Raw genomic sequence first — 144,179 nt, 5'->3', positions numbered from 1 at the left:
AATGCAGCCGCGCGAGTTGTTATGGGAGTTTCCCGATACTCCCGTGTAACACCTCTTCTCCGTGAGCTGCATTGGCTTCCGGTTGCCCTCCGGGTGAGATTCAAGCTGCTGGTAATGACCTATAAAGCTCTAAATGGCTTGGGTCCGGATTATCTAAGGGAACACCTGCTGCCGGCATCAACTTCCCATCGTCCTGTGCGCTGCCACAGGGAGGGCCTTCTCAGGGTGCCGGCGGTTAAGGAGTGCCGGCTGGTGATCCCCAGGGGGAGGGCATTCTCTGTGGGCGCGCCTGCCCTTTGGAATGATTTACCGGTGGAACTTCGGACCGCCCCCGATCTGCGTTCATTTCGCCGGGACCTGAAAACCTGGTTTTTTGATCTATCAGGCCTGGACTGAAGGGGTTTTAGCTTTTAATATTGTTTTAATTGTTAGGCTTAATTAATTTAATCTATTTTAATTTTATACTATTTTTTATTGTATTTTATGTTGCCCTGTAAACCACCCTGAGTCCTTCGGGAATAGGGCGGTATAAAAATTTAATTAAATAAATAAATAAATAAATATACCTTAGAAATAGCAGCTGTAGAAGTACAGAAATTACTATACTACACATTACTCACTAGGCAGCAATATCAAGAAAAGGCAGTTGTCTTCTTCTGCTGCTGATCAACTCCATGGAAACGTCTAATTGTTATGCCGAAAAACAGATGACGGACTAGGATATAAGGTAGGAAAAAAGAGAGAATATACAGAGTTTAAATGTGATCTTTGTTTACTAACTCCATTGACCTCTCCAGCACATAGTTTCTTTGCTTCATATTATTTCCAGGGAAGCAGTCAAATAAGAATGAAGAAAAATATGATTTTTTATGGCTTTTAAGACAAACATTTTAATCCCAAACATAATTGTTATAGAGGGCTGTGAAAGTAATATTGCTGAAGACAGCAGGGTGGAAAGTAGCCATCCATAGTTCTGTGTTTGCAGTCTCTTGGGCTGCTATCAGCTGTGGTTCTATCCTAGTTTCTTGGAATATTATCTATAAGTTTATTATAAACATTGCACAGAGGGAGTAACAAAATACTATTGTGACACATTCATTACTGTAAGATGCAAATGTGGCTTGAGACCATCTCTCCAGCAATAGGATCTCACTACTGAGTAAGGCAAGACTCCTTTGTATGTCTTGGCCCTATCCTCATTTTGTTATTGTTTAAGCAATAGTTCTTGGAACATTGCACTAAGTAGCTGTGCTGAATGGCCTGGCCTGGGCTTGGAAAGTAAGCAGGACCAGGCCTTCTTAGCACTTGGATCAGAGACTGCCAGGGAGGGCCAGAGCTGTAGGCAGGATTGGGAAGTAATATGCATCACCAGAATAGCTTGGAAGAAGGCAATCACAATAGACTTCCATATTGATGCCAGGAATACTGCAGGGCTACCCCGTCCCCGCCATCCCAGAGTTTTTACCTTTGTGCTCTTGGGACATTGCTGGTCATTTCATTCAACTAAAATAAGAAAAACAATTCTAGGCCCAGCTTCCTGCCCAACTTTATATGGAAAGACTGTGCGTATGTCTAAATGTGCATATGTCTAAATCAGACAAAAATGAACCTTGAAGAAGCAATATACCGGTATATATTTGTGCCAGCAGCCATCTGTCCTGAACCACTGAAAAGTGAGTCAAGAGTGCCACCTGCTGGCTATTTCTATGGAGATTCTCAATCATCCAGGTCATAGTCATCCCAAAGAGGCAACTGGACTTTCTTCTTTTTCTTTGAAAACCTTTCACTTCTCATCCAAGAAGCTTCTTCAGCTCTGACTGAATGCATATGGGGGGATGGAAAGATTTATACTCCTTGCAGACAGCTGTTCATTTGCATTCTTTTAGCGAGTCATTAATGCTACTGGAGGCTTATCTCTGCCTTCAGGATCACCTGAGTAGTGTAAATAGGTGTGGAGCCTTCTTGGAACTGTTGAAAGGACTGTGTTTAGACTGGGGATAAATGATGTTGTATCCCTCCCCCTCTGTTGAGAGAGGGCTGTTCAGTTTTGACATAGATGGCCTCTTTGATCCCTCTTTCAAACTGGCGGTCCTCTCTGTCCAAAATGTGGACTTTGCTGTCTTCGAAAGAGTGGCCTTTGTCTTTTAAATGCTGATGAACTGCTGACTCTAGTCCTAATGGATTTGTTCTCCTATGTTGTGCCATACGTTTATGAAGTTGTTGTTTTGTTTCCCCAATGTACAGATCTGCACACGGCTCACTGCCTTTTACTGTATACGCCACGTTGCTCAGTTTGTATCTGGGTGTTTTGTCCTTGGGGTGGACAAGTTTCTGCCTTACTGTATTCTTGGGTTTGAAGTGTGCATGTATCTTGTGTTGGCTGAAGATCCTCCTGAGCTTTTCTGATATTCCTGCAATGTATGGAATGACTACATTGCTTTGTTTATTGTTTTCTTCATCTGTTTTGGAGGAGCTCCTGCTAAGTCTTTTTTGAGATTTGATGAAGGCCCGCTTGAGATAGCCACAAGTTCTGAGGGCTTCCTTGATGTGTTTTAGTTCTTTTTCTTTTCCATCTTTGCTGGTAGGCAGGCCTTCATGGTGTAGGGTTCAGATAACTCCCATTTTGTGTTCCAGTGGGTGGCGTGAATCAAAATGTAAATATTGATCTGTGGAGGGGGGGAATGTTCTGTAAACTTCAGTGTTAAGGCTTCTGTCTTCCTTAATGTATATAGCACAGTCCAGGAAGGCTAGACTATTTCACTTAACATCTTAATGTGTGAATTTGATATATATATGGCCACCTAATTGATACATTTGGTGAATGCTTCCAATTCTTGTGTTTTGATCTTGACCCAAGTATCATCCATACACCTATACCAGTGAGGTGGTGGAATTCCTGTGAAGGAGTTTAGAGTTTTGGTTTCTATCTCTTCCATGTAGAAATTGGCCACAATGGGGGACAAAGGTGAGCCCATGGCTCAGCCATGTTTTTGTCTGAAGAAACCTTCACCATATTTAAAATAGGTAGTGGTCAGTCAGAGGTCCAGCATGGCACATATGTAGTCTGGGCTGAGGTTGGTTCTGTCACCTGTGGTGCTGTCTTGTAGCAGATGTTTTTTCACTACTGTGACAGCTTCAGTTGCTGGAATGCAAGTGAAGAGTGAAGTCACATCATAGGCAACCATGGTCTCATCAGCATCCAGTTTTATTTTCCAAAACTTGCTGGCGATGTTGTGTGAATTATTGATGTGATGAGTAGTGTTGCCAACTAGAGGAGCTAATATGGTAGTTAGATATTTTGCAATGTTGTAGTTGACAGAGTTGATGCTGCTAACAATTGGTCTGAGTGGTATTCCCTCTTTGTGGATATTGGGGAGTCCATATATGCATGGCATGGCTTCTCCAGGGTAAAGATGGTAGTATTGTGGCTTGTCAGTGGGATTGTCCTTTAGTAGTTGTTGCAAGAAATCAATGACCTTTTCTTGTAACTGCTGGTGGGATCTCTCTTCAGAGTCTCATGTGTGGCCATGTCCTTCAGAAGACTCTTCACCTTGGCCTTGTAGCCATCTGTGTTCAGGATGACTGCGTACCTTCCTTTATCAGCTGGCAAGATGGTGATGTTTGGTGATGTATGGTGATATTTTATATACAATTTTGGAATGTGTAGCTCTATCCAGCCAACCTGTAACATAGCAGTCATTCACTTCTCTTCTCTCAACATTGGGCTTCCTCCTGTTGCTTCCTCCAAGTGCTTTCTGAGGCCACTTGTCCCCCTTCGCAAATGGTCTTCTACCATTCTAATGCACACTCTCAAAAGGCTGTTACTGCAAGGTATACGTGATTGAACAAAGCTCTCTGTTATTTTTACTTTGATTCATATTTCAAATTTGACATATTTTAGGATTCCATCTCCTAATCCTCTCTTTGAAGGACTGCTCAGCCCAGTTCTGGCTTCACCATTAAGAACCAGAGAAGGAGAGAATCCTCAATAAATAAGGGCTAGAGCAAGGTCGTCCAACTTTAGCAACTTCTAAGACGAGTGGACTTCAGTTCCCAGAATGGGAATTCCCATGCTGGCTGGGGAATTCTGGGAATTGAAGCCCACAAGTCTTAAAGCTGCCAAGGCTGGACACTACTGAACCTGAATGTAACTAGATCAATGCAGCAGTAATGTCCTGGCAAAGTCAAGAGAGCTATATATCTAATTTAATAACACTATATCTCTGAGTGCAGCTATAACATTAAATTGGCATGTGCCAAATTTAGATATCTTGGTGTCATCTGCAGTTTCTTTTGCTTTTCTTTTCTTTTTTTCCTCAAACCATCTGAGGTATACCTGGATCCAATAAACACATTTAGAAGAGATAAAGACATTTCATGCATTTCCAAACAGGGAATAACAGCTCGAGATTACTTCTAATCACTTGATCACTTAATCACTTGAAATCTATGGTGATTAATCTTTTTAGTAGGCAAATATGAAAAGTGGGTGAGAATGAAAAAGTGCTTAATAAAATTACCTTTCATTTTTATGCCTGCAGAAGACTGTTCAGAGAAACATTTTCTGACACCTTTTTCAGAATCTGCTTTGGCTTCCTCCTGCCTCCGCCTCCCAAATCTCAGTTAAAGAGCCAAGTCTGTTAAAAATGATTTAGATGGTAGCAATGCAGTTTTGGCTGGAAGAGCAGCCTCTACACTTATGTCAGCAAAGCTTGATCCCAGAAGACTTTGCTTTCAAGATCTAACCTGGCTGCCTAAAAGGAAACTTGCCTTCCAGATGTCATAGTAATTTCTTAAGCCAAGTTTCCACAGGGGAAAAGAATCCATTTTATTGAAGATCTAGCCTCTTGATGTAAATACTGTATGTATGCATGTATGTATCTAAAATAGTCCTAAAAATATGAATCTCGGGTATATACATGTTTAAAACTAAAAACAAGGATCACCAAGACTTAAAAAAATTATTAAAACTGAGCTTTCGTCAGCAGCTGCTGACATCGTCAGAGTATAAGCTAGGATTGGCAAGCACGTTCTTATAGTCTCTATCACAATATGTATGTATGTACAGTATATGTTTCTCCTCAGGGCAACAGGTCATGCCATGGTTTATCGTGTGTGTGTGTGTGTGTGTGTGTGTGTGTGTGTGTGTGTGTGTGTGTGTTGTGTGTGTGTATGTATATGTATGTATGTATGCATGTATAGATGTGTGTGTGTGTGTGTGTGTGCATGCATGCATGCGTGCATGTATGTATGTATGTAGCTTTTATGTGTGCAGAATATGCAAACAAGATTCCTGCAAAAGAAAATTCCTGGCACTTTTGAGGGTATGGAATCCCTTCTCAGAGCTTTCTTGACATCTTGCTGGCCTTACTGCAAAACCAGCCAGAAAAAATAAATTTATGGGCAAATCAGACAGATTTTTTACAATTAATCTTGAAGTTAGAATAAATTAAAATACCACAGCTACCTATCAACATGTTTTCCAATAATAAATCAGAAGAGATCAAAAAGTGTCTGCCACATCATATCTTCCACTAAGCCCGTAAGTGTTCAGTCTCAGTGAGAAAAGGAATCTAATTTCTCCTCAACTCCAATTTGGCATCCCTTTGCATTTATGAAGCAGACCCTGATATGTAAAACAAACGTGATTAAGAAAAGGCAACATTCCAATTAGCTATTTTTAATGCCCCCTCCTTCATAATACCCTGAGTTTCTATTCCTAATCATATCTTGGCAGTAATTTGTAGCTGACATAGATATATGGTTATTATTACTATTCCTAATAGTACTTTTAATTGTAGCGATGGTACCCCACGTAAACTCTGTGTGGTTGGATGCAAGTTGTTCCCCAAAGTCTGCATGCTAATTTTCCCAGCTCCTTGACTGGTGGAATAGAGGCAGATGTCTGATTATTGAAAGAGCAGATAAACAAATGAGAGGACAAGAAAAACATCTCCGACAGGAAGTAAGGGCTTCCTAGTGACCTATAGTATTTTCCAGAATCATCTAACCATTTTTTCTGCCAATATAATAGTAATAAGATTTGATATTTTTTTTTCCTTACAGCTACTAGGTACTGTATTTTTCCATCTATTAGATGCACCCTTGTATAAGACGCCCCCCAATTTTCTAAACGAAAATTCAGGAATTCTATTTTATTGGTAATCAGAACATTGAAAACAGACCACATCTTTAGTGGCAGTAAAACAAGTGGCCATGCACAGCATTTACTATCACAACAGGCCACATCATTAGTGGCAATCAGAACAAGTGGCCATGCACAGGGCCATCCACAGCATTGGTACAATGCTCAGCAGGGTTGTTATGCTCTTTGCTCAGCCTCTGTGGCAAACCTCAGTAATGGTTGGCTTTTTCACTCTTCCTGTCAGTGTCAAGTCATCATCTGCTTTTTCAATCCATCTACTCCATTCTTCTCTCATCAGGGCTTTTTCACCAGGCTCAAGGTTGAATCAGCCTTCCATCCTTCCGAGGTAGGTAAAATGAGGACCCAGATTGTTGGGGGCAATAAGCTGACTTTGTAAAAATGCCACTTGGGGGGGGCGAAAGCCCTAATAAGCAGGTATATACATAGAATGAAGGCTATTGCTAAGCACATTGTGCTTTAGATTGTAAGCCGCCCTGAGTCTTCGGAGAAGGGCGGGATATAATTGGGATTAAAATTAAAAATTAAAAAAAATATAGTGGCTGTAGCTGACCTGTAAGTTCACCAGGAATAACTGCTAGCTGTGTTCGCAAATCTGATGCAATCCTTTTTATCTTTTCTGTTAAATGTGCTCAGAAACGATCATAGATAAGTACAGCTGGCTTCTTTAATAGCCCTCCAGGTCTTCTGGACCAAACCTTTGCAAACCAAATGGCCACAATGTCTTCATTCTTCCATCCCTTCTCCTGCACTTGAACAATAATGCCAGGTGGTATGGTTTCTTTAGGATATGTTTTCCTCTTAAAGGTAAGCATAGGAGGCAGTTTAGTACCATCTGCACCTATGCTTACCTTTAAGAAGAAAACCTATCCTAAAGAAACCATACCACCTGGCATTATTATTCAAGTGCATGAGAAGGGATGGATGAATGAAGACATTGTGGCCATTTGGTTTGCAAAGGTTTGGTCCAGAAGACCAAACCTTTCATGGCCACTTGTTTTGATTGCCACTGTTTTGATTCCTTTCATATCAACAGTTTTGTTGGAAGGAACATCAAAATTGAGAGGCACCTCATCCACGTTTCCAATCTGACTGTCTTCATAATGATATTTTTTCTGAAGTTGTATGACATAGGAGTGAAACTTTTGGATTTTTTCCTTATAAACTGGTGGCATTTTCTGTGCTAACTTTGTTCGTGCTCTCATGGCCAACCCTTCTCTCTTCATGAAATTAAAGCACCATTTTGCCTTTCCTGTAAATCCAACAATCTTCATTTCGCTTGCAAACATTCTTGCCTGACATTGAATAAGCTTGGTTGACACACATAAGCCACTTTGGCGCTGCTCCATAATCCAAGTCTTAAGCCTCTGTTCCAAGTCTAGCCATTTTGCTGGTTTTCCTCTCAAGGCCTTCTTCTGTTTTGGCATCTTAAGGAGTTTTTCTTCCTGTTTTCTCCACTGTCTGATCATACACTCAGCGGGAGGCGGTCCAAACTGTTTCTCTGCAGCTCCATTTCCATGCTCTTTTGCATAACTGATTACATTCAGTTTAAATTTAGCACAGTAAGATGTTCACTTACTGGTACTTCTTGGTACCATCACACAAGGGAGGTGACTTCCTCCAATCAGATGGCACTCTGTGGGTTTTAGTCCCGCCCACCCCCTCAGCTGTCAATCACTATACTGAGGCGGCTTTCCGGGGCCTCTTGCGGCTTCAGCCCAAGCTGCGCCGGTGAAAATGGGTCATAGAAGGCAGCTTCAGTGGGACCGGCAGCTTCCTTGGGGCAGCGCGATCCTCCAGCACCAGGCAGCATCTCGGGCTGGCTTTCTCCTCATCCAAGCAGCATCTCAGGCCAGCGATATCCTCCTGCACCAGGCAGCATGGCAGCAGCATATAAAGAACCAGGGTTTTTTTTCTCATTGAACACTCAGAACGGAGTTCTGGCACCTTTTTTGGATTGAACCTTGTAGGGTAGGCAAGGTGGGTTGTATAACATGTGTGAGTTCCGGCACCTTTTTCTTTTACAAAAAAAGCACTGTAAAGAACCCACACAGGCATGCCCTGGGCTGCGGAGGTTACATCATTTTTTCGTGTATAAGACGCTGCACTTGTATAAGACGCGCCTGATTTTTGAACAGGGTGTTTGCAGGAAAAAAATAGCATCTTATACACAGAAAAATATGGTAGCTCTGGGGAAGAAACAGTCTTTTCATTCCATATTGGTCCTCTCCACCCCCCTGCTCTGTGATCAAGCTTTAAACAATTTTCCTGTTTGTCAAAAAGGGATACTTTCAATCTGAAAGTTTCTCTCTGCTTTTGTATGTCATGTGTATGTAGGAGGGGGGGGGGAGAGGGAGAGAAAATATAGTAATTTTTCATTGTGGTACATCTCTGTGTGTGTGCTTTCAAGTCAGTGTTGACTCCTGGGTACTGCATGGACTAGTCTCCACAATTTTCTTGGCAATATTTCAGAAGTGGTTTGCTTGCTTCCTTGGGCTGAGAAGGAGTGACTGGCCCAAGTTCACCCAATTAGCTTTGTACCTAAAGTTGGACTAGAACAGCCAAGTACCTGAACTGCTACATCAAACTGGCTCTCTAGTATCTAATCATGCATTATGCTAAATTATGAAGACCTCCATCTGGATTATTCTTTGCCGATTTCATTTTGATGTTGGTTGGAATGTTGTTACTATTTACGGATGCCCAATTTATGTTACTGTGAACATTTGATGTTACCTATTTTTGTTTGTTAGTTGTCTGGAATCCTAGCACATGGCTTAATGTTATGTGGTACTCAAGATTGCATGTGCAAGGACAGAGAAAGCTGCATACCTATTCGTGAGTTTTTCTGCTGACTGCTGCCATATGACCTTTGACATTTTTGTTTGAAGCCAGTTCAGTTCTTCACCCAAACAAGTTCCCCACTCTTTGTGTTAAGTAAACAAATATTTTCCCTTGGGTTCCCCAGAAGCTGCTGACAAAATGGTATCATTTTCTCCCTGTTCCTGGCTTATAAGTTTCAAAGAAACACATGGAGCACGAGTATGTCAGAAAATGCCCACTGTATCCTACTCCCAAGAGCTTGTTCCATGCAAGTAGTACTTCTGCCTTTGCCAGTTCACATGGAGCTAAATGGATAAATATGATCATGAAGCTATGAACATAATCGCTTCTCAAGACCATTACGGCATTGCTTAATTTAACTTTTTGTAATGAGACTGTAAGAGGTCAGTCTAAGGTTATTTATGGTAATGGAAAATATCTGGCTGGCACGTTTAATGGAAGGTATTGGCAATGTTTTTAAAAATCGCTAGAAGCACAAAAGTATGGTTTTTATAGAAAAGAAGAAACTATTGGCAACATCTTTCACTGAAGACAATTCAGTGGAAAGTTCTCCATTCTGAGAAAATAATGTAAAAATCTGGTTATTTGATTAGGTTCTGTGAAAATATACTGGCATCTAGAGGTCAAGGCAAAGAAAGGTAAAAGCAAGTCAAGCATTGTGTTCAGGGTTTTCAACTTATCCGGAGCAACAAAAAGTTTGTGTGTTTGGTTTCCTTTTGTAAATGTCTTAGAACTGTGATTTTTGAGGATCTTTACAACAGTATCTGCTACATATTCTCTCTCTCTCTCTCTCTCTCTCTCTCTCTCTCTCTCTCTGTGTGTGTGTGTGTGTGTGTGTAATATATATACTGTACACAGTAAGATTCAAATTACACATTCAGACCCTCAAAACAGTTTTGTGCCATAAATCTCATTCATTTCAGTAAGAGCAAACTGGAATGTTTAATATACATCAGTATGTATGTTGTCTTCTGTTTTGTAATCTCCTTTCAAGGAGCAACTGTCTAGAATACATATGACCAATCTCAAGTCCTCTGCTTGTCCAAAGAAGAATGATTGAAGAGCAGGTCTACTCACCGGCTCTTCATTCTACCAGAGTCATTGGCTCTACTTTTTGCAGAGCTGTCTTCAATCCTCCATTTCTTTCCTGGAAATTCCCTCCCCTTAGATCTGTTAAAGAAATGTGTGGGAAATAGATGCCTCACCTCTCTTTGTAACGTACATGCATAAGCCTTAAAGCATTCTGCTACACTATGTTTAAACTACCATTTAAGAGACTGAAGTTGGAACTACAGGGATTGGAACAACTAGCAGTCTAGTTTAGAACTTTCTAGAATGGAATTTGGGGAGTTGCAGTCCTAACATTTCTAGTGAATTCCAGGTTGGAAAAGTTGGATTAAGTTGATTGTCTGTGATTGTTTATGAGAGACACAGGAAAGAAAAATGTTGAGACAAAGAGCATAAAGGATAACCTCCGATGCAGTGGCTGCTTTTTTATAAAGCCCTACTAGATTAACATAACGTAATCAAGCAATGTTCAAACTGCAGTAATTATTTCTTTTTGCCAGTCCTCACATGGTTTAAAAAACTTTAATGCTTCATGATGATATTCTTCAAACGTTTCTTAAGTCTGTGTCATAAATTTTGCTGGTAAATGCTCTTTGCATCCACACGGAAATATATTTGCAGGGACTTGGTGAGTTTAAAGATAAGATCTTAAGAACTTGTCTCATGTTCTTCGAAGTCCCTCCTTTCTGTGAATTCTTTGGCTTCCTCACCTAGGCCTAAGCTAAATGGGATGCAGGATGTTCCACTTGAATCGCCTGGCATTTTTTCTTCAGACTTAGAAACAGACTTTCCAATATGAAGTTCTCCAGATACCTTGACATCACAACATCCCAAATTCCCAACTAATTTGGCTGGGACACTAACATTATGCAGGCTGGAAATGCTGGCACCAAAACTGAATCAATCTGATTTAAAAATAGTGAGAAGGCAATCCTTCCTTCCTTCCTTCCTTCCTTCCTTCCTTCCTTCCTTCCTTCCTTCCTTCCTTCCTTCCTTCCTTCCTTCCTTCCTTCCCTTTCAAGCTACTACTGAAACCTCAAGTTACCACTTTTTTTTCAACCAGTCCATTATCATCAGACCCAGCATCAGTGAAGGCATCCTAACTTCAGACTTACTTATCCACCCAGGACTCACTCCTCATCACCATCGATCATCAACTTCTCATTAACATAATCAGTAACAGCAGAGCTCCCAATGCTAGTAGAATTCCCTTGTTTCCAGTCACTTGCTTAGCTTTCTGAAGTAAACTTACCTGATGCCAGGGGTAGTATTTGGAAACTTGCTGTGAACAGCAGGCAGCTACCATATTGTATTTCCTGCAATAAAATGTTTAGTGCCTAATGTAGTTACAGTAAATAGAATGCTGTTACCTCTAATCTCCAGGAACTATATTCCAATCCCTGTTATGTGCTCCTGATTCAGCAGGAAACCTTTGCACACACACACCCTGAACTGAATCAGGAGCACATAATAGGTACCAAGGTGTAGTATTTACCGTACCAAAACGGAACCATTTTCTGTCCATTTGCTCCCAGTACGTCATTGAGGGACAAAAACAGCAACTGCTGAAGAGATTGAGCTCCACAGTTGTGTTTTCTTCAGAATAGAAGCAGCAATATTTTTATACACTTTTTTAAAAAAAGAGAACAATATGATGACGCTTGACAGCCGCGACGGGCCAATGACGTACATTTCACTGGGGAGCAAAGCAACCTCCGTCTTTAAAGCAGACTTCCAAAGACACATTTCTCTCGTTTCTTTGATTCCTCACCCCAGCAGTAGATCAAGATGGCCTGCAGATCAGGCCCCTGCCTGCCCTTTCATCCCAAGAAGGCTCTCATTACCAGTGGCTGCATTGTTTTGGCAGAGAGAAATGTCAGTTTTTCTCTAACCATTGCCCCATCCTATGTAAACAAGCTTTCTATTCTGATAGATTAACCTATCTTATATCAACTAGCTGTCCCTATTTCTCTTATGTCATTCTTTCACCCTCCTCCATTTTTATCCCATATTTTTTTTGTTTCTACAGCTAATTCTTAGGCATTTTATTTTTCCTTTGAGTAGTGATTTATATCTATTCATAATTAAAGTCAGTTTTTTTTCTTTGTTTCCCTCTAAGATCTACAGATTTCCATCACTGGATCTGATTCGCTACATACGCTCAGCAGAGTGTTAGGTCCAGCTGCTACCTTGCTATCTAGATATTGGGAAATGTTTGCTCTTTTTTTTTTAATGCTAGGCCTCAATCTGGTATTCAGAAATAAAGCTGACGGGACTTTGGTAATTTCAGTTCCACACTGAATTAATTAGTGGATAATTTATGAAGTTTGTTTCTGTTTTAAAGTTTGGGAAAATTCTTTCTTGAGAAAAACAATAAGAGGATTGAAAACTTCGATATAAAACTTCGTACAGATTGGATACTCCTACAGATAGTCCTGGATTTGCAACCACAGCTGGGCCAGAAATTTCTATTCCTAAGCAAGGCATTTTAAGTGAGTTGTGCCCAATTTTATGACCTTTTTTGCTTAGTTGTTAAGTGAATCACTGTAGTTGTTTAAGTGAATCATGCAGTTACTAAGCAAATCTGGCTTCCTCCATTGACTACTTGTCAAAAGCCGGCTGAGAAAGTTGCAAATGGTGATACATTACTCTGCAACCTTTGTAAATCCAGGCCAGTTGCAAAACAACCCAAATTTTGATCAGGTGACCATGGGGAGGCCGCAATGTTAATTAGTGTAAGTAATAGTCATAAGTCACTTTTTTCAGTGTCATTGTAACTTCAGTTACTAAACAAATGGTTGTAAGTCAAAGCCTACCTGTACATGATCGTAGCCAAGAAGCAAAGGTTTAAATATTTTTATTCAGACTAAGATAACAAGTTGATAAAAATTACATTAGTGGGAAAAATTCACAGCCCCCAGAAGAGTATAATGTTTGCACCGAAGATGGAGAACCTGTAGTCTCCATACATTCAATATCCACTAGTTCTAAACCACAAAAGGAAGGTGGGCTTTTAGTTAAATAATATTTGGAGCACCACAAAAATGCTGCCTCTGGCTTAGATACTGATCAAATAAAGAAGCTTCAACAATATACTTGTCAGCTCCTATAAGGCCTGATTCTTGTTTAGATGGTCATTAAAGGGATCAATAAGAGATGAACATGAATATTAAATATTCACAGTTGCCCAGTGACTTCTCCCCATCATTTCCCTTTCTATGATAACTTTCTTCAGAGCAGCCTTTGGCCCCAATGTTGCTATCTCCAAATCCTTTGCGATTCCAGGGTCCCTAAAAAAACAGTGAAGTCTCTCAGCAATGCCTCTTCAGATCAGCACTGTGCCTCTTGGGACCCTAAAATACCAATAATTAAAATCTCAAGGTGCAAAAAGTTTATCTACCCCAGATATTTTAAGCTTGTAAAGATATATGGTGAGACTAGAAAAATGAAAACCAACAAATGTGGATCTTATTTTTAGTGATTAGTCAGTACTGCATGTAAGAAAAATAATAACACATGGAAAGAGACCAGAGAGATTTATTAAAATGGGTTTTTTATTTACTATGCTACTCTCTTTCCTCAGAAGCTATCAAATGCTTTGGCTATCTTCTGCAGATCAAGGCATGTTGTAGAGCAATGTTTCTCAACCTAGGCCATTTTAAGATGTGTGGACTTCAACTCCCAGAATTCCCCAGCAAGCATGGGAATTGAAGTCCACATATCTTAAAATGCTCAATGTTAAGAAACATTGTTGTAGAGAAAAGGTCATGGCTGTTTGGAACATGGCTCAAGATCCAAAACAAAGAAACTCACTTGGAATTCCAGCAACAAAGTTTTATTTCAAAAGAAGTGTTTGCAAAGGCTTGGTGGACTGAAACACACACAGGAGTTCAGCCACACCTTACAGAGCTGTTTGGCACTTCTTTATATCCTATCCCCGATGCAGATTCCCCCTCCCCTATCTCACTCAACGCCCCTTCCCTAATCATCCGATAAACTTTCCAGACCGCCTAAAACCACTGTCCCTCCTGCTGTGTATTGGAGTGTGTATTGTATTAAGCAATAGCTTAACAGATGACAGCTAGAAGAGGCTGTACATAACTGCCGCAAGGCGTGGCTCAGCTTTCGGCGGGAAAGCCTGGTTAAAGTGATTGGCTGTCAGCTCAGCAGCCAGAGTATATAAAGGGCACAGGCAGCCCATTCTGTTGCTGGATCTTCTCTACAAATAAAGAGCTGAATTCACTGCCTAGCGTCGTCTTGTGTGTGTTAACCCACTACACTTCACTGGCAACGAAGGTGGGATCCTGCTTCAGAAAGAGCTGATTTAACAAAGGGCCCGCATTACTCACTGGGGGAAGAGGCATCTTCCCCAGCTACCAAGTTTAAGGGCTATCCGAAGCAGGATCTGCAGGACCAGACGCAACATGGCACAGTTCGGCCAGATCCAGCCATTTGACCCAAGGTGTCCCAAGCGATGGGAATCACACCTGAGTCAGGTCAAGTTCTACCTACGGGTGAACAGAATCACAGAGGACAGTATGAAGGTAGCAGCTCTAATGTGCACAAGTGGCCCAGCCTTTCACGATCTGGCCATTGGACTGTGCGCGCCAACAGCCATTGGAGCCGTTACGTACAAATAATAATAAACCTTTATTGTCAAAGTACAACATGTGTACATTGAGATTAGCTGAACCTCCCCCCCTGCTCTCTCCCCACAACACACAGTGACAGAAAACCCTCCATCCTACCACACCATGTGAACCAACTACACCACACACCAGCCTCCCAAGTCAATTCTGCATAAGTTCACATTTGTACCTGTCAATACTTAGATAAAACATTATTTCTGATCTTCAGTTGGCTTCTGCTTCAACCTTTAGACTCATTAGAAATTTCTGAATAATACTTTTATTCCTTTCAACCTACTCTTTCTTTTCTTTATCCTTTCAGAAATTTATAAAAGAAACAAACAAAAAATACACTTTACATATATGAGCTACGTTATATACTTATATGTTGGCATAATGATCCCAGTTATAAAAAGGTCTGGGATGTTGTTCTTCCTCCTTGTTATCCCTCAAACACATCATTTCCTCATTTTTATATGGTGTGCGGGGGTTTCTCCTAAAGACATTCTTTTAGTAATGGCAGTTTCTATTAATCTCTGTACCATTCGACTTGTAATGTTTGATTAGCTTGTATACACCTTAAATCTATCCATTCTATATTCTGTGGAATTTGAATATCACTTTCTCCCAATATAACTGAATTTAAGTCAGGTTGTGTTTCTGCTGCCTAAATTTCAATTTCTCCTATAATTGGGTATGTGGGCAAAAGAGTCTGTTGATGTCAGACCTTTACATATTTTTAACCAATCCTCCACTATTACTATGTCACAAGTTTCTTTACAGGGACAGACTGTCGACAATCACAACAGTGATAAGAACAACAACATTCAGTGACACAATTGCAATCACAGAACCAACACATTATGCAGAAGTTTGTAGAATGCAGAGGTTCACAGCTTCTTCTGGAATCCTTGGATGGAATAACATAGGCCACCACACAGATTGAAAAAGTCAGAAAGCTGCTACTCCTGCAATGAGAAAAATTGCAAACAAACCCAGGCTATTATTTCTTCACCCCACAATGACTATTTCAGGTTTCGATAATTTTTATTCACAGGGGATCTTCTCCAGGAATTATTTTCCACTTTTTGGCTCCACCCTTTCTTTTCTTTTGAACTGCTGTTTCAGTTGTTAGGAGGACTTGGTAGGGACCACCCCAGGCTGAAGTAAGTTTTTCTTCACACCAGCTTTCTATCAGGACCCAATCATCAGGCTGAAACTTGTGGACAGCAAACTCCATGGAAGGTTTCTGGGCTAACAATCCTTGCTTGCTGAGAAAAGACAAAGCAGAAAACAGCCCCAGTATCTAATTCTTTATAAACATGTCATTAGTTTCATACTGTGGAATTTCCCACTTGAAGTAATTTAAAATCAACTTGAATGCATTGAAATAGCCTCACCACTAGATGTTATAGAGCATTTTATGTATTTATTTACATATCATACCTATCATATAACCAACCATATAGTAACCATAGAAAAGTATCAACCATCCCTCCCTTCAGTGGCTGCTTCTGTGTCCTAATTATTGCTTTATTTAACGTTGCTAACCATCAAGACTTCCCCAAATGTCAATTTTAGACAAAAATACCACTGGCTGCCTTTTTTTCCCCCACTTCTGGGTAAAAACCCCCTTCCCCTGGTCATTTCTTTGTCTGTATTTACAAACAAATTGCTCAGTAAAGAGCCAACAAAGGAATGCTCACCAAACTCTGCTTGAGTTTGTTTGCACACAAATCTTTACTTAAAACAACATAGCTCATTTATAATCCCAATTTTTTTTCTCAACTCCTTCATTTTAAACAAGAGTTGAATTACAATTTCTTCAATTCTCTTAAGTATTATTTTCTATCAGTGTGTCCTGCACACAGACATAAAAACATTTAAAAAAATAAAATAACAACAAGCAACTACACAAAAAATAAATAAATAAACAAGCTTAATAAGATATTCTGAGTTATTGAAATAGTTTTGTATCAAACTCTAGTACCAACTCTTTGCTTTTAATATAAATTTAGTCAAATTCCAATTTAATCAGATTCCATTCAGATGGAAACAAATTTCCATTAAGTAGGTTAAAACATTCACAGATCTAAGCAAAACCATTCAGAGTCATTTCTTTTGGTTGATGGATATATAGGTGTATTCAAATTCTTCTCATATTTCATTTATTAAAAAAAACCTTATGTCTTACTATAAGAATTGGTATTAAATTTCATATCCACCCCACCTTCCTCAAACCAGAATTCTAAGCAGAAAAAAATAGTTAAAAGATCAGACAACCCCCCCTTTTTTTTCCTTTCTATCTCTCTCAGACTTAAAGCAACACAAACAGCAAGGGTGGGAGGAGACAGAAAAAGAAGAATTACACAAAAATCTCACCACCAACAAAATAGTTTTCTCTTCTTCACATGCATTTCCATGAATTCTCTCACAAATCCTCCATGAGACTCTTCTCATGCAAACGCTTATATTGCCTTTTCATTTCACTTTTACGGCAACAATAAACAAACAAGCAAAAAATTCTGCAGTTTACTGTTTCTTTCAGTCTGTGGTGGGGGAGAAACTCTCTCTCACACACACACAGACAGAGGATTAGCATATCCACACATTCACTTCCATTCAAACTGCTTGCATAAACAATTTCACATACAGACATTTTATTTCATACTTTCTTCTGATAAATCAATTATTATTATAATTACAAGGAGCTGTTCACAAGCCAGTGAGCTCCTTTGTTTTTTTAATCTCTTTGTTTGTAAATAAGGCCTTTTTATTAATTATTATTATTAGACACAACACAGACACACAGACACTACCTCCACACTCCTCTAACAAAAATGGACTATATATTGCCTGGGATTCAACAGGCATATAAACTTCTTTTATTAACCTATATGTTTAGTACTTGACATAGCCAAGTTTTAAAACTTCCATATTTTGAGCAAAATGCACTAGTACTTTTAATAGGATTTATTGGCCACTCAAAATAACAACATTGAGTCATGGTACCTTTACTCTTATCCCAGGAGTATTTTCCAGATGAATCCATCCCATCTTGCTAACATTTAAGACAGCAACACTTTATCATACTTTTACCTCAAGTATATAGTTTATATTTTTACCTCAAGTATATAGTTTATTCTGCCAACCTTGCCCTCAAATGAAGTAATTAAAACTACCTAACTATGGCCACTGAGTTCCCTCATCTATTTGTTTTTGTCCCCAAATAAAATGACTGTATTGAATCATCAGGTCTTTATCTAAATCTTTTACCATTCTACTATAAGGAGGATGATTACATCCAGCCAGGATCTTTCCCAGGGGACTGTGAGGAGGGATGAAAACATTATCTCCCTTTCCCACATCTTTATCTCCTTTTCCCTGACCTTGGGAGTCCCCTCTTTGATCCTTTTGTGGCCTCTTGGAAGGTCTCTTACCCATCAGTGGTTACAGTCTGGTTCTCTTATCCTTACCAACCTAGTGAGACCACCTCACTTCCTCCTTTTCACTCAGGAGTCCGCTCTCACTTTGCCTTGCCAGCCCTTATGGCTCTCAGGGCATCTCAGTCACCCTCTCACAGGTCTCAGATTCACCAGCCTACCCACCCAGCCGCCCAGGTAACTGTGAAAATGCCCTGATTTTCTTACCTGGGTCTGTGCACAGAGTTTCCCGGCAGTTGGTACTTGACCCACCTCCTTGCCTTGCCAGTCCTTCAGACCCTCGGGACATTCACACCTAGTATATGTATGTCTTGCCAGTCTTCCAGGACCCTCAGGGGATCCAAAAAAAATTGACCTGACTTCCTTTGTTCCTGAAATCCACTATTTAGCAACTGGTTCTTCATGGGTACTGGGCCAGGGGTGGTCACCTTTCAGGAAACCGTCAAAATAGATGTGGCACCTGTCCCTTTAGGGGTGGCCACTCCCGGTGATCCAGGGACCTTTTGGATATCCCAGGACGAGCCCCCAAGTTGTTTGGAAAGTGGCTCAAGATCCAAAACAAAGAAACTCACTTGGAATTCCAGCAACAAAGTTTTATTTCAAAAGAAGTGTTTGCAAAGGCTTGGTGGACTGAAACACACACAGGAGTTCAGCCACACCTTACAGAGCTGTTTGATACAGTTTTATATCCTATCCCCGACGCAGATTCCCCCTCCCGTATCGCACTCAACGCCCCTTCCCTAATCATCCGATAAACTTTCCGGACCGCCTAAAACCACTGTGCTTCCCATGTTCCAGGAAGCCCCTTTGTCCATATCCTATCTTTCACCATCTGATTTTCTGTTACCACAGTCCGTCTCCTATAGTTGTTTCGATATTTCCCCTTACAATTTGTAACTTCTGCTTTTCACATTTGTACCTGTCAATACTTAGATAAAATATTATTTTTGATCTTCAGTTGGCTTCTGCTTCAACCTTTAGACTCATTAGAAATTTCTGAATAATACTTTTATTCCTTTCAGGGCCAAAAGCTTCTTCAGTTACTAACAGCTCTTTTTCTGAAAATAGAGATTCTTAAGACTGATTTCAATACTTTGGGCCACCTCACTGCACCCGGCCTTCTACTCATGCCTGTTAGTTGTGGAATGTTTCTGTGGCCAGCAAAGGCCGAAATGTGATGTCTTGAGAGTCATATTATTGCATAGTCTGGAATGCTTGGCTGCTGCACCTACAAAGCAGAACTTTTTTAACTATTTCTACAAATTACTTTTGACTATTGTCAAATGCCTAATTAAAAAACAGCTGACAAGAAGCAGGCTGAGTGAAGATACCCTTTTGGCTCCATTTTCTCTGCTGAAAAAAAGTAAACTTGGCCTTCTTCTTTTTTTTTAACCGTTGGCTTGCTTTAGGCCTTCCATCCAGGAGCAGAATTTATTATATTGTTAAACGTTTTACAAGCCAGATGCCTAAAATAGTTGCCTCATCACATTATGTAACCCCAAGTGGCTAATGTCAAAACAGTTTTCAATTACCACCCATAAAGAAAGTGGTTAAAATTTAAGATATGGTTTTTCTGAAAAAGTACTGCAAGCTGTGATCTGAAGTACCCTTGCTGGAAAGCTTCACGCTTAAGAACACTAATAGAAACCTTTCATAATGAAGAAGAATAAGGAATCAATTTTAAACGAGGGTTACATTTGTTCAATTGTGTACCGTACTCATTTTAGGTGACATACAATGAGGCCAAGGCAAACACTGCTTATTGCCCCTAATTCTGTCATTCTTTCTCCCTTTACTGCATGCTGCCCTGTCTTACACAGACACACAAGAACCAGTCATTCTACCATGCATCGTTTACTCTTTGCCATTCTTTTCTCTTACCTTCTCCCACTCAGGTTTCACAGGCGATTGGGCAGTTTATGCAGTTTTTTGTTTCTTTCCCATTTCAGCATTTTCTCTCTCTCCATTTTCTCCTTCATCCTTTGATTCCATCTCTCTCCAGTTTGTGATGAAACTTGCCCAAGAGCCAAATGGCTACAAGTTGGCACCATTGCTTAAGAATTGTCATGTAAATCTTGCCTGCTAATAACAGAAAGGGACAAAGAAATAGTAATTGAAATATTAAGCAAAGCTTAGCAAGCCTGAATTTCATACCATTCCTCTATGAAGCTGACTAAATTTCTTATTAAATGGTAGGAGAAAAGGGAATCAGGGATCAAAATTCAACATGGTAGATGCAATTTCTCAGTTGAAGTTCAGTCTTTTTTTAATGTAGTCATGCCCATACTCTTGAACATTTTACCTCTGTGTACACTAGAGACCTATAGGAATATATATATATATTCAAAGTACACACAGAGAGAGAGAGAGAGAGAGAGAGAGAGCACACTTTGTATATCATATAAATGTATATTATGGCTTTACTAATGGTGCTGGAAATATGATAGAAAAAATCTGCAAGGATCAATAATAGTGACATATTTCCTCTTATTCTCTGTGAATATTCTATAGTCTTTTAATGAAAAATTGTTTTCTGAGTGAAAGGAGGCAGTTGAAACACATATTGCCCGTCCTCTCTCAAGAGATGCTAAGCAATTTTTTAAAACCACTGATCACCTTTTTATTTATTTATTGACATACAGGCTGATACTCTACCATTTTAGCTTGCTTTTTCTGGGCAGTTATGCATCATCCCAAGTAAAGCAATGGCTGATGAGCCATTTTAATTTTCTTAAAAAGCTTTTTGAGGATCTTTCCCAGCACTTTTTTTTCCAATTACACCAAGCCACAACACAACATATTCTGGCAACATCTCCACCCCCATGATGTGACCATCATCTCATTTTTCTCCCTGTGAATAAGCCAGATTTTATCAGTCCTTAGATGCACTGGTGTCAAAGCAATATCTTCTCCTATTCTGACACCTTCCAAGGATACTCTCAAAGTGTCTGAAATTTGGCAGATTTTGTCATACATCTCTTGGGGAGAAATCAAGGACTAGCAACAACTGGGCATAAAGACAGTAAAAGCAAGTAACAATCAACAAATGTTATCTGGTATGAGATTGTGACTGGTATGGGATGGGTGGATAGCATTCTAATTCTGCAGCGGAGAAACCTCTGTTACTCCTAATGGCCTATGTCAGGCCTCAGTCATTGCTGCTAATAAATACATTATTAGCTGGCATTTTGCTTTGCAGCATTCCAGCTTTTCTTTTATTTTCCATTAAAATAATATTTTAAAAATATAGTCTGATGGAGTGGAAGCTTAGTGGGCAACAAGAAAGGTCTACAAGGATATCTCTGAGCTGCTATTCTCATTCTCTAATCTGGTTGGAGTGGTGAAATCTGTCACAGAGCTTTATTAACTTAAGAAAAATCTATTGCTAATCTGTCAGTAGGAATATTTTCAGTATGTAAATAAAGTGATTAAAAGCAATCTTGAAAAAAACATTAATTCCATTGCTAGAAATTGATAAATGAAAGGACCAAGGTATCCATGTCCCAGCTGATACCAAAGTAGTAACTGACATAGTTTGGAGGCAAGAGACAAAAAAAGGAGAGAATGAATAAAATATTAACAATCAAAAATGGAGGAATACTTTCTGTCTTGCACACATTAAGGCAGCTGTGTAGCCCATACTTCTGCATGAATTCTGAGGTTAAAAAAAGTTACAAAACTATTTTGCTGTTCAGTTGGTTCAGAGTAGAATACCATAATTTACTGTGATTCACAGTACAAGTCTTTTATTTTTAGTTTATTATGCAATATTTTTTCCACTCTTAAAAAAAAGGATGCATTTATTTATCTAACCTCTGTCCCACCATCCCCTAGTACACAAAACAGAAAGGTTTTTCTCTACTAAAATACTAAAAATCTAATAAAAATAAACAACATATTTGTTATATGAGTTTCACACTGGTAAGCCTCATTCCATGCTTTTGATGGACATAGTTATCATGCTCTTTCCCTTCCCTCCCACATATTGAAGAATTTGTGAAATGGGACTGGCAGTGTTATGTCTAGAGATTAGGCCATGGTCCAGCAGCTGCTGGCATCTCAGTTGCGAAGAAGCCAAAGAAGCAAACTTTTTTAATATGTGTGGGTGCTACAAAACTTTCTACAATCAGGGAATAAGGATGGGCAATATTTTGTCTGACTACTATATACTCTAGTCTAGACAAATACCATTGTGAAACATTCTAGAATGTTCTAGAAAAGACAAAAAAATATTTTCGTTGTGATAGATACAATGTGGAAATTGAGTTACTGGCAGATGCAACTCTTGCCTCAGGCAAAGCTGTAAAGCTGGCTACTGCTGTGGAAGCAGCATTGAAAAATGGCCAAGTCCTACATTTTGTTAAAAAAAAAAACTCCAAAAAAAGTCCAGACTTCAAATACAAACCCCAAAAGAAGTTTAGGAATGTGGAATATTGTCTCCCATTATTCATCGATGCTGGGAAATTGGCTAAAGGAATTCCAGCGGAATAGTCTGGTCCAGCCACCAAAAGTCCCAAGAGATCCAGAATAAATTCTTATATCCAGGAGGAGAAAGAAGAAGGAATAGATGAAAAAACGTCTCTGTAAAGAAAGAGGAAATGGCAACTTAGGAAATTATTGTGATATTTAACAAGCAACCTGTAGACAAGAAAATAGATATGATGCCCTTTGAAGAATTTTTCAATACAAGAAAGGAGACTGAATACAGTAGCCATGGAAAAAGCAAAATTAAAAACTTACCTTGAAGAACCTGTTCCCTTATTAGGTTCAGCCACATATAAAGGACCTACTGTAGATACACAAAGAATAGCTGACAAGCTTGAGTGTTAATAGCACAAGTGGATAATCAAAAATGGCTGAAAGAATTTAAGATTATAAGGGCCTAAGGTCATAAGTTTCAATTGTACAAGAAACTTTCAAAACGTATTGCATACTAGGTAGATCAGGAGAAGCTAGTTACAATAATTAGAAGGAAAGCATACATTTCTGTTCGACAGGGCTACCAGCCAAACCAGTTTTAATCCAGAAAGTTCTCTATGTCCTTCAAGACAGAACTAAAATAGAATTGGAAAGACTGAAAGAGGGCAGCATTACCTCATCTATAAATTTTTTAAGAGGGCAAGACCCACTGACTCTGTGGCTAAGAAAGATGGAACCATCTGCTTTTGTGAGGATTGCAAAGTCTCTGTTAATCAAACCTTAAGTTAAGCAACTTACCCATTCCAAGAATAGTCTTGCTAGTAATATTGGATAGAGGAAAATATTTTAATAAGTGGTATCACTGCTGAGTTCCATCAGCATCTAACATTTTGAAAAAGCCACCCCAAACCTCTTAGAAACAGCCTAAACAAAAGCAAAAGTGATCTAAAACTAAATATAAAACACATGAACAATGTTCAAAAGGATAAGAAATGTAGGGCTGAAATTGAAAGAAAACTATGCTTGGGATATAAATTTAACAAGAATAATGGCAAAGTTTTAGTCATTAAAAGAGTACAAAATTCATCAGAACCTCAGTACTACCTGCAGATGTTTTATGTCCTGACTAAACTTTGTAGAAGAACTAGCTGTTGGTTAAAAATTTTCTTTTACCCAACTGAAAAATGACTCCTGGATTAACAAATATTTCCCATATTTAACACTGATTTGAGCTGCCTTTAAAGTTCTTTAATTAAGGAAATTCTGTGGGTGAATTTTTTTATCCCTGTGTCTGTCTCATGGCAGAACTAAAGAACATCTTTATTTATTGAAAATATATTTGTTTTGTGGCAGTTACAGGAGTCCTAACCCAGATGTGCAAACCTATGGCTTATAGCCTACAGTACAATTGGATAAGCCATAGATTTGATTAGTTTTAGTTAAGCATATTGTTTGTCTCTGGTCATTCACACATCATTAACTGGAGAAAGAACAGTGCTTTTCATCTGCTCTTCCCTTTATAGGTGAGTGTGGTCCTCATGAATGTCACATGAAGGAGATGTTAATCTACATTTAATTTGGTCATCTTAGAATTAAGTGCTACTGAGTTGTTAGTTCAAATTCAATAGACTTAGGACAGAAATATAAGGCCTTCATGATGATGATGATGATGATGATGATGATCCCAGTTCATGCCATATCTTTCCTAATATTAAGTGCAGAGAAACCTATGTTTTCATACCAGAGAATGGGACCATACTGACAATGCTGGGAGGTGATCTAGTACAGGGTTTCCCAACCGGGGGTGCGAGACAATATTCCAGGGGGTACGAAAAGTTGGGTTTTCAAAATTACAGTGTATATGCATAATTTGTTGCTGTTATTTTGAACTTTTGTAAGGGGTACAAGATTATATCAAAAGCGTTCCAGGGGTGCGGGGTATAGAAAAGGTTGGGAGCCGCTGAACATCAGGGTTTGGAGTATGCCATTCCTGGTCCTTTTAGGTCTCTTTTAGATATGCTACCTGACCCTGGAATCTCCTGGGCTCTCTATAAAGCTTAGCACTATTGGGCAGTGATTCTGCTTCTTCCTGTATGAGGTTTCCAGTCACTGGGAAGAAATGGGATTAGCTTAGCTACTGCTTCAGTGTGGGGTGCTGCAAGTTTGAATTTGTTCTCCCATACGCTTGATCATTCACATGAAGCCATTGGGGGAGATTCTGTATTGGGGGAAAGTTCTAAATCTCCACCTGAGCCAAGTTCTAACCTGGTACATTCTGAAAATTGTAAAGATCTGAATGGGGAGAAAGAGGTTGAAGTAGAATCCTACCCAAACTAAGTTGCTGTTGGTCCAGAATCCATCTGGCTCTCTGACTACTTCCTCAATGACTCAAGGTGGAGTATTCTTTTTCCTAAAGGAGCAGATTTATGCTTTGGGAGTCCTCCTGAATTCCTGGCTCCTTCAAGATAGGCAGTTGCAAGCAACAATTAGGGTGGCCTGTGTTCTGCTACTGCTGATGTTGCCAGTTGCGACTCTTCCTTTCAGGAAAAAAAGAATAGGAGAGCAGAAGGCAAAGATTATAGCAGCAGTCTAAATGCAGTGATGACATGTAAAACTTTATATAAGAGCTGGCTCTTTCTGGAGGTATGACGCAACTGGCACCAGAGCATTTCTAAAGTCACAGAGATGCTATCATCAAAAATGCAATATTTTGACATCTTCCATTTGCTAACTGAAAAGTAATCTATCCATCCCCTGTGGGTCTTCTGTAATACCAGTACTATATTCCCAAGCCTAAGGGTGGAAATATGGAATAATTTGAGTCAGAGTAGGTTCAGATGTTCCTATGTTAATAAACCAGGAATTCTGCCTCTTCTTTCTCTCTTCTTTGATAGTTGTCCCATGGTTTCTGTTTGTTTTTGAATGGAAAGCCTATGTTAAATCCAAGTAATGCCTGGGCTGTTATGTTCTTGAGTAGCATGCAAAGTGTTTGTTTTAAAGAATGAAAAGAAAAGAAAAAAGAAAATCAAGGAAAAAAGTGTTAGGTTGAGGAATTCTGTGAGTTGCAGTCCTCAAGTTTTAAACTTGCCATGTTTGGAGATCCCTGCCTTAAGGTGATATTGAATATCCCAAAGGTGCTTTTCAAAGGGCAACTGAACTTTCTTGTTTTCTTTTTTCCTTGAAAATGTTTCACTTCTCAACCAAGAAGCTTCTTCAGTTCTTCTTGTATAGGAAGCGAAACATTTTCAAGAAAAAAAAACCAAAAAAGTTCAATTGCCTTTCAAAAAGCACCTTTGGAACAACCATGACCTGGATGATTGAAATCTCCATAAACATTGTGACATTGAATAGGCTCTAGCTTAAAATAGTCCTTGGATATCATCTGATAGGTATGGACATAAGTGCATGTGAAAGAGACTACAAAGCAAGGCCAAAGGTGAAGACACAGTATTGACAAAAATCCTAGCATTTCAACTTCTTTTACTGATCTGTAAGACAAAAAAGAAACATTGTATAAAAGAGTCAGTTGCCTTGCTGATACTTAAAATTATCTATGTTCTAGTTATCTTAGAACTGAATCCCATTCTCCCTGTTAGGAAGAACTATAGATATAGTTTTATTGCTTAAAGGTATGGCTGTTCTTCAAAAGGTTCACTGACTTTTGGACTTCCAGTTTGCGCGTGCAGCGCTTGTGGATGTGCAGGAAGAGCGTTCTCCCTGCCGTCCGATCTTTCTTCCTTGGAGGACCCTGAAAAGGATCAAAAGCCCTGGAGGGGCAACCACCACGAGGAGGCCCTTCCTGTGATCACGGAAGGGTGGCAGCCCTCCGCTCAATCCGGAGCAGCTCCTTTGGCCCAAAGAAGAAGAGATTGGCCAAATCTTTAGGAATACTGCAGGTGGACAATCATTGACTCTTATTAAAACAGCCTTCATGAAAGACCTATCTGTAAACATCAACAAAATGGAGGAATATATTCCACCACTTAACTACAAACTGATACTTGAAACAATCTTGGCAATGACTGAGCAAATCAAAGCCAAATTGCAAGATAAATCTGATAGCTTAAAGCTACCAAATCAAACTTTGACGTTAAATGATGAATTGACAATCCAAAAACAAACAGAAGAAGTGGAAACTAATATTAAAATAGGAGACTCTAAAGAACAACAAACACAATTTATTGAGAACCTTGAAGCCCAAACCTCGACTTCAACTATAAAACCTACAACTCAAAAAACAATAGTAGCCAAAGAAAGCAACACCAAGAGGGAAGATATTAAAGGCCTTCAAATTGACCCAGCCTATCAAATGATAACCATAACACCAATTACTACTTCTTACCTGAGCCAGATGGAATCGGAAGAAGAAAAAGACCAGACTGAACTAATGACAATTATATCACACCAAACATCAAAAATTGAGCTATTAAAGCAACACTTCAATGATTACAAAGGGGACACTTTCTTTGCAAAACTGATATTTGGATGGTCTCCCTGGATTCAAACAATGTGTATAGGAAGAAAGGGAGACACATCTGAGAATCTAAAGGCACCAATATGGAAGCCTGATTGGCACAAAAAGAAGGTGAGAGTTAGATTTTAAAAAAAGGCGAGAGTTAGATTTTAAAAATTAGATTTGTCTCTTTGTTGGCATTTGTAATGATAGAGCTTAAAAAATTTCTTTTAATGGGCCAAGGGGAATCTTTAAAAAATATAAACTGATTTTATATTTAGGCTTTAGATTTTTAAGGAAAAACAAAATTAAGCTATTAGAACATAACTCTGAACTATATTATAGAATCTGGAATGATATAATAAAAGACATTAATTTTAATAATTGATGAACTATTAAGATGATATATAGAATATATTTGCTGTAATGATACAGATATAAATTGATTTTATATTTAACTTTTAGGTGTCTAAGGGAAAGGAAAGTTGTCTATTAGAATTGATTTATATTATAGAATATATAACAAAAGATATTTTTCTAATAATTGGTGAACTATTAAGATGATAAATAGAATTTACTTGGGGAAAAATAAGAACGTATTGAAATGAACAATGTAAGTACTGTAGACAGGATAATTACTTTTTAATGAAATAGAGAAATGTGGGTTACCTGAAAATTAAGTTTTCTTTTATATATTATAGGCTATTCTAGAATATTCTATTGCAATTAGGTAAAACTTAAAAACAGGACATGGATATATCTAAGTGAAAATATATTGAAAATTCTTCTAATTGATTATGTCACAAGTAAAAATGTATTAATTTGATTAATTTGATTATGTTATAACTAAGGGAATCAGAGAGGGAATCTTTGTTGATGTAACTTGAGCTATTTACAAATAATTTGTTATTTGCTATTGTTTACTTTTGATTACCCAAACACTGTATTGCTTCATAAACACCTGAATGTAAAATTAAAAAATTAATGAAACTTGTACTAAAAAAAAAGTTCACTGACTTTTGACAATAGTTCTTTTTTCTACATAGGACTAAGATTGGAGTGGAATGTCAAGAAGCATCAGAACCCAAAATAATAACAGATGTAATAAAAGAAAAAAATGACTGTCTAAATTCTTCTTGGCATTTTGTTCAGAACTCTGAGTGAAAGGTTATGCAACTTTCCTCTAGAAAATATATTTTCTCTTTCCCCCTGCCAACTTGTTTGTAGTCAGGGTGTTTCTGATATGAAATTTAAATGTTTGCCCCATATATTAGTAAGAACGCGGTGCTGTTTAAGTTACCTTAAAAACAGATATGGTGGAACAATCCATCCTATGAGTCCTTACCTGCAGCCTGATGTGATACTACTCTAGAATAGATACTTGTGTGGGAAGTATATTTTAAGCCAATAGGATTCTGTTTAAAGGGGGAAAATATTGTAAGGGACCTTCTACTACTCCTAACTCTTGTTTTCCGATTGCAAAGGAGTGGGGTGTAACAATGTCATTATATTAAACATTTTCTCACATCATGGATTCTTACAAGAAACAATGGTATGGCAACTGTAATCATTCACAGAACCAAAAAGAGTGTGGGCGATTACACCACACATCTTCCATAACAATTACTTATTCTTTCCCATCCAGTACAAAAACCAAGGGTTCATGACATTGTTTCTGGAAACAATATAGAAAGCTGGAAAATCTTATCCAGGAGAGTTTCTGCAGACTTTCTTGTTGCAGCCCAGAACTAAATAGGAGGTCCTTGGTTTGCTTTTTGTCAAAAAATTTTTGGGGGTTAGGGAGGAGGGAGGGTTCTTTTCTTGGTTGTTTGGATGAGGGGGGCAGTCCAACTACCTCTGTTCAGGCTAGTGCTGAGGCTGATCGCGGAGGGGGGGAGCGGGGGTCGGCTGCTTCTGGGGCTCCAGGGCCAGTCGTGGGACTACCCATCCCCACGACGATAGGGAATGGCAGCAGGTGTAGGAACAGAGGGCCGTATCGGTCTCAGGGAAGGCCTCTCCGCTGCTTACAAGCGGTGAGGCACTCCGACCCTCTGGTTCCGCCCCGAGGTCCCGGGAGTGAGGATGTGCAGCCTCCTGAGCTCCGGCTAGTGTACTTGAATGCCAGGTCGGTCGCTAACAAGGCTCCTCTCGTCCGAGATTTGGTCGAGGGTGAGCAGGCTGACCTGGCTTGCATCACGGAAACTTGGTTGGGCCCAGAGGGCGGCATTCCTCTGGTTGATCTTTGCCCACCAGGTTTCCGGGTGCTGCACCGGCCTCGGGCTCAGGGTAGGGGTGGGGGAGTGGCTGTTGTTATGAGGGAGACCTTGTGTCCGCGGGAGGCCACCGTTCCTCAGATAGTCGGGTGTGAGTCTCTCTTTTTGAGATGCGGCCCTGGTGCGCAGTTGGGCTTGCTGCTGGTGTACCTTTCGCCTAGTCACGCAGCAGCAGCCCTGCCTGAGCTGCTCGATGCCCTCTCTGGGCTGGTGGTTGAGTTCCCGAAACTTATAGTTTTGGGGGACTTCAACCTACCATCGCTGGGAGGGTCATCTGAGTTGGCTCGGGAGTTCATGGCTTCCATGACGGCCATGGACCTGACGCAAGTAATTTTGGGACCGACTCATGAAGGAGGCCACACCCTTGACCTAGTTTTCTTGTCTGGACGGTGGTTAGATGATCTTGGTGGGGGCTCTCCAATTATTATGCCCCTGTCATGGACCGATCATCATCTCCTGCGGCTGGTCTTCCGTTTTGCCACCCCCCGCCGTGGGTGTTTGGAACCACTTAAATGGTACCGCCCCAGACGCTTAATGGATCCCCAGAGGTTCCAGGCGGCGCTGGGGTCCCCACCTGCCTTCCTTGCTCACAGCTCGGCTGATGCCTTAGTGGAAGCCTGGGAAAGGACGGCCACTGAGGCTCTTGACCGAGTTGTACCCCTGCGGCCCCTGACCCGGTGCAGATCCCGTCGAGCTCCATGGTTCTCTGCGGAGCTCCGGGAGATGAAGCGTCGGAGACGGGTCCTAGAGAGCGGTTGGAGGTCCAGCCGATCCGAATCCGACCGATTGCGACTAAGAACCTACATTAGGTCTTATCTCGCTGCAATAAGGGAGGCGAGGTCTAACCACTTCGCCACCCTTATTGCGTCCGCAGATAATCGCCCGGCCGCCCTGTTTAGGGTGACTCGCTCCCTCCTAAATCAGGAGGTGAGGGAGGATCCCTTGCAGGGTCGTGCCGAGGAGTTTAATCAACATCTGTCGGACAAAATCGCTCGGATTCGGACCGGTCTGGACTCTGACTGGGCAGAGTCTGACGATCAGGACACGGGTGGTCTTGTCGATATCACCTGGGAGGAGTTTGATTCTGTGACTCCGGAGGAAGTGGACAGGATCATGGGGAGGCTGAGCACCACCACATGTTTATTGGACCCGTGCCCTTCCTGGCTGGTCTATGCAGCCCGGGAGAGGACACGCAGCTGGTTCCAGGCAGTTATATCGGCTTCTTTGAGTGAGGGTGTCTTCCCCGCCGTCTTGAAGGAGGCGGTGGTGAGGCCTCTCCTCAAGAAGCCTGCCCTGGACCCAGCTGTATTGAACAACTTTCGTCCTGTCTCCAACCTTCGCTTTCTTGCGAAGGTTGTTGAGAGTGTGGTGGCGCATCAGCTCCCTCTGGTCCTGGATGAAGCGGATTATCTAGACCCGTACCAATCGGGTTTCAGGCCCGGGCACAGCACGGAGACGGCATTGGTCGCGCTGGTGAATGATCTCTGGAGGGCTCGGGACAGAGGGCATTCCTCTGTTCTAGTCCTATTAGACCTCTCGGCGGCTTTCGATACCATCGACCATGGTATCTTGCTGCGGCGTCTCAGGGGACTGGGAGTGGGAGGCACAGTTTTACAGTGGTTCTCCTCCTATCTCTTGGGACGTTCGCAGTCGGTGTTGGCAGGGGGGCAGAGGTCGACCGCGAGGTCTCTCATTTGTGGAGTTCCTCAGGGGTCGGTCCTCTCGCCTCTCCTGTTCAACATCTACATGAAGCCGCTGGGTGAGATCATTCGTGGCTTTGGAGTTGGGTATCATCAGTACGCTGATGATACCCAACTTTTCTTTTCGACCCCAAACCACCCCAGTGATGCCCTCAACGTGATGTCCCGCTGCCTGGAGGCGGTTCGGGTCTGGATGGGGAGGAACAGACTTCAACTCAACCCCGACAAGACTGAGTGGCTTTGCATACCTTCATCCCGGGTTTATTCGGACATTCCACCTCTGGCTATGGGGGGTGAACTATTACCCCCCGTAGATAGGGCTCGCAACTTGGGAGTCCTCCTAGATTCACGGCTCACCTTAGAAGACCATATAGGAGCTGTGACTAGGGGGGCCTTCGCCCAGGTTCGCCTGGTGCGCCAGTTGCGGCCCTATCTTAGCCGGGATGATTTGTGCACGGTCACTCATGCGCTCGTGTCCTCTCGTCTGGACTACTGCAACGCTCTCTACATGGGGCTGCCCTTGAGGACCACCCGGAAGCTCCAACTGGTACAGAATGCAGCCGCGAGAGTGGTGTTGGGAGTCTCCCGATACTCCCACGTTACACCTCTGCTCCGTGAGCTGCATTGGTTGCCAGTTGTCTTCCGGGTGAGATTCAAGGTACTGGTAACGGTGTTTAAAGCCCTCCATGGCATGGGGCCGGAGTACCTCAGGGAACATCTGCTGCCGGCATCAAGCTCCCTGCGCCCTGTGCGTTCCCACAGAGAGGGCCTCCTCAGGGTGCCACCGATCAGAGAATGTCGATTGGTGGCCCCCAGGGGGAGATCCTTCTCTGTGGGCGCTCCGGAGCTGTGGAATCAGCTACCGGTAGAGCTCCGGATGGCGCCCGATCTTCGCTCCTTTCGTCGCGATCTCAAGACATTTTTGTTTGTACAAGCTGGCCTAGCCTGATGGGGATCGGTGGGGTTGTTTTATCTTTGGTCTTTTAATTTTATCTTGGGGTTTTTAGAATTGTACTTCTATTTTTTTTAACTAGGGCAACTGTTTAATCTCTTTTTAATGTTTGTATTTGCTATTTTATTCTGCCCTGTGAACCGCCCTGAGTCCTCAGGGAGAAGGGCGGTATATAAATGTTATTAAATTAAAATTAAAATTAAATACATGACGTTTTCAGTCCTTCACAGTTCATGTGAAAAGAATTTTGAGAGTCTGCATTCTGAGGATCTGTTCTGCATGCTTCTCAAGTTTATTCCATTTAGCTAATTTACACACAGTTGATGTAAAGCCACATCTGAAGTACATCAGCAATATTTTTTGCTCTTGCAGTGGTTATAAAACTAAATGATAATTTCTTTATCCTCATTCTTTCTTTCCTCCCCATATCCTCATTCTTTTCCCCCCTCCAAATAATTTACATTGCAAATAAGAATAGGCCCTAATATAGTTTTACAAGGTCATGGTGAAGAATATGCAAGGAATTTGGTGTATAAAGCTAAATGGACTCATTCTAAGTTGGTATTTGGCTTTGTAGCAGGTCCTCTGGAGACTAGGGGGTCTGGGCTGCCTTGGTCATTTGGGGGAGTTTGATCCTGTTGGGCCTGAGAAAATGGACAGGATTCTCATGACTGTTAGCTCAGCTACCTTTGTATTTGATCCATGTCCCTGCTGATTGATGAAGACTACCACAGAGGGATGTGTGGTTGGCCTAGTGGTGATTAATTCCTCTCTGATAGGGGGTGGACCTATCATCTGATAAGGAGGTGGCGGTGCACCATTTCCTTAAGATGTCATCAGTGGACCTGACCATGACATTATAATTGACAAATTATATTTTTCTTCATAATATACCCATGTCTGCATCGGTAGATATGTGTATATATATCTCACATCAGTTGAGGATTATGCTTCATGACTCGGGTGAATGGCTGTTTTAAATAGAATAGTTTTTTTCTCTAGTAAATAATGTCTACTATTGCAGCCTCAAAATGATTTTTAGATTTTTAGATTTATTTATTTATTATTTTATAAGATTTATAAGCTACTCTAATTTATGCAGACTCAGAGCAGCCTACTTGCCTAAGCTTGACTTAATGATTTATATTCAGTCTGCAATTTATTCTAATACAGTATTTGGTCTGCTAGACACATCCATCCTGTATTTTCTTTTTCTTTTTTCCTTGTGATATTTTACATTTGTATTTAATGACTTTTATGTATGGTTCAAACATAGCTCAAAGAATTTATAAGACTGTTCCACTTTCTGGTTCTGTTCATTGAACCATAATCATGTGCTTCCAATTTTACATAAATGATCACAATCCTATTTTTTTGGAAGAATTCAGTTAACTGATCCAAATAATTTCAAAGTTAAGTTCTTCCAAGCCTCAGTGTAAAGATGGGGGCCCAGCTAAAGTTCTCTAGTCTATTGCACATATTTTAATTTGTCTAATCTGATATACATGCAAAGTGCCAAGAAATGAATTTTCTGTAATGGTAATTCTCAGTCTTACAAGTCCAGTCATTATCTTCTGATGGACTTTTTGAAAAGCAAGAGGCTTTTATCTGGAAGAAAATTTTTCCAGTGCTTCTTTCCTCTAGAAATTCATTTGCACAATATCTGCTTTTCCACTGTTGTTAACGCCTTAAGCAAGATGAACTAAAGTTGATAAAGTCTCAGTAGCCCCTGTCTCACAGAAGATCCATTTGCCTCCATCTACCTTCCCCTTAAAAAAGGGATGCGGTGGCTCAGTGGGTTAGGACGCTGAGCTTGTCGATCAGAAGGTCGGCAGTTTGGCGGGTCGAATCCCGAGTGCCGCGTAACAGAGTGAGCGCCTGTTACTCGTCCCAGCTTCTGCCAACCTAGCAGTTCGAAAGCACGTAAAAAATGCAAGTAGAAAAATAGGGACCACTACGGTGGGAAGGTAACAGCGTTCCGTGCGCCTTTGGCGTTTAGTCATGCCGGCCACATGACCACGGAAGACGTCCTCGGACAAGCGCTGGCTCTTCGGCTTTGAAACGGAGATGAGCACCGGCCCCTAGAGTCGGAAACGACTAGCACGCATGTGCGGGGGAACCTTTACCTTTACCTTTACCTTCCCCTTGGGCTTATTCAGTGGTCAGGAAATCAATATATTTCAAAATCAGGGAATGGGCAGAGTCAGTCTTCTTTAAAAAAAAGAATATAAAATGAATATAAGTTAAGAGGACTTATTTTTACATTTTCCCTGCCATTAGCAGGTATTTATCAGTTAATATACTTCTAATATAATGAGGTATGATCCAACCAAACATGAGTATTTTGAAGTCCCATTTATCTCACAAACATTGTTAATCACTTATGTCAAGTATATTTAATTTTTTAAAAAGTGATCAATGAACTTCCCATGTCTGCTACCACATTTTAAAGGCCAACAATGGTGAGAATAAGCAATTATTTATTTGATATTTAATCAGACATCCCTGCAAGTTTTATTACTGCTACACAGGAATTTCCATCTCTCATTGGCAGAAGATAGACATTGCAATGATGAAGCATCATATTTAGCTTCTGTATCTTCATTTTTCTCAACAGAGGCAAGAAAAGTTTCCAGACTAAAGCTTCCAGACTAAATCATTCCAACTTCATACTTACCAGATATATTGGACTACAAGTTCCATCAATCCCAGCTATTGAATATATTGCAGGAGTTCTTAAACCTTTTTTCATCCTACTTCCCTCTAGTCTAATCTTAATGTACTCCCCTAAAAAACACTGAAATGCACACAATTGAACAATGGAAACAACACAATGAAACTTTGGGAAAGGTGGATTTATTATAACAATGTACAACTCCTCTAGATTCTATGTGCACCTTCCCAAGGTATACTTCACAGTTTGGGAAACCTGCTGTATTGACTTGATAACTTTTCCTACATCTACCATCCTGCACAAAGGTGAACATTCCAAAGAACATATCCTGCTCTTCCCAAAAGATTGATCTGGCACTGAATATCAGGATATGAATTTTATATAATCAGCAGAGTCAGTTTACAGTGCAGTCTGCATCATTTTCCACATCAAGGGGCCAGTCCTTAGGAAGTCTTGCCTCAAAGGAATGGGTCACTCACCTAGGAAATTCCATAGCTCTGAAACCTTATAACTAGCCCAGCTTCTTCAGTGTGGAATGTGTGCACAGACTTTGCACTGCTTGAACATTTGGGATCAATTTATTTAATACATTTCATTAATTCTAATTCCGGAGTCATTTTATATGAGGCTCAATAACTCAGTTTGACTTGTTTCATTCTGCAAGACTTTAAGAGAAAATGAAAAACATTAAATTATTATTTTGTGGAATTCAATAATCTGGGATAATATTCCTGGTACATTTATGTAACACCCGATTAGATTCATCAAGGTCAACTTGACATACACTTTTTACCAAGTTGAAAGCTTGCGGCTTGGGAACAACAGTAACAGCATCAGCAAGAATAGCAATTTCCATGTGGTGTTCTACTGGAACCCTGTAGCTCTCATACCTTTGAAGGCCTGTATCTACTTTGGGTGCCTCTTGCCCATCCACTGAAGTCAGCCTGGGTTATGCTGCTGGGGCATATCTTTCCCCTAGCTTCCATCAAGTATTTCAAACCAGATGGCAGGACAGAAGGATTCAAAACTGCAGCTGCCAAAGGGGTCAAATATTTGGGAGAAAGAGCTCTTTTAGATATGTGATGCCTCTTTTTCAGGAGAGATATTGGTGTGAATAAACATTTGGTTTGTGGACAATGAGCAGCAGAGTGGACAACCAATCTTCTGATACATATTTCTTCTGGCAACAAGTTGAAACTGCTGCTCTTCTATACTCCCAGAGCCATCAGGGAAATAAAAATTTGAGACTTCCCTAGCACATCCTTACTGCACACCCAGAACACGTCTGGGTGCTGCTATCCATGCAAAGTTAATGTGTGGCATCCTAAGAATCGTGATTGACAGTTTCAGCCCCATCCAACATCAGCTATGTGAAGGGCCTCCTCCAATTGTCATCATATTCTCTGATACTGCATACACTTCATTTTTTTTCTTTGACAGTCATACAATATTATCTGTTCACAATAGTGTGAAATTACAGCTGCCAGTTCTTCAGCTGGTGTTGGTCTTCATAGGCATCAAATTCTACCCAAGAACTTAAGATGTTGTAATGTATCAGTGTAGTATATGTGCAGATTCAAGTAATGTGGCCTTTTATAATTCATAGATGGAAATTTTGTCAATGTGCACATTAGGTAAAAGGTAAAGGTTCCCCCGCACATGTGTGCTAGTCGTTTCCGACTCTAGGGGCCAGTGCTCATCTCCATTTCAAAGCTGAAGAGCCAGCATTTGTCCGAGGACATCTCCGTGGTCCAAGATTTTGGGGTATGGCACCCAGTGTGTCCATTACCAAAGCAACCATCATGGCCAATTTATGCCATAATATTTCAGCTTCGATTTTCCGATCTTGACACTTTGTGATCTTCTCCAATTCTTTGTCTTCTGTTCTGTTTTGCCACATTAGTTATCCACATTTTATTCTTTTCAACCTTAGTTAAATCTGGTGTGTTATGAGCCAAGACTTTCAATTTGTATTCAGAAATCCCACTATGTTTTAACCTGCTCAGTTTGTACTATGTTTTCAACTCTGTTCTCACCCATTTTTAACCACTAGTACACAATCATTTTTACAGTTGTTCCAAAGAATCGTTTTGGCGACTATGGTATGTTGTTGTTTATAAATCAGTTTATTCTATCTTCTTGCATGAGCTGAGCATATGAACTACTCTCTGTACTGTTTTGCACAATGTGCACTTTGAAACACTTGACAATTTTTCAGTTACAACTTTCATTGCATAAGTTTGAATAGTTCACTCTTGAGCAGCCAAAATCAACCTTTTGCTTTCTTTTTTTAATGTTCCAGTTGGAAGATATTGCCAGGTTTTATCTTTATCCATTTTTCCCTCAATCTTTTGTAGAAAGTAACCATGTAATGCTTTCCGTGCCAGCATTCTGTTTGTATTTTTATTATGTTATTTTGATGCTCACTTTTTCTTTATTTAATAAGTTCCAGTTTTTAGCTTACATCAATGCTTGTCTTTTATATAACCAGCCAATGTGCAATGTGCAATTATCTTCTTCAACCGTTTGTTTGAAGTAAACTTCTGCCTCCATTTCTGTGGGGCATGTCTGTGTGCATCTTCAAGTCAACGTTGACTCCTGGTGACCGCTAAGCCCTTGCAGTTTTCTTGGCAAGATTTCAGAAGTGCATTGCCATTGCCTCTTTTCTTGGACTGAGAGAGTGTGACTGGTCCAAAGTCATCCAGCTGGCTTTGAACTTAAAGTGGGATTAGAACTCATGGTCTCCTGGTTTCTAGCCTTGGACCTTTAACCACTATATCAAACTGGATCTTCTTGAGAGATAAGGAAATGGTTTTTCAAGTAATTCATCAAATTGCTAACCACACAGATGAGTGACATAGAAGATAAATAGTAGACACTTAAGAAAGAGTTGCAGATATTTAGAGACTGGCACAAAACTGAATTCAAACTGTTAACCCAGTTTCTATTCTATAAGTCACTTTAGGTGTAAAGCTTTTTTCTTGTACCATGGTTTTTTGAGAACAATTCCAAAGGCATCTTTTAAAAAATAATCTGCTAATGAAGCCTCTGACCCAGGGTTGCAAATCCACTTAAACGTAGTCTTATGCTGTGGTACTCAATTGGCCCACACCTATATTCTTTCTGTATCCTCCCTTCTACAATTATTGTAGCAGAGAATTTTACCATTGTGTTGTTAGCAAAAATGTGAAGGAAAGTTAATGGTCTTCAGAAAACTAATCACTGGGAAAATATAAGGATTGTTATTTTTTTACAATATGGTAGCAGTAGAACTTCTCTTCCTGGTTGCCTCTTGGTGTTTCTTTAGTTCATTTTATCTTTTCCAGAATGTTTCAGAAATGACACTATGGTAACACATGATGACAACTTCCCATGACAAGGAAAATGTAGGTGACGAACAGGAGGGTCTTGTGTCACTGCCATTGCTGCCAGAGCAGTAAATAATCACACCCCTGTCAACATTAAATCTTTCTTTAAACACAATAATTATCCAATTTCTATGTTCCTTTTCAATGGATTGGAAAATGTGCTTCATAGAGGACATAAGTTGCAATTATTTAGTCAAATTATCCAAATGCAGTAATGGAAAGAATTTGTCTGAATTTCTTTGTATTTACTCTCAGCTTGATTGATGATGAACTGCATGCTACATTAATTTTAGTGGGAATTATATATGAAAGTTTTCCAAGAGGCAATCTTCCAAAAGAGGTCATCTAACAAAGAAGCGGTTAGGATAATGTATTGTTATTACTTACATGATATATTTGTAACTAAGTCACATGCTTATAAAAGTAAGCAGTTGATGAATTGGCTCAATACCTTCTTGATAAAAATAAGATAAAATGGCTTATATATTTACTCTTCTCTGATCTTCTGTGAAGGACACCTATTGTCCATAAACTTGATAATGATTTGTTTTTTAAAAAATGTTTGTTTATTGGGGTCTTAATCAGAACTCCATCTTTATTCTGCAGGGCAAAGTCCCAAGAGGTTGTGTGTCTTGGCAATGAACGAGATACATAAACACACACAAATATCCCCAATCAATCAATCAATCAATTGTATAAGATATTTATATCTTGATGCAGATTTTCCCTTTCTGTGTGCCTGCCTGTAATACTATTCTCGTGTTGAGATGTGATATTGCATTTGGCCTAACTGTTGGGCATAAAATCCAGGATAGGCACGTATTTGTTCCTAAAAGACATGTTTACATTGTCAGAATGCTCTGCAGTGACAACTGGCACAAATAAAGCAATATTCTTGTATTTAGTGTTTAACTCAGAATTCCAACAGCCATAATAAATCTAACCGTGACTATTTCCACAATCCACAAACTTAGCCTTCAGCAAGGAACACTGCATTCCTTATCTTCAGGAATTGCCTTAATATTATGCCCAGCTCGATACCTTTGAACAGGAAAATAGATTTTTGGGATGTATCTGTATTCCAATGTGCATGGCACATGTTTTGCAGCCCAGCCTGGTCCACATATGTAGTCTATTCTGCAACTTGTCATGTCAACACCCTTAAAACAGCAAATTGTCATAGCAGAATCTACAAATGTCAAGAACGTAAGATATTCAATAGAATCAGAACAAACATGATTTTGATCCAAAGACTTCCCAAACCTCACTGCTTAATTACCTCCAATCTGCAAAGCACTTGCTCTGACATAGTGCCAAGCAAACCTGTTTCTTATTTTCCAATATAACTTCTTTTAATCTCATAGGATGCAAAGCTTAAGCACTATATTATTCATGTTAGGGTGCTAAATTCACATCTTTAGAACAGCAGATAATACTTACGAAGCAACTTTTGTTCTTGGATTTATTACCCTTTTCAAATATATAGAATCCCAGGGAGATATGCAATGCACTTGCACAGAGTTATGCCCTACATCTGTGAACTTTTATTTATGTAGTTGTGCTAAGCACAGTTCCTTAAATGCTATTTATCTTCAAAGCAGTAAAAATGATTGACTTGGCTTGGTAATTTACTGTATAATCCAAATGTGAACTGAAGCATGCCTAGGAGGTAACAGCTTACTGAATTCCACCGGTGACATATTTGACTACAAATACACTATAAACAGAAGTGTTTCTTTTGTGATTTCATTTACATCACACATGATACTTTGCATATTATGAATGGTAGGGGGCATGTGACCTTTTCTGAATCACACTTGGTTTTTGAGTGGTGAGGCTAGAACAAAAAGTGGCTCAACTGTATTTTTAATTTCAACGTATTTTAAATTTAATTAATTAAATATAGCTCATATGATCACTTTTCTTATATGTAATAGTTTTCTTATTGTGTTTCATTTTGTTACAACATGGCAGCAACTTTTGGAACAACTCAGAAGGTCATCCCAAGGCTACAAGGCCATAATCTGACCCCTTCTTAAGGGGTCTTAAGAGGAATGAAGTGGTCAGCCTTATGCATCAATTATCCAAATATCCTTTTGGCTACTTGGCTCTGATTGTCAGGAATGGGGAATGATATTCCCTTAAACAACAAGCCCCAAATATCAGGGAGCAGTAGCTAAGCAAAAACTGAGATGTTGAGACCTGAGATCTGGATATTTCCAATCTTCGTCTCATCCTCCCTGAACTTTAATGAAAAACTATTATTGCCTTTTTAAAATGCTAATTATGGATTAAGCCACTTTATGAAGAATTTGCCTTAGAACTTAGTTGTGATTTTCTGTTCCCCATGTATTTTTGAGGTGTATTACTTTATCAAGGGAAAGCTTTGACTTGATTCTAATGCAGCCTAAAGAGCTACGCCAGATCACCTTATTCGTAACTTTCTTAGCTGAATTAGAATTGAGGTTGTTCTAATTAGCTTCTTAGAACTTTTAAAAGCAAGTACATACTTTCTCATTAGTGAGATGTTTCAAATGCACCGTGTACAATCCAGTACTTATTTTTTATTTCACTAGCACTTCCACCACTTTTTATAACCTTTTTTGATGCTGCAGAAATAAATAGGGAAGAATATCTCCAGGATCATTAGCCCAGGCTCAGAAAGCACCAACAAATGGCCTCAAAAGAGGATGCTCTGAATCCTGAATTTCCTGTATTGTCCAGATCAAAATCCAAATGAGAAATTCTCAGCTTCTCCCATCTGCCCTTGCGCATCTACACGTCATTTCTGGCAACCCATAGCCATCTCCTGGGCATGCTTTCCTTCTGCAACAACACGGAAGCCAAAGTAGAGCTTCAATAGCCTCTTTCCAAATGTTCTTTCTTTGGAACTGTTTCAATAAAAAATGCTAGCATTTGAGCAGTGTGTGGGTCTTATCAGTAATTTTTAAAGGGGCGGGTTGTGCCAAATAATGGGGGTCTGTCAACAGGCAGAGCAACTGTTTTCTTCTTTTGGGGATGATCCAAAAGAAAAGCATAAACCTGAATTATTTGGGGCAGGGGGTTACATATCCTTTTGGTTTTTCCCTCCACCCTGTAAGTGGGGAAGAACCTGGGTCTTTGTTCCATTAGGGCACAACATAATCTTCCAGTGGTTTAACTATTATCAGTTGACATGTGTTTGCAATTTGCATAAAAAGTATTACTGAATTGCTAAATATTCTCCAATGGCCTTGGGGGAAGATACTTTTAGAAAACAGACTGTGGCATTTTCCTTAAATGGGGATTACTTTTTCCTTTTATGTGGCCAGTTGACACATAACCATCAAGTATTCTACAGAGGGACCAAAACCATATGATGATGTGGGTGAATAGTATAGTATGGCTGTTCAGTGGTGGGATTCAAATATGTGAACAACAGGTTCTCTGCGTGGATGCCACTTCCGGAAGTCTATTCTGGGCCTGGGGGGAAAAAATTAGTTACCGGTTCTTCCAAACTGGTGCGAACTGGCTGAATCCCACCACTGCCGCTGTTCTATTGTAATTATTTGGTAATGCAAAATAATCTCACATTCTTCTTTTTCATCTGGAAAGTTAAATAATTAAAAGAGGAAGTCTTTCATGTTTCACTGGCGATCATCTAGTGCAGGGGTGTCAAACTCAATTTCATTGAGGGCCACATCAGCATTGAGGTTGCCCTCAGGGGGCCAGATGGGTATGGCCAGGGTGGGTGTGGCCTACTGGGTGGGCGTGGCCAGCTCTACATCGTTCGCATCAAGGGTGCCTATGGGGGCCTGGGCAGGAGTGGGACAGATCTGAGGGTCTCTGGCAGGAGGAGGGTCTCTGGGCCAGGGCCAAGGCAGTGGGGGCCATTCCCTCACTGTTTCCAGGATGGCTTCACGGGCCACATAAAACCACTTCACGGGCCGGATCCGGCCCCCGGGCCTTGTGTTTGACATGTCTGATCTAGTGATAGAAAAAGGCTAATGCAGATAATGTGGTAATGCATTTAAAAAATACTGTTATTTTATAAATCAGCATCTAAGACAACTGTGTGCATAACCAACAACTTATGTATTCTGTCCTTTATTCTGGCTCCTCAGTTTCTGTTTCCCTGCAACCATAACTCCATCTTTCTGTCCTCCCAGCATACAATGAAGTCATTTTTGAATTTCTCCTAAATGCCAAGGATCCAAGATCCAGCCTTCTGTATTCTGTAGATTCCACCTATAGCTGTACAGGTACTCCCCACTGAACATCAATAATTTGATAGTCCTACCTACAAGTAGTTATTACTTAACAATGGAGTTTTTGTTACTAAGCAAAACAGTCAAAAAGTGCTTTCTTCTGAAGAACATATAGAGGGGCCGACTCAAAAAAATATTTTTTTTTATTTCAATATGGACCAGCCCTATGGATATATTTATTAACCTGAAGTGGCAGGAATGATCTGGTAAGAATGCATATTTTAAATTTTCAGCACAAAATATATAGTTTAATAGGGAATAACAACATAAGTAAATACCTCATTCTCATATACATGTACAAAATCCTGAAATCTTAAACATATATTTTTTGCAGCCACAACACACGTTTCTTTATTCAATCTTAGGCAGATGTATACATATATGAATAGAGAAATTTGTATTTCCAAGTGTGTGTGTGTGTTTAACTTTTATTCTATGCACTTTTTCCTCAGGCCTATTCAATATAATATTCAAATGAAAGCATACAGTGCCAAACAAAATAGGAAGATATGCCAAAGCCCTTAAGAATTGATTTTATGCACTTAAGACGTAATGCAGCTAAAGTTGCTTAAAGTTCTGTTATATGGATCTTAATATTCACTATATATTTGTCTACATTTGTTCATAGTTTCCTTTCTAAATATTTAAACCTGTGCCTGACCACATCATTATTTTAATCCAGTGCTTCACTTCCTATCTAAGTGAATTTGACTGTTGCAATATAGTTGATATTTGATAGTCTTGCATTACTGGCAGCCTACCAATACTGCCATTTGTGAACAAGGATGCAGTTTTATTCTATACTGATTCGAGTTTTCTTTTCATTCATTTATTGAACCTTATTTTTAAGGAAGATGGAAGCCAATTTCAATCTGATTCAGTGACAAAAACACTGCCACCTTTACTTCAGATTGGGCTCTAGGTGTTCTATTTAGACTGACAGAGACTTGATTCCACCCATCTCAGTGTCAATATTTTGTTTGTTCCTATTGAGATAGTCCTTGACTTACGACCACAATTGAGCCCAAAATTTGTTGCTAAGACAGTTGTTAAGTGAGGTTTGCCCCATTTTACGACCTTCCTTGCTTAAGTCAGTCACTGCAGTTGTTAAGTTAGTAACACAGTTATTATGTGAACCAGGCTTCCACATTGACTTTGCTTGTCAGAAGGTCATAAAAGGTGATCACATGACCCCACATCCCTTGCAACCATCATAAGTACATGCCAGTTGCCAAGCATCCAAAGTTTGATCATTAGACTACAGGCATGTTGTAATGATCATAAGTCACTTTTTTCACTGCGGTTGTAACAGTCACTAAACAAATGATTGCAAGGCGAGAACTACCTCCATATACTGCTATTCTTTCTTGCTCTGCAAGGTGTTCTCTGAGTAACTTAACATAAAAGTTTCCTCAGAGGAAGAGTTCCTATTGGACTAGTCTTCTAGTTTCCTTGTCCATAGAATTGGCAGGACAAGATGGGTTCAGTTTGAAACAACCCACTAAACTGCTTTATCTTACTCTCTATCAACAATTAGGACAAGCAGTAAATGCCATACTGTTAAAAAGAAGAATACAAAATTTCAAATTAAAAAGAAACCTTGATCGTAAATCTGTTGCTTTCTTATATTTACCTTTAATACACATACAAAAATCACATACTCCAACACATAATGAGGCATATTTTGTTTTTAGCAGTTTAAGCATTTTTCATAATATGACTATTCAAGTATTCATTATGATCAGCTACTCAAAATGTTTTTTTGAGCTGTGCTTTAGTATGTCTCCTTATGTGCACATTGTACAATCAATGCACATAAGAGGAATTTAGATTTTTAGAACATAACCGAGGAAATCAGCAATTATTGCAATGAATGTTAATCTGGCCAAAATACTTATTAAACTGCTTTAAAGGTGAGATTCAATCCTGTGCCAGTACAATCAATAACACTTATAAATTAAGTGTTAGCTTGAAATGTACTGTAAACTAAATCCCATAAATTAGGAATGTAATGCTTAAATAATATATGGTGTAAGTATTAAAACTAAAAAAGATTCCTTTTAAAAACTCTCAAATTTACTATAAAAATAAGAAACTAATATAAAATATATACTTATTTCAGTTTTTTCCTGAATATCAGCTTGGCCTCATTCAGACATGCTTTAAATTTTAAAAAAATGGTTAAAGATTTAGACAAAGCAGTTTTAATTTAATATTATCTAATTCACAGCCAAGGTTAGAGTCTAGAATTTCCACTATTTCACTGAAGAAAATAGTTTAGGTTGTAATCTTATATACCGTATATACTTGAGTATAAGCCGACTCGAGTATAAGCCGAGACCCCCAATTTCACCCCCAAAAACTGGAAAAAGTTATTGACTCGAGTATAAGCCGATCCGCCGTTCTGCAAGCCTCTGCCGCCAGCAGAGGCTCGATCCGCCATTTTGCAAGCCTGAATACACAGGAATACCCTGTGTGGCCGCGGCTCGTCGGCAGGTCTCCGTTCCTCCTGCCGACCTTTGGGGAGGTTTGGGCGCCTCCCCAAACCTCCCCAAACGTCGGCAGGTCTCCGTTCCTCCTGCCGACCTTTGGGGAGGTTTGGGCGCCTCCCCAAACCTCTGCAGGTCTCCGTTCCTCCGCGCAGACCTGCCGACCTTTGGGGAGGTTTGGGCGCCTCCCCAAACCTCGGCAGGTCTCCGTTCCTCCTGCCGACCTTTGGGGAGGTTTGGGCGCCTCCCCAAACCTCCCCAAACCTCGGCAGGTCTCCGTTCCTCCTGCCGACCTTTGGGGAGGTTTGGGCGCCTCCCCAAACCTCGGCAGGTCTCCGTTCCTCCTGCCGACCTTTGGGGAGGTTTGGGCGCCTCCCCAAACCTCCCCAAACCTCGGCAGGTCTCCGTTCCTCCTGCCGACCTTTGGGGAGGTTTGGGCGCCTCCCCAAACCTCGGCAGGTCTCCGTTCCTCCGCGCAGACCTGCCGACCTTTGGGGAGGTTTGGGCGCCTCCCCAAACGTCCCCAAACCTCGGCAGGTCTCCGTTCCTGTTTGGGGAGGTTTGGGCGCCTCCCCAAACCTCCCCAAACCTCGGCAGGTCTCCGTTCCTCCGCGCAGACCTGCCGACGTTTGGGGAGGTTTGGGCGCCTCCCCAAACCTCCCCAAACCTCGGCAGGTCTCCGTTCCTCCGCGCAGACCTGCCGACCTTTGGGGAGGTTTGGGCGCCTCCCCAAACGTCCCCAAACCTCGGCAGGTCTCCGTTCCTGTTTGGGGAGGTTTGGGCGCCTCCCCAAACCTCCCCAAACCTCGGCAGGTCTCCGTTCCTCCGCGCAGACCTGCCGACGTTTGGGGAGGTTTGGGCGCCTCCCCAAACGTCCCCAAACCTCGGCAGGTCTCCGTTCCTGTTTGGGGAGGTTTGGGCGCCTCCCCAAACCTCCCCAAACCTCGGCAGGTCTCCGTTCCTCCGCGCAGACCTGCCGACGTTTGGGGAGGTTTGGGGAGGCGCCCAAACCTCCCCAAAGGTCGGCAGGAAGAACGGAGACCTGCCGAGGTTTGGGGAGGTTTGGGGAGGCGCCCAAACCTCCCCAAAGGTCGGCAGGTCTGCGCGGAGGAACGGAGACCTGCCGAGGTTTGGGGAGGTTTGGGGAGGCGCCCAAACCTCCCCAAACAAGAACGGAGACCTGCCGAGGTTTGGGGACGTTTGGGGAGGCGCCCAAACCTCCCCAAAGGTCGGCAGGTCTGCGCGGAGGAACGGAGACCTGCCGAGGTTTGGGGAGGTTTGGGGAGGCGCCCAAACCTCCCCAAACAGGAACGGAGACCTGCCGAGGTTTGGGGACGTTTGGGGAGGCGCCCAAACCTCCCCAAAGGTCGGCAGGTCTGCGCGGAGGAACGGAGACTTGGGGAGGTTTGGGGAGGCGCCCAAACCTCCCCAAACAGGAACGGAGACCTGCCGAGGTTTGGGGACGTTTGGGGAGGCGCCCAAACCTCCCCAAAGGTCGGCAGGTCTGCGCGGAGGAACGGAGACCTGCCGAGGTTTGGGGAGGCGCCCAAACCTCCCCAAAGGTCGGCAGGAGGAACGGAGACCTGCCGAGGTTTGGGGAGGTTTGGGGAGGCGCCCAAACCTCCCCAAAGGTCGGCAGGAGGAACGGAGACCTGCCGAGGTTTGGGGAGGTTTGGGGAGGCGCCCAAACCTCCCCAAAGGTCGGCAGGAGGAACGGAGACCTGCCGAGGTTTGGGGAGGCGCCCAAACCTCCCCAAAGGTCGGCAGGAGGAACGGAGACCTGGGGAGGTTTGGGGAGGCGCCCAAACCTCCCCAAAGGTCGGCAGGAGGAACGGAGACCTGGGGAGGTTTGGGGAGGCGCCCAAACCTCCCCAAAGGTCGGCAGGAGGAACGGAGACCTGCCGAGGTTTGGGGAGGTTTGGGGAGGCGCCCAAACCTCCCCAAAGGTCGGCAGGAGGAACGGAGACCTGCCGAGGTTTGGGGAGGTTTGGGGAGGCGCCCAAACCTCCCCAAACGTCGGCAGGTCTGCGCGGAGGAACGGAGACCTGCCGAGGTTTGGGGAGGCGCCCAAACCTCCCCAAACGTCGGCAAGTCTCCGTTCCTCCGCACCCTGCCTGCCTGCTTCTTTCCGCTGCGGAAAGAAGCAGGCAGGCAAGGCGCGGAGTTTGGGGAGGTGCGCGCGCACCTCCCCAAACCTCCCCAAACTTCGGCAGGTCTCGGACGGCGGTGGCTTGGGAGAGGTGCGGGCGATCCCGGAAGCACCAAAGCCTCGGCCGCGCACAAGTCCTCGGTAAGTTTTTTTGTTGACTGGAGTATAAGCCGAAGTGGAATTTTTCAGCCCAAAAAGTGGGCTGAAAAATTCGGCTTATACTCAAGTATATACGGTACATTTATTAGAAGTAAGAGCTCTTCAGACATTAGTAGACAAACATATGCATCATATAAAATTTTGCAGCAAGTCCCTAAGGATTTAATAGATAAAGAACAGTGTTTCTCAATCTTGGCAATTTTAAACTGTGTGAATTTGCTTTCTGGGAAATTCTGGGATTTGAAGCTCACACATCTTAAAATTGCCAAGGGTGAGAAACACCAGTACAGAAGATGCCAATGAAAACAAAAATGGTACAAACGTGAAGTTATCCATTCTGAGCAACTTACCCTTATTTAATTTGAGATGCAAATCCTTGCTCAGAGTTTAGACCCATAAGTCAATTTTTACAGGGTCCAGACTCTCCTTGTAGAGGAAAATACAATCAATGGTATTCTCAGCAGTGCAATAAGTGTCAGTCACCCAGTTATTAAATCAGGCAACTACATAGCAAGTTGATAGCACTAGAAGTACTAACAATTCAAAAGAGAGAGAAACTGATAAACAGCCATCTGTTTTACAAAAATTACATTCCTCATCTTCACAGAAAGTACAAGATGACAAACTCTGCATCACCCGGGAGTTGTAGCTTTTCACTGTTCTTCTCCCTATTATGACCAATTGAAAAGCAAAGTTGTTAAGGCCCAACTTTTCAAACAATGATATTTATATGCTGATGAAACAATATCAGAAGCAAAACTATCGTAAAACTTCACCACTGTACTCTGCCGGATTGTTGGGGACAATATGCTGATATCGTAAACCGCCCAGAGTGTGCTATAAAGCTCTATGGAGCAATATATAAGTCTAAGTGCTATTGCTATTGCTGTTAGGTATGATGCCCTAATTTCAATTTTCTATTTGGAGCAGATGAATAAAAGTCCTTTTTTTACTACGTATCCATGAATCATGAATCCATTGCTAAATTTATTGAAATGAGGAATGCTTTAAGTAACAAAATCATTCTTGTTTGAAGAAGAATTATATCCTAAAATATCAATCTTTCAGAGAACATAAATTTAATGGACGTTATGTTCCACCGAACACTGCCCTCTCCTCACCACCTCCCCCTTCTTCAAGGTTTAAGAGAATTAACATTATTTAAGTGCCTGTGGTTACCAGTCATGCTTATTTCTCATGAAAAGTCTTTAATGTAACTAATTGAATCTGGTCCTTCCTTAACATAGAACAGTTCGTCTTTCCCATCTAAACTGCATACTTGAGCACTGAATGCATAAAAGTGATCGACACATACTGGGTTCATAATAATCCATCACAGTCACTGAAGCATCCTGGGTATTTGCCACTTTGAAGTCTCTCACAGCTGGAATATCCACACAAACCTGTGTTTCGTTTAACTACAAAAAAAAAAAGATAACTTTCAGAGAGGACTATATGCTTCCATAATGAATGCATATGAAAAACTAAATGTTTAATATTTTTTAAAAATAAACTTTATATGCATCCATCTTTAACTGCATTACCCAGAACAGTAGATACAGCTATATGTTTACAAATGGCTGTCCTTTCTCGCAATCCTATCTGTAATTTACCAATAAGAGTAGACATATTGCATTACAGAATCACAAACAGGAGCTGATTCATACACATAAACGCAACAGTCCATATCTGTTACAGAATCATGCTCACCAAAATTTATTCTTATTTCCCTACTTGTTTTGAAAGTAAATATGGATAGATCAACTGCCTGTGATCAATTGATCAACTGCATATTATCCTGTGCCTGACCCCTTTTAGTTCCATACACCCCAGACTGGAAGGATTGGTTAAACAAGTTATGACTTCCTGAATTGCTTTTCTCTGAGGCACAAATGTGCTAATTTGGACCTTAATTAGCCAGCTTGCAGCTGCTGCCTGTAACTGACAAGACTTTGATCAGTTTCACACTTTTGGCTTTTGATTGCCTTCTAAGGTCTGGAGCAGCCAGTCCTGAACTGCTAGGCAAACAACCAACACCACATTACTTTCAATGTGCATTCTCCATTGTTTACCCACTTATTGTCTTGTAATCCCTTCCTGTCAAGACAAACATCAACTTTCCTCTTGTTAATTATTTCAACACTGGTATGAGTATTCCAAAAGGTGAGGATTAGTGGGGGAAAAGGGGCTATAAAATTTGCCCTTTTATCAGGCTTCCTTGTGAGTCACATTCTGGAAACCTTCCCCACCTTTTGGGCTCATCTGTCTGTCTGCTCATATCCTTCTGACACTGTAAAGCAAAGAAAACCTGAAGTAAAATCATAAGCACCGCCATAGTCACATGATTTTCCACTTAGTGACTGGGTTGCTGAATGAGGACTAGACTAAACTAAACCAGTTACATTACACTTATTGGCTGCAGCTGTGACCAACAACTCTGTTGCTCAGCAGCAATGTCTTTAAGAACAATATCATGTGAGCATGACTTGTAACTTTCTGCAGGCTTTCCCATTGATTTTGCTTATTGGAAACAGGCTGTGAAGGTTGCAAATGGCAATCATGTGACTACAAGACTGCATAAATGAGCACTGTTGCCAAGCTCCCAAATCATGACTTCCAGTGAACAGATGGCACACTGACTGCACGCCCAGGGAGGGATCCCTGAAGGATCTTTTTCAACTACCAACAGAAGGAACCGGCCTTCCTTCAGTTTATATGACTCTCCAGAGTTAGGGAAAGTCCTAGAATTATCCCTCAAGATCCTCTGATACAGCAAAGGTCTGCAAATAGCTTCAGGACCTGTGCTTCAAAGCAGCCTGCATGCCAAAAACTGGGGTGTAGGGCTGCAAGTTGTTGAAGCAGCAGCTGTTTTGGAATTTATTTTTCAAATGGGCAGTAAACTGTGCCTTTCATTTCTTAATCATTTTAAGGACTATTAATCTTTATTAAGCTAAAAGAGGCTCTCTTTAGCAACAGCCTGTTTGAAGATCTATGCTATTTTGGGGATTTCTTCAGTGTTAATAAGGAAGAAAGCAAACAAAAATAAGAAAGTGTGGAGTATCTTTTTTTTAAAAAAAAAGTTAATGGAGAAACATAAGGGTAGAAAGTTGTGGTTGTAGTTTAGTATTTTCAGTAATTTGTAGCTTGGTCTGCTTTGCTCTAGGTGGGTAATTATGTTTTTTATTTGGATATCACTTCTGGATTTTGTGCTTGTGATGAAAAAAAATGAAACTTTGACTTTGGTTTTGCTAGTTAGATAAATTTGTTGTTATAGAAATGGCTAGTTATATACTAATATATAAAAGTAAAAAGTTGAAGCTGGAATGTTATCTTGTACTATGCTAAAAATAGTCGGAAGTCAATGCTTTTTTTCTTCTCTTGTACTTCACATTTTCTTTCCCCACTTTTCCTTCCCTTAATTTCCTATTTTATTTGTTTTAATATTGATAAAACAATAGAAGTCATTAAGTGAAGCCAAGCACTCAAATCATGATTATATGACTGCCATTTTGTATCTAAATAATTTTTTACTAGTTATCTCCAGAAATGCAAAACATGCAACTTGATAGACTGGCTGAGTTGCTTTTTAGCACTGTTGTAACTTCAAATGGTCACTGATCAAGTGATCATTAAGCGAGGACTACCTGTACCATGTGAATTCACGTTTCATGCCTCTATCTTATACTTTATTCTTCATCCTGAGTAAACACAGAGATGCTTGCACTATGGTCCCCAAACAGAAAAATCAAGTTGGCTATAACACTTCTTCATTCCTGTTTCTCTTTTCCTTAAGTATGAAGGCTTCCAATTAGAGCCTATAACTTAATAATTTTAATTTAGTCTTTTCACCCTTAAACATCTGTCTCTACATATTCTTACAATACTTGGCCAAACTTACACAAGTATACTTCATAAAATACGGCCTCCCCTGAATGAACTGGAAGATTCCAATTAAGTTACCTCAAAATTTTGTTGACAAAATATGTTTATTTTAAATGATAATTTTTTAAAAAAACCTTTCATAATTTTAGGTTTTGAACCAAAGCTTCATCATCATTCTGACCAGTATGTTCCCATTTCAACTTACAGAGTCCAGATATAAATGGATTTTGCCTTCATCTTTTTCCACCTTTTTCACTGGGGCATCTAATGACACAAAACTGGGTGACAAAGAGAAGCCACTCAGTAATCCAATCTCCATGAGAGCCATGCCAGTTCTTGAAGATGAGCCAGTACCCAGATATCTAACAAAGAAAAAAGAACGATTTACATAAAAATAACTGTGCATGCACATATGCACACACAAGCATGCAATGTTATTAATTCTTAATATAGAAGTAAAGTACAGAAATTGAAAAAGGCCCTCCATTTGTACTGGAGGAAAACAAATCTATAGAACAACATAAATAACTACACACTGCAATTTTATTTATAGTGTTTTCTATATATAGTATTGTAAGCCCTCCAGAGTTCTCCTGTGGTAAGATGGGCGGCCTATAAATTTTAAAAATAAAATATTTCACTCCCCCACCCATTTTAAAGGAGCCAGATATCTAAATCAAAAACAAATACTGATTTCCAACTGTAACATTATGACAGGAACTACTGAGAGGACAAGTGAAGTGAAAGCATCAAACAGCAAGGACAAAAGTTCTTTAATGGCATGTCAGAACACACCCATTTAACATGAACAGGAAATTTCTGCCATAATTTTTCAACAAAGCACCTCTCAGATTTGTGCTCTGAATGCTGGGGAACCGAGTAAAATAATTATTTCTTGTTATCAGGTAGTCCTCACTTATGACTACAATTGGAGCCAGATTTTCTGTTGCTAAGCAAAATGTTAAGTGACTGATTTTACCACCCTTTTGCTACAGTTTTTAAGTGAATCACTGCCATCGTTAAGTGAATCATGAGGTCCTTGAATGACTCTGGCTTGCCCCATTGCTTATCAGAAGCAAGCTGGGAATGTCACAAGTGGCAATCACATGACCCTGGGATGCTGCAACCATGGTAAATACATCCCCAATTACCAAGTGCACAAATTTTGATCATGTGACTATGGGATGCTGTGGTAGTCCGTAAGTGGTGGAACCAATCATAGGTCATCTTTTTCAGTGCTGTTGTAACTTCAAACAGTCACTAAACAAATGATTACATCAAGGACTACCCGTATGGAGGAAATTTACAAAAAGACTCACTTGCCTAAGCAAAGCACTTGAGTCTGGAAGCATGAATCACTAAACGCAGATCATATTTGGATAGGAATTCAGTACACTCTAAGAGCAGAACAATCATGTAAGATCAGAGCAAAGGACACGCTAGGGCGGCCATCATTCTCCAACCACATGCCTTTAAGAAGATCCAGCGATAAGTAAACAGTAGCACCTTTCTCCTTTTTTCAATGACTGACAATGAGAGATATTTCTTTTGAAATATCTATATAGCTAAACAGATTAATAGCTCCTGATAGCTTTATCGTCCCTTAATTTTAGTCTCTTTTAACACAGCCCAAATGGGCAGTCAACTTTATGTCATGTGATGGTGACTTCCAAAGTTTAGCAATACATGATAGGAAGTACTGTGGTTTGAAGTTGGTTGTTGTTGTTGTTGTTAGTTGCGAAGTCGTGTCCGACCCATCGCGACCCTATGGACAATGTTCCTCCAGGCTTTCCTGTCCTCTGCCAACTTCTGGAGTCCATTTAAGCTCACGCCTACTGCTTCAGTGACTCCATCCAGCCACCTCATTCTCTGTCGTCCCCTTCTTCTATTGCCCTCAATCTTTCCCAGCATTAGGCTCTTCTCCAGTGAGTCCTTCCTCCTCATTAGGTGGCCAAAGTATTTGAGTTTTAGCTTCAGGATCTGGCCTTCTAAAGAGCAGTCAGGGTTGATCTCCTCTAGGACTGACCGGTTTGATCGCCTTGCAGTCCAAGGGACTCGCAGGAGTCTTCTCCAGCACCAGAGTTCAAAGGCCTCAATTCTTTTGCGCTCAGCCTTTCTTATGGTCCAACTTTCACTGCCATACATTGCAACTGGGAAGACCATAGCCTTGACTATACGCACTTTTGTTGACAGGGTGATGTCTCTGCTTTTTAGTGTGCTGTCTAGATTTGCCATGGCTTTCCTCCCGAGGAGCAAGCGTCTTTTAATTTCTTGACTACAGTCCCCATCTGCAGTGATCTTGGAGCCCAGGAAAATAAAATCTGTCACTACTTCCATTTCTTCCCCATCTATTTGCCAGGAATTGAGCGGGCCGGATGCCATGATCTTGGTTTTCTTAATGTTTAGTTTCAACCCAACTTTTGCACTCTCCTTCTTCACTCGCAACAAGAGACTCTTCAGTTCCTCTTCACTTTCTGCCATTAGAGTGGTATCATCTGCATATCTTAGGTTGTTGATATTTCTTCCAGCAATCTTAATTCCAACTTTTGATTCATCTAGCCCTGCCTTTCTCATGATGTGCTCTGCATATAAGTTAAATAGGCAAGGCGACAGTATACAGCCTTGCCGGACTCCTTTCCCAATTTGGAACCAATCAGTGGTTCCGTGTCCAGTTCTCACTGTTGCTTCTTGGCCCGCATATAGGTTTCTCAAGAGACAAATAAGATGTTCTGGTACTCCCATCTCTTTAAGAACTTGCCACAGTTTGTTATGATCCACACAATCAAAGGCTTTAGCATAGTCAATGAAGCAGAAGTAGATGTTTTTCTGGAACTCTCTAGCTTTCTCCATGATCCAGCGTATGTTGGCTATTTGATCTCTAGTTCCTCTGCCTCTTCGAAATCCTGCCTGTACTTCTGGTAGTTCTCGATCCACATACTGCTGGAGTCTAGCTTGTAGGATTTTAAGCATAACTTTACTAGCATGAGAAATGAGTGCAATGGTGCGATAGGTTGAACATTCTTTGGCACTGCCTTTCTTTGGAATTGGAATGTAAACTGATCTTTTCCAATCCTGTGGCCACTGTTGTGTTTTCCAAATTTGCTGGCAAATTGAGTGTAGCACTTTTACTGCATCGTCTTTTAAGATTTTGAATAGCTCAGCTGGAATACTGTCACCTCCACTAGCTTTGTTGTTGCTCAGCTTTTCTAAGGCCCACTTCACTTCACATTCTAGGATGTCTGGCTCGAGGTCAGTGACCACCTCATTGTGATTATCAGGGACGTTAAGCTCATTCTTGTATAGTTCTTCTGTGTAATTTTGCCACCTCTTCTTAATCTCTTCTGCCTCTGTTAGGTCCCTGCCATTTTGGTCCTTTATCATGCCCATTTTTGCATTGAACGTTCCCTTCATCTCTCCAATTTTCTTGAAAAGATCTCTGGTCCTCCCTATTCTATTGTTTTCTTCTATTTCTTTGCACTGTTCATTTAAGAAGGCATTCTTATCTCTTCTAGCTATTCTCTGGAATTCTGCATTCAATTGGGCATATCTTTCTTTTTCTCCCTTGCCTTTTGCTTCCCTCCTTTCCTCAGCTATTTGCAAAGCTTCCTCAGACAGCCATTTTGCTTTCTTGCATTTCTTTTTCTTTGGGATGGTTTTGGTTGCTACCTCTTGTACAATGTTGCGAACCTCTGTCCATAGTCTTCAGGCACTCTGTCTATCAGATCTAATTCCTTAAATCTATTTGTCACCTCTACTGTATATTCAACAGGGATATGATTTAATTCATACCTGACTGGCCTGGTGCTTTTCCCTACTTTCTTCAGTTTAAGCCTAAACTTTGCAACAAGAAGCTCATGGTCTGAGCCACAGTCAGCTCCTGGTCTTGTTTTTACTGACTGTATAGAGCTTCTCCATCTTTGGCTGCAGAGCATATAGTCAATCTGATTTCTATGTTGACCGTCTGGTGATGTCCATGTATAGAGCCGTCTCTTGGGTTGTTGGAAAAGAGTGTTTGCTATGACCATCGTATTCTCTTGACAAAATTCTATCAGCCTGTGCCCTGCTTCATTTTGTACTCCAAGGCCAAACTTGCCTGTTATTCTGGTTATCTTTTGGCTTCCTACTTTAGCATTCCAATCCCCCATGATGATAAGGACATCATTTTTTGGTGTTAGTTCTATAAGGTGCTGTAGGGCTTCATAGAACCGGTCAATTTCATCCTCTTCAGCACCGGTGGTTGGGGCATAGACTTGGACTACTGTGATATTGAATGGTTTGCCTTGGATTCGAACTGAGATCATTCTGTCATTTTGAGGATTGTATCCCAGTATTGCTTTTCCTACTCTTTTATTGACTATGAAGGCTACTCCATTTCTTCTGAGGGATTCTTGCCCGCAGTAGTATACCTGATGGTCATCTGAATTAAATTCACCCATTCCTGTCCATTTTAGTTCGCTGATACCTAAGATGTCGATGTTCAGTCTTGTCATCTCTTGTTTGACCACGTCCAGCTTGCCTTGATTCATGGATCTTACATTCCAGGTTCCTATGGAGAAAAAATCTTTACAGCATCGGACTTTCCTTTCACCACCAGACATATCCACAGCTGAGCGTCCTTTCGGCTTTGGCCCAGTCGCTTCATTCTTTCTGGCGCTACTAGTACTAGCCCTCTGCTCTTCCCCAGTAGCATATTGGACGCCTTCCGACCTGAGGGGCTCATCTTCCAGCGTCATATCGTTTTGCCTTTTGGTACTGTCCATAGGGTTTTCATGGCAAAGATACTGGAGTGGGTTGCCATTTCCTTCTCCAGTGGATCACGTTTTGTCAGAACTTTCTGCTATGACCTTTCCGTCTTGGGTGGCCCTGCACGGCATAGCTCATAGCTTCATTGAATTACACAAGCCCCTTCGCCACGACAAGGCAGTAATCCATGAAGGGGTTGAAGTTGGTGCCCGAGTCTAAAAAAATAAAACCACCTGTGGGTGAATCACCAGCTCTATTGAAAGCAAATAACCAAACATGGTTTTAATTATGCCCTTGTTATAATTGTAGAAGAAAAACAGTTCTCCCTGGGTAATACTTAAATAGTTATAATCAATTTATAGATAAGAGCCATGGTGGCACAGTGGTTAGAATGCAGTACTGCAGGCTAACTCACTGTTCACTCCAGGAGTTTCATCCTGACTGGCTCAAGGTTGACTCAATCTTCCATCCTTCCGAGGTTAGCAAAATGACGACCCAGATTGTTGGGGACAATATGCTGGCTCTGTAAACCGCTTAGAGAGGGCTGTAAAGCACTGTAAAGAGGTACATAAGTCCAAGTGCTACTGCTATTTTATACTGCTCAAAAAAATAAAGGGAACACAAAATAAGACATCCTACTTGTCAGAATCCATTTATATCACATTTCATAATTGTATAGGTAGAACAACGTGCTATTACTGGGGATTCTGCCATCTCTCCGAGGGGGGGGAGAGGATGGTTACTAAAGCGATTTTCAAACAACAGGGGATGTTTTAACGGGGGAAGGGAGGGGGACAGACAGATCTGGTTTGTGTCTTCATTTACAACTGAAAAAGGGAAGCAATAACCATAAAACCAAGGAGAGTTCCCTTTCCCATGGAAGGACCTGACACCTAGCAACTGACGACAGCCTGACCAAATGGATGAGGGGAGGGACTGGAATGGGAATGGTTTATATAGGATTGAAATGTAACTTTTCTCAGATTCCGTCTTGTATTCCCACAATCGATTCCTTCCTAGTAAACATTTTCCTTTTGGACTAAACTTGCATCCAAGAGTTCTTATTTCCTAAGATGTGGATTGAGGTGGGTCCTGACAGTAGACGGAATCTGCTTTAAGAGTCAACCTGGAAGGGAAAAACCTTACCGGGGGACTTTGCAACAAATACAAATGTCTGGCGACGAAGCAAGAGAGGAGGGAAGCCCCATGGAGGGGGAGTCTTCCCCCCAAATGGAATCCCAGAGACAATGGGAAACTGAAGCAGCATATTCCCCCGGGGAAGAAGCGGTGGAGCAGTACGACCGAAAACCCCGGTGGTCGATGGGCGTTGGAAGGAAAAGTGAGTGGGAAAAGCCTTCGGGAGAAAAGACCCTGAGGCGTAGTAACCACCAACCGGAATGGAGGCAAGAGATGGAGAGTTCCCTGCACGCCAGCGAGGAGGAGCGGATCCTGGAAAAGGCCATTGATCTGATGAAAGCAACCCTGAGTTCACTGAGGGAGGAGAGAGCTGAAAATCGCAACCGAGGCAGCGCCTGGGGACGCAACTGGAAAGGTAACGGAGGGGATCCAACACCTGAAACCCCGGGGCCATCCAATGGAACAGGAATTGCTGCCTCAGCAGTACCCACCCCCCCATAACCACAGATGGGGACCAGGATGAGGAGCGATACCGGCCACGGCGCAGACAACGCTCCAGCCAAAGACTCCCGCCCCTGGAAGTCAAATTCAAGGGGGAGCCATCACGACTGGGATTTTTCCTAACCCAAGTCCTCAGCTACATGGAAGAGTATGGACGGGACATCCCCAGTGACAAAACACGCATCCGAATTGTGCAATCTTCCCTGGACGGGATGGCTGCAGACTGGGTGGTGAACTTGCATGACTCCAACGCCCCAGAACTCAACGACTTCAACCGATTCATGTCATCTTTGAGGCGACGGTTCGAGGATCCTTTGGCTGACCGTAAGGCCCGGGAGAGAATCAAAACGGTGAGGCAGGGCAGGCGAGCAGTGGCTGATTATACCCAAGAATTCCGAGCCATTGCCAGCAAGCTGAACTGGCCAGAAGACATCCTCCTTAGCCATTTCAAAGACGGTCTGAACTACGACCTGTATGATGCTTGCCTGCCTCGAGGAGACCCACCCCACCTTGACAACTGGTACATCCTGGCGGAGGAAGTGGAAATAGACCTACTGAAGAGACACCGCAGAGGAAAACCATGGGGCCGCCTGCCACCCGAGCAAACACGCGAGGGGGAAAACCCACCAGCCACAGCCAAAAAATCAACAAGTTGCTTCAACTGCGGGAGAGAGGGCCACCGTGCTGCAGAATGTCGTTCAAAAGCCCCCCCACGAAAACCAGAGGCATCATCCTCCAAGAAGCTGGGGAAGCCCCAAGGCAACACAAAAGAATCTTCCATGAAGGGGACAGAGGCTGTAGAGTCCACAATTCCTGCCAGGAACTGGGACTGGACTCCGGCCTGCACCGCAGGGACGGTGGACAACTCGGAAGACAGCTCAGAGGGAGAACCATTGGTAAGTGGACCCCTTCCACCCATACTTAAGACAGTGACTATATTAGCTTCCCCTATGCCTGAAGCAGCCAAAATAAAAGCTCTGATAGACTCTGGGTGCATCCGCTGCCTTATCAGCCCAACGCTGGTAGAGAGATTGAGCATCCCAGTGAGGAGGCTAAAACATCCAATCTCTTTTAGTCAATTAGATGGGACAATAGCAGGGGGAGGACCAGCCACCCTAGCCACTTTACCAATCCACCTATCACTGGGGCCCCATGAGGAGGACATAACGTTTATAGTGGCCCCAGGCATGGAATGCCCAATGATCCTAGGACTGGAATGGCTGAAGAAATGGAACCCCGGGATAAACTGGAGGACAGCAGAACTCAACTTCCCAAAGGGGGGGCAGAAGAACGTAGACTCCAAAAGCACCCCCCCAACCCAGAGGGAGGAGACAGCAGCAGTGGGGAAAGAGAAGGGATTACCAGAGATACCAGAGGAATACAGGGACCTGGCTGAGGTTTTCAGTGAGGAAAGAGCAGATGAGCTTCCCCCCCACCGCCCCACAGACTGCACCATAGAATTCAAACCTGGGGCAAAACTCCCAAAACCCAGGATGTATGCCATGAGCCCAAGGGAAATGGCAGAAATGGAGAGATTCATAAAGAAAAACTTAGAAAGAGGATTTATTGAGCCTGCCAAACCCAAAGTGGCCGCCCCGGTTCTGTTCAGGGAGAAGAAGGATGGGTCCTTTCGTTTGGTTGTGGACTATAGAAATTTGAACACAATTAGTGAATGTAATCTGTACCCCCTTCCCCTAATGAAGGATATGTTATCCCACCTATCGAAAGGAAAGATTTTTACCAAACTAGACCTGAGGGAAGCATACTACCGTATTAGGATTAAGGAAGGAGACGAATGGAAGACTGCATTCAACTGCCCAATGGGGTGCTATCAATTCAAAGTATTGCCATTCGGACTGCAAGGGGCCCCCGCAGTCTTTATGCAATTAATTAATGACGTGCTGAGAGAGCACCTATATAAGGGGGTCCTGGTTTACCTCGATGACATCCTTATCTTCACAGAAACCAAAGAGGAACATATCAAACTAGTCAGAGCAGTCCTGAAGAAGTTGCGAGCTGCCCACTTATATGCTAAATTATCGAAGTGTGAATTCCATCAGGAAAAAATCGACTACCTGGGATATCGCATATCTCCAGAGGGCATCGAAATGGACCCTGAGAAGGTCAGGGCAGTACTAGAGTGGGCACCCCCCCGCACACGGAAGCAATTGCAAAGTTTCCTGGGGTTTGCAAACTTCTACCGCCAATTCATCCCCGCATTTGGCCAAATAGCCATGCCCCTCACAAATTTGTTGAAAACGAAGGGGGGGTCACCCGTGAAACCCAGCCAGCCTCTGAAATGGTCAATGGAATGTCAAGCAGCATTTGAGAGGCTAAAGAGACTTTTTTCTGCTGAACCTGTCCTAAAACACCCAGATCCCGATAAACCTTTTGTAATATAGGCAGATGCGAGTGATGTAGCGGTAGGAGCCGTACTATTACAAGAAAATGATGGGGGGACATTGCAACCATGCGCATACACATCCAGAAAACTCACAGAAACAGAACAACGCTGGCCAATATGGGAAAAAGAGGCATTCTCGTTGAGGTGGGCATTACTAACATGGCGCCAATTTTTAGAAGGAAATAAAATACCTTTCCAGGTCTGGACAGACCACAAAAATTTGGAAGCACTAAAAACGCCCAGGAAGCTCACTCCTAAGCAAGCCCACTGGTCCCAACATTTTCACCGATTCAATTTCACTCTCAAACACTTACCGGGGGGAAAGAACTTCCTGGCAGATGCATTATCCCGCATGCCCCAATATAACAGCACAAGAGTTACTGACTTTAAACCACTTGTACCGGAACAACAACTGGCAGCACCAGTCACCACCAGGGCACAAGAAAAAATGAAGCCGAAGGTAGATAGCCAAACTGGAATAGAATTCAGGAAATCTTTGGAAAGTGATGAATGGTTCCAGAAAAATAAACATGTGTGCACAATTAAAGATGGACTGCCGTGGGTGGGGGAGAAGCTATATATACCTGCCACACAGAGAATCAATTTCATGCAACTGTGCCATGATACAAAATCAGCAGGACACTTTGGCTTTGTAAAAACCTTACACTTAACTAAAAGGCAATTTTGGTGGCCATCTATGAAAAAGGACATAGAAAGCTATGTGGGTAGCTGTCAAATTTGCGCGATGGCCAAAAGACTGCAAGGGAAACCGCCAGGCCTGTTACAACCGGTGGCAAACCCCTCAGCCCCATGGAAAGAAATAGCCATGGATTTTATCGTAGAACTGCCAGAAAGTAATGGAAACACCGTAGTCTGGACTGTCACAGATCTGTTCTCTAAGCAAGTACACTTCATACCTTGCCAAAAAAATCCCACCACCACCACCCCCCATCATGGTGGAAGGAGAACAACATTTTGAAGTGAAAGAAATCTTAGATTCCAGAAAACACCATGGAACGATACAATATTTAGTGGCATGGAAACACCTCCCCTCCTCAGAAAACGAGTGGGTTAACAAACTCCATGTTAAAGCACCTAAGTTGCTTAAGAGGTTTCATACAGAATATCCAAACAAACCAGGCTAACATTTATATGGTTTCTTTCCCCACAGATGGACTCATCTTTTTTCTGAAAGGAGAGCCGAATGTCAGAATCCATTTATATCACATTTCATAATTGTATAGGTAGAACAACATGCTATTACTGGGGATTCTGCCATCTCTCCGAGGGGGGGGGGGAGAGGATGGTTACTAAAGCGATTTTCAAACAACAGGGGATGTTTTAACGGGGGAAGGGAGGGGGACAGACAGATCTGGTTTGTGTCTTCATTTACAACTGAAAAAGGGAAGCAATAACCATAAAACCAAGGAGAGTTCCCTTTCCCATGGAAGGACCTGACACCTAGCAACTGACGACAGCCTGACCAAATGGATGAGGGGAGGGACTGGAATGGGAATGGTTTATATAGGATTGAAATGTAACTTTTCTCAGATTCCGTCTTGTATTCCCACAATCGATTCCTTCCTAGTAAACATTTTCCTTTTGGACTAAACTTGCATCCAAGAGTTCTTATTTCCTAATATGTGGATTGAGGTGGGTCCTGACACTACTATTAAATACAGTACATTGTGTTGTTTAAGTGTTCCCTTTATTTTTTTGAGCAGTATATATCAAACCAATATGAAAAAAGAAAGCCAACAAAATGACTGGCCTACATCGTGTTCAGGGGAATGCCAAGGTTTTATTGGGGGACAAATATATAAGTTTATATGGCTGCCTATCTTAATCATATCTGTGCAGCTAGTAAAAGCATAAAAACAAAAACAGGTCTTTAAAAATAGTAAAAAGATGGCAGGTAAAAATACAGAACTCATTCATTGCAAGACTAAAGCACAAACTAAGCTGTGCATAGCCTAAAGCCTGAGGGAAGAACTTATGAACTGAACTGTCTCTTTACAGTAGATTTAACTAAGCTTTAACTTTGGTAAGAGTTTTTGTTTCATTCATTCATACATTCATTCGTTCGTTCATTCATTTAGAAAACCTGGCAAAATATAATGGAGTGCTATGCATAAATTTTGATTTCTCTGAAATATTTTATAAAGATATATTAGTTAAAGGGAGAATCAGCTTAAAAGTCATTTTAAAAATTGTAAATAAAAGAGAATGGATAGCTTAATACATTTACTTACCTGGTACACACATTTAAAGTTAACCTGTTTATGTCTTCTTTGTCATCCTTTACATAGACATCTAAGTCAAAAGCGTCTTGATTTTGTGCAGATCTACGTCTTTTGCTGGTATGTGAATGTATTGTATTGTATATAACATTGAGCTATAGAATTGCAAAAATAAAAAATAATGATATTCAGTGAAGAAAGCAGTGATTTGTAGAAAAGAGTAATAACAGCTATTTCATAGTTTATCAGATTAAATTCATATATGCAATACTGTAACTTGCAGTCAAAAAATAAATGGACATTTTGCAGCCTTTTCTGAAATAAAACTTTCAGTTTCAAGTTCTCAAAACAAATCTATCAAAAGCGCTTCAAAACAACAAATCAAATATGCTTTCTTCTGATTGGACCTGCTGTGAACGTGGTCAAATCAAGTTGGAAATAAATCAAAATGTTGTCATCACCCAAAATGCTATTGTTTCAGTATCTGCCAAGAAAAGCAAAATCATAAAAATTTACTGGCAATTCAGAAACATCTGGATCAACATACAGGCAGGATAGCCTCTTAAACAGCTATTTCACTGGAAGAAATTTTATGTTCAATTTTTGATTCCTTCTTGGCCCTAAACAAAAATAAACTCATGAAGAAAGAAAAGTTTTCTTACCCAGACTGGCCTGCTGCAAACAGGGCAAAGCAAGATATGCTGTCATAGGCAGAAAGAATTTTACCAACACAGTTTAAAAGGTATCTTGATATGACAATTTAGACGGGAGTAGTGGTAGATATCCATGCAACGTACAACCATATATTCACTAGCTGGTACACTCATAATGATTGACATCCATGTCAATATATAATTCTGGAAACTACAAAACATCATTCAAGATGTCTGGAACCTCTGACACAGTTCATACACATTTGCCTATTCCTATGTCAAATCACACATCTTTCCTTAAAGACTCACTTCTATTATGGAAATACTGATTTCCCTAGGCCCGGAGTGGTGAGCCTATGGCATGCATGCCACAGGTGGCAGGCACACAAAGCCCTCTCTGTGGGTACATGCGCCATCGCCCCAGTCCTAGGCCTTCAGCTGGGTTTTATAAAACCTTTTCACTTTAGGCCTCCGCCGCCATGTGCAAAAAAAAAAAGGTTCAAAAAGTTGGAATTGATTTTTAGTCCCACCCAGTCTGCCGTTACCACCGCAACCACGCCCACCCAGTGGGCCACGCCCACCCAATGGACCACACCTACCCAATGAGCCACACCCACCTGGCACCCAACGTTACATAAGTGGATTTTGGGTTGCAGTTTGGACATTCGGTCTCTAAAAGGTTCGCAATCACTAGGCTATCTATCTACTGCTTTTATGATTGATGGTGAATAAGATTATGTAAGTATTCCACATCTGAGTCAATGACTGAAACCAATTGTGTCATTTTGTAATTCCACCTTTTATCTTTTTTTTAAAAAAAAATTGATTTCTGCTGCTGAACTCCAAAACTAGAAAGATAAGCCAACTATATTTTTCTAAAGGGCATAGTCTCTCATTTAGTTAAACCAGGGGTCTTCAAACTTGGCCCTTTTATGACTTGTGGACTTCAACTCCCAGAATTCCTCAGCCAGCATACGCTGGCTGAGGAATTCTGGGAGTTGAAGTCCACAAGTCATAAAAGGGCCAAGTTTGAAGACCCCTGGGTTAAACAATAGTGTGGTGCATATTTTGCATCAGTTTTTATATCAGTTTTATGTTGTGATTAAGCACTCTTGGGGAGATGCAAACAGCTACCTGCAAGGAAAAAGGGGGGAAATCTAAAGCCATGAACAGGAAGATTAATAGCTGGTTATCAGAATTTTCTGGAAATTATTATTTCTGCCAAAAACACTTTGTTATGAAGTTCTGCACTTGCCATATTCACTAGTTTCTTATTTTGAATATGTTGACAGCTATATGAGAACAGTTTGATTTACTGATTAAAGGCAAACCACTCCAAAAAATCTTGTCAAGAAAACTGCATAGGCCTGTCTATGTAGTTGCAAGAAACAAGAATGACATTAATTCATTAAAAAAAATCTGCATTAGTAAGTATGCATTCACATTTGCAGAAATTTTACCTTTGTACTATGTACAGTTTGTCTTCTACTGTTCATTTAGTATGTTATTAAAATGTGCAATTTTACCACAAATGCTAAATTTATGCCTGTGTACATATATTTTACATGTTATAAATTTATACATTTGAATTTCTGTAGTAAAATTTCTTCATGGTCAGGCAAAACATTGCAAACTTGGAAGCTCGAGCAAACTTTAAGTAAATCAGAAAGTGAATATTCTCCTTAGCATGTCACGTCCAGGTTCATTTTCAAAAACACTTGCCATTTTAAAATTCATCTTTCTCATCTACCTACAATTCTTGTTTATTGCATACAGAAACAGCAAAATTTTACCTAAGTGAATAGGAGGTACCGTAGTTTTAGTCTTCATGAAAGATGCTTGAAATAGAATGTTTAACACACATATTAAACCACTGGTTATGGTTATGGCCAAGCCATATATATGTAAATGTAGTCACTGTGGCTTAAACCAAGGTTAAAATTAACCTTGGCTTATCCTAATGTATTAACGTGGCCTTAGTTTTGCCAGTTCTTGATTGGAAAGAATCTCCAATGCTTTTCCAAGATTAATGGCAGGAAGATGGTATCCTTCACATTTATGAAACTGCAAGAGTTTACACTTCTGGAACTACTTCAGCAATTATTGAAAACAAGGAGCTTCCTTGTGAAAGCATTATTAAAAAAAATATCAAAAATTTGGAAAACTGCCTTCAGTCCAGGAATCTTTACTCTCTCGTGTTTATCCTTACGGCTGGATCTTAAACAGATGTCTGGATGAAGGGTTATGGTTAAAGGGTTATTTTCATTAAGAAGTTTTTGGCAGCATTTTCTCTGGCTGCTGCATTAAGCTTTGAGGAAGAAAACAGAATGCTAATGAGCTTGCATTTTAAAAAACGAATTTCAGCAGGTGTGAGAATGGGTGGGAAGATTCACACATTCCTGACTTGGGTTTTACTAAAGCCCTAATGTCAAATAAAACTAAACTGAATAAAACTAAATAAAAACTAAACCGAATGTATTCACTTGCTTCAGGAATTTAATAATTTAATAATAATTTAATAATTTGATTTCTATACCGCCCTTCTCCCAAAGGACTCAGGGCGGTGAACAGGGCAATACACAATAAAAATCGAATACAAAAATTAAAAAACCATTAAACATCATGCCCATAAAATCAATACATATTAAAGTTAAAACTAGTTTTAAAAACCCAACCCCATCCCATCAGACCAGGCCAGCTTGTTCGAAAAAGAATGTTTTGAGATCGCGCCGGAAGGAGCGAAGGTCGGGGGCCATCCGGAGCTCAACCGGTAGGCGGTTCCAAAGGTCTGGCGCACCCACAGAGAACGCTCTCCCCCTGGGGGTCACCAATCGGCATTCTTTGATTGGCGGCACCCTGAGGAGGCCCTCTCTGTGGGAGCGCACTGGACGGAGGGAAGTTGACGCTGGCCGCAGGTGTTGCCGTAGGTAATCCGGCCCCATGCCATGAAGGGCTTTGTAAGTCATAACTAACACCTTGAACCTCACCCGGAGAGCAACCGGTAGCCAATGCAGCTCGCGGAGCAAAGGTGAATGAAACACACACACACACACACACACACACACACACACACACACATTAAGCATGCTAGTGTCTCATTAGGCTACATTTTTTCACTTTATTGGCATATATAGAATTGAAAAATCAGGGCTGCTCACTAGGCTGAAAGCTGAAAAATATCTCTGAAGAAGATAATTGGAAATCACCTTGCTGACAAAAAAAAATTACATGGATGCAGTCAGAAAGATTCAAACTAGATACAGAACTATCTTTATTTTTTAAAAGTTGAATAAATAGTTGTTTTCCTTATATCCTGGACAGCAGTCTATATGTTTATTAACAGTAGACACACAGAAAGCATAATTCTGTTTTATCCAAGGCAGGGAAATAAAGGTGAGGGGTGCTAGATGTTACCTAGTTTGGGTAATGAAATATCTGCAAGAAAACAACCAAGCTCAGAGAACACCAAGGACTCCTCATTTCAACTCTGAGCTACAAATATTCTCCTTTATTGATAAAGATTCAGACCATTTGAGCATCCATTTGAATTTTTGAATGCAATTAAAAGAACTTATTTATGGATGCAAAATAATAAAAAAAATTACAGGAAAAATATGTAAGATTCTTTGAAAAATCAGTTTTATGGAAAAAATGTACCAAAACTGGCATCTCTCTCGGAAGTGGATGGTCATTAGACTTTGCTATTTAATATAATACACTATTCAGAAGAGATTCAAAAAATGAAATGGAGTTCTCAAATGACATGATTCATTCCTGCCAGATGTTTAAAAAACTTCTCTCTCCCCATTTTTCTGCCCAATCCTGTATAGGCATAAATCAGGAAGTCTATTGCACTAATAATGAATAGCTAGACATGGTTGAAGGGTTGCTTTTGACTTGAATTACAACTGGTAGCATTGCCGTTGCTAACTCTAAATGAAGGGACAGGTTCCACTTTTCACATGATGTAATGATAGTAAAATACATTATTGCTTCAGTTCATCTACTCATAAATTCCAAATGTGATCATTCTTTATAGGCTTGTTGTTGTTAGCTGCGAAGTCATGTCCGACCCATCACGACCTCATGGACAACGTTCCTCCAGGCCTTCCTGTCCTCTACCATCTTCTGGAGTCTATTTAAGCTCATGCCTACTGCTTCAGTGACTCCATCCAGCCACCTCATTCTCTGTCGTCCCTTTCTTCTCTTGCCCTCAACCTTTCCCAGCATTAGGCTCTTCTCCAGTGAGTCCTTCCTTCTCATTAGGTGGCCAAACTATTTGAGTTTCAACTTCAGGATCTGGCCTTCTAAAGAGCAGTCAGGGTTGATCTCCTCTAGGACTGACCGGTTTGATCGCCTTGCAGTCCAAGGGACTTGCAGGAGTCTTCTCCAGCACCATAGTTCAAAGGCCTCAATTCTTTGCCTCTCAGCTTTTCTTATTGTCCAACTTTCACTGCCATACATTGCAACTGGGAAGACCATAGCCCTGACTATATGCACTTTTGTTGATAGGGTGATGTCTCTGCTTTTTAGTGTGCTGTCTAGATTTGTCATGGCTTTCCTCCCGAGGAGCAAGCGTCTTTTAATTTCTTGGCTACAGTCCCCATCTGCAGTGATCTTGGAGCCCAGGAAAATAAAATCTGTCACTACATCCATTTGTTCCCCATCTATTTGCCAGGAATTGAGAGGACCAGATGCCATGATCTTGGTTTTCTTAATGTTAAGTTTCAACCCAACTTTTGCACTCTCTTTATAGGCTGCTCACATGTAATTCATATAAGTCATGCAATGTTAATTGCTGCTGTTACCAGCAATTATTGCATTCTGTATTAGTACAGATTTTTTAATGGGAATTTCATGTATCATTTCAAATTTTTTATTGTACATTTTGACATATTAATATACCCTTGGCATACTGATATCAACTCTAATGTTAGAGTATTTTACTAGAAAAGGGTAGGTTGCTTGGTTTGACTATAAATCAGTCATAAGTCATATTATTATTAATTTATCTATTTTCTTAGAGTAATTCAATCCCAATAACAAACTGCAATCATTCTTAAAGGATGGGCGTTAATAAAAGAACAAGAATGGCAGAGTTTAATGCTCTCCAGCCTAGAAGTTATGCCTTAGTATACTTTAGGAAGAGCAATCCTTCAGCTTGCAAAGGTTTTTCGCACAGAACAGCTGTGTCATAAATGAGAAAACGCTGGCTGAGTAGTCTCTTAATAAGAGTTATGGCAGAATTTAGAGTGCTGCATCTACATGTGGAGACAAACCATCTTCCACCCCAGGTGCCGCGGACTATATGATTTGTGGTGATACAGAAATGGCTCTTTGGATAAGGATTAGAAGTTCTGTTTCATTTGGCTTATCTACTTATTGAGCTAAAGCAGAAAAAAAATAATTACCTGGATAATAAATCACTGCCCTTTGCTTGAAAAGTTTCTATAACAGCCCATTGTCCTCCAGAAGGAAAGGGAATAAGTAGTCTTCAAGAATGAAAGGTAATCTATTATTTTCCCATTTCCTTATTTAGTTAAACTACGTATATGCTGTCCTTTCTCCTTATGGATGTCGTCAAAAGATATACAGTAGTCCTCGACTACCATTCATTTAGTGAACATTCAAAGTTACAATGGTACTGGAAAGAGTGACTTATGGCTGTTTTTCACACTTACGACCGTTGCAGCATCCCCATGGTCATGTGATCAAAATTTGCCCGCTTGGCAACTGGTTCATATTTATGAAGGTTGCAGTCTCCTGGGGCTCACGTGACCATCTTTTGTGACCTTCTGACAAGCAAAGTCAATGGGGAAGCCAGATGCAATTAACAACCGGGTTACTGTCTTATCAACTGCAGCAATTCACTTAACAACCATAGCAAGGAAGGTCATAAAAACTAACATAACAACTGTCCGCTTAGCAACAGAAATGTTGGGGTCAATTGTGGTCGTAAGTCAAGGACTACCTGTAACAAGTGAAAATATTAAATGTACCTCAAAAACATTTAGGGCCTCAAAAACCAGTAGACTGAACGCACTCAGGGCTGGCCTCTCAAAAGGCCATTTCCTCAGCTGATAAGACTTCAAATTTCATTGTGACCACTCTGAACTGGGTCTGGAAAACAACTGGCCACCAGTGAAATTGTTCCAAGCCAGGAGTAACATGGGACCTCCAGGAGATACTACTCACTATTTATGATGCCACTTTTCAGCAGTAGCTGCAATTTTCATTCTCAGGAGCTGCTGCTAAAGAAATGCATGGCAATAAATCAGCCCTGAGGTTATCATTGCATGGATTTTAGGATTCTTTATCAGCTAAAACTGCTGTGGCTCTCCAGGGTTAATGCTGAATCCAGAAGACCCACTAGACTACAAAATTGATTCTTAAGGGGGTCTCCTTCTAAAACAAGCATTACAGTCAGTCCTCCACAGACAACAGTCCATTTAGTTCAAGGCTATAATGGCAATGAAAAAGCGACTTATGACATTGCAGCATCCCCATGATCGTGTGATCAAAATTCGGACTGACTCATATTTATGACAGTTGCAGTGTCCCGGGATCGTGAGATCACCTTTTGCGACCTTCTGACAAGCAAAGTCAATGGGGAAGCCAGATTCACTTAACAACCATGTTACTAGCTTAACAACTGCAGTGATTCACTTAACAACTGTGGCAAGAAAGGTCATAAAATGGGGCAAAACTCACTTAACAACTGTCTCACTTAGCAAGAAATTTTGGGCTCAATTGTGGTCCTAAGTCAAGGACTACCTGAATTTCCCAACTCCTGATGTCCAACTCCCAGCGTTATTAATTGCCATGTCTTATTTTATTCCTTCACATCTCTAAGTCCAGTGTCATCTGGAGACATTCAGAGGCCCTAAAAACTTTAGACCTTAAGTCTGTAAGAAAGGAAAGGAAATTTAAGTATTATCAGCATATTGGTGGTTTCTGGCTCTCAACTTGAGAACGACACCTCCATGTGATTTCATATTGTAATCAAACAGAATTTTCCCATCTTTACCTATACAAGGGAATTTCTGATATTGTCCTCAAATCCTACAGGCTGCAATGCTACTTAAAAATAGATAAATATACAGTAGTATCATATACCTATAGACAGTTGATTAGGTAAAACACTATCTTTTTCCATGTGGTAATTACAAATACAAGATTGTATATGTTTGGGTCTATGCATTTGGCATCTAATATTTATTTATATTTTTCTTAAAAGTTGTTAATAACTTGATAGCACATCAATTTTGATTGTTTTTTTAAATAAGATTGTAATATTTTTGCATGTGTAGACAACTTCTAACAATTTGACTGCTGTTAAAAACAATTCCAGCTGAGTCCACCACGGTCAGATATGATGGATGAGCAATTTATTGCCTGCTGTGGTATTTTCAAATGTTGGCCTTCATTAATGGACCTGAAGTTATTATCAAATGTATATTTTTTTCATAAAAATAAATATGATTTCTGAAAATGCATATGCCAAAATAAGAGCATTTTATAACAAGCCCAGCCCTCTCTGAAATTTTATACATAACCTATTCTTCGAATTCTGTTTGTGGTCCATTACAGCTCTTACATTTAATTTTAATTTTTTTAATTTTATTAAATTTATATACCGCCCTTTCCCGAAGGACTCAGGGCGGTTTACAGGGTATTTAAAATCGAACAGTACGAAATACAAAAGTTAAAAAACAATTAAAAAGATTAAATTATCCCTTAACTAAAAACCTCAGTTAAAAATTCTCAGCCTGGGCCGGAGAGCTCAAAGAGCCAGGTCTTCAGGTCCCGGCGGAATGAACGAAGGTCAGGGGCGGTCCTAAGCTCCATGGGCAGCTGGTTCCAGAGAGCAGGCGCACCCACAGAGAAGGCCCTCCCCCTGGGTGTTATCCGCCGGCAATCCTTTACCGGCGGCACCCTGAGAAGACCCTCCCTGTGCGAGCGCACTGGACGAAGGGAGTTTGATGCTGGCAGGAGATGTTCCCTCAAATATCCTGGACCCAGGCCATTTAGGGCTTTATAGGTCATCACCAGCACCTTATTTGTACTTACTGCTTATTTGTACTTATTTGTACTTACTGCTTATTTGTACTGGATTCTAATCAACATGGAATTTGGCTCATGTAATCCAATCATTTTACAAGGATTGAAGATAAAAAGATATAAAACAGGCCTAGAGTTTCTATGCTAACACTGAAAAAATCTAAGCAACAATTGTTGTGGCAGGGAAGAGAAGGGAAACAGCAGACCTTCTCTGGAAAATCAAGTGACTATTTTTAAACAGAAAGGCTGAAGAAAGGGAAGAAGACACTGCTCCAAATAAGGAATTGCATGAAAATTAGAGCTAGCACATTCCACACTATTTACAAGGAGCCCATGATTATTATATTGAATTACGAACTGGGCAGCATTTTTATAAAAGACAACACTTCAATACTGATAGTAGTGATGTTGGGGGTTTCCTGAAAGCTACTATAGATCCAAAATGAAGTTAACAACATGTCTGTCAACAGAGTTCATTTTTATGAACTGCAGGCTATACTGCAGTTCAGAATAAAACTGTTCACATCAAAAAGTCCTGTTGCTGATTTTGAAGATCCATCCTGTACATAAAATATTAATCTTAAAGTGACATTTAACGGCATCGTAACGCTATTACAATTATCTTCTGGGAAAACACCATTCACGCACAGTAATTAGAACCAAAACTATATTTTCCAACATGATAGGTACACTGGGTCTGTTACATAATTATTAGAATTAATTAATTAGAATTCTATTAATATAGAATTGCTATATTAATATGATATTGGTAATCAGAGCAATTTAAAAAAGATTGAACAAAAGAATTACTTATGGAGAAAATAATCTAAAGTCATAAAGTCATAAGAACAGCTCTGATTTGATTCTAGATCTAGTTTGTACTCAACATTGACTCTACCCTTGATAATTCAAATATTATCCAACCAAATGGAGTATCTAATTCAATACAAAATCCTTAGAGAAAGAAAATTATTTTTATATATATGCCTACCTGAAAAATAGCAAAACCACGGCCATTTGCAGAAATTGCAAGTGTAACAGGCTGTGCGGCTGGAAACTAAAAGAAATGGCAGATTTTAACGTGGTCAGAAAAACATTCCAAACTAAATGAATTGCCTGAAATTAAACTTTTTTTTTAACTACAGTACCTCTTTGGTCTGGAGAACAAAACGATTTTCATGGTCAATTAGGAAAACAGTTGGGTTTTCTTCCATGGATGCAATCACTGTCACATCTATTTCTGTCACAGAATCAGCTGTGAGTGTCGCAAAGGTACTCAAGGCTTGCAGAGCCACTATAGTGTCCTACCCCAAAGAAAGAACAGTCCTTGTTAATAGGAACGTGCAGGGCTTTTTTTGTCATAGAACCCTCAGAACGGAGTTCCGGCACCTTTTCTGGATGGAACCTGGTAGGATAGGCAAGGTGGGTTGTATGACATGTGTGAGTTCCAGCACCTTTTTGTTTTACAAAAAAAGCACTGGGAACGTGAATGAACTAAGTAGGCCAGTCAGGTGAACAGGCAACACCTAAGGAAGCCTGGCTGATTTCAGAAGCTAAGTAGTTACAGATCTGGCTAGTACTTGGATGAGAAGTTATCTGGAAACCCTGGAGCAATAAGCTATACTGAGAATTTTTTTTAAAAAAACGTCTTCTTCACATAGTCAGTCCAAATGCTGATTTAAGTATTGTGTTTTATTATGAGAAAGGGCAGAGTGAGCAGGTAGTATTCATGGCAGCAACTATAGTTTTATCTTGCCAGGCACACCTTTACTCACCCAGTAACTCTTACAAAAGTAGGACAAACTTAATTTATGATGATTTGATTTGGTTTGGCCCAACACAATGCATGAGCTCAATCAGTGGGGTGTTATCATCATAGCTTTCGCCCAGGTTCGCCTGGTGCGCCAGTTGCGGCCCTATCTAAGCCGGGATGATCTATGCACGGTCACTCATGCGCTCGTGACCTCTCGACTTGACTACTGCAACGCTCTCTACATGGGGCTGCCCTTGAGGACCACCCGGAAGCTCCAACTGGTACAGAATGCAGCCGCGAGAGTTGTGTTGGGAGTCTCCCGATACTCCCACGTTACACCTCTGCTCCGTGAGCTGCATTGGTTACCAGTTGCCTTCCGGGTGAGATTCAAGGTACTAGTAATGGTATTCAAAGCCCTACATGGCAGGGGTCCGGAGTACCTGAGGGAACACCTGCTGCCGGCATCGACTTCCCTCCGCCCTGTGCGTTCCCACAGAGAGGGCCTCCTCAGGGTGCCTCCGGTCAGAGAATGTCGACTGGTGGCCCCCAGGGGGAGATCCTTCTCTGTGGGCGCCCCGGAGCTATGGAATCAGCTCCCGGTTGAGCTCCGGACGGCGCCCGACCTTCGCTCCTTTCACCGCGAGCTAAAAACATACTTTTTTGAACAAGCTGGCCTGGCCTGATGAGGGGATCGGGGGGTGGGTTTGCTATTGCTATTTATTAGGTTTTAAATATCTATTTTAGTATGTGGGCATTTATTTAATTTAGTTTTAACTTTTGTAATTTGTATTTTTATTCTTGCCCTGTTCACCGCCCTGAGTCCTGCGGGAGAAGGGCGGTATAGAAATATTATTAAATAAATAAAATAAATAAATATCAGAACCAGGTCATTCTTGCTTGTCTAATAAAGCACAATTCACAAAAAGCTTAACATTGCATAATAACCCATAACATTGCCTTGGTGCAAAGATATGAACTTAGGTTTTTCCCAAGCCCAAATACAACTTTCTGGCATTTTTAAATAGGATTGATGAATCAAGTGCAACTGGCCCGTGTAAAAAATTAACTGAATCTTTGGCATGCACACAGAGTAGAAGATTCTGGCTGGCTTCCTCAGAGAATCAAAAACTTTTCTAATTGTTTTGAATTGTTCTTTGAAATATTTATATATAAATTTCTGGCAATGCAGAAGGCCCTAAGCGTGTTCAAATTTCACACCGTGCTTGGCAGATTCCTGGTTCAAAATTTTAAATAAAAATAATGCATCCCTGGGGCCATATAAAATTTTAATGATTAATTTTATAAATGCCTGATAATTAGTTTCCTTGAGACAATTTCTAACCTGTGTAGAAGAATAACCTCCCAGGTGATTTATTTGCTTGCTTAGCCATTTCATAATTGGAATCCCCTCTAACAGTCTTTGTTGAACAAAATGAGACAAGAGGGCATAGCCTGCAACTTCAATATCTGCAGAACATGGCTGCCAGGAATTGGACAGTCCAGAAGATGGTGATGCCCAGAACCTTAGTTCTCCTGGGAAGAAAAAAAAGAAAGAAAGAAAAAAGAAAAGAAAGAAAGAAGCTTTCACCTCATAAGAAAAAGATACAACTTTGTAAGGTCGGAAAAGTTTATTCTTCTGAAGCTTTCTTTTTTTTAGCAGAGTGAAATCAATCACTTCTAAATCCTAAAGTTTCTCATATTTAAAGATAACTATTCCCCCCACCCCCAAAATCAATTTCACATTTATCAAATTAATAAACTAGAATTTGTTATACCATACACATACACACACGTGTATGTGTATGTATGTGTGTGTGTATATATATATATATATATATATATGTATATATATATACACACACACACATATATATATAAACACACAAACACAAACAAGTATATATATATATATATATATATATATATATATATATATATATATATATATATATATATATATATATATATATATATATATATATATATATATATATATATATATATATATATATATATATATATATATATATATATATATATATATATATATACACATACACACACACACACACACATACATAAAGGTAAAGGTACTAGTACTAGTCATTTCCGACTCTAAGGGCCGGTGCTCATCTCCGTTTCAAAGCCGAAGAACCAGCGCTTGTCCAAGGACGTCTCCGTGGTCATGTGGCCGGCATGACTAGATGCCAAAGGCACACGGAACGCTGTTACCTTCCCACCGTAGTGGTCCCTATTTTTCTACTTTTTATATGCTTTCGAACTGCTAGGTTGGCAGAAGCTGGGACGAGTAACAGGCGCTCACTCTGTTACGCGGATTCGACCCGCCAAACTGCAGACCTTCTGATCAACAAGCTCAGCGTCCTAACACATATGTGTATGTATATATATATATATATATATATATATATATATATATATATATATATGTGTGTGTGTGTGTGTGTGTGTGTGTGTGTGTGTGTGTGTGTGTGTGTTTTCTGAGGTTTTCGCGGGTGTTTGTATGTGGATCTTTGGTTATTCGGGTATATATATATATATATATATATATATATATATATATATATATATATATATATATATATATATATATATATATATATATATATATATACACACACACACACACACACACATATACATACATACATAATACATATACATACATACAGTATACATATATACACATACACACACATATATATATACATATATACATATATACATATACATATACATATACATATACATATACATATATATACTCCATATATATGTACTATAGCTTTCAGCTGTTTGTTCACTGGCAAGAAATGAAACTGGCTGAAAAAAATCCATTTCTGAACAACAACCCTCTCCTCTACTTTGGCCACAGCGATGACTAGATGTTCAATTCAGTGTATAACGTGGCTCCCAACTGGTGAATTTTACTGCTTTTTTTTATTCTCAACCATGCCAGGAAAGCAAGCACCAGTTATTTTCTCTTCTGTCTTCAAGTTGCACATAATAATTTTATTTGTGTTGTGTAGTAAGTTCTTTTATATTTTATATTTATATCTGACCAGACTTCTCTGCTTGTACAAGAAAAAGAGGGGGAAAAAACCATTTATTTTGATGTAATTTTGAAAATTCAGGTGAGGTTTGCCTTCTCATGAGATGAGGGATTGGCTGAGGACAATATCATCTGCTCTAATCCTCCCCAAACAGTAGGTAGTCCATTCTCATGTTGGGGTAAGCAGGAAGAGCAGACCAGCTCATGATCAAACAAAACCCATTCCCACTATATATGTTTTCGGGCCTGCTTTTCAGGCTCACATTTCAGGCAAACTTTGTAATTAACACTTGCTATTGCCAAAATGGTTTCTAAATGCAGGCATGTTTGCTTATTAGAAATGTTTTACTCCTCATAGATATGCCATCATATCATTGCATCCCACATATATATGCTAATTGGAGATACATTCTCTAAGAGCTGATTGCTCCAAAAATATCCACAGTCATATCAGCAGCTGTGGAGAAACACTCAGATTTACAGAGGTCCCTAAAGAAAAAGGGACATTCTTTAAGGAAGGAAGCCAAAAATAGCCCAATAATTTGAATTTTCCTTATTGAATTTTATTGAATTTATTGAACTTTTATTGAATAAGAACTGTACATATCAGGATGGGAAGCAAATACCTTAATAAGAACATGACTCACTGGCACAAATCCTGCTTAAGTATTCTACTTAAGTATGTGGCAAAACAGGTGAGCTTGGAGGTTTGCTGATCTTTCAGAATATGAGTTAGTAAAACCTGCATTTTGTGATCAATATTGTACATCAAAAAGAGCACACAAATTATAAAATCTCAGTGTTGGAATGTGCCATTTAGGTCATCAGATCCAATTGTTTGCTCAGTGCAGAAATTCAAATTAACTTCAGTCTTACTAAATATTAATAAGTGGCCTACTGAACAGCTAGGTACTGATTATAGGTTCAATCAATGTGATCTACATTTTCTTTACAGTAGCAGAGAAAACACAAATCAGGTAATAGTTCATATGCAATTATTAATTGCTACCTGCACATTTTTAATTTAAATAGAGTTTGTAACATTGTGGAACTGAATTGCATTCAATACCAGAAGGTATCCTGTGATTGTATTGTAACACTAAGCATTTTAAACATGACCATAAATAACTTTTCACTAGATCAGGACTTTTCAACCAGTGGTACGGGTACCACCTATGGTACATTGGCACCTGGCAAGTGGTACGCGACCATCCTAGAAAAGTGGTAGCGGAGGAGGGGAATGAGCTGAACTGGTGGTAGCACCGCACAAGCCTGAGCGAGAGATAGCTGGAGCTGCAGGGCTGTCAGGGCTCAGCGGAAGCACCAGGATCAGTGCCAGGCTCCAGCTGATCGGCATTTCTTCAGGGCTGTCAGGCCTCAGTGGAAGCACTAGGATCAGCGCCAGGCTCCAGCTGGCACTTCTGCTGAGCCTAGACGAAGCGCCGATCAGCTGGAATGTTGCAGCATCTCCAGGGTCTTGTGATTTGCATTCAGATGCTTGACAACTGATTCATATTTATGATGGTCACAGTGTCCCAGGGTCATGTGAAGTGACCAAAACCTTCTGCAACCACCTAGCAGAGGGGGGAAAAATAAAAACCAAACACCCATCCCCACCCAGCCCCTGCTACCAATCCTCAACAGAAATGCTCACAACAATGAAAACCTTGGACAGGAGGAAAAGAGCCACCGGGCGGGCGGGCAGGTGTCTTGTTCAGCTGTGGCTAGGGGGACACTTTTTTCAGTGCCACTGTAACTTCAAACAGTCACTAAGCGAACTGTTGTAGGTCGAGGACTACCTGTACTTCATCACTTTTTTCCTTTTGGGGGGGGGGGGTCATCAAGTTTTTGACACCTTGCTAGGCAACTGGTGGTACTTGGATATTGCCATATCCTAAAAGTGGTACAATGAGTGAAAAGGTTGAAAAGCCCTGCGCTAGATCACATCAACCTATTTTATGTTTCCTTTCTTTTATGCCATTGGCATATATTGCCTTAAGTGTAACTGGAATGTCAGATTACTCACCCAGGCATAAAGACTATTTTACACTACCTTGTTGTTCTGACCTCTCATTCAGTTTGTTGAGCGCTCCCTTTGCTGCTGTACTTTTGGCAAGTGATAAAGCGTAAGTCAGAAGAGCCAGCGTATGATTATCCAATGCGATGTTATTTACATGAAATTCAAGAAAGCCCAGTGCTTTTTTTATAGATTTATCATTCTAGAAAAAGAAAAGTAGCACTTTAAGAAATACTTTAACATAAACTGTAATAACTAGTATAAGTCTTTATGGTGGACTGTTAAATTACAATTTTATATTCAAGATAAAAACATATAATGCTAAAATGTGGGATATGCTACAAAACATTGCAGTAAACTGGAATTGAGCAAGACGGTGCTAATTGTAAGTCTCTAAATATGCTTGTGAGGAGTGGACCATAGATATTTTGAAATTATGACCAACCTCAAAAAAAGGGACTTACAATCCAACATCCATCTGTGCCCACCTCCATGGTCAACAGCATGCTAGGCAACTGGCCCACATTTTCGGCCATTGCAGTATCTCACAAACCTGTGTGTTTACTTCCAGTTTCCCCAAAAATGTGTTTGCTTAATGGCCACTGTGTTCACTTAATGACTACTGCAAAAGAAATCATAAAATCAGACATGGTTATGTGATGACCATCATAATTTACAACCAAAATTGCGGGCTCAATTACAGACACAATTCAAGGACTACCTGTATTGAAACCTTAAAAGGCAGAAGACAGTTAGCAAGCAAATGCAGAATCATTATGAACAAACCATATAGTGATTTTCAAAATTCCATTTTGGTTGGGGCCTAAAAAAATATGTATTACTGATGGTGGTGATAAGCCATATGCCAGTTTATATGTTTCTTTGCACCATAATCCCATAGAAATTGATTTGGACTAAAGAATGAAAACTGCCTTAGCAATAGCATTCTTATGTTCTACTAGTTCAGATAACTATTAGGAGACACACAACTATTGACTAGAATGAGATGGTGCTGGAAGGTTTTGAATTAATCTTGTTCCTATTAGAATGTGTATGGCAATACTATGGCTTCTACCTATTTTTGGTATTTACCTATATTTATATTGGGCCAAGCCAAGTGGTTTAATTCCACACAAAAGAGAAATTATTTCAGAAATGTAAATGTGAATATATATGCTATTATGTCATGCCAGCATAACAATCAATGCCCAGGTGCTCCTTCATTACTAAATCTTTTGAAAAGATATTTACCTATTAGGAGTGTGACACTTTAGGAAACAAAAGTCAATTCATACTGCATAAAACTTTCCTGTCCTATTCCACTTTGTAAAAGATAAAGTTTCCCCTCAAATAAAAAGCTTACCATTTCTGCACAACTGTTTATTAATCTCACAATTAATCAAGCAGTATACTGTTTTGCAAAAGTGAGAACTGGATACGGAACCACTGATTGGTTCAAAATTGGGAAAGGAGTCCAGCAAGGCTGTATACTGTCACCCTGCCTATTTAACTTGTATGCAGAGCACATCATGAGAAAGGCAGGGCTAGATTAAGCAAAAATTGGAATTAAGATTGCTGAGAGAAATATCAACAACCTAAGATATGCAGATGATACCACTCTAATGCCAGAAAGTGAAAAGAAACTAAAGAGCCTCTTCATGCGGGTGAAGAAGGAGAGTGCAAAAGTGGGCTTGAAACTCAACGTTAAGAAAACCAAGATTATGGCATCCAGCGCTCTCAATTCCTGGCAAATAGATGGGGAACAAATGGAGGTAGTGACAGATTTTATTTTCCTGGGCTCCAAGATCACTGCAGATGGGGGACTGTAGCCAAGAAATTAAAAGACACTTGCTCCTCAGGAGGAAAGCCATGACAAATCTAGACAGCACACTAAAAAGCAGAGACATCACACTGCCAACAAAAGTGCATATAGTCAAGGCTATGGTCTTCCCAGCTGCAATGTATGGCTGTGAAAGTTGGACCATAAGAAAGGCTGAGCGCCAAAGAATTGAGGCCTTTGAACTCTGGTGCTGGAGAAGACTCCTGCGAGTCCCTTGGACTGCAAGGCGATCAATCCGGTCAGTCCTAGAGGAGATCAACCCTGACTGCTCTTTAGAAGGCCAGATCCTGAAGCTAAAACTCAAATATTTGGCCACCTAATGAGAAGGAAGGACTCACTGGAGAAGAGCCTAATGCTGGGAAAGATTGAGGGCAATAGAAGAAGGGGACAACAGAGAATGAGGTGGCTGGAAGCCGTAGGCGTGAGCTTAAATGGACTCCAGAAGATGGTAGAGGACAAGAAGGCCTGGAGGAACGTTGTCCATGGGGTCGCAATGGATCAGACACAACTTTGCAACTAACAACAACAACAATACTGTTCTGCAGAGATAAAACCTCATTTGGGAATATGCTAGCATAAGAGGTCCCAGATTCAGTTCAAGAAGAAGTGGAAATAACTTCTGACTAAATCCGTGAGCTTTTGGCAATCAATATAGATCACCCTTCTTCTACCGAGCAGATGTTCTTATACACCCCATTCCCATAAAACTAATCAGATGTGTAACCCAACACATCTGGAAGAAATCGGATTGTGAAAAAAGGATTGGTTGCCTGACTGAGAATACTGCAGCTTCAAATGCATTCTTTGGCATTTTATCCTGATTTAAAGCACTAGCCTGTATTGTAAACAGCTTTACAGTAATTTGTTTCAAATACATTAAGATCACTATAATTACTACCTCATTGAACTGATACTCTAATAGAGCAGTCAAGATATAAGCTGTACGGGAAACAGAATCGCTAGTGCCTCCTTGAAGCTTAGTATGCAGAACTCTTCCAGGTTCCTCAAATTCTCCACTGAGTTTCTGATGATTGAGGATCCAAGCAGCTGTTCTCTCCAGGATATATGGATCAATATCAATGTATGGTTGTGCTTGAATGAAACTCCTCAATACAAAAGCTGATAACCTAGAATGAAATTATAATGAAAGTATACTGTTAAGCATTTTTGTCCAAACTAATTCTTTCTATTAAATGGTTGGTTTCGATCAGTGTTTTTCAACCTGAGCTACATTAAGATGTGTGGATTTCAGCTCCCCAAATTCCCCAGCCAGCAAGGCTTTTAATTTGGAAAAAATAGAGCTCAATGGCTTACATGGCCCATTTTAGGATGTGAATTTGTATAAGTTATAATTTTAAAAAATTATGAAAACTACACATTGGGCATTGGGCAACAATATACTCACCATGTACTCCCAGAGGGATCACTGTTTCCAAAGGCACTGAAAGAGCCATCAGATCTTTTATAGAGAATCTCTCTTTGATAACCTGAACAAATAAAATATGAGAAGCATACTGAACAAACCAAGCAGTCTGCAGTGTCAGGAGATGCAGTTCTGACAGGCTTATCACTCACTGAAGCAAATAGCCTAATCTGCCAAAAGACAAGATTCACAAGGACTGAATTTACTCAAACACTGTTTATATGTTCCCATTCTCAAGTGTAAACAGCATAATACAGAGAGAGGCAACTTCTGAAAGCTGGAGGCTAAAATTCAGTTTCCCAACCTTCAGAATGTAACATCACCAAAAAAGGCATTTAGTGGATTAGGGGTGAAAATGGGAACAGAGAGGCTTTGGGAGGCAAAGACCTACTATTTCCCCTATTTTTAATGTATGCCTTTATGCCCACAAGAAAAAATGACAATAAAGGTTATCTAATCTATTACGTTCACACCAAAACCTGATAAGTAATATGAAGTAATGCTATCCCAAGGTGGTCATTTTGCCATGGAATTTCAACAGCACCATTTCAGGCAATGAAAGGTCTACAGATAAGGTCCTGGAGGATGGCCTGCAGCCCAGAAGTAATAGGAAAATAAATAGGCCCATGATGAAACATAAAGCCAAATTTGTAAAAAAAAAAACTGGTGAAAAGGTGGAAGGACTTTTTATAAAGAGTTCAATACAAAGCTGAGAATAATAAAGCTTAAATTATTATCTAGCAAAAACCTCTCAGGAATGCAGGTATATAATACAAAATGTAGACTATATTGGTTTTCTACTACTATATTGTATACACATAATTCACAAGTATCAGCCTTAACATGAGAAATAGGAAACAATTAAATACTGCTACTGTACCAATCCCCTTCATGGATTACTGCCTTGTCGTGGCGAAGGGGCTTGCGTAATTCAATGAAGCTATGAGCTATGCCGTGCAGGGCCACCCAAGACGGACAGGTCATAGCAGAGAGTTCTGACAAAACGTGATCCACTGGAGAAGGAAATGGCAACCCACTCCAGTATCTTTGCCATGAAAACCCTATGGACAGTACCAAAAGGCAAAACGATATGACGCTGGAAGATGAGCCCCTCAGGTCGGAAGGCGTCCAATATGCTACTGGGGAAGAGCAGAGGGCTAGTACTAGTAGCGCCAGAAAGAATGAAGCGACTGGGCCAAAGCCGAAAGGACGCTCAGCTGTGGATATGTCTGGTGGTGAAAGGAAAGTCCGATGCTGTAAAGATTTTTTCTCCATAGGAACTTGGAATGTAAGATCCATGAATCAAGGCAAGCTGGACGTGGTCAAACAAGAGATGACAAGACTGAACATCGACATCTTAGGTATCAGCGAACTAAAATGGACAGGAATGGGTGAATTTAATTCAGATGACCATCAGGTATACTACTGCGGGCAAGAATCCCTCAGAAGAAATGGAGTAGCCTTCATAGTCAATAAAAGAGTAGGAAAAGCAATACTGGGATACAATCCTCAAAATGACAGAATGATCTCAGTTCGAATCCAAGGCAAACCATTCAATATCACAGTAGTCCAAGTCTATGCCCCAACCACCGGTGCTGAAGAGGATGAAATTGACCGGTTCTATGAAGCCCTACAGCACCTTATAGAACTAACACCAAAAAATGATGTCCTTATCATCATGGGGGATTGGAATGCTAAAGTAGGAAGCCAAAAGATAACCGGAATAACAGGCAAGTTTGGCCTTGGAGTACAAAATGAAGCAGGGCACAGGCTGATAGAATTTTGTCAAGAGAATACGATGGTCATAGCAAACACTCTTTTCCAACAACCCAAGAGACGGCTCTACACATGGACATCACCAGACGGTCAACACAGAAATCAGATTGACTATATGCTCTGCAGCCAAAGATGGAGAAGCTCTATACAGTCAGTAAAAACAAGACCAGGAGCTGACTGTGGCTCAGACCATGAGCTTCTTGTTGCAAAGTTTAGGCTTAAACTGAAGAAAGTAGGGAAAAGCACCAGGCCAGTCAGGTATGAATTAAATCATATCCCCGTTGAATATACAGTAGAGGTGACAAATAGATTTAAGGAACTAGATCTGATAGACAGGGTGCCTGAAGAACTATGGACAGAGGTTCGCAACATTGTACAAGAGGTAGCAACCAAAACCATCCCAAAGAAAAAGAAATGCAAGAAAGCAAAATGGCTGTCTGAGGAAGCTTTGCAAATAGCTGAGGAAAGGAGGGAAGCAAAAGGCAAGGGAGAAAAAGAAAGATACGCCCAATTGAATGCAGAATTCCAGAGAATAGCTAGAAGAGATAAGAATGCCTTCCTAAATGAACAGTGCAAAGAAATAGAAGAAAACAATAGAATAGGGAGGACCAGAGATCTTTTCAAGAAAATTGGAGAGATGAAGGGAACGTTCAATGCAAAAATGGGCATGATAAAGGACCAAAATGGCAGGGACCTAACAGAGGCAGAAGAGATTAAGAAGAGATGGCAAAATTACACAGAAGAACTATACAAGAATGAGCTTAACGTCCCTGATAATCACAATGAGGTGGTCACTGACCTCGAGCCAGACATCCTAGAATGTGAAGTGAAGTGGGCCTTAGAAAAGCTGAGCAACAACAAAGCTAGTGGAGGTGACAGTATTACAGCTGAGCTATTCAAAATCTTAAAAGACGATGCAGTAAAAGTGCTACACTCAATTTGCCAGCAAATTTGGAAAACCCAACAGTGGCCACAGGATTGGAAAAGGTCAGTTTACATTCCAATTCCAAAGAAAGGCAGTGCCAAAGAATGTTCAAACTATCGCACCATTGCACTCATTTCTCATGCTAGTAAAGTTATGCTTAAAATCCTACAAGCTAGACTCCAGCAGTATGTGGATCGAGAACTACCAGAAGTACAGGCAGGATTTCGAAGAGGCAGAGGAACTAGAGATCAAATAGCCAACATACGCTGGATCATGGAGAAAGCTAGAGAGTTCCAGAAAAACATCTACTTCTGCTTCATTGACTATGCTAAAGCCTTTGATTGTGTGGATCACAACAAACTGTGGCAAGTTCTTAAAGAGATGGGAGTACCAGAACATCTTATTTGTCTCTTGAGAAACCTATATGCGGGCCAAGAAGCAACAGTGAGAACTGGACACGGAACCACTGATTGGTTCCAAATTGGGAAAGGAGTCCGGCAAGGCTGTATACTGTCACCTTGCCTATTTAACTTATATGCAGAGCACATCATGAGAAAGGCAGGGCTAGATGAATCAAAAGTTGGAATTAAGATTGCTGGAAGAAATATCAACAACCTAAGATATGCAGATGATACCACTCTAATGGCAGAAAGTGAAGAGGAACTGAAGAGTCTCTTGTTGCGAGTGAAGAAGGAGAGTGCAAAAGTTGGGTTGAAACTAAACATTAAGAAAACCAAGATCATGGCATCCGGCCCTCTCAATTCCTGGCAAATAGATGGGGAAGAAATGGAGGTAGTGACAGATTTTATTTTCCTGGGCTCCAAGATCACTGCAGATGGGGACTGTAGCCAAGAAATTAAAAGACGCTTGCTCCTTGGGAGGAAAGCCATGGCAAATCTAGACAGCACACTAAAAAGCAGAGACATCACCCTGTCAACAAAAGTGCGTATAGTCAAGGCTATGGTCTTCCCAGTTGCAATGTATGGCAGTGAAAGTTGGACCATAAGAAAGGCTGAGTGCAAAAGAATTGAGGCCTTTGAACTCTGGTGCTGGAGAAGACTCCTGCGAGTCCCTTGGACTGCAAGGCGATCAAACCGGTCAGTCCTAGAGGAGATCAACCCTGACTGCTCTTTAGAAGGCCAGATCCTGAAGCTAAAACTCAAATACTTTGGCCACCTAATGAGGAGGAAGGACTCACTGGAGAAGAGCCTAATGCTGGGAAAGATTGAGGGCAATAGAAGAAGGGGACGACAGAGAATGAGGTGGCTGGATGGAGTCACTGAAGCAGTAGGCGTGAGCTTAAATGGACTCCAGAAGATGGCAGAGGACAGGAAAGCCTGGAGGAACATTGTCCATAGGGTCGCGATGGGTCGGACACGACTTCGCAACTAACAACAACAACACTGTACCAATAATAATAAAAGCCATTACTAGTAGTATTATTAGCCAACAATGCAAAAATGAATACTTGTTTTTAACGTTAAGAGTTTCTGTTTTGTCTAGAAAAGAATTCAAAGAGTATGAATTATTATTTGAATGTTCTCAAAGAATATTAAACCCCAAACCCCAGGTTATTGTTTTTTTTATTTTATTTTATTTTTTTATTAAAGAGTTTTACAAAAACAAAATTTTACAATATATCCCCAAATCCCTCCCACCCCAAACCCACCCACTTCCCCCCCCCCACTTCCCAGAGCTAAATACAGGATTATAGTTACAATAATCATATTCTAAATAAAAATTATGCATAATATACAATTAACCAAATTCATAATGTGCTTTAACTCCCCTTTAACATAACTACAAACAAAGTACCAATAACAATATCCCACTAAAATCTACTCATAAGCTAAATGGAACTTTTTAGTCCCATATTTGTTCTGAATATAATTTATCCATCTCCTCCAAACTGAAATATATCTTTCCTGTGAATGAACTTTCAAATAAGCAGAAATCTTAGACATTTCTGCAAGATTCGAAACTTTAAGCACCCATTCTTCTATAGTGGGCAAACTATCCTTCTTCCAATATTGTCCCACCAGTAACCGTGCTGCTGTTATCATGTTCAACATCAAGTTAGTTTCTTTAACATCACAATCTACAACAATGCCCAATAAAAACAATTGCGGAGAAAACTTTATCTTTCTCTTTAAAATCTTTTGAATGTTCCACCAAATTTTGATCCAAAAAGCTTTTATATTTCTACAAGTCCACCACATGTGAAAATAGGTAGCTTCTAAACATTTAGACTGTAAATTAGGATACAGGTTATTGTTTAAATGAAACAATAATTACTAAATTTTAATTTAGCATACCATTATGACTCATTTTAAATAGCTTCAATAAAACCAATGTTTGGAGAATTTTAAAAAATTACTGCAAAATAAATCAATCTACAGTACAAGCAATGACAAGCTGCTTGCAGACTTCAAAGACGTTTTTAAAAAACAGATGTTCATTATTTTTGAAACTAACTGTGCAACTTTGGAGTAGCCAAAGTTCAAGTGTCAGGCGAAATGTAACCCATGGAGTTAAACAAAGCAAACAAAAATGTTTCTGTGGTTGGTAGCTTTTGTTCTATCTTTGTGGGAGACTGATCTGGGATGTAAGTCTAAATACAGTTACTCCTGGTGTGACACTACCAAGTTTAAGCTAATTTAACTAAACTTTAAAATGGGCCAGTTGTATTCAAGAAGACAACCACGTAGATGTCCTGGGACATCTACATGTCATGTGAACTGTAACTGCATAACAATACAGAAATGAAAAAAACAATATGGAATGAGCTTCCTAAGGTGAGTAAGTTTTTAAAGTCTCTAATCTTTATGCTATGATAAGTGTTACAGCTTCTCTCAAACAACACCTCCTTCAAGAATGAACAGTTGGTCTAAATGCTTTCAAAGAAATGCACACTGAATTGTATGTTCCTTACCCAAACATATCCCTACCTTCTCTCATATATGACACGACTTTTGATTTAAATTGGGTTTGGAGCTTGCCCGTTTTAGTCAAATAATCCAAAATGTAAATATTAGGTGCAAAGTTAATCATGTTTTGTTCCCCACAACCATAAGGCATCTTGACTAGTGATTCCAAACCAGTGATAGAGGAACTAAGCTGGTCACCTGAAAGATAAAATTTGCAAGTCAGTGATGGAAGGGGCAACACTAATAACAGGTAAACATGTAAACAAAGACCAAGGGGTGGGTGGGTTAAAATGTTATATAATAAACTTTTTAATCAAGTCTCTCAACCAGCTAGCTTCTTTTTAGGGTCAAAATCAACGCAAATATTACCATAAAAACATATTTTAAATAGAGGTATTTCCAATCTAACTAGTCTCTTAATATGTAGACTTCAATTTTCAGAGTACCCAGTCAAGTGGCCATTACTGAGAATTGTGGAAATTGAAGGCTTCTGGTTTGCCAACGCCGTGGATATCGACATTTGGAGGACGGCTCTCGTCTTCCACGTCCAGTTTCGCATCGCTGGGGGGTCCTAAAAGGGCCGAAGAGTCGCTCTGGAGGGGCGACTAGCAAGAAGGGGCTTTTGCAGAAACGCTATGGGGAGCAACTCCCCTGTTAGTGCCTGCATTCCCTTCAAACCGGTGAATGAAAGACTGGCCATAGCAATACGGCCGGTCACTAGGTTGCAGACAGCCAAAGCTACACTTACTACCAGGCAACATTAAAGCAGCGTGGAAGAGATCAGGTAAGATCAACCTCTCTTATACTCCAATCTTCCTCTTTTCACCTAAATAAGCTGCTAAGTACCTTCCCCCCTGCCGAGAGGGAGGGGGGATTTCAACCCTCCCTTCAGAATCAGCGGCGACTGAACCTCCAGGGGTGTTTTAAAAAGAAACGTTGAAAAAAAAAGAATTGGACCTCAATTAGAACTGTATTCCTTTAAAAAAAACTTGTGGACTAAAAGCTTTTGACTATTTATTCCTTACTTCCCTCAACTCTTCAAAAATGGAGATTGGAGGGTCATTTCAATACAATACTACAACACAAGAACTCTTTGACGACCCTGAAGCAAAGAAATGGAAAATAACATAGCAAAGGAAGAAAGCCAGAATAAGACTGAAGAAGAATGGACATATTTAAGAGGCCTGAAATGGAAAATATCTAAATAGACAGGATCGTACTTGGATTATGAGAGATTGTTTTGATGTGCAGATAAAAATACTGGCTAATTAAAAAGCTTAGATGTGTGAATATCAACAGTTAAATTGAAATATTGAATAGTTTAAATAAAATTGACTAAGATGCATTTATATTAAGAGTGATATAATGTAACTAATATACTTAGATGTAGTGATAAGAATAAAATTACAAGTCTAAGGACAAGAGAGCAGATATAAAGGAGAAAAGATGTATTAAATGTTGAAATGGGAGAAATTTTGGTTACTGCATTTACAGTATGTGGAAATTATAATGAAAACAAGAATATTATACTGTATTATTAACCTGTTGATATGGAAATGAGATAGATAGGATCAGGACTTTTTTTCTCATAGAACACTCAGAACGGCGTTTCAGCACCTTTTTTTGCAAAAAAAAAAAAGCTCCCTCTATTGGCTTTAGGAGTAGGCAGTCTTGGCTCTTTTTTATGACTCATGGACTTCAACTCCCAGAAATCCTGAGCCAGCCACGCTCAGGGGAAAGAGAGAGGTTTCCAAGCTGAGCCATGCTGGCTCAAGAATTCTGGGAGTTGAAGTCCTTGAGTCATAAAAGAGCCAAGGTTGCCTACCCTGCACTAAAGGAGATTAAAATTATTTACAAGGTTACTTCTTTAGTAGCTAAACTTTTAGAATCTAAAACAGCTAATTCAAAAAAGCCAACAGGAAAGAACCTCACATTTTTTATCTGCTTCTGTCTTTTGGAAGGTAAAATTAGATAACAAAACAATCTATTTCCTATGTTAAGATCTCTGCAATGAAATCAATAAAGGTAACAGGAAAGAAATGAGAAACATCTTTCTCAATGTAATATGTCTAATTTAGCTGATGCTAGAAAAAAACAGTATCTTTTGTACACTCTTGAAAACTATTTTGAATCTATAACCATCTATTACAATTAAACCACTTTAAATTAAACAATTCTTAAGAATGAAATATTATTAATTTACTTTTACTGTTTGGACTGTTGTGTGTTTTGAAAAATAGATTATTTAAGATATTATCCAAAATATCTGTATTACATCCAGAAAAGCCAACTTTGCAACCAATATTTCTCATCCATAACTATGGCACCCTAAGGATACCTGCATACATGCAAATACTTCTCTGGGATCAGTAACGCAGCAGGGATTGTTTTTTTCCTTCCAGTAACAGATTGCTGGGAAATACCAAACATGGCCTTGAGAATTCCAATGTTTGTTACAAATTTTTCTGGATGTGGTTGGAAAGAGGCTGTTTGGCACTGGAGACCACTGCCACGAGGAACACAGCTCTGGGTCAGGGTTCGGAGCAGCTCTGGGTGGGGGCTCAGCATGGGCCACAGCGTGGCAACTGTGGGGAGGGGAATCCCCACGGTGGCTGTGGGGAGGGGAATCCCCACAGCATGTAGCTCCGAGCCGCAGGGGCGGGGGTGCAAAGGATGGGCAGCGACACCATAGCAAGACATCGGCATTGCCCCCAGTGACAGCACCTCTGAGGTCTGGCACCTTTTTTTTTTTAGAAAAAAAGCACTGGATAGGATGTGTATCTAGATTATTAGGCACTGGAGAGAACTGTGATAAAGGGAAGTGAGGTCACCTAGAAACATAAAAATGAGAAACTTCATATGTTTAACTTTAGTATTAATGCAAATTAAAGCTGGAAAAATTGATTGATGTCTTAAAGATGAAATGTTAAAATAAATAAAACATATAAAAGTATTGACAAATGCAAGGAAACCATTACATAACTGCTAGATAAAATAAGAAGCATGTTAATTTAGATAAGAGACAATATGTATTTAAGGAAAAAAGAGGAAATATTGGCTATAACAAAGTGGAGATTTGTAACAACATGTACCTGTATGAAATGGAACTATATTTAACCCAGACACCACGTTGCTTTTCAAAGATATAATTGTAATATTGGAAAATCAATACATTTATATTTAAAAAAAGAGAATTGTAGAAATTGAAATTCAAATGTCAATTGGGAAAGGCTAGTGTAATACAGCTAAAGGTAAAGGTTCCCCCGCACATGTGTGCTAGTCGTTTCCGACTCTAGGGACCGGTGCTCATCTCCGTTTCAAAGCCAAAGAGCCAGCGCTTGTCCGAGGACGTCTCCGTGGTCATGTGGCCGGCATGACTAGACACCAAAGGCACACGGAATGTTGTTACCTTCCCACCGTAGTGGTCCCTATTTTTCTACTTGCATTTTTACGTGCTTTCGAACTGCTAGGTTGGCAGAAGCTGGGACGAGTAACAGGTGCTCACTCTGTTATGCGGCACTCAGGATTTGACCCGCCAAACTGCCGACCTTCTGATCGACAAGCTCAACGTCCTAACCCACTGAGCCACCGCGTCCCTTACTGTAATATAGGAACCCTCTATTATGGTCCTGACATTCAACCATGGAAGATTAGAACATCATCATCATCATCATCATAATTCTTTTTTTAAAAAAAAATATCTGCAAAGTCAATAATATCAGTAAGAAAGAAGATATTCACATATTCAGCAGATACAGAATGACATGTTAATTTAAGCAAGATAACTATGTTAATGTTAGCAAAAAAGATAATGAAATAAACCAGTTACATAAATTGATATATAAACGTTTCTCAGGAATCATCTCTTTTCCATCCATACAATATGTACATACAATAGCAATTGTAAAATAACACTAGTCACTAAATAAATAAGTAAATAACTAACATGATGATTCGCTCAACAATTAGATACAACTAAAACTGTATTTCGAGGAAATACAGTTATGCTTACCGGAAACTGTAACTTGCACTCTTTCACTGCCAGGAACTACATCAGATGGGAAATTGAAATTCAAAATTTCCATAAGATTAGTTCTTTTGGATAAGTCCAAAAGAACTGTCTCTGAGTAGGTTTGTTCTAATCCTTCAGCCTTTTAAAAATAAACAAATATTACACATGTAAACAATAACTTGTTTACATAAACAAACAGTTGCCAAGCACCTAAATTTTGATCATGTGTCCATTGGGATGCTACAAGGGTTGTAGGTCCTAGGATAGGTGCTAGATCACTTTTTTCAGTGCCATTGTAACTTCAAATGATGACTAAACAAATGGTTGTAAATCAAGGACTACCTACATCAGCCCTTAATCCCCATTCTTCTATGAATTGGTCCAGGCCTTTTTTGAAGTGTAGTCAACCCAGTAACCAGCACATTTCTTGCAATACGTAGGAAAAGCTTTGTTTTTGAGTAATTATTGGGGAGGGGGGAATATATTTCAAACACCGCAAGCCAACACACAAATTAAAGTTCCTGTAATTTAATATTCTCAATTATTTCACCCCTTTTCATTCTGTACAATTCAGCAATATCTGAAGGAGCACTGAGAACTACATTCAAGATGCTACATCTTACAAAGCAAATGAAAAATACTGCAAAAGTAAGCATTTTTTCATATGCTCATGTTTCAAAAGCTTGAAAGATTTCATCACAACAGAATCTTATTATATATAAGTGTGGCTTTGTCCTGTCATTCACGGTCTATATCAGGAACTGGAAATATAGATTTCAATATGTCTGCCATCACCTCACTTGGCAAATCAGAAACCTTGCCTTACTTAATAAACTCTGTAGGAAATTTATCTAAAAACTGTGAAGTTGGTTTATTAGGCCTTACGTCAAACAAGGCCTTACTTCACCCCTCAGCTTCAAGGGAACTCCAACCTCATCTTCTTCAGTATTTTACTGCAAGATTCTCTGATTTCTTTTTGAATGATCCATAGATGCTTTTAAAAATGATCAAAACGGGACTTGGGTAAAAGCTTCTCATCTATCCCAGATAAAGATTCTTGAAATATGGCTGCTTTAAATTACCTTCACTAATAGTCTCTGAAGAATAGCGTCAGAAGCAATAGGTGATATTGCTGTCACTCTGATGGGAATTTCTCCAATCTGCTTTGGCTTAATCGGAAAGAAGACAGTCTTCCCATCTTCACTTGGTATCCAAACAGAATGTTGGTTTCCAATGGCATTTATATCATTGGAAATAATAAAAATTTCAAAGCTATCACTCGTATCAAGAGTTACTGTCACCTACAAAACAAAAGTGGTTAGTTAATGTTTTGTTCTACTGGCAGCAATAGTTAACACTATAACTACAGTATTGAAGCTGGGGAATCAGATGAGTGAAAGTGTATTTTGATCAGATGAGTGCAAAGCGTATTTTGAAAAAAGAGAAAGAATGAAAGTTATCACAGGAAAACTCCTTCTGAAAACATAAAATGGCATTGAATTACATCTGGAAGTTCCTAAACCTGGCAGAATATAAAAATGTTCCTACCAAAACACTGACAGATATAAAGGTTATGCACAGAATCACCTGTGGCTAAAACAATTTGAGCCTCACTAAAGCTTCAGTTGTAATTCAACGTTTTGAGGTAAGATAGAACTTAATTCTAACCCTAACCCTAACCCTAGAAAAAAGATGTCAGAATGAATAGCAGAGTGGGGATCTGAATGACTATCTAAATAATTACATAGGAATGGTTTATCTGGTTTAGCTCTCAAGGTGCAATATTTGGGAAGGGGAACTTGCTTTGTTCACATCTCTCTGTGTTCATATTTAGTATCTTAGAAGGATTTTGAGGTGCTTTGCTGAGCTCTTTCAGAAGAGCAGAGGCAATACTGACCCAATTGCATCTCTGTTCCCAGCTTATTAAATCAAGCCTCTGATGAGGAGGAGTACTTGAACTGAGTAACCTATGAGTCAAACTGAGCTGTTTTCCATATCTACCTTCAAACTAAATCCTGGGGTTGATGCAAAATCCTAATATATGCATAAGTATAACCATGTTCACGTTTTCTTTTAATCTAGGACAGGGGTATCAAACTGCCGGCCCGCAGGCCGGATGCATCATAGTGAAACTGCACCCACCCCATTGCCGGCAATGGAAAAAAAGTCGCAATACGTTGCGACATGTCACGTGACATTGTGAGTTTGACACCCCTGGTCTAGGGGAATAACAATACTTTATACTTAAACAATAAGTATAGAAAAAATCAAACTGAAATTAATCTGGAGTGGTAATAGCAAAGAGAATACAAAAAAAGCAGATTTGTTTTTTTTTAAAAAAAACCTATAAAACAAAGTTTCAATATGTTTACCTCAGTGCTTTCTTTCAAATAATTGAAGATGTTTACTTCCAATATAAATTGTTCTCCTCTTATGACACTAGGAGGAAGGTTTAAGGAAACAAAAAAAGGCTGGAAGACTTCTAACTGAAAAACAAAAGTTATACATTATTAAACCATTGTGGGGTACTATTTGTTAATTAAGAATTAGTAATTTGAAGATCAGTGAAGAGAAAACTTTCCCCTGTTTTTGAAGAGTTTTCCCTGAAAAAAATGAAAATTTTTGAGAAAAGGATTATAAAATATTTCCTAGCTTTACATTGCACCTAAAAAGGCAGAGATTAAATGTGTTGGGAATGCTTTGAGATATACATGCCCAATAAATTAGTTAAGTGATAGAGAAGCTTGCTTCAAATTCTCAATTTTCAGACATCAAAAATGGGAAGAAGCAGAAGCAGAAACAGCTGGTAATGATTATGATTAGATGGTGCTTCATGTTACAAAAATATCTCCCATGTTTTTCAACTTCTTTTCTGAAAAGCAGTGCTTTCTATATCTGTTTGATGCATAAGAAGTCAAAGTCCAAAATACACAAACTTCCTTACTTCACTTCAGTGTTGATGGCACTGACTTTTCCTTTAGAAGCAAAGATAAGTGCTGCATTCCTTAAAGTTTCAGCAGCTCCTCAGCTCTACTTGTACTCTAAGTGAGGTCATGGTGCTTACAACCCACCTCTTCAAGATGAATATATGGCACATTTTTTTCCTCATGCCAAAATATGAAACGATAATGCGATCTATGAGATCTTAGTCATGAGCTGAAATTAAAGAACTATTTCCCAAGTATTTCCAAATTTCCAATTAGCATTTGGACTGGCTATGTAGTCAGAAAGCAGGGACTCAAGTGGTTAGCAGAGGAGTGATGAATGTAGAGGGAGATGAAGTTCAAAGAGGGGAACCCATCTGTACACACCACTCTTGATTAAATCTTATGATTCATACTATATTCACATTGTAGTCTTCATCTGCATTACACCTTCTTTCTCCTGACTTATCTTTACTTATTTAAATCATCCATCAACTAAGGCAGTTTGATTAAAAGTTGCTACCAGACTCTCTCCAATTTTGAGAGAGAAGGATCTGCAAGGAAACTTAGCAAGAAAATAAATGGGATGGACTAGATTACAGCAAAACAAAATTAAACCACACGAAAGTATTTTCTGTTAATAATTCACCCAAGTTAAAACTGAACGCTATACACATAAAGCCTTTGAAACACTCAGTTTCTATACAAATATTTTTCATGCACATTAATATGTAACATGATGTAGCCATATGGAAGTCTCTGAATAGAAACTAAGCAAGCCAAGAATGTGCAGTGGTGAAATCGGTCACCGAGAAAACCAAAGTGAAATTCTGGTTTTGAATCTTTAAAGAGTGTTCAACTGAAGCATGTGTAGTCAAGCACATCCTTTGATAAAGCCTGAAACTATCTCATTAAAACAATATTTACCAATATATATATAATAAATAAATGTTAACTGTATTTTGTATCTAATCCTGAAATAACCTTTAAGATCTGAATCCGAAAACTGAATGAGAGGATGCCTCTAAATAATGTTTTTATTACGTGTGTAGTTAAGTGCAGGTGCAAATTCATGATCTCGACCTCAACAAACCTTTTCCTTTAGTAATATCTAAGATTTAATACTGAATGTTGTTTCTTATATTAATTCTGTTTTTTTTAAACTAAAATTCTTATCTTAAAAGAATCCAGGTGAGGGCCTCACAGCACTAAGCCCATACTATTCCTATGTCATCTGAAAAGCCCTGGCAGAGAAGCCAAGAATATAGAATATTCCAGATCTTATGAAGAACAGGAAGCCTTCTCTATTTTTAAGGCAACAAAAAGTTAACTTTGAAAATGCTTTGTTGGTTGACTCACCAACCCTTTTTCTTATATTGCACTGCCCTCTACAGTCTGCTCATCTCTTGCAGTGTTCTAGTTGCTTTACTAGTTTTGCTTTTCTAGACATCTTATACGCAACATACCAAAAGCTCTTCTCAGCAATTTGCTGTGTTCTCCTCAGTTAGTTTCACCATCTTGACTATTTCAGTAGAGATTAACAGAGCATGCTGAGCTACACTATTCTGGGACCAATTCCTATGGAAGTGGGTTTGAAAAATTCACCAAACTACATCCACCAATGCATTGAAAACAATGTTACATTAAACCTGCCAGCATCTTTCCATTCTTTGCTCAGTCTACAATTTTATAAAAAAACAGAAGAGTCACTGTGCCCAGCTACATGATATACTACATGGATCCCTCTCCTATTTCAATATGATTAAATTTCACTTAGAGAACGTTCTTTCTCTATCATGATTCCTTCCTCTGGGTCCTTGGCACATGCAAAATAATCTTTGAATTGTTGGAAAGATCCTTGAAATGTCCCAGCTTTTTTAATTACGTACATTATGCTAAAAATATGGCCTAAAAATTATCTTATTTTAAGGCTGCTGTGCTCATAGATAACAAATACTATATTTTCAGTTTCATTTGGGTTTGGATTTTATGACTTTAAAATAAGCTATCCTGAAATAAAATGTCGATGATGAATTGTATAAAAGGTAAAGGTAAAGGTTCCCGCGCACATGCATGCTAGTCGTTTCCAACTCTAGGGGCCGGTGCTCATCTCCATTTCAAAGCCGAAGAGCCAGCGTTTGTCTGAAGACGTCTCCATGGTCATGTGGCCGGCATGACTAGACGCCAAAGGCACACTGAACGCTGTTACCTTCCCACCAGAGTGGTCCCTATTTTTCTACTTGCACTTTTACGTGCTTTCGAACTGCTAGGTGGGCAGAAGCTGGGATGAGTAGCAGGCGCTCACTCTGCTACGCGGCACTCGGGATTCGACCCGCCAGACTTCCGACCTTCTGATTGACAAGCTCAGCGTCCTAACCCACTGAGCCACCGCGTCCCTTGATGAATTGTATAGAAGTATTCTTTTTTTAAAAAATGAATGACTAAGGGACTACTGAACAGAAGCTATGTTACTAAATATGAACTTCATCAAGTGCTTGTAAGTTCTTCTCTTTTCACAGCAAATGAGCAGATTTATTACCTCAATGGGCATTTTAAGCACACCCAGTCCAAGATTTTCAGATATTATAAATGCGCTGGCTACCCAGGACGTAATGGTATCAGGAACAGTAACATTTATTGTTGCTTCAGTAGACCTAAAGATGAGAAAAGACAGAATAAAAGAGATAGCAAATCTAGAGTGACATTCCTGGTGTAGGAATCTTGTATTGTTTAATTAAATTAATTTTTTACAGGAATAGTAAGGAATTTGCACCATGTTCAGGGTAGACCAAAAAAATCCATTCATGTCTCACAGCACGAAGGTAACTGTCACATATGTTTTGGGGATTGAAAACATTACAACAAGGGTCCCCAACCCCCAGTCTGTGGACCAGTACCGGGCCACGGCATGCCAGCAACCAGTCCGCACAAACAAACCCCATCCACAGGATGCAGGCAGCATACAAAACCATGTCCCCTCCAGTCCGCGGAAAAATCTCTTTATTTAACCAGTCCGTGGTGCCCAAAAGGTTGGGGACCTCTGCATTACAAGACATAGAAACACTTAATTCTTTTTTTTAAGAAAGACATGTCTTTATTTTTTTCTTTATTATATTGTTATTTTTCATCTATTTTTGTTCTTTTTTTATAGAAAATTTTATTATTTAAAACTTTGGACGGTCTGACATCCTTCTTGTCTTACATTATTTTTGTGTTTTATATACATATATACACTTTATGTACATATCATTTATATACAGTTATAGAATATTCAATCTTATCAATCACCTTATTCTAGTAATATGTGAAATTAGCATCCTGTGTGTTTCTGTTGTGACCTTCCTTTCTGTTCCCACCATGAGTAAAACTTATTCCAAATTTTGTAGTAATCTGACTGGTCTTTATTTTTAATTTCCGAAGTTAACTTGTCCATTTCTGCACATGCCCAAATTTTATTTATCACTTCACTCTCATCTGGTATTTCACTGTTTTTCCATTTCTGGACGAATGTCATTCTCGCTGCTGTGATGATGTGTATCATTATATATAACTCTTCTTTGGTATGCTTCTCTGTTGTTATGCCTAATAGGAAAAATTCTGATCTATAATCTACACTCCATCCTGATATTTCTTCTAACCATATCCAAATCCTTTGCCAATACTTTTACGTCTTATTACAGGTCCACCAAACATGAAAATAAGTACCTAATTCTTCAGAACACTTCCAACAGCTAGGGGATATTGTCTTGTACATTTTGGCTAATCATGCTGGGGGGAGATGCCACCGGTAAAACATTGTATATAAATTCTCTTTATAAGCTCAGGCCAGCATTATCTTTTTATTTCTATCCCAGAGAGTTTGCCAAATATCAAAATCTATGCCATGTCCCAATTTTTTAGCCCATATCAGCATTGGTTCTTTAACTTATTCCTCAAACATTTTGTACCCCAATAGCAAACTATACAATTTCCTTATTTGTTTCTCATCTGGCCCCAATAAAGTTTTATCCAATGCAGTTTCTTGAATATTTATCCCCCACTCTTTCTTAACTTTCCCATATCGTGTTTGTATCTATAGGTAAGCCCACCATTCCAATTTTATCCCTTGTTGTTCTAGTTGCTGTCCAGATTTCAATTCTCCCATTTCATTCGTAATATCCTTGTATGTAGTACTCTTTTCCAAATTAAACAAATTTGGGTAGACTATCACTTCAAGGGTGGACAACCAGACTGGTACTTTAATGTAATTTTGTTTTCTAATTTTATTACAAATTTTAAGTAGCGCTTGTCTAATCTGATGGTTTTGAAAATATTGATATAGCCCTTGCTTCTCATTCCATAGGAATTTGTGCCAACCTAATTTCAGATCATGGCCTTCTAGAGTTAATAATCTTTTATTCTTTAAAATTATCCATTCTTTAATCCAGGTTAATGCTGCTGCATGATATGTTTCCCAGTCTTAATCCTAAACGTTCATTTAACATATTGTAATCTAAGGATCTTCTTTTGGGTATATGTTCCAGCAGGCATCTGCTATATAGGTGAAACTCAAAAAATTAGAATATCGTGTAAAAGTTCATTTATTTCAGTAATGCAACTTAAAAGGGGAAACTAATATATGAGATAGACTCATTACATGCAAAGCAAGATAGTTCAAGCCGTGATTTGTCATAATTGTGATGATTATGGCATACAGCTCATGAAAACCCCAAATCCACAATCTTAGAAAATTAGAATATTACATGCAATCAATAAAACAAGGAGTGTACACAGAACAATATTGGACCTCTGAAAAGTATAAGCATGCATATGTACTCAGTACTTAGTTTGGGCTCCTTGTGCAGCAATTACTGCCTCAATGCGGCGTGGCATGGAAGCTATCAGCCTGTGGCACTGCTGAGGTGTTATGGAAGACCAGGATGCTTCAATAGCAGCCTTCAGCTGTTCTGCATTGTTCGGTTTCATGTCTCTCATCTTTCTCTTGGCAATGCCCCATAGATTCTCTATGGGGTTCAGGTCAGGCGAGTTTGCTGGCCAATCAAGCACAGTAATCCCACGGTCATTGAACTAGGTTTTGGTGCTTTTGGCAGTGTGGGAAGGTGCCAGGTCCTGCTGGAAAATGAAGTCAGCATCCCCATAAAGCTCATCTGTGGAAGGAAGCATGAAGTTCTCCAAAATCTCCTGGTAGACGGCTGCGTTGACCCTGGACTTAATGAAGCACAGTGGACCAACACCAGCAGATGACATTGCTCCCCAAATCAACACAGACTTTGGAAACTTCACACTGGACTTCAAGCATCTTGCAGTGTGTGCCTCTCCATTCTTCCTCCAGACTCTGGGTCCTTGGTTTCCAAATGAGATGCAAAAGTTGCTCTCATCAGAAAAGAGGACTTTGGACCACTGAGCAACAGACCAGGTCTGTTTTTCTTTAGCCCAGGTAAGACACTTCTGATGTTGTTTGTTGTTCAGGAGCGGCTTGACAAGAGGAATACGACATTTGAAGCCCATGTCCAGGATCCGTCTGTGTGTGGTGGCTCTTGATGCACTGATTCCAGCCTCAGTCCACTCCTTGTGAAAGTCCCCAACACTTTTGAATGGCCTTTTCCTGACAATCCTCTCCAGGCTGCGGTCATCCCTGCTTCTTGTGCACCTTTTTCTTCCACACTTTCCCCTTCCACATAACTTTCTATTAATGTGCTCTGATACAGCACTTTGGGAACATCCAACTTCTTTTGCAATTACCTTTTGAGGCTTTCCCTCCTTATGGAGGGTGTCAGTGATGGTTTTCTGCACAACTGTCAGTTCAGCAGTATTCCCCATGATTGTGATTCCTACTGAACCAGACTGAGAGACCATTTAAAGGTTCAGGAACCCTTTGCAGGTGTTATGGCCTAATTAGCTGATTAGAGTGGGACACTTTGAGCCTAGAATATTGCACCTTTTCACAATATTCTAATTTTCTGAGATTGTGGATTTGGGGTTTTCATGACCTGTATGCCATAATCATCAGAATTAGGACAAATCACGGCTTGAACTATCTTGCTTTGCATGTAATGAGTCTATCTCATATATTACTTTCCCCTTTTAAGTTGCATTACTGAAATAAATGCATGATATTCTAATTTTTCGAGTTTCACCTGTATGTTTAGACACTTATTTTTTTCTTACACATTTTATAGTTCACCACAATACACCGTGTGTGGGTGCCTTCAAGTTAGTTTTGACTCCTTACAACTACCTGGAAAAATCCCTGCACTTTTCTTGGCAAGGTTTTTCCGAAGAGATTTGCCATTGCCTTCTTCTTAGGGCTGAGGGAGACTGACTGGTCTGACTGGCCCAAAGTCATCCACCTGGCTTTTTGCCTAAGGTGGGACTAGCACTCTTGGTCTCCTAGTTTCTAGCCTGGTGCCTTAACCACTACACCAAACTGGCTCTCACAATACACTGGTCCAAAGAAATATATACATTTGGGGAAATATGAAACAAAAAAGCCATCAGTTTCAATGTAGTTCAACTCCAGTTCAGGGAGATAGGTGATTAGGGGAAAATGGCCATTTGATGAGCTGTTTTTCAATAGAACAGTCCATTTTTGAGGAAAAAATAACCTCCCATAACAACAATAAATAAATAAAACTTGGGTATATAAGATTTCATTTTCCTTGTGGACTTCTGGGCAAGGCAATGGCAAGCTAAAACTCCAGAGGACTAGAGACATGTCTAAGATCAACAAACTTGCAACAAGCCTCCTCAAATGGAACCTCTTTAGAAAAGGAAAGGATGAGACTGTCCATCCAGGTTCAAAATGGCTGCTTCTCATAAGGGGACTGCAGGACGGTGGGATAGATTTAGCTCAGTAGTTTGTGACCTTCCCTGCTAGCTTCCCTATTGACTTTCTGGAGATGCCCTCAGGAAAAGTCACAAATAGCAGTCACATGATTGTTGTTGCAACCAATCAGAAGTGCAAACTGGTTATCAAGTGCTCAAATTGTGATCATGTGACCATGGGGGAGTGCTGGGACAGCCAGAACTGAGGACCAGCCGTAATCACCCTTCAATCAGTGCTATAATAATTTCGAACAGTTGCTGAATGATTAAATCAAGATTTTAACTACCTGTATTTTTAAACTCTTTAATGAAATGTATTTTATTTTGTACACTTTAGAATGCAGATATTAAAACAAAGTCAGAACTCAAATGAAAAGACTGCAAAATAAGCAATAAGCTGCTGAGGTTAGCCTGCAACCAAGTAAAGCATTCAAGCCAGAACCAACTGGAGCACTTAAGGTGGCAAAAGGATAGAAGTGGGTATCAGAGAAGAAGCAGAAAAATGGGCCCTGAGGTCATTTTGTAGGTGAGGGGGGAACAGAGAGCAACAGAAACTGATACTTTTACTATAAAGTTACATAATTAAGAACTCTTTTATTTGCCTGGTTTTCATTCCAGTTTTAGCAGAGCTGTCCTTAATTCACAATTTCTTCCCTGGAAGTCCCACAGACATTTATGATTATTTGCAAGGGAAAATAAAGAAAGCTATCTTCAGACAAGTTTGTACCTTGTCATTATTTCCTGCCAAAGCCAAGTCTCCAGAAAATTCTTCCTCACGTGGAGATCACTGTCATGCAGTTCTAGGTGATACTCATGGACCATAGGGAGGATATTCATCGCATAATCGATATCATAAAACACTTCTAAGGGGAAAAGAATAGGGTGAGGTTTTTGGATGCAAGAGAGCAAAATAAATTGGGTCAGATAATTTAAGTCACAAGAATGGCCTGTTCCATCCCCAGATGTATGATGAGATGCCATTGATGAAAGGGGCTTGATTTTTGCCAATTTTCCCCTTTCTCTGTTCCCCCACCCACCCAGCAAGACATCTCACATTGTTCTGAAAGGTATCCTAATAATTATTTTTTTAAAAATACAAAGACTTGGAGGGCAAACATTTAAAACTTAATTTAGCCAAAATTCCTCCCACAGGAGAGGAAGACTCACAAAACTAACACAGAGCATGAAAGCCGTCAGATCAAACGGGGGAAAAAACTCCCTCTCCTGCATCATTTTTAAAGGGAGGTTAGAAAGAAACATAAGCATCCTCTCTGGCGTCCTCTTGTTAAAAAAAGTGGTCTTCATAATGGACTCACATAAAATGGCAGCCTTAAAACAAACAAAGGAGAGATTGTAGCTACACTGAGCAGGGGAAGAGCTAGGCTAGGAGAAACACTTCAGAGCATATTTTCCCTGAATTATGCAAATGATGCCACACCTTTGCTCATAGAATGGAATACAGGTTTCAGATATTAAGTTTAGTATATACACTGCGCTCTGTTATAAATTAGATCTCTCTCTTTGTCAACTTCTTTTGGTCTAAGTATCACAAGCTACAAACAAGCTATCTATAGCAAGAGTTTGCAGCCTGGGTTTGCACTCTTTTTATTTTCTTCTATCACATTTTGTGCAGACAGCTTTCACTATATTGTGTGTACTTCACTAGCTGGTCGGAATATGTACTAGAAAATATAAACTGATGATTACTGGTCTCTTAAGAATATAACCAGGATAGGTAAAGGTAAAGGTTCCCCCGCACAAGCGTGCTAGTCGTTTCCAACTCTAGGGGCCAGTGCTCATCTCCGTTTCAAAGCCGAAGAGCCAGCGCTTGTCCGAGGACGTCTCCGTGGTCATGTGGCCGGCATGACTAGACGCCAAAGGCGCACGGAACGCTGTTACCTTCCCACCGTAGTGGTCCCTATTTTTCTACTTGCATTTTTACGTGCTTTCGAACTGCTAGGTTGGCAGAAGCTGGGACGAGTAACAGGCACTCACTCTGTTATGCGGCACTCAGGATTTGACCCGCCAAACTGCCGACCTTCTGATCTACAAGCTCAGTGTCCTAACCCACTGAGCCACCGTGTCCCTTCATAACCAGGATAAGAACCAATAAATAGCTAAATGAAAAGCTATTTGACCAATCAACTGAAAGCTGAGATTAAAAGAAATGTTTGTCTTGTCTGCCTGTCTATCTGCCTAATTAAGATAGACTTATCTATCTACAGCATCTGGAAAAGATGTGTATTTTGCTGTGTGATTCACAGTTCAACATCAAGAAAAATGGGACTGACATTAATCTTTTCCCTGGAAAAATCTACTGTACAAAATCTTACTTTCTGAAACTTGCACCCAAGCTGAGAGTCTCTCATATTTTTAATAACTTTGGTCAACTTTGTTTAATCACATAACAAGGCCAAAGTCTCCATTCTTAAAAGGGCCTGTGCTGGTGATGACCTATAAAGCCCTAAATGGCTTGGGTCCGGGATATTTGAGGGAACACCTGCTGCCGGCATCAAGCTCCCTTCATCCTGTGCGCTCCCACAGGGAGGGCCTTCTCAGGGTGCCGCCGGCAAAAGATTGCCAGCGGGTAACACCTAGGGGGAGGGCCTTCTCTGTGGGTGTGCCTACCCTTTGGAACCAGCTGCCCGTAGAGCTCAGGACTGCCCCTGACCTTCGTTCATTCTGCCAGGACCTGAAGACCTTGCTCTTTCAGCTTTTCGGCCAGGACTGAGAATTTTAATTGTAATTTTATTTTAATTGGGTTTTAATTGGAGTTTAACAGGGGTTTTATTTTATTCAAGGACTAAATGTAATTATTTTAATTGTTCTTAACTTTTGTAATTTGTATTGTTATTTTAAATACCTTGTGAACCGCCCTGAGTCCTACAGGAGAAGGGCGGTATATAAGTCCAATAAACATAAACATAAACATTGTAGAATACCTGATTGTTGTTGTTGTTTTTCAAAATTTGCCATCTCATATATTTTGGAAAGTGCTATCTCATCTTCCTCCTAGCCCAAACATTGCCTGATTCTTTTCTATATGTTTTTACCTTTAAAAATCTTTAAAAAAACATTTGCTCCAAATGAAGACATTTGAACCAATGAACTGACCCACTTATCCCGCTAAGATTTGCTCTGGAGGGCAACAGCAAATAAGAAGCAGCAAACACTGAGAGAGGGCAGACCGTTATAAGAAGACCAGAAGAGTGAAGAAATTCAGAGATGGGGGAGCACTCTGAGGAGACCTGAAATCACACTAAGATCAGATTTGCAGAGACCAGAAGTTTTTTTTCTGCAGTGGGCTGAACGAAGATCTTAAGGAAATAATAGAGGAAAACCTTGAGTAATATGACTGCACAATTATTTCTGTAAGGAAGCAAAGCTGCTTTAGAAGAAACCTGCATGAATCCAATATTCATGGGGTTTGTATACCTAGAAAAAGGGAAAGGTTAGAAAAAAATGGTTGCAGACCTTAATCTGTTAAAAGAAACCTCCACTGATGGTTACAAAGCACAAAGGATTTGCACAGTAGATAAGCAATCCATTGTACTCTTTCTTTTCCCCTCTTTCAACATAATATGTAAATAAGAATAATTGCATTTAATCTAACTTTCTGACTATATTTTCTCTTTATTAGAATTGTTTTATCCCACCTTTATTACTTTATAAGTAACTGAAAGTGGGAAACATACAGAATAGTCCTTCCTCCTCCTATTTTCCCCACAACAACAGCCCTGTGAGGTGGGTTGGGCTGAGAGTGTGTGACTAGCCCAAATTCATCCAGCTGGCTTTCATGTCTAAGGCAGAACTAGAACTTGAGATTTCTAGTCTGGTGCTTTAATCACTAGATCAAATTGGCTTAACCACTACACCAAACCTTATTTTGAATAAAGTTACCCTTAACTGAATATTCAATCTGTCTTTGATTCTGTCATCTTCACTACTATATGGACTAAAGAGTAAATGGTATTTAAAAAGATAAATTTTGGTTTCCTTTTCTATAGAAAGAGAATGATAAGAGTAATTAAACAGGAAGGGCGTTTATTCTGAGGCAGATAAAGAAGAAGTGCAGGTCTGAAAGGCAGATATGTATCTACCCAAGAAATGATGGATTCATTTCTTGATTTGTCTTTACTTACCATCTTTATAGTCCCCTGAAAGGTCGGCATCAGTCAATATCCAGAGATTGTTTTTCTGAATGCAGTACATAAACAATTTTTCAGTTTAATTACATGCAACATATCAGTATATGCTGCCAAGAGTCGCCTCAGACATGAGATGGGCAACATATAAATTTAATAAATAAATAAATGTTATTTTTTAAAATGTATTTTAGAGCACACATAGAAAAAAAAACTGTACACATATACACAGAATTAGAGGTGACATGATAGCTGTCTTCCAGTACTTGAGGGGCAATCACAGAAAGGAAGGGGTCAACTTATTCTCAAAAGCACCTGAGGGGAGGACAAGAACCAACGGGTCATTAAAGAGAGATCCTACCTGGATTGAAGGAGAAACTTCCTGACAGTGAAAGTAATTAATGAAATAGCTTGCCTCCTAAAGTGATGGGTGCTTCATCACTGCAGGTTTTCAAAAAACAGATTGAACAGCCATTTGTCTGGGATAGAATAAGATCTCCTGGCTTGGGGGGCGGGGTTGGACTAGAAGAACTCCAAGGTCTCTTTTCTATGTTTCTATAATACTAGGCCTCTTTATGTGTGCATGTGTGTACATGTGAAACAGAGAAAGATACATTCATATTGCTTCAGGAACCAACTGCATCGAGAACATGAAAATTAGCACCTACATATACAACTGTACCTGAAAGACGCCGAAAGCACTTCCAGCTTCCTCATAATGTGGTTTTGTATCATATAAATTTAGCTCGTGTTCTATCTGTTTTTAAAAAAGTAGAAACAAATCAAAGATAAAATAGTTAACCAACTTTTTTAAAAAAAATTATATATTTCAAAGAAAATTTAACCAGTGATAACAAAAATGTATTAGTATCTTTGTTAATGGGCCACACACATTTTTCAATCCCAGGAACAACTGGATGAAATAAAATAGGACATGGTGAATAATTATTGTATGATATTTTAATATGCCAAACCGGAAGGCATATGAAAAAAATCTTCAGAACAAAATTAATTCATTATGACCTTTCTCTGAAGAGAGTTATTTGATGGAAGCCTGTAATTGAGCTGCTGTACAAGGAAGTAATTTACTAATTAAAATTTTGAACCAGGGCAGTGAAGAATGCCACCAAAGACTGAGCTATAATTGGCCATCAGTTTTATCATCAGCATACCTCTTGGAAATGTCTACACATTTTATTCCTTTTTCATCATTCATTAAGAGCTAGCTAGCGATTTGTAAATGCATATGAATCCAATACATTCATTTTTAGTTTCCATTATTTCTTTTGTTATGAATATTCTACTTTAACAAAAATGAGAATTAGGTATCCTTATATATTCCTTCTTAACTGTGCGTGCTTACCAGAAAATGAAGTAAACAAATGCAAATATGTTTGATATGAAATATAAAGTTACTCATATTATCAGAAAACAGATTTTATTGCAAATAAGATGAAAGATTTACATTAATACATAATATTAACTGTTTTATGGTTTCAATTTGTTTCAACATTTTAAGGAAACCAGTCACAATAAAACATAGTGTTCTAAACCAATGCACTCTTCCAAAAGAAAAAAGAAAAACTTACGGCATCCTCTGTGATATCACTGCTTTCTCCCAACAAATTTATACTTTTGTCAATAACTAAAAGTCCAACTGAGGTTTGGGGTTCTGTCACTTTGATTTTGAGGGTGATATCCTCAGCAGGCGCAGCTTTAGTTTTACTCCAATGCATATTAATCTGGGGAAAGATCAAATATTATACATTTGAAGTAGGTTTACCTATGATGTAACTGAACAGGTCCCCAAATTGTGAAACTGTCTGTCAGGACCCACCCCAATCCACATAAGGACTCTTGGAGCCGAGTTGTCCAAAAGGAAAAAGTTTACTAGGATAAGATTGGTTGTGGAGATATGAGACAGGATCTGGTCTTGAGTCACATTTCAAATCTATATAAGCATTCCCGGTTCAACCCCCTCCCCCAAACTCCATTTGGTTAGGATCCCATCAATTACTAGTTGTCAGGTCCTTCCGTGGGAAGAAGGGAACTGCATGCATTCCTTTGTTGATTGCCTTCTTCCTAGAGCCCCAAACAGACAGATCACTTTCCCTCCTTAGTTCCCTCAGATAAAAGGTTCTTTGAAAGCAGCTACAGATAGACTGAATAAACAATCCCCCCTCCTTCTACTAGTATGGCAGAATCCCGGTAGGCACAATATTTTCACCGTACATTTATGAATGTGATATCAATGGATTCTAACAGTGTCAAACCAAATGCAGAAATTGGACAATAATACTATACATACTTTCTGAGAAAAATTTCTGGAATTCAATGGGTCTACTTCTGAGTGGAAGATCATACATTTTTTCTGATAAATAGAACTACAAATTAAGAAAAAGATTTGAAGCCTGTGTGTTAGAGAAAGTATTATATTATTTTTGCGTCTACTATTCTCCCTAAAACCCTTTAATACACACACAGACACACACACACACACACACAGAGAGAGAGAGAGAGAGAGAGAGAGAGAGAGAGAGAGAGAGAGAGCGCTTCTGATATTTTCTCTTGTGTGGGGCAAACAATACGGTAGCTCAGAAAGATAATCTGTATTATGAAAGGACTGTCGAGGAATAGGGAGGGTTTAAAAATCTGACTATTTTGAACATAAGGTGAGACACCTGAAAAAAGAAAACAAGTAATGAGAGAGCAGACAAGGAAAGTAAGGGACTGGAAGCCACATGTTGAAACTAGGAAAAGAAAAAGGGAAGAACAGATGGAGAACAAAACAAAGAAATTTGTTCCAGCAGTTAACTGGCCACTTGGTACTTTATGGCAACAAGCATCTTGCGCTTCACTTTGGTTGCACTGAATGTAATTTTAAACGACAGCTTAGCATTTTAAGAATAAGCTCAAAGTAGCCTCAGGCTCTTGTGTATTTCTTTTTCTCTCCTGATAGAACTAGTTCAGAATTCCCCATTTCTGTTTTAATTTATAGCAAGTAAAAATAAGTCACTTTCTTTAAATATAGATTCAGGTTGGTTTGTTAATTACCTGTATTTAAGATTAATTGCACTTTGTTTTGTTTCACAAAGCAGAGCAAGCACTGTAATTAATCAACAGTGGGTTCTTGGTTGTTGTTTTTTTACAATACTCTGTATGAAAGTTTTTTTGGGCAGACTGAAATGTTACATCACTTGGGGGTTTTTCCCCCTTGTCCATTATTATACTGTACCATAAACAGATGTTGACGGCCCAGAAACACAGTAACAATTTCAAGAGCAATATTAAAAATGCAAAGTAACTTACTAATGAAGGAATTATTTTTGAGGTAATTTTAAACATCCAAAGGAAAAAGAATAATTAATAAAAAGTAATAACAAATCACCTCCCATCCAATGGACAGGGGAGCTGATCAGAAAGCCTCCAATAGATTGAAAGGAATTAAAAATAAAGATGATTACATGAATTAAAACAAAACTGGAGTGAATGGTTTGTGTGTGTGTGTGTGTGTGTGTGTGTGTGTGTTCGTAGATTTTCACAGGTACAGGTATGTAGGTCTTGGTATATTCGGGTCTTTTCCCATGTAAGATTGAGAGTGTCTTGGCAACGTTTCGGCAAGGTCCCACTCGTCATCATCAGGCTGGTGTCTTCGGCTTCGTGCTTATGCAAGCAAAGTGTGATCGGAGCTGCCGTCTCTCTATAAATATTGGTGGGGGTGCTGGCTTTGTTGCTGTAAGCGGGTTGGTTGGCTGTGTTGTTACATCTTGACTGGTTGATGGGGTTATTTTTTGTGGATTAGTCGGCTGTTTTGTAACATCCTGTGTGGCTGAGGTGTTGGCTGTGTGCCCATTAGTCTTTTGTGTTGTAACGACTTGGATAATGGGCTGTGTGATGACATCCTGAGCTCTAGTGTAGTGATATCCTGAGATATCCAGAGAGAAATCATCCAGATGCCCCAAGCTCTATGGTCTCCCCAAGATACACAAACCTGAACATGATGAGTGGGACCTTGTCGAAACGTCGCCAAGACATTCTCAATCTTACACGGGAAAAGACCCGAGTAAGCCAAGACCTTCGTAGATTTTAACGGGTATAGGTATGTAGGTCTTGGCGTATTTGGGTCTTTTCCCGTGTAGGAGAGTGTGTATTTATTTAGTTGCATTTGTATACCGCCCTTTCCCTGAGGACTCAGGGCGGTTAAATGTATATGTATACATATACATATATGTATGTATGTATGTATGTATGTATGTGTATATGTATATGTATATGTATATGTATATGTATATGTATATGTATATGTATATGTATATGTATATGAATAAATAATAGTGGAACATCTATGTGTAGAATTGAAACAAATGCAGTAAAAGTTGATGCCCTAGAAAAGGGAAATCACAAATCCTTTGAGAATGTTGAAAAATGGAAAGCTTGCAAAAATAGTGCAATGGAAGAAATGTTAAAATATGTGTGTGGCTTGTTCACTGAATGATTGTGTAAATGTGCCCGATGCCTGGAAGAATAGTATGTAAAAGACAGCAACAGTGAATAAAAAAACTTCAGGGAGATCGATTTATGAAATGTGCTTAGATTGGCAGAATCCTGACTGAAAAGCAATAAAAGGTGAGAGTAAGCAACATTTGAGAAATGCCTTATGGTTTTACGCCGGGCAAGAGATATACAGTCAAAATTTTTAATTTCCTGCTCTTTATGCAAAAATATACAAGGAATGCTTGTGGCAACACTGATAGTGCATTGATTGATGTTGTAAATATCCAGGTATTTTTGGATGCTATGCTGCTGGCTGAGGAGCTGTATGAATTGCTGCAAATGTTAATTAGACTGTATCACACCATAAAGAGAACCTATCTACAAATTAATGTTTCAAAGACTAGTAAGTCACTTTTTTCAATACCATTGTAACTTTGAATGGTTGTAAGTCAAAGACTACCTGCATGTAGTTATAAAACCTGTTCTAACTAAAGAGAAGTAAAAATATTTCTCTCAAACTAAAAAACATTTCTCTTCACTGAGAGGCTTTTCTTTAAACTCATACAAAATGGACGTTTAATGAGGCAAAAAAAAGCTACTTGCATAATAATGTAAACTGTGGTTGAAGCCATTAAGTGCACCTCCATAAGCTTTGCTGCATAGGGGGAAACTGAATCTGGTAAATCAGTTCTTATGAAGCTGGAACAAAGATCACTGTATAATGCACAGATTAGCAATAGGTAAAGCAATTATAGTGTAGCTTTCAATCATTTTCTTCAGTAAGTAAATAAACAAGTACTGTATAATGCTTTTGCTTAATTGAGTTCTCTTTATCTAGTTTTAGGAATTAAACAGAGAACAGATTAGGTTTAAGGCCATATTTATTCAGAAATATTGGAAATACAAACAGATTCACGAACTTTTAAGCACTACTGTATGGTTTACCAGTTCTGGGCTACAAAAAGTTGGACAAATCTTGAACAGCTACAAAAATACAGGAAATGCCATGTGTTTGCTGCCATCTAGTGGCTGTCTGGATATCATGGTCTTAATTGAATGGGGCAGATCTCAGTCCATTCAAACTACCAGTTTTAGAAAGGTTTTCATGGTTTGATAGAGCAGTACCTGAAGAACTGAATTTTATCATCTGTCCTTATCAATGTTTTAAGTTCACTGGTTAAAGTACTTTTTGAAGTTGCTGTCACTTTCAAGCTTTTTCAGTCCCGGCATATGCCTCTCTCATGTGCCAATCTTCATATACTTTTCATGACTATCAGAGATGTTTCTATTGCCTTAGATATTTTGGGCCATATTATTTGGTGGTTCCGCATTAATTTTTTAACTTTTTCTCCCTGGTGGCTGTAATTATTGTTTTTGTAGTAATTCTATAGCTCAATATTGGCATTGAAATTGCAGTAATAGTACTAAAAAGGTGATAATAATGCTACCGTGTTTCCCCGAAAGTAAGACCCGGTCTTACTTTCTTTTGGGCTCTGAAGCACTAGGAGTTACTTTTGGAGAGGGCTTACTTTTTGCCAGTACCGGTAGGCCAGGAGCCGCGGGGGTGGGGCAGAGCCTGTGCATGAAGTGGAGAAGCAACGCAGTGGCAAGAGTGTGGTGGCGGACCAGGTATGGTACCAAGGCAGGTGGGCGGGGCATGTGCCCTTCCCGTGCCAGGCCAGCCCCTGCTGCCCTGGGGTGGCCGTGCTGGGTGGTGGCAGGAAGGGTGCCAAGGTAGGGATGGCCAGGCCGAACAAAGCAGCAGGTGGAGGCCAGAGGCTGGGGGAGGGAGGGTGGTGAAGCAGGCGGGCGTCCTGCCATCAGCACCCATCTCTTTCCTTACCTGACTCCCAGCCTCGTGCTGTTTCTCCTTCATGATCTGCCGCCGCCGCATGCAGGGAAACAAAAGAAGTTTTGGGGGGGAGTCAATCAATCAATTCCAACTTCTCACAAAAAAAAGATCTCGTGAAGTTGGAATTGATTGACCTTCCCCCCCCCGCCACAAATTTCTTTTGTATCCCTGCAAGCGGTGGCAGCAGATCATGAAGGAGAAACGGCACGGGGCTGGGAGTCAGGTAAGGAAAGGGATGGGTGCTGATGGCAGGACACCCACCTGCTTTACCACCCTCTCTCCCCAGGCTGCCCCAAGCCATCGTGGCACCCTTCCCACCGCCACCCAGCACAGCCACCCTGGGGCTACGGTCGAAGCCTCCAGGAGCTGCAGGGATCCACGTGTGCCCTTTTCGCACTGTGTCTGTATGCACATTTGACTCACTGTTTTCGGTGGTGCTTTGGGGGGGATGGTCTATCCCCATTCGCAGCGCGGATGCCATCCAATCACCGCGCTGCCTCTCAGCGGTGGGGAAGATGGAAGGCAATCCCGCCCATCAGATCAGCCTGGCGTGCTTGGGGTGGGAAACCGGGCGGTGTGAAAAGCAACGCTGGAGCCTCCAGGAGCTGCAGGGATCCAGGCACGCCCTTTGCAGTCGTCCCCCTGCAATGCACAGCCTATCCCTGTAAGCAATCTGGCTCACCGAGGGTCAGGTTGGCCATTGTGGGAGGCTCATCCCGCATGTGCGGCAGAGCTGGAGGACAAGGATGGGTCAGGTCTCCTGCCATGGCCAACCTGACCCCTTCAGCTGTGAGGAGCCTGGCCTGACATTTCCTGAAGCTGATGGGAACTCTGACCCGCCGCAGCTGAACAATTTAGCTGAGCCACAAAACTGAACTCGCCGTGGCGGCACTGGCAGCAGGTAAGGCGGGGATAGGCATGAGATCCGGCCTGCCAAAAAAACTATGTTGGGACAGAGTGGGCAGGGTTAAGTAGGGCTTACTTTTTGGTGTAGGGCTTATATTAGCCTGAACCCCCCAAAAATAAGCTAGGTCTTATTTTATAGCTAGGTCGTATTTTCGGGAAAACACGGTATTACCTTCATTTTAATAAAATGTAATTTTAATACTGTATGAATTATTTCACTTTCTTAGAAAGCATTGAATATAGTAAGACGCAGTTATGAACTGCAGCATGCACAATTTATAACGCCTCCCTTTTCTTTCCTTTTTTTTCCTTTTGTGTTTCAAAATAAACACGTAGGCTACAATTCCCAAAGGAAACGTAACTCTACTAATGGAAAACACTGGCAAGGAGAATACATCTATTTGTTCAGGCACTTATTTAATTATCTATTATGTCAGGATGCTTGGTTTAAAGGTTTATGCCTGCTTTTCATAATGGATTCCTCTTTAGAAAAAAAATCTTTTTTTTTAACAAGAGAAATAGCTTTCAGTATTGGCTCAGTGGGTAAGGACGCTGAGCTTGTTGATCAGAAGGTCGGCAGTTTGGCAGGTCGAATCCCGAGTGCCGCGTAACAGAGTGAGCGCCTGTTACTCGTCCCAGCTTCTGCCAACCTAGCAGTTCGAAAGCACGTAAAAATGCAAGTAGAAAAATAGGGACCACTACGGTGGGAAGGGAACAGCGTTCCGTGCGCCTTTGGCGTCTAGTCATGCCGGCCACATGACCACGGAGACATCCTCGGACAAGCGCTGGCTCTTCGGCTTTGAAACGGAGATGAGCACCGGCCCCTAGAGTCGGAAACGACTAGCACACATGTGCGGGGGAACCTTTACCTTTACCTTTTTAACAACCCCGTTGTACCCGGAATTAGGGGACAGTATAGGAAACATCAATTGTGAATGTGCAGATGGCCCTACTGTCTTTGGGCACTTGCAAAGTCCTGGATGCAGGGTCATAAAAGGCCAGCAAGGAAAACACCCAATGTCCTAGCCCACCCGAGAACATACGATATCTTTAGGGAAACACCTAAAAGGGAACATGTTTAGCTACTTCTGCTCTCTTATCTACAGTATGCCGGACTTACTGGGTGAAGTCTTTATCGTATGTGTGTCAGCTTTGCTGGATGGCTTGGTTGTGTAACCAGAAAGAATAAACACAAGGATTTCTTGTCATTCAGTGCTGTTCTCTTTAGAGGAGCCCATCTTTGTTCAGCTGAATAAAAGCGTAAAGCTTAAAGGCAACTTCTGGTTTCCTGTATTTTTTATTAAGCAAAACCTCAGAACCTGCACATCACCCCTCCTTTTATGCTTTTCTATGCATCCTTGTAAAATACCAAAGTCCATCTCTGCAGCACTGATATAACCCTATTATAGTCTATGAACCCAGGTGGTTTGTAAAATTCCACCTCTCTGTTTATTATGAAAGGAAGACTGGTATATTTACCTGATTTTTTAAAGTCGGTTGAACAGGAATACGTAGAAAATCATTTATTATTTCCCCGTTGTCATGCACATAGAAGACAATTATGGAAGCCATAGGACACCAAGAATTTTCTGGGGTGAAACTTAATGTTGTGGCCTTCTTTTTCCCTGCATCCACAATCTGATCTCTGGATATCACCTATGAATAAAAAAATGATCACACCTAAGACATATGAAGCCCTTATAGAAATAATATGAATAGGCATTTAATGGTTTCTGATCTAAACATCACTTTTTAAAAAGAAAAATATACAAGGTTATTCTGTCTGGTAAAGGACAGGATGAGAAATAATAACACTGAATTTGAAACTAAAGCTTTCATCAGTTGATCATATCAACTTGGGGACAAACTAAAAACTTTTGTCTTATGAAACTTACAAAACTTTTTCTCAGACCTTACAAAATTATAGTCTAAAAATGTAGTTGAAGTGGCTGTCTTTTTAGTGATACATGTTTAATTTAAGTAAGTGTCAGAGATACAAGGGAGTATGAAATATTTTTCTAAAAATTTTGTTTTAATGCATACTTTTTATATATTAGAATTATATTTTCCATCTAATCATGTCAACTTCTGATTGTAAAGAATTTTATGTTCAATAGTGGATTCTATTCCTAGCTATAAGTACTTCATTAACACTAGATTGATGTTCCTGTGCTAGAAATATAATGCTCACTGAATCTATTTAAAAATTCTTTAAATATACTAAAAGGTTGTAAAATGTATCAACTGGTGGATGACTTTCAGATAGTAAAAAAGCAAGCTTAAGCAGAATTGTTGAGAATTCAGACGCATAAACGTGCAATCTAAGTTTCAGGATTCGAAACTGATTTGAAACAATAACATTTTTTTTCCAAAAAAACCCAACCCCTATATTTTCTCAATACATATGTATTTGGTAACTGGGGCTAATGAATTAATCTAGAAAGTCTTTAACTGTAGCATAAGTATTTTTATTTAGCTACAATGTGGTAAGATGTGAGGGGGGGCAATACATTTTATAAATAAATAAAATAAATAATCAGTAGAAATCCTTCCTAGTTGAATGATGATATATATAATTGGTCAATCAATCAATATTTTAATTTTTTTAAGTTCATTATTTTAACATCGGTTACAAAAATTCTTCATTTTTAATTCTTTATTTAATTACTGCTATTTTCTGCATTTTGGGACAGATAGACAGGTTGGATTTTGAGAGATAATCCATTTTAGTAAAAATTTTAAACACCCTTATTCTTCCAAACAAATCCTGCACATGCAAATTTCTCAACTCCCAATCTCTCCAAAAGTACTTGTGTAAAAAGTAAAGTGATGCTCATGATGCCAACAAGCCAAATAACAACACAGGTTGTGCAACCATAATTCTCTACATAATTTTTCCATTCTTTCAAAAGAAGCTGAGCATTCAGCTCTTCTGCTTCAGTTTTACTTTGTTGTTCCAAAGTAACTGAAGTTTTATTATTATTATTATTATTATTATTATTATTATTATTATTATTATTATTATTATTATTATTATTATTATTATTATTATTATTATTATTATTATTATTATTATTATTATTTAATTTTTATACCGCCCTTCTCCCGAAGGATTCAGGGCGGTGTACAGGGCAATACAATAAAATACAATATATAAAAATTAAAAGAAATATTAAATACAATAGCCCAATTAAATAGATTAATACAAAATGTTAAAATACCCCTAAACCCATCAGACCAGGCCGGCTTGTTCAAATAAATATGTTTTTAGGTCACGTCGGAAGGAGCGAAGGTCGGGAGCCATCCGGAGCTCCACCGGTAAACGGTTCCAAAGGTCTGGCGCGCCCACAGAGAACGCCCTCCCCCTGGGGGCCGCCAGTCGACACTCTTTGACCGACGGCACCCTAAGGAGGCCCTCTCTGTGGGAGCGCACTGGACGAAGGGAAGTTGATGCCGGCAGCAGATGCTCCCGTAAGTAACTTCATATCATATACTTGATATGAAGGCAAGTATACGTGTCCCAGGATAATGTTGCAAGGTCAAATCTGAGTTGGTCACCGGAACCAGAGGTTTAACTCTTCCAAGCTTTTGGACTCATGTAAGAGTCCATGATGGGCTCCAGTAAGAGTACAAAAGCTTGGAAAAGTAAACCTCTAGTCCCTGTGACCGACCCAGATACGATCTAATGCTGTGCTTCAATTACTAGGGGCACAAGTGCAGCTGAAAGTCAGTCCCATTAAGAAACAGCTAATCATTTTTTTGCCTTTCTTTACTAATTTCATCCTTTGCCCCGTTTTTCTCCTTGAATATACCCCATCTACACACCAAGCAAAACAGAACAAGGTCCTCAGCTCAGGAAGGTTTAGTAACATTCAGCTCTGATTTTTTTAAAAAAATAAAATAAAATTATTAAGATTTACCATATAATTGATCTCATTCAACGGCATGTTGCTTTGAACACTGAGTTCCAAAGGTGTCCCAACCTAGGAAAAATAAGAAGTCTCAATTGAACACACCAATCATGATGTAATACAGTTGTTTACTTTAGAAACTTGTTCAATTACTGATAGAAGCAATTACCTTAAAATCCTTGCTTGTTTTTCTAATCTGGAGATAAGTCAAACTGGGTGAGTAGAACACATCGTTTATCATTATGGAAGATTGACTTTTCAGAAATTCAGCCTGTTAAAAAGAAAATAGAAAGGCAAAAAAAGCACATAAGACAGTAATTAAAAGTATATCTTCCTTAAAAATGTAATAATACAGGTGGAAGACTCAACACTTAGCATAGTTCGTCAACTACAACCCTATCCCTTTTCTTTGATATTCATTTGAAGAAACTAAGGATGAATATTGCTAACAGCATACCTATAAGCATTTGCCCTGTTCATACAGGTACAATTGAGCTCAAAATTTCTGTTGTTAAGTGAAACATTTATTAAGTGAGCTTTGCCCCACTTTATGACCTTTCTTGCCACAGTTGTTAAGTGAATTACTGCAGTTGTTAAGTTAGTAACACGGCTGTTAAGTGAACCTGGCTTCCCCATTGACTTTGTTTGTCAGAAGGTCGCAAAAGGTGATTACATAACCCCGGGACATTACAACCGTCATACGTATGAGTCAGTTGCCAGGTGTCTGAATTTTGGTCATGTGACCATGAGGATGCTGCAATGGCCATGTGAAAAATTGTTATAAGTCACTTTTTTCAGTGCTGTTGTAACTTTGAACAGTGGCTAAATGAACTGTTGTAAGTCGAGGTACCCCTTAAAGCAGTTCAGATTACAAACAAGCCATAGAAAACTACGGCGCTTCCCTGCCCACATACCATACTTGCCTCATCAATTTTGGGAAAGCCCAAACCCAAACCACAGTTCTTAAGAGTTTTTAATCTAACAGGAAACTGTGGTTTAATAACAACAGCAGTATTCTATTGTGAATATTACAAAGAAATATACATATATATACATATATATACACACACACATACATATATATATAAAACAAAGCAATATGTATATATATATATATATATATATATATATATATATATATATATATATATATATATATATATATATATATATATATATATACATACATATCCGATATACATATCCAATGCCTAGTGAGATACATTTGAGGAAGAAGACAGGCATTGATCAAATTTCTATATTGAGATTATTTTCACTGGACAGTTAAAGCTTTCCTTTAGACAAAATGACAGGAAAGGAATATACCTTAATATGCAAAGTTGTTGTATTAGCTGAAACTGGAAGCTCCATCGGAATAACCCCATCTCCTGGAACAGGATAACTTAGCTTATAAACTGTGTTCTTTTTCAATGATTCATTTTCATCGTTAAATATCTGATAAGAAATATTTGACTGTGTGACCGTGATTGTAACATTATTCTTTTTTTCATCAGACGTTAGTGGATGATCATCATTTCTTCTTACTTTCAACTGAAAACAAATTAAATTTGAGAAACAAAATTCTTTAAAACAATAATAACCTTTATGTAGGGTACTTATTTGAAGTGGTAATACTATCTTTGGCAGCAGGAAACCATTGGAATATCTGGTGACTTCAATGTTGCTCTAACTCTCCACCCTGAGTTGTAGAAAACAAAGGTTAATAGATAAATCTAATAAATACCAAAAGAAAGAAATATTTATGGGCAATGTTGGATATGTGCATGTCAAATAAAAATACTAAATACTGTAGCCCACACTGTACGTATAGACTTCAGATACTGGGTATGTCTAGTTTAACAAAGAGAAGGATGAGGGGGGACATGATAGCAGTGTTCCAATATCTCAAGGGCTGCCACAAAAAAGAGGGAGTCAAGCTATTCTCCAAAGCACCTGAAAGCAGGACAAGAAGCAATGGATGGAGACTAGTCAAGGAGAGAAGCAACCTAGAACTAAGGAGAAACTTCCTGACAATTAGAACAATTAACCAGTGGAACAACCTGCCTCCAGAAGTGGTGAATGCTCCAACACTGGAAGTTTTTAAGAAGAGACTGGACAGCCATTTGCCTGAAATGGTATAGGGTTTCCTGCCTGAGCAGGGGATTGGACTAGATGACCTCCAAGATCCCTTCCAACTTACTACTACTACTACTACTACTACTACTATTATTATTATTATTATTATTATTATTATTATTATTATTATTATTATTATTATTATTAGTTCATCTTCACCTAGTGCTGACCAATTTTTGATCTTCCTTGCTCTTTTTTCTACCATTTTTGTTGTTATTACTAGTTCTTTCATTTCAACTTCCATTTTATTTGTATCCACCTCTTTTAACCAAGCCATATCCTTGTTGTGTTTCTTTGGGTTATCCATATCTGCTTCCAGAACTGCACTGTTTCTTCCTTGTCAGGTACTGACTGATTCATTGCAGTTTCTCCATTGATGGATTGGTAGAAATGTTTCTGATTGGATTGAAATTGGAGGTTCTGCCTATAATTTGCAATTCGAGCTTCGTATCTACTGATTTTCCTGGCTATAGCTGTTATTTATGTTATGTTATCCCTTGGACTGCAAGGCGATCAAACCGGTCAGTCCTAGAGGAGATCAATCCTGACTGCTCTTTAGAAGGCCAGATCCTGAAGCTAAAACTCAAATACTTTGGCCACCTAATGAGAAGGAAGGACTCACTGGAGAAGAGCCTAATGCTGGGAAAGATCGAGGGCAATAGAAGAAGGGGACGACAGAGAATGAGGTGGCTGGATGGAGTCACTGAAGCAGTAGGCGTGAGCTTAAATGGACTCCAGAAGATGGTAGAGGACAGGAAGGCCTGGAGGAATGTTGTCCATAGGGTTGCGATGGGTCGGACACGACTTCGCAGCTAACAACAACAACAACAAGCTGTTATTTATTGCTTTATTATTTCCAGTGCTTCGTTGATCTTCCTTGTTTCTAAGTGGTATTTCTTGATTAGGTATTCTTTGGTCTTCTTGTTCTTCAGCTTCTTTTCTTTCATCTGTTCTAGCTTGCTTGCATGTGATCTTAACTTGCTGATCTTATTTTCTAGTCTAACCTTCCATTTTTGTGGTGCACTGTTTGTTTGTTTTTCTTCTTTGTTGATTTTGCATCCCAGGTATTCAGTTATAACTGCAGCTGTGCTTTACATTAGTTGGTTTGTTTCTTGCAATGAATTGGTGCTTATACTTGATATTGCAGTATTTGCATCTTTTAATGCTTGTGCTAGCTGTTTCTTTGGAACAAGCTTCAATGCAGGCAGCCTTATTCTGTTGTTTTTCTGCTGTTCTAGATGCTCAGTTATTCTTTGTTTCAATTCTTTTATTTAGTTAGAGGGCTTTGTTCTTCCTGAGGAAGAGCTGCCTGATTTCCAAATGAGAACAGTTTATTTATTTTATTTATTTTAATCCCATTTATATCCCACCCTTCTCCGAAGACTCAGGGCAGCTTACAATTTAAGCACAAACCAATGTGCTTAGCAATAGCCTTCATTCTATGTATATGTCTGCTTATTAGGGCTTTTGGGGGCCCCCAAGCAGCATTATTACAAAGTCAGCTTATTGCCCCCAACAATCTGGGTCCTCATTTTACCTACCTCGGAAGGATGGAAGGCTGAGTCAACCTTGAGCCTGGTGGGATGTGAACCTGCACTAGTTGTATATCTCTGCTGGATTCCTTCACTGGGTTTGATGATGATGATGATGATGATGATGATGATGATGATGATGTACGTTTCAAATTGGAAATGAACATTTTTGGCCTCTTTTGTTTTGGTGTGGAATTGGAGATTTTGAGAAATAAAATGGCTTCCTTAATACTTGTAGCTAAATCATTTAAGTCTTCTAAACTTTTTGAGAATATAATTCCATCTTTCTGATGCACCTTTCATTCAATCCATTTCTGAAATGATACTGGAAAAAATAAACATTAAAACAACACTACTCACCATAGCAATGAAGTTCAGAGAAGGCTTCAAGAATCTTGGATACTCAAGAAAATCTAATGCATAATCATACAGCTGTGGAAATACTGTAGCACTTGCATTTTGGGAGATTCCTATTATAACAATCAGAGATTTTAAAAATGATACACCAGATTTATTTGTTCTTCACTGAAGCAAGGCAGCTCATACTTATTATTCTAAGTGACAACATTCTGTGATTAGATTCACACAACATGCTAAGACTAAAACAAATCACTTAATGTCTTAGTGTAATATGTCATCCTAAGCCTTTTGTTTTGTTGATAATTTATGTTTAGCATAGTAGTAGGTGGTATGTCCTTATCTCAGTTTCCAGAAACTTTAAAATTATGAAATTTAACTACAAATGACCAATTTTAGGTGATAGATTTTGTTAATGAGTAAAATAGGTAGAACAACCCCCTGCAAATCCCATCAAACGTCCCCCCTCCAAAAAAATAACAAAAAAGGCCCCAGCCATAGCTATAAGCGATGGTACCTAAATTAGAATCACCATTCCTCCAAATATCAATTGCTAAGAAATATGAGTGTGATTTAGTAACTGTACTCATATTGTCCATGTGGAATTCTGATTTCCAACAGTAAAAAGATACAGCAGGATTAAATATATCTTTGGTTTGATGTCTTCCAATGTTCTATAAAAGCCACATTAAACAACATACCTGTAAGAGATTCTGTAACAACAGCTATAATTTCTATGGGTTCTGGGTGCAATATATCCTCATCTCTGACAGTTATATCTTTTATCTCTGGGTTCTCCAGTGTAAAGTTCAAAGAACCATTAATCTGAGATCAGAAAAAATATATTAATCCTGTTATCTTTGAAGCAATACTAGATCAGATTTTCACACTAGCCAGAACATCTAGATCTGTTCTTCTTGACCATATATCATTGTTACATTTTATTTTTGATGCTTTTTCCATACACAAATTTATATGAACTGGGACGTATCTACACCGCAATGCATCTATCCACTATTCCTCCTTGCTAAAACTGAAGGAAATACGTGAAAAGACCCAAAGATCTATTAGCATTGTATTCCCCTCTCTTGGCTTAGCTACAGTTTTACAAGATACTTGTGGAAAGAATAGCCATGACCGCTGAAATGTCATAAAGCTGATACAAAATTAAAATTAGAGGATTGTTTTCAGATTATCTCCATATTTACTACAGACATTAGACCTTGTTTTAAGAGGGCTCAAATCTTCTAGATTTTGAACTGGTCCCCATAAACCATGGCAGTAATGGCTAGGGGCACTTGATTTAGCAAGTCAAAGCCAGAGTTACAATTTAAATCTTGTTTTTTAAAAAAATCAGATTTTACAAGGCAAATAAATATAAAATATCAAACAGATAAAGAAAAGAGAATCCTAATCCTTCACATAAGTTTTTTTCCTAAAACTCCTGCCAATAGGCTATCATACATGGTCTCCAACCAATCTTAATTCTAAAACTCTGAAATGCTACTGCATCTAGATATAGGTCAATTCTGAGACAAAAAAGCAAGAAATAGAAAAACATGCAAAAGCTTTTTAAAAATTTGTTCTAATAAGAGCTCGAAGTAGTAGCATGAAGAAGAGGAAGAAGCTATTCTGGATCAGAAAACAGCAAGGAAAATAGAAATATCATCGGAGAAATCACTAGAAAATTTTGAGTGAGGGTGGGCCATGATGCACAATTTTCCTGAAATGTAAGTATATTGTCAAGAATTGAATATGGCTCACCTCCATTATTTTAGTTATCTTTTTGTTTTGTGTTCGAAACAATGAGAAGAAATCAATAGTGACCTTTCCTTTCATTGATTTTCCATATACGTATCTGAAATGAATACCCAAAACACCACAAAAAAGGATCAGTTGGAAATTGTTTGTTTCAAAAAACAGACTGAAAGTATGTGATAACCTACCATGTACTTATTATCCTGGACAGATTAATCTGGAAACAATGGTTTCCTTTTTCCCCCTCACACCTTTATCCTTTTGAACATCTCTTCAATAGCATCCTATCAGAACTTTTTATCTCCCTCTTTTCAAACCATGCAGTCTTTGTCTATATATCTGTTTTGCAATTTGATTGTCACATTTTCCTTTCCATATGACCAAACAGCTTCACTTTTTAAGTATGCCATTCTCACAGCAATCAGCTTTTATTTTTCTCCTGTCATGCCCAATCCTCACATCTGTACAGGAGGACGTACATCTGTTTTTACTTATTTTGACAAACATTAATTCCTCCTTGCTGCAGGCATTTGAACTTAAAAGATGCACAGCTTGATATACCTGCTCTGCATTTTCACCATTGATGGTTAACTTGCAATCATTCACTCTATTTTCCTAACACACATCACACTGGGCTGGCGTATCTGAGGGACCGTCTCTGCCCAATTATATGTGCCCTTCCCATTAGGTCCAGCAAAAGATATAAGCTGCAGGTGCCATCTCCAAAAGAGATTCATCAGGAGAAACCCAGAAGATGGGCCTTTTCCGTTATGCTGTGTGGATCATTGTTCCCCTTGAGGTGAGACTGGCTCCCATCTATGACATCCTTCCAGAATTCCCTTAAAACCCAGCTCTGACAACAGACCTGGGGGTCTCAAGGAGATGGAGTTTTAATTAGATTGCTGATTATTTTTAACATAATTTTTCTCCACTGTCTTGTTAATATTGTTGATGTCTTTTAATTCTGTTGTTTTAATATTTTGATGCATAATTGTTTTTACTATAAGCCATCTAGAGTGGCTTTATTTTTTTTTACTATAAGCCAGGGGTCAGCAACCTGAAACAGTGAAAGAGCCACTTGGAACCGGTTCCCTCACAAAAGGAAAAACTGGGAGCCGCAAAAAATGTGTGCGCATGTGCGTACATATGCAGAACAGGGTTTGACTGAAGAGTGGAGCCAAGGCGAGATATGCACCTACCCTGCATATTTGAATTGATTGGTTGAACTTTTTTAGTCCCACTTTTTTTTTTTTGGACTGCACATGGCAGAGGACTGGGAGCCGCAGGAGACGGCTGAAAGAGCCGCATGCGGCTCCAGAGCCGCGGGTTGCAGACCTGTGCTATAAGCTATCTAAAAGTAAAGGTAAAGGTTTCCCCGCACATGCATGCTAGTCGTTTCCAACTCTAGGGGCCGGTGCTCATCTCCGTTTCAAAGCCGAAGAGCCAGCGCTTGTCCGAGGACATCTCCGTGGTCATGTGTCCGGCATGACTAGATGCCAAAGGCGCACGGAACGTTGTTACCTTCCCACCATAGTGGTCCCTATTTTTCTACTTGCATTTTTACGTGCTTTCGAACTGCTAGGTTGGCAGAAGCTGGGACGAGTAACAGGCGCTCACTCTGTTACGCGGCACTCGGGATTCGACCCGCCAAACTGCTGACCTTCTGATCGACAAACTCAGCGTCCTAACCCATTGAGCCACCGCGTCCCTTTATAAGCTATCTGTTCTGAACCAGCCTGCTACCGGCCTTGCAATAAGGCAAACCCCTGTTCAAACAGTAGAGACTGGAGAGCGTCTGAGGCTGAAAAGCATCTGCCAGGATTTATTACTCAAACAGAACAAGAAACAAAAACACTGGAACTTGAATCCTCAAACGGAAGGGTTGCTTTCAGCAACCAGCCCCTCCCCAAACACTCCTTTTATTTAGAGATCAGGGCGTGGCCTCCCTGTGCCTCCTCCCGAGGAGTCCCACAGCCTTTCTCTGTTTGTTCCTGCTCGACTGCCTCCTGCGTCGGGCGTCCTTGAACAGGGCCAGCTGTGGGTCATCATCCTCCGCACTATCGGGCTCACGCAGCTGAGAAGAGGGCCCCGGCTGGGGGCTCTGCGAAGCCTCCAAGCCATCATCAGCCGGTTCGTCTACCACACACTCCTCCTCCCCCTCATCTGAGTCATCCGAGACATCTGAGCCGGCTGCCGGACCCACAGGCTGGCCCTGAGTCACAACACTATCTAGAGATAGCTATATAAATGTGATAAATGAATCATTTTTTTCATTGCACATTCCTACATACCTATTAAGCAGACAGATCATACTCATCATTGTTGCTTCTCCAAATAGCTGAGTCATATCTCCTATATTCTCTCATCTTGTCTCAGCCATCCATTCATATCATCTATCATTCCCTGTCTCCTTCCTCTTAATTTCACAAATATAAAACTATTTTTAATTAACTGGTTCATTAATTCTGTTCAACATTTACTCCTATTACATTACAATTAGTCATCAAGCTGTAGTTGTAAAATAGCGAAGGCATAAACTAGGTTATCAGTCCTAATTGTATCGGTGTTACAGGTAGCTCTACCATTTAATAATCTGAATATTTGTCCGCTCCTGCCATTGTGCATGAGGCAGAATCTTTATCTATAAGATACTGTGCCAGCCAACATACTATTGCCCATATTCCATCAAATAGCAAGTTATTTATTTAGCATATGGCATCTACAGAGGTCATGCAATCACTGATATACCAATTTAGTTTAAATAAAGCATCAGATTACACACACACACACACACACACAGTGGCAAGTATATGCAATGTACTGATGCATACTCTGGATATTTTTTGCTGCCACCACACAATAATGAACTGTTTTTACCTACTTATACTCCACCTCCTCCAAAAAAAGAAACATTCAAATGTAGAATAATTTACTCCAGCATTGCATACTTTTTATATCTGAAACATAGATATAGCTCCCAGTGTCATAATATTTACTTTTTACTTACTTTGCTCTAATAGTGCCATTCAACCTACTTTCCATAGAATAATACATAGGTGTTATTAAAGAGACTTCAAACTTTGGTAACACTGAAAAAACCCAAAAGCAACAATTAAAATTACATAATGGAGAAACTGAAGCAACTAAAAGATTAAGTTTGAGTGCTCCTCTATTATATATTCATTATTCAAGGAAGACCTCATTACATGAATGAATGGGTAGACCCAGGGCTTTTTTTGTCACAGAACGCCCAGAACGGAGTTCCGGCACTTTTTTGGATGGAACCTTATAGGGTAGGCAAGGTGGGTTGTATGATGTGTTCCGGCACTTTTTTTTTTAACAAAAAAAGCACTGGGTAGACCTCAGAATGACTTTTGGTTTTGCAAGCTGTAAAAGATAAATTTAACATTACAAACAACTGGATACTCAAAGCTAGATCTGACTTTGTTCATACTAGAAGATAATCATGATTATTTACAGTAAGTCCCACCCAGTGATTTCAGCTGGTTTACTCTAAGAATTACTGTCAGGATCCAAATGATTAAACTTTATGCCAAACAGTCTTGCAATCTGAGTATTATAATTTCCATGTTTTTTTTAAATGGCAAGTAACATTCTGGATTTCAGCTTTGTGAAAAATCACTGCCTTCCTAAATTTAAAACTTCATTCACCTTCTTCTAAAAGAATTATAAGCACCTGTTTTCAAAGAGCAGACGGTTATCACTTACCATATTCCACTACAGCAAATGATTGATAATAGGCTTGATCCTATGGAGACACAAGCAAAAATAAAAGTCAATGAAAACATATTGAATTCCTTTAGTTTACTGAATCTAAAGTAAAACCTTATTCAAAATTATCTTGACCACTTAAGAATAAATGCAGGCTGAGATACAATGTTTAAAAAATGGCACTTTTTTCATGATACTTTCATTTTCAACATTCAAGAAACAAGCTCCTTAAATTTACCATCTAATGAATTATTCAGATCACAAAAATGTGAAAAGTGTACCATCACTTCTTATCACAAGTAGGCAGTCTGTGATCCTGAGTCAACTCTGGGGTCTTTACAGCTTAATCTAGCCCCACCCATTTTGCAGCCTTTAGGTAAAAGGTAAAGGTTCCCCCGCACATGTGTGCTAGTCGTTTCCGACTCTAGGGGCCGGTGCTCATCTCCGTTTCAAAGCCGAAGAGCCAGCGCTTGTCCGAGGACGTCTCCGTGGTCATGTGGCCGGCATGACTGGACGCCAAAGGCGCACGGAACGCTGTTACCTTCCCACCGGAGTGGTCCCTGTTTTTCTACTTGCATTTTTACGTGCTTTCGAACTGCTAGGTTGGCAGAAGCTGGGACGAGTAACAGGCGCTCACTCTGTTACGCGGCACTCGGGATTCGACCCGCCAAACTGCCGACCTTCTGATCGACAGGCTCAGCGTCCTAACCCACTGAGCCACCGCTCCTTTACTCCTCCTTAAATTAAAGCTGTTCATCATCAAAAGGTTGCCCACTTCTACCTTAAATACAAACGCATCTTATTTATACTCACATTTACTTGAACTTGTATAGACCAGTCACCCAAGAGAGGATATTTGGATAATTTGAACTGCTTAACGATCTTGCCCAGTTTTCCGTTCTGTGTCAACCATTGCTGAATCAAATTTCTCTGAGGATCCTTACAAAAGTATATGATAAACTACTGTATATATTCAGAATACAGAATTTAATGCAATGCGTGACTGCTAAAATAGGTTCATGGCAATAAAGTATGCTTCAGCAGTAAATATCCACCTAGAAAACTTCGCCATCAATTGTACTATATAATCAAAAAGGTTGCAGATGTTAAGATTAGAAGTTCCTGTAGCAACAGGAGTTAATTTTCAGAAATGCTTTCACTTTATCATAATCTGACAATGAATTCCATCTTTGTTATAGACCCTCAATGCAATTATTTTTTTGAGGGGAGGCAGATTTCATTTCTGAAGAAAAATGTCATCTTACCAAATTCTCATGTCTTATTTAGGAATGGATTGTTTAACCATAACACACCGAAACCAAATAGCTATATTATGGCTTGCTGTACATTGCATATCAATGTACAGGCACATTTTCTGGTGATTAAGTATTTTCTACACATGAACACATCCAATGAATTCTCAATATTTTAGAATGATTCTTTTATGTCACCCAGAGTCTTGCTGTTTTGAGTTGTGTGGCCATGTAAGCAGTGGTGGGATTCAAATATGTGAACAACCGGTTCTCTGTGTGGATGCCGCTTCCGGAAGTCCATTCTGGGCCTGGGCAACAAAAAATTAGCTACCGGTTCTGCCGAAGTGGTGCGAACCAGCTGAATCCCACCCCTGCATGTAAGTGCTTTAAATAAATATATATAAATAATGAAAGCTAATGCTTTTCAAGAGTCTCTTGCCTATCACTCCCTTACTATAACTCTTTTCAAAAGAGCAATAAATTTTACCCTGAATTTACATCAATTGTATTCTAAAACATAAATTTAGCTCAGATGAATATATCATTTGAACCACTGTGCGAACATCTATATTCTATAGTATGTACAAAATACAAATACATATTTATTTTGAGTGTCTTTTACAAGAAATCACCTTCCTGCTGCTGTACCTTGATATGTGTACCTTGGTATGAATGCGCAAAAGTAATTTTCACATATTCCACATGAAATCTCTTCTTTGCCAAATAATTTTAAACCTATGCTTACCCGAATATATATATTTACAGGGGTACTGTATGGTTTGAGGTCAGAATGCAGAGTAACAACCCGTATTTTCACATCTTGTCCTGGTTTATACGTTGACTTGTCAGTCTGGATGAAGACTGAAAAACTTTTACTTTCAAATGGCAGTGATGTACGCTTAGAAAACAGCAGTTGTCCTTTTGAATATCCATTCACTAATAACTCATAATTGGCATCAGTACTGCCCAATGGGAGCTGAGGAAGAAAACTCATTTCATTACCATTGCGATTGTTTTACTTATTTGATTTTTTAAAATCCCTCCTTTATTATTATTTGCAAATAATGGCAATCATGACTAATGCTCCTTCTTCTCCTATTTTCCCCACAACAACAACCTTGGGAGGTAGGTTGGGCTGAGAGCGTGACTGGCCAAAATCATCCAGCTGGCTTTCAAGCCTAAGGAGGTACTAGAACTCAAGTCTCCTGGTTCCTAAGCCAGGCACCTTAACCATTAGGCCAGGGGTCTCCAATCCTGGCCCTGGACCGGCACCAGGCTGTGGCATGTCAGAAATTGGGCTGCGCAAACAAACAAATCCCCATCCATGGGATGCAGGCAGCATGCGAAACCACACAGAGAACTGGTTCTAGTAATTCAAGACATGGGGGAACAGGTGACTGGAAGTCAAAATATATAAAGATTATAGACATTAGGATTACAAATTTAAGAGTTAAACTGCATTGCCTACTTGCTCTGGCACCAGAACAGACAGGCATTTTCTTCTGAAGGGCAGAAAGAAATGAAATCCCTCTCTATTAATTTCCTATTTACCTTCCACTCAATCTCAAGTCCCATTTCTCTGCACTGCTTCTGAAGTACATTTTCCCCCTCTTGTGTTGGCAAAACCATAGACTTAGAATTGATTTGAAGCTAAAATATCATTTCTTGGGAATTAAACAGATCCAAATTCTCATTAACTAGTTGCTCTGTGCTTTACTGGCACTATTGTTAATTTTCACAACCTTCCCCGCTCCCCAAAATAACTGAGTTTATATACAATGTATGGCATTCCTCTCATAAGATGTGCCTGAGGAAACGCGCTGTGATTTACAAAAGCGTATGCAATAAGAAAGTTATTAGTTTTTAAGGCAGGAATGTCAAATTTTAATAGTTATGAGCGGTGTAAGAGGGCTCATTCATTACTGCAAGATATTCTAGTCATTTCATACATTGATAAAACTCTCTAAACTCTAGAGAATCGAAAATGGATAAAATGAAGAATATCTTTCTATGCCATTAAATGTACATTTATTAAATCAAAAATTCGCCACTGCAAAACTAAGCTTCTGGCAATGCTGCAAAACAGAGCCATGTTACTTTGCCATTTAGCTGTCAGCATTTTTCATTAACCAGAACATCGATATTTGGCTTTGCTCCTGGGCTAATATATCCTATTATTTTCAAAAGCATATTCGGGATGATCATGAACTAGGAAGTCCAACCTGGGACCGCCCAAATTCTTTCTTCTTTCTCTTTGCTGAAAAGAAAAATCTTTCCTTTTGTCTTTTTTCTTGCTCATTTTTCATTTTTGCTACCTCTTTCCCTTTCTAGCGGAGATCCTACTTGCTTGCATAGTGACTGACTAGCTCTTCCACTCATTGCTTGGCAAGAGACCCACACTCACATACTCCCTTGGTAGTGCTAGACCAGGGGTAGGCAACCTCGGGTCTTTTATGACTCATGGACTTCAACTCCCAGAATTCCTGAGCCAGCAGGAATTCTGGGAGTTGAAGTCCATGAGTCATAAAAGAGCCGAGGTTGCCTACCCCTGTCCTAGACCTAGCTCATCCTTCTTTGCCAAGCCTCACCTCCCAGCTTCTCTGTTTGGAGAGCCACTACTACTGGTAGCTGCACATGCCTCAAAGCCTCAAATAGGAAAGCTCCCAGATTGTGGAGATACCTGACACCGGGGGGGCCTTGTGGCACCAACTGTGCAGCATGGTTGACTGGGCCCTGCTGTTGCCTTCAGACCTGCTGGGTCAGACCAAGGCAAGCCACCAGGGCTTCCCATGGCTTGCTTTGCATATTAGATAGCATTTTCAGTGTCTATACAGTGTTTCAAAAGCCATGCATGTTGTACCATAGTGTATTTTTTTTAAAAAATCCTCCTCACAATTTAACTTATCAGGTTCATATTATACTTTTTTCCCCAATTAGTCTAAACAATTAAACCTATTGCCCAAATTCAGCAGTAACATTTTGCATTTGCATGTAGAATACGAGGAATTTCCAATGAGGAAATAAAATATTTTGGATATAAGTACAAATTAATTTTTTTGTTTATTTTTGCATTTCCCATCTTTTATTAATACATAATTTTGTTACATTGAGTACCTATTGGTGTTTGCCCATAACTTGAGTATGCATTTCAAACTGAAATCCCAGATTCTTCCGATTTGGCACTCAAACTAATTATTAATCCAAAGAACAAAATAACACCTACACACTGATTACTAATTTGGAGCTATAAAATATAACCACGTTAGCCAAATCAAAAAGCAAATAAAAGTAATGCTGGAAACATATGGTTTATATTTCTAGTATTTTAAGAGTACTTACAGATGGAAGGACTAGTGTCCCAAAGGAATCTATATCTGGGGGGGGGGAAAACAGAATAAGGAAAAAATTCAAAGATTTCACACATCCATATGCCAGATATTCCCCCTATTCAAGCATGAATATAGCCAGAGTCCACTCTATGACAAGGAAGTTGTACTACGTTTCTGGTGCTTTCCTAATATCATGCAATTATGCTACTCCCACTTTACTACTATACACTGAAAGAACAATTCATTTTCATGGATTTGATCCAGTCACAAAATTTTATTCAAGTCTGAAGGAAAAATAAAAAAGACCATGTTCCATTTGTGGGAGTATGACGGAAATAATGATCTGAAAGCAATATGTATGCCCATGAATAAGCAACCTCATTTAGGAGAGGTTAATCACATCCACAGAAGTATGAGTCATATACAGAGAGAAGTAGAATTATTCTGATAAAGAATGCTTTTTAGTGTGTCACACCGTTATTTTTTAAAAATTAAAGGAATAAAAAATTGGACATTAGGGCAATGAGACCACTAAAGTATAAAGCCAAAAGTCACAGCAATATTCAGCCCCAAAACATCATAGCTTTAAACAATATTCTTCTACTTTTCAAAATAAAGGGAGAGGTTGAGGGGTAAAAATTTAAAAATAAATTTTCAAGAGCGGAATTGATTTGTGGCCTTGTCCCTTTGAACTAAATGCATAATTCCTACAGATTTCTAATGACAGACATTTAATATTTGTTTGATTTTGAAATTTTACTCTTAAATTCATTTTATCTGTTATGCAAAGTATTACCAACAAAACTGCAATGTTAGCTTAGGGATCAATAATGAAGCTCAAAACCAGAGCTTTTTAGTGATACCAATTATCCACTGCATTTGGAGGTCAACTTTTAACTTGATTCATGTAATGTGATCAAACTGTGCTATAGTTTAACCAACATAGTTCCCATGGGCACATATGTTTGGGCAGACACCTCTCTTTGCTACCTCCATCCATCCCCACCCCCACCCCACAATTCCTCTTCAATCAAATTCAGCTTTAAAAAATTTTGCTGTATAAGAGAACACTGAACATAAATAGACTGAAAACTGAACTATGATTATGTTTGGATGGTGAGAGAACTGAGCCAATTTGTGATATAATAAAACTGGGAATGTAATAAAACATAGAAGCCACAGCAGGAAAAAAAAACCTGCAGTGTCCATCTTTTGCCTTTATCAATCTAATCCTATCTGCAGTGTCAGTCCCTCATACAGATTCCTCTGTCTCCAATAAATGTGTAAATAAGCTACCTATGTTCATACATACGTATACCAGAAGCCATACTCTATAAAAGATTAAAGCCAAGATGAAAATTTACATGAATTGTAGTAATTAATATTAATAGGGAATATGAGAGAAATAAATTAAGCCAAATCATTAACCAAAATTGATTTTTTTTTTTGAAAAATGGATCTCAGAAATGTAATAAATTATATTCAGATTGTAAGGTCCTTACTTGAACTTGAGATATCATATCAATCTATTCAGATAACCCAAGCGGAGACTTCTTGATCAAGCAGCACTTAATTTGATCAAATTAAGCAGCTGGGTGACAAACAGTCTGGAACACTGGCAGAGTTACATCCAGAAGTGCCACATCTTAGAAAGTGAGTAGCATTGCTTTATAAACTTTGTTAGACAATGAAAATCAGACAACAGAGCCATTACATCATAAGGAAGACATCAATCATTCCTGTACACTCCCTTATTCCCACTTTCAGTACATTGCATCTGTAATGTATTGGGCCTGTTTTACTTGAACTGTAGTGTCTTGATTGCTGTTTGAGATTGCTTAATCAGGGAGTTGGGTAACGCTCGCTGGCTCCTCAGACAAGCAGTCTCCAGGACCACCATTGGCTGGCTCTAGGGCGGCAACAGGCTACTTCAAACCTATTGGCCACTGCCTAGTGGCCAGCAGTATAAATAGCTGCATAGAAGCCTTGGTTAACAGTTCAGTTCCTGCATTCAATAAAGCATGTTCCTGCCTGAACTCTCTCACCTCGTCTCCTTGCTGCAATGAACCCAGTACACAACAGCATCCATGTACATGTTTCCCTCGCTTGCATGATATTTCCCTGGTGCAAAAGCCAATTACAAAAAGCAAGAAAGCAACAGTTAGACTAAACAATTTCCCTTTGTTCCAGAACCCTTCAAGATATATACACACATACATATAAACATACCGTACATACCGTATGTTTAATTCATTTATTGTACAAAATCGATTTAATATAAGGTACTATAGGGTTTTCAGAATGAAAAAGTACAAAAAGGTCATACCATAGGTTTTTGAAAAACTTACAGTACCTTATATTAATTAAAGAGTTTAACAATTTATTAATAGTTTGGATCAGGGTCCAACAAAGGGTCAATCAGGATTCACTGGTAGATTTTTGCAAGGTACAAGTAGATCAGCCTTGGGATTAGGCTCTGTTCCATGAAATCCTAGGGCTCCATAAGAACTGAATGGATTTCTGTGAGAGACTAAAAAAACCTAACTGAAACACAGCCAATTTTCTGTCACTAGATGCAGACATGTCAAACTTGCGATATCACGTATCGGGATGGTTTCGCCATTGCCGGCAATGGGGTGGATGCAGCTTCTGGATGACGCGTCTGGCCCACGGGCCGGCAGTTTGACAACCCTGCATTAGAGGTTTGCCTCTTGATCAGGTGCTCCTGGCTTTTCAACTAATGGCTTTTCTTTTTAACTAGATCTAATACACCTGGGTCCAGATGACTAAACACTAGTGTCACAGCAATAAGGCCATTTTCCCCTGAACAATTAGGCTTTTGAAATTTAGAATTCTGTGGGGGAAAATGCCAATTGTGTAAAAGCCCTATTTCTGGTAATAAAAATAAATTCCTGCCCAATGTATTTCCTCAGAAGCATCCTATTCCATATTTCATAGAGGCTAAGATGGTGCAATGGTTAAGATGTTGGGCTGGCAAGAGAGGGGCCCAAGCCAGTCAGTCACAGACGTTCACTGTAACTTTAGGCTATTTGCCCCTTCTCAAGCCAGCCTGCCTCACAAGGTGTTGTGAGGAAAACAAATGGGAGGATAGAGTGTCATGTATAATACATGGAAGTCCTGAAAAAAGGCACAATATAAATCTAACAAAATAAATAATGTATCAATTGCAAATTTGAAGGAAAAGATTATTCTGTGAGTTAATACTAAAAGAAGAGGATATATAGGTTTATATATCTGAAACCAACATTTTGAAATGAGGAAGAAATGCGACTGAACCAGCTATTGTGGGCTTCTACTAAGTCATTTGGTCCAGATTTTACCTCTGCAATCCCATCATCTTCCACGGTTTGGATAATATTTGAACCCAACAATTGGCCTCTGGAGTCCTTAACCGAGACACTAAGTTCCAGCCTAAACCTCAGCACTGGTCAGATGCTAGTGAATTCACAATCAAAATTTGGCACTGCACTTATAAATATCATTCATTTCTAAAGAAGAAATTGGGCTCAATATATCAGAAAACTTTTATTATCTAGGTCAGGGCTTTTCAACCGGTAGTACGCATACCACCTGTGGTACTTTGCCACATGGCAGGTGGTACACGACTGTACTAGAGAATTGTAACTGGGAGGGGAATGAGCCGAAGTGACCCAAGCCTGAGGGAAAGGCAGCTGCAGCTGCAGGACTGTCTGGCCTCAGCAGAAGCCCCAGGAACTGGCAGGGCTCTAGCTGATTGGCGCTTCCGGAAGCTGCTCAGAGCTGGTGAACTGAAGAAAAAAGGGGGGAGAGGAGAGGAGGGGCTATAAAAGGAAGTGGTTTGGGCGGGAAAGGGGGAAAAAAGACAACCGGGAAAGGTTTAATCCCTTTCAACAAATGTAATTAGTTTTACCCCCTTTAATTGAGTCTGTCTATGGCTTTTAGAAAGTTTTCTTTGAAGGTAAACAGGCTGGAGCCTTTCAGTCTCATTGTGACATGTCACACACCTGAGGCAGCTTAAAGAAAAAAACCCAGGAGTTAATGTGTTTCTTTATTTTGTGAGCCTTTCTTGCTTTGCACTTGATTCCTGTGTCTTTAAGGGTATGGGGTGTGTGGGTGCATTCTTATTACACTGTGCAAAGAGCTCAGAAGGGAGAGAGGAAGAAAGGCCAACCAGCTAGCTCAGGGGTCTACAAACTTAGCAAATTTAAGAACTGTGGACTTCAACTCCCAGAATTCCTCAGCTAGCCATGATGGCTGAGGAATTCTGGGAGTTGAAGTCCACAAGTCCTGAGCTAGCTGGTAGTGGTGCATATTAATAAACATGGATAAATTCATTATAGATTTGTCAGTGCAACGGGAAAGTGATTCACCAAAGGAACAGCCACAAAAAAATTAAAACTGGTACTTTTTTCCTTTTTTTCTACAGTTTATAATATTTTATTAGATTATAGAATAAAATACAAAAATACAAACGCAAATAGGACATAGTGGGGAGGAAAAAGGGGGGAAAGGTGAGAGGAGAAGGGAAAAAGAACAGACCTCCTCTGTTGCAGTAGAAGGAAGCATTAACATCGAACCTCAACTTTTTGCTTTTCCATAATATTATAAACTAGCCATTTCTATAACAACAAATAAATCTAATCAGTAAAACCAACCCCCCCCTTTTTTTTTAGTCATCAAGTTTTTGACACTAAACACTGGTGCTACTCACATATTGCCATGTCCTAAAAGTGGTACAATGTGTGAAAAGGTTGAAAAGCCCTGATCTAGGCGATACCTAACCATTTGAATCTGAGAAAAGCTCATGTCTTGGATGTCACTGCATGAATGCCTACAACAGCCTGCCCTATGTACCAGCATCATGTACAAACCTCCACTCAATTGCACAGCTGGGTGGAAAATAGCCCAAGAAAGTGGGTGAAAAATGATACAGCTAATGGTTACAAATGCAGATTAAACAAATATCTGCACACCACAGCAAACCTCAAAGAACAGTTGAGACAGACCATCACACCAGAGCACATGGAGAGACAGACCACTACCTTCATGAATACATCCCAGAAACATGCTGGGAAAAGAAAAACCAAACTCCAAAGCAAGCTCCAGAAACTCAATTCCAGAACCAATCAAACATCAGAATCTGAAAGGCTGGTCAACATATCCATGGCAGAACATAGGATTCTACAAAAAGGACTCAACTATAATACAGGTGATGCCAATCACGTCCTAGAATTTTTTGCAGCCCTAGAAGGGGCATTTAAATCCACCAAACTCTCCACAGAGGTGCAAGAAAACATTAGAAAAAAATCATTCCACAGATCAGAAGACAATAGGAACAGAATCGACTTACAACAGAAGACAGAGCAGCCCTCACAAACCTAAAAAAGGACCAGACCATCATCATCCTACCTGCAGACAAAGGCTGAACCACAGTGGTTATGGACAGAGCACAGTAATAACAAAAAGCAAAAGAAATATTGGTGGAGAAATAAACCTACATCCCTGTGAACACCAATAGAATACAAAAACTAGACAACCAGATCAAGAGAACCCTCAGTGACCTCACTAAGAAAGGCCAAATTACCAAAGAAGAACAGTAGAAGATGAGAAGCAGCAGACCCATCCTCCCATGCTTCTACGGACCCCCCAAAATACACAAACCTGGCATACCCCTCCCACCCAATTGTATCTCTGCCAGGGACCCCTACATACCACATTGCAAAAGGACTAACAAAACAGCTTAGGTATCTCACAAGAAAAAGCCAAATCTTCATTAACTTTCCACTACAATGCCTTCAAACAATCAGGGATGTGACTCAAGAGGACAACGAAATCATGGTCTCATTTGATGTCACAGCCCTGTTCACATCTATAGAGGCAGAATTAGCCAAAGAATCCATGACTGCATTGCTTCACAGTGCCTATGACTTAATTGAATAAACAAAGAACAAAACACACAGGATTATGGATCTCATAAACCTCTGCTTAACTACATACTTCCAATTTAATAGCCAAATTTACCAACAAATTGAAGGGATCACCACTTTCAAGATTTATAGCAGAGGTCGTCATGCAACATCTAAAAGCCACAGTGCTTCCACAAATACAACCAAAAATATGGATCAGATATATAGATGACACTTTCACCATAACAAAAAAGGACTAATTAGAGAACACCCATAGAACCATCAACATTTTTAAAGGAATCCAGTTTACTAGAAAAGAAGAAAACAATTCACTACCCTTCCTGGACATCCTGATCAGCAGAGACCACAATGGCAAACTAGAAATGCAAGTCTACAGAAAAACCACCCATACTAACCAGGTGCTCCATTACCAAAGCAACAACCAACCTCCCACAAGAGAAGCTGTGTAAAGACTTTATTTAAACGAGCCAAAACACACTGCAGCAACCCAGAACAGCAAAAAAAGGAAATGGAGCATCTATACAACACATTCCAACAAAATGGATACCCATGCAACTTACTCAAAAACTCCTTGACCACTCAACCCAATACAACAACAACAACACAAACCCTAAAAAGAATTGCACTGCCATACATCAAGAATATCTCAGAAACCACAGACATCTACAACCACATGGAATCAGTATAGCACACAAGCCAACTAAAATCCTTCAAAATACCCTAAGCAAACTAAAAGAGCCAGCAACTCCAAAAGAAAAAACAGGAGTCATCTACAACATACAGCAACCACCACAGTATGTAGGAAAAACAGGCAGAAGACTGGCAGAACACATCCGTGAACACCAACTGGCAGTCAAAAGCCATGACGAAAATTCTTATTGGAAGTTGGCAAGAAATTGCACAGAATCCTTCACTTAAAAGACCTGCAGGCCTCACTTAAAGACAACAACAGAGACTTCTGGATTATCATCACTAAGTGATGTAGTCCTGTGATGTTGTACTTTATAACTGTATCGCATGGTGACAGAAATTCCAGTGCCAATTTCCTTTGTTAATTAAGAACAACCTGTAACAATCTTTGATTTTCTTAAACAAATTTCCTTTTTATTATAAAACCTGCTTCACTAATTGTTGGTCAGGTCTGATTTTCACTCCTGGGATCAATTTCTCAAAAGGTACACAGTACAACTTCATCTTAAACAAAGGAGACCCAACAGAAAAATGAAGTTGCCAAGGTGTGTTAGAAACAAATGGGAAAGACCCTAAGACAATTTTATATCCAGTTGGACACTGATTTTTTTTTCAATTTGACCTGTTCCCAGTAATTTCCTTTGTATATGGAAACTCTCATACGTTGCAGCGCTACCATTCTTTGCTATGATTTTGGAAAATAAGTTAATACTATTTTCAAAATGTGTTTGAATGACTGACTTATTTCAAAATAGCTCACAGAGCTGCTATTCATTTGTTGCCAAGAGGTCATAATCTTGCCTCTAAAGTTGTGTTCATGTTGTAAAAACATTACATTTCTTCTTCTCTTGAGGAAATGCAATACAACACCCCCACACACATACTTAGTTTGTGAAAAGCATTAAGTTGATACAAGAGACAAAGATTCTTAGCAAAAGCCAATGCTTTTGAAAGTTAGCACTCTGCCTTTGTGTAAATCAATCAGTAAAGGAGCAACAACTTAACCTTTAATAACACTCATAAGTGTTCCTCCATTTAATTCTTTGAAAGGATCAACTGCATACTAATCAAGCCATATTTCTTTTAAAAGCGGTATTATCTGTATTATTGCAAAAGATAATATCTGATCTGCTCACTGAAGTGCATGGGGGGAGGGGGGAAGGAAGGAGGGGAAGGAAGGTTGTAAAACTACTTAGCCATTTATGATGGATAGCAGCACTGCACAACAGAGTAGAAACTGTGTTCATACATCTCTACATAACTACACATGCATCTTTATTCTTGAGTTGTTCTAAGCATAATCAGATTGGGGGGCGGGATTTTCATTAGGATGAAAACTAAACCATGGGCATGCTGCCCTGACCTCATGGGATTGGTAACCACCCTATATAAATTATTTTGAAAGGGGACTTGTAGAAAGATCATACAAAAGCATATTTTGACTTTATTTCACAGGCAGATATTACATTAATAGAAATGATTCCTTATGCCACAAAGTCAAGGAAGGAGGTGAAGATAATGTATAGCTTTCTCTTCCTTTGGAATTCAAGACCTAATATGTACTGCCAGGTATCTTAGTCAGCTGGAGTCAGTAAACCACTGGAAAGCATTCTCGCTTGCACAGTGCCATGTGTTTCCATTGGCCGTCCTGTACGGCAAGTAGAAAAAGACATCACTGTCTGACTTTGCTCCTGTGGCTCAGGAGAGGTGGAGACCATTGGACACATACTCCTTTGATGTTCCTTCTACAGAGATATCCTCCCCATAATTGATAGCTATCCTGGTCGTTTGGAAAGTATTTATCTCCAGTGCCTGCTAAAGGAGGAGCAGGCAGAGATCACGGCGCAGGTGGCCAGATTTTGTGCAGCGCATTGGGGATTGACCAGAAACATAAATAATCATTTTAGATCTTTTAAATAATCTTTTATAATTGATTTTATTACATATTTTATCCAGTTTTAGACTATACTCATTGTATTTTTATTGTCAGGTCAGTATGATTCAGTTTTCTGAAGATAGCTTGCTTTTGATATACTGCCTGTAAAACTAGGCAGACCTTGGTCACCCATTGATTGCATCATTGATTGTGATGTATTGCTATGTCCTCTTGTGATGGTTCTGTTTAGTTTTATTTGGATGTTTAATTTATGTGTGTAATAATAAATTGATTGACCTAATAGGTATAAACTGCTAGTAGCTGAGCAAATAACTATAATCCCATATAGATTACACCCTCATACCTTAGAGCATTTGTGAACATTTTTTAACTCAAATTGCTATGCACAGTTATTTCAACAAGACCCCATCCATGTGCCATCTTTGTCTGCCATCCTAAGCACAAATAATACATTTGCAATACAGGGAGAATTGAATAAACATGTTTAGGACTGTAATCAAAGAAGCTAATTACTGACACAAAAAAACTTTGAATCACCTTGGATAGTGAGATAGGTGACATGTAAATTTAATAAATAAAATAAATAAATCTCATTGCATTCCAAATCAAGACAACCATCTCACCTCTTTGAAAGACTGCTTCTCCTTGTAATATGGATTTATTTGCCAAGAGTACTTGCGCTTGTATTCTAATGCTTGAAGGGCTTTCCTTTAAGAGCCAAACTCCAATAGTTAGATTTGCTCCAGGACGGATTATTTTAGGAACTGCCAACAGGTATGTTGGTCTAGAAATCACAAAAAGAAAGTCTTTTTTTTAATTGAAAAGTTTTAAAATACATTTTAAAAACATAAACTCCCTCCCTCCCCCTCCCCCCCACTTCCCTTCCCTCCCCCTCCCCCCCCACGACTTCCCAGAGCTGATTAGAGGGTATAAACTTTAACCAACTTAAGCTAAAATATGCTAACCAACTAAAAAAGACACTTTAAATTCTTTCGCACTTTAACTCCTCTTAACATAACTAAATAACTAAATAATAATAACTAATTAATAATGCATCATATAATACTAATACTTATTCATATACTAAATGAAACTTTCTAGTCCCATATTTATTCTGAATATAATCGATCCATCTCCTCCATTCCAAAATATATCTCTGTTGCGATTGTTCTTTCAAATATGCTGAAATCTTTGCCATTTCCGCCAGGTTTGAAACTTTTAAAGTCCACTCTTCTATAGTAGGCAGTTCCTCCTTCTTCCAATATTGCACTACCAAGAGTCTTGCTGCCGTAATTAAATTTAACATCAATTTAGTATCTATAACAGTACAATCTGTAATAATACCCAACAGAAATAACTATGGAGAAAACCTTATCTTTTTCTTAAATATCTTCTGCATATTCCACCAAATTTTAATCCAAAAAGCTTTAACTTTTCTACAAGTCCACCATATATGATAATAGGTTGCATCATCACAACCACACCTCCAACATTTAGGCTGATAATTCGGATACATACATGCTATTTTTTTAGGATCTAAATGCCATCTATAAAACATTTTATAAAAATTCTCTCTTAAATTTTGTGCCTGTGTAAATTTCACATTTCTGACCCATATCTTTTCCCAGATATCCATCGTTATGGGCTCCTGAAAATTCTGGGCCCATTTTATCATGCAATCTTTAACAAGTTCCGTTTCTGAATCTATTTCTATCAGTGTATTATATATCCTCCTTATTTGCGCTGGACTCTTATTTGTTTAACCAAATTTTCATCAGTTGTCGAAATACCAACTTTCTGATCTTCCTTCCATCTAGCTTGTAACTGCCCATACTGAAACCAAGTCCGCACTATTCTTTCTTCTTTTAAAATATTAAATGGCTTTAATTGCCATACATTCCTTTCCATTCTAAGAATTTCTTTATATGTAGTCACATCATGTTTAAATCCCACGTTTATATTTTCTATTGCATGTTTAGGTATTGCCCAAATTGGTATTTTATAATTTAGCTTATATCGATATTTTTTCCAGACTCGCAACAGGGCATACCTTAATATATGTGTCTTAAAGATATTATCCACCTTCTTATCATACAATAAATATGCATGCCAGCCAAAAAATAAATCAGATCCCTCAATATTCAATAATCTCCCTTGTGTTAGATTAAACCAATCACTAATTGAAGATAAAGCCGCAGCCTCATAATATAGTTTAAAGTTGGGCATTTTAAGACCACCTCTTTCACGTACATCTTGCATTATCTTAAATTTTACTCTTGGTCTTTTCCCTGCCCAAACAAATTTATTAATACCTTTCAGTCTTGATACTTACTGACAGTTGTTATTAAAATATGTAATATTAGAATCTGCTATTGCTATCTATATGAACTAGAACAACTTTGAGGGACCTAAGGCAAGTCTGCAACAATTGCATCTTTCTCTCATCGGCTATGCCATTTTTAATTCTTAATGGGAGGTGAGCAAAATGAAAGCAAAAGAAGATTGCATTATATATAGGGTGGGGAAACTTGTTTGTTTCCTTACACAGTGCTGGATTAAGAAATGATTAAAACTTAAGCAAGCGAGACCTGAGTCTCTGAGATATACTGAGCTAAAGATATAGAAGCATAAGGAAGGATGTTTTCCTCCAATAATTAAAAAGAAAAATAATGTCTCCATAAGGATCTTTCCCCAGGCTTCTGGCCCCATATCCATTCAGGCCTGCATCATCTGCATCCAGAAAATTAAGCAACTTTAATTCAGTGCCTAAAGCTCTGCATTTTGGTCCAGATTAGCCAAATGCAAACTTAGGCCTCCCGTGGAGAACGCAATCCCCCCAAAAGATGCTTTTCCCCAATTTTCTCCCCTCCCTCCGTGATTCTCCTTGTCAGTCCTTTCTCGTCTACTAACCCTCCTCCCGCCCCCATTTTTTTCCCTACCCAGCGTTAACAAGCGAGGAAGCAATCACGAAGCCCCAGAGAAGTGGGAGGATGGGGGACAGCAAAGAGCTCCTCCGGGTAGCGGGAACAACTTCCAGTAAGAGCCGCATCTTCCTTCTGGGAAACCGGACAGGCGAGCTGGAGATAACGGTGCTCCGCTGCACTCGCGGCGTCTTCCTACCTTTTCGGGCTAAGCGCGCAAATTCGGGAAGTGAAAGCAGCTCCTTGTGTCGAAACCGGGGTAGCGCCTTCTCCAAAGGCACAGCTCTCCGCCTCCGCCCCTCCCGTTCCACTCGGAGGCTCCTGCCGAAATGAGGACGGGCCTTTCTGCCCACGAGCCTTTCTCACCCTCCATCCAAGTGGAAAGGCCGGGGAGAGGGAGCTGGAGAGAAGGTTAGGGCCGGCGGGGTTTGGGGTTCGGGTCCACAAAGCGCGCGCTCTCGCTCCAGAGATTTGGCAACAGAAAGAAGTCGTAAGTTTTCGAGACGTCCAACGCAAGCCCAGCAGTTTAGTGGGAAAGAAGCCGGATTGCTAGAAGGAGCAGCCCTGATGGGTTGAGGCAGAGCCTTGGTGGAGCAGTGGGCTAATGCCTCCTTAAGTAACACCAGCTGCCTGCAATTAGTGCAGGTTCGCATCCCACCAGGCTCAAGGTTGACTCAGCCTTCCATCCTTCTGATGTAGGTAAAATGAGGACCCAGATTGTTGGGGGGCAATAAGCTGACTTTGTAATAATGCCGCTTGGGGGTGTGTGTGAAAGCCCTAACAAGCAGGCATATACATAGAATGAAGGCTACTGCTAAGCTTGTAAGCTGCCCTGAGTCTTCGGAGAAGGGCGGGATATAAATGTAATTTAAAAAAAAATACAGACTCCAGTAGAGGAATGTTCCCCGCTTAGCTGGTTTGCAACAGGCTGCGACCTGCCTAGCTGAAGTTAGTAACTAGTCTTCAGTTTATTTGGAATATGGATCTAAGTGAATATGATCGGATAGGCTTAGCTCCTTGCCAGAAAGCTTGAGGGAGATAATTTATCAAATGGAAGATTTTAAAACATAGCTCTAGTTCTTTATGCTTTATTACCTTTATTGTTACAGTTCGTTGCACAATCAGCCAGATGTTTAAAGTGAATTTGGCATTTTTATCCATCGATTGAGTTCTTCCCAAGGATTTGGGATAGGAGATGTTTAATAATATGTAAGGGACGCTGTGGCTCAGTGGGTTAGGATGCTGAGCTTGTCGATCAGAAGGTCGGCAGTTTGGCGGGTCGAATCCCGAGTGCTGTGTACACACCTGTTACTCGTCCCAGCTTCTGCCAACCTAGCAGTTTGAAAGCATGTAAAAATGCAAGTAGAAAAATAGGGACCACTACGGTGGGAAGGTAACAGCGTTCCATGCGCTTTTGACGTCTAGTCATGCCGGCCACATGACCACGGAGATGTCCTGGACAAGCGCTGGCTCTTCAGCTTTGAAACGGTGCGGGGGAACCTTTACCTTTACCTAATGATATGTAAAGGTATTGTTGCATCAACACTGATCTACTAGCCTCCATTCTGTTATTTCTAATTCTGAATGTAGTTCTTTCCAGAACTGGTGTATTCTTTCCAGATATCCTCTTCTTATTGGACTTGATTTATAATAAAATATCATTTTTTATTTCAATCTTCCTATATTTGTGTAGGCAACTTTTTTTCCAGTAGTCCTGCAGCTAAACAATTGGGGTCTGGAGTATTATGTGACAAGTGCTCCTCTGTATGAATACTGTTTATCTCTCAAGTGTGAAAAGTATTCTTCACGCTCTACATAGAAACGTGGATGCCAGTCAATGAAGGCACTGTCTAAAACATGGAAGGAATATGATTGAAGGTAGGTCATAGTTTCCTGTGGAATAGATAGCAAGATATCCATGTACAATGGTGCTTATATGAAATGTCATAATTTTTTTCTGGACAGGTAGGTTTATTATTTTAGATGGCCCGCAACTTATTTGGACTGCAACAGAATTAGTTTCTAATTGATTTGCCTTGTGGAAAATCATTCATTAATATGTCTGTATTGATGAAGAGAATGTTTTCTTACTTTGTGAAAGTGAGTTGTCCTAGGATTACTTTGCAGGAACCAATACTGTAGATAAGCTGTTTGGAACTTCTGCATCTGAACAGCATTTGGAAGTTGACGTAATGTTCCACAAAGAGGCAAAGGGCCTCTTTGTATCTAAACAATACTATTGTGATTATTTCAGACTTCCCAATTCCAATGTACACAGTATGTTTTCCTTAGCTATTTAAAAACATGTATTGGACTAATTATTTTTTTTTAAAAAAAGAGCAAAATAAAAAAAAACATGCATCTAGCCTCATACTCCATGGTCCTTATTGGGGCTGTTCAGCTACATTCTTTAGGTGGTTTTTTTAACAGCCCCAGGAGAATGGATGGCACATTCATCTTTGGGGGAATGCTATTACAGAAGGGAGGGACAGCAACAGAGAAGGCATACTTCCTTGGTCCCTTGCAATGACAATGTTTAATTGAGTGGATCAGGAACAATTGGGACAGATAGATAGTCCCTCAGAAGTAGTAATAGTGTATACCTTTTTTTAATGAAAATTTATCAGCACTTTTGATCAGTGATGACATCAAAGTAAACAAACCCATGTGGTGGTGATTACGTCAGCAGATCACGGCCCTATGCGGAAGTAACCGCCCTATTTTCAGATAAGGCGAGCGGAAGTGACGTGTTGGCCTAAGCCCATCAAGATAAGAGTAACACTAGCAGCCCTATTTTCAGATAAGGCGTGTTGAACCTAACCCCCATCAATAAGTCAAGGCAGTCAAGCCTCTGGGTATATGATTAGCTTAACCCTAGACTAATTCAATGGGCATTCAAAACAAACAGAATAAGCTAAATAAAGTAAATAATTAACAGAGGCCTGTGTTTTTGGGAAACAAGCCCTACTTTGGGGAGCTGTGAAATAAAAAAATGCTTTTATTTCTAATCATTCTAGTCTAATGATGCTTTTAATTTTTGTGGAGTTTTAAAAATCAGTGCCTCAAAAGCTGAGAATAAAGGAGCCCCTAAAAGGCAGCCAAGGCTTGCATTTAACCCCCTTTTTTCTAAAAAGTATTTATTTCTAGGAGGTTTTAAAATCATTTTCTCGAATGCAGGGGGGGGGGAAACAATTTAA

The 144,179-nt window shown here is 39.7% G+C and overlaps 1 protein-coding gene across 1 annotated transcript; it reads right to left on the bottom strand.

The window, feature by feature from the left end:
* Positions 1–43,847: 43,847 nt before the first annotated feature.
* On the bottom strand, positions 43,848–141,193 carry CD109 (CD109 molecule). Its single transcript, XM_081330414.1, has 34 exons — positions 141,001–141,193; positions 138,685–138,845; positions 129,558–129,592; positions 126,964–127,194; positions 125,779–125,904; positions 124,963–125,002; positions 124,241–124,322; positions 121,240–121,333; positions 120,177–120,300; positions 119,479–119,588; positions 116,777–117,001; positions 115,620–115,721; positions 115,460–115,522; positions 113,019–113,195; positions 105,877–106,029; positions 104,970–105,044; positions 104,285–104,339; positions 100,870–101,005; positions 95,857–95,971; positions 92,766–92,879; positions 91,476–91,694; positions 90,394–90,532; positions 86,403–86,579; positions 80,736–80,817; positions 80,229–80,457; positions 77,527–77,692; positions 73,746–73,936; positions 71,799–71,954; positions 71,642–71,707; positions 61,949–62,091; positions 51,117–51,273; positions 48,345–48,447; positions 47,105–47,697; positions 43,848–44,521 (listed from the first exon to the last, which is right to left on the bottom strand). The coding sequence occupies exons 1-33, from the start codon at positions 141,108–141,110 to the stop codon at positions 47,525–47,527; spliced, it is 4,329 nt and encodes a 1,442-aa protein (XP_081186540.1). The 5' UTR covers positions 141,111–141,193; the 3' UTR covers positions 43,848–44,521; positions 47,105–47,524.
* Positions 141,194–144,179: the final 2,986 nt, after the last annotated feature.

The sequence above is a fragment of the Vipera berus genome (assembly GCF_964194415.1).
Source record: "Vipera berus genome assembly, chromosome: 1".
Taxonomy (NCBI): domain Eukaryota; kingdom Metazoa; phylum Chordata; class Lepidosauria; order Squamata; family Viperidae; genus Vipera; species Vipera berus.
The sequence above is the reverse complement of the archived record's forward strand: the minus strand, read 5'-3'. Positions and strand labels throughout refer to the sequence as shown.

Coding starts and splice junctions, on each gene's coding strand:
- CD109 (XM_081330414.1), bottom strand. CDS start 141,110: ATGCGGCTCTTACTGGAAGTTGTTCCCGCTACCCGGAGGAGCTCTTTG. Junction 86,580..90,393: donor AGTGCAAGTTACAGTTTCCG/GTAAGCATAACT, acceptor TTTATCTTTCAG/GTGACCAGCTTAGTTCCTCT. Junction 80,818..86,402: donor CGTGTCATATATGAGAGAAG/GTAGGGATATGT, acceptor TTATTTGTTCAG/GTTATCAAAGAGAGATTCTC.